This window comes from Cynocephalus volans, chromosome 13 (genome assembly GCF_027409185.1).
Source record: "Cynocephalus volans isolate mCynVol1 chromosome 13, mCynVol1.pri, whole genome shotgun sequence".
In the NCBI taxonomy this organism is placed as follows: domain Eukaryota; kingdom Metazoa; phylum Chordata; class Mammalia; order Dermoptera; family Cynocephalidae; genus Cynocephalus; species Cynocephalus volans.
The window spans coordinates 804252-926001 of NC_084472.1; the positions used below are offsets into that span (position 1 = coordinate 804252).

The 121750-nt window shown below is 41.8% G+C and overlaps 3 protein-coding genes across 10 annotated transcripts in view; 1 reads left to right on the top strand and 2 right to left on the bottom strand.

Moving 5' to 3' along the window:
- Positions 1-41914: 41914 nt before the first annotated feature.
- Positions 41915-63992, bottom strand: RNMT (RNA guanine-7 methyltransferase). Its single transcript, XM_063076587.1, has 11 exons — positions 63919-63992; positions 61107-61533; positions 59521-59656; positions 56927-57052; positions 54558-54670; positions 53410-53591; positions 52720-52884; positions 49372-49489; positions 45421-45522; positions 44258-44291; positions 41915-43370 (listed from the first exon to the last, which is right to left on the bottom strand). The coding sequence occupies exons 2-11, from the start codon at positions 61521-61523 to the stop codon at positions 43333-43335; spliced, it is 1431 nt and encodes a 476-aa protein (XP_062932657.1). The 5' UTR covers positions 61524-61533; positions 63919-63992; the 3' UTR covers positions 41915-43332.
- FAM210A (family with sequence similarity 210 member A) lies at positions 63219-101628 on the top strand. Of its 4 annotated transcripts, XM_063076591.1 has the most exons (5): positions 64128-64295; positions 66955-67025; positions 92628-93140; positions 95880-95991; positions 99485-101628. In XM_063076591.1, the coding sequence occupies exons 3-5, from the start codon at positions 92665-92667 to the stop codon at positions 99716-99718; spliced, it is 822 nt and encodes a 273-aa protein (XP_062932661.1). In that variant the 5' UTR covers positions 64128-64295; positions 66955-67025; positions 92628-92664; the 3' UTR covers positions 99719-101628. The 4 variants fall into 4 exon arrangements, with proteins under 4 accessions (XP_062932660.1, XP_062932661.1, XP_062932659.1 ...); XM_063076590.1 differs by lacking the exons at positions 64128-64295; positions 66955-67025 and adding an exon at positions 63219-63886; XM_063076589.1 differs by lacking the exon at positions 66955-67025.
- A 12755-nt stretch (positions 101629-114383) lies between these two features.
- LDLRAD4 (low density lipoprotein receptor class A domain containing 4) overlaps positions 114384-121750 on the bottom strand; it is a 421760-nt gene continuing 414393 nt past the window's right edge. For 4 of the 5 annotated variants that reach the window (XM_063076831.1, XM_063076835.1, XM_063076830.1 and 1 more), the window contains 2 exons: positions 117498-117551; positions 114384-115999 (listed from right to left, as the gene is read on the bottom strand). In XM_063076831.1, the coding sequence (XP_062932901.1) occupies positions 115469-115999; positions 117498-117551 (585 nt within the window). In that variant the 3' untranslated portion in view covers positions 114384-115468. The remainder of the gene's footprint in view (positions 116000-117497; positions 117552-121750) is intronic. The other variant, XM_063076832.1, reaches the window with a different exon arrangement.

Sequence of the window (121750 nt, forward strand, 5' to 3'; positions counted from 1 at the left end):
GGGTTAGAACAAAGACTAAATCTGCCAAAGGTTAGATAGGACAGAGGGACCCCTGCTGGTCCCCCAACATTGCAGGCCCCCACGCCAGTCTGCTCTATTTACCCCAGTTTGGAGAAATTTAAAAAGTCAGAAGGCAAAAATTATAATGAGGAAACTAGTGAACAATCACTTAGGGTGAAATTAGACAAGGTCAATCAATAGAGAGGGTCCCTTGACTTAACACCTTGTTATGGGATAAAAGTTTATAGATGAACTTGTCACAGTTTCAAAATTCTTTTTCAGTAACTTTAAAACTTGAAGTTGTGCTAAATTAAGTAATAGACACTCGTTAAATGTCTGAGTCATTTCTAAGTAAGTTAAAAGACTGAAATATTAACTGCTAAACATAGGATTAGTGTATATATTTCAACATCTTGTTTTTACATGGTATAGCAAACCTGAATATATTTAAATCTATTAATAAACATGGAAAAATTCTGTTATGATTAAACATGTTTCTAAAAATTATGAAATGGTTCTCATCTACAAAATGCTGATATAAAATAGCTCAAGTGAGTTCCGGTCAAGATGGTGGAACAGACAGTCCCCAGAGTCACTCTCTCCCACAAATCAACCAATTTACAACTATAAAAATGTAACATCAGCCAAGCTGGGACTGTTAGAGCTCAGGGGAAGAGGAGGAGGACCTACGGGGTTCACGAAGGGGGAGAAACCACAATGAGAGAATGAAAAAGCTGCTCGGAGCATTTTGGGCTGTGGCTGCTTTAAGGATGGAACTGCTGAGCACATGAAGCAGGAGCCAGCAGGAGCCAGCAGAAGCTGCAGCTGTGCCCTTCGGATGGAGTTGCTTGGAGGTGGCAGGGGAGAAGAGGGCCTTGGTGGTCCCCAGGATAGCAAGACCACTAATAGGGTTCCTGTGGACCCAGGCAGGAGCAAGGACCCAGAACAGTTGAAAAAGGGGAGCCATTCAGAGGCCGGTGAGTCATTGCAAGGGACCAGAGCAGGGCCCATCCCATGGGAAGTGTTTCAAGTATGGGCGGTGGGGGAGACAGGCCCACTGGGAGAACACTGGAACACAGCAAGGACAGCCAATCCTTGCCCCCATCAGCACAGGAGCACTCAGAGGGGACTGGTCAGGAATGCAGAATTACATGGGGTGTAGTTTGATGAAAAAACTCAGGCCCAGATCAGAGTTTCTACACAACTCAGGTGCACTGGGTCTCTGGAGAGCCAGAAGTACCTATAAGGTCAACCATTAAACACTGAGCTGCACAAAAAGCCTTCCCTAGGGAAACAGCAGCAAAGCAGGAATTTAGCTCACCCACACAGTTCAAGTACTGGTTCCCACAGGAAGTTCCCCCTTTTTAGAAGCAAGCAAAGGACAAAAAACTAGTTCCATCACCGGCACACCACCAGTGCCTCCAGACCCTCCAGGGAACCTGAGGCTTGGAGCCAGGGACTGGAACCCACTCCCATATCCAGGCACACAGCCAGCATCTTGGACAGCCCTGCCCAGGGGCCCGGGGCATGAAGCCAGGGACCAGAACCCTGCCCACAACCAGGCACACCGCCAGCACCTAGGAGCATGCCAAAAACATCACCTCCATGTGGATGGCCCATCACAGCCACCACAGTAACCACAGATGCCACAAAAGTGGCTGGATGTCACAACCACCACGCAGATGGTCTGCCAGTCACTGGAGTGCAGTGACACAAGGAGAGTCACCAGCAGAGACCAAAGAAAAGAAGATGACGTCTCTCTCACAAAGCCCATTCCAGAGTGACAGAAGAAGCATCTGTTCTATGATAATATTGGGGGACCTGATCACACCTCTCCGCATTGGACAGATCATCTAGGCAACAAATGAAGAGTAACCATTACTCTTTCAGAAGGAGAGAAGAAATCTAGGGTAATTAGAGGGGGTAGGGGGGAGGGAGAGAGGGACAGGGAGAGAATGGACAAGGGGCACAAAGAATAAGTACAATTTGTAACAATATACATATTAGTAATATTGATTTGATCAACATATGTCAACATTGAATCCCAAAAATATGTATAATCAATTATGATTCAATAATAAAAAAAGAAATTACAAAAAGAGAAACAAATATTTTCTTTTCTCTTTCTTGTCTTTCCTTTTTTCTTTTTGGCAGCTGAGCAGTACAGGCACTACAGTGACCCGAACCCACGGCCTTTGTGTTATAAGGCTGTGCTCTAACCAACTGAGCTAATGGGCCAGCCCCCAAGAGAACCAAATATAAATTCTGTATTTAAAAGTACAATAACTGAAATTAAAAATTCACTAAAGGAGTTCAACAGTCGATTTAAGCTGATGTAAAGAGAATCAGAAAACTTGAAAACAGGCTAGTTGAGATTATCCGGTCTGGTAAAATAACATATAAATAAAGAAGAAAATAAAAAGATAAACAGAAATTAACAAAAGATGGAGAATAAAGAGAGCTTCAAAGATCTGTGGGACACCATCAAATATACCAATATAGGCACAATGGGAAAGAAGAAAAGAGGAGAAAGAAAGAGCAGAAAGAATATTTGAAAAAATAGTGGCTGAACAAATTCACAAATCTGATGACCTAATATTAATCTAGATATTGAAAAAGCTCAACAAACTCCAAATAGGATAAACTCAGTAAGATTTACACCTATGGGCCGGCCAGTCAGCTCACTTGTTTAGAGCATGGTGCTGATAACACCAAGGTCAAGGGTTCAGAGCCCTATACTAGCCAGCTGCCAAAACAACAACAACAAAAAAAAACATTCGAACTTAGAAACATTAAAGTCAAAGTGTTGAAAGACAAAAGAAAAGGAGACTCTTGAAAGCGGTAAGGGAAAAGTGATTCATCATTTGCAATGGATCTTCCCAAGATTAACAATGGATTGCTCATCAGAAGCCATGGAGTCCAGAAGGCAGTGGAATGACATATTCAAAACGCTGAGTGTAAAAGACTGTCAACAAATACTTCTCTACCCAGCAGAACTATTCTTCAAAAACAAAGGAGAAATTAAGACATTCCTAGGAAAACAAAAAATAAGTGAATTCATTACTAGCAGACCTACTCTATAAAAAACACCAAAGGGATTCCTACAGGCTGAAATGAAAGGGCACGAGTAATTCAAATTCAAAGGAAGGAAGGTAGGGAGGTAGGAGGGAGGGAAGGGTGGAGAAAGGAAGGAAGGAAGGATGGATTACTAAAAGTAAATACAAAAGGCAGCACAAATGCATTTTTCTTGTAAATATTTCCCCCTTCTATATGTTTTAAAAGACAACCTGCACAGTTGGAAAAAGTATTTGCAATTCATTTATCTGATAAGTATCTACTATCTAAAACACATAAAGACTCTTGCAATGCTACAAGAAGACAAATAATCCAACTGAAAAATGGGCCAAGGATTTGAATAGAAATATCTCTAAAAAAGATATACGAGTGGACAATAGGCACCTGAAAAAATGCTCAATATCATCAGTCATCAAGGAATTGCAAGCCAGAACCACAACTTCACACCCACTAGGATGACTACAAACAAGCAAACAAAAAAAGTGAAATAAGAGTTGGTGAGGATGTGGATAAACTAAAACTTTCACACATTGCTCGTGGGAATGTAAAATGGTGCAGCCACTTGAAAAGCAGTTTTACAGTCACTCAAAAGTTAAACATGGGGCTGGTGGCCAGATAGCTCACTTGGGAGAGCATGGTGCTTGCTGATAACACCAAGGTCAAGGGTTCAGATACCCTTACAGGCCAGCTCACCCCCCCCAAAAAAAAGTTAAACATAGAGTTACCATATGACCCAGCAATTCAACTCCTAGTACAGAATCAAAAGAAATGAAAACATATGTCCACACTTGCATACAAATATTCATAGAAGCATAATTCATAATAGCTAAAATGTGGAAATAACCCAACTGTTCTTCAACTGATGAATGGGTAAATAAAATGTGACATATCCATACAAGGAAATATTATTTGACAATAAAAAGAAATGAAGTACAAATCTCTTCAACAAATGATGTTGGAAAAACTGAATATTCACATGCAAAAAATAAAGTTGGACCCTTACCTTACCTCTTATACAAAGATTAATTAAAAATGGATTAAAGGCCTAAACACAAGACCTGAAACTACAGAACTCCTTGAAGAAAACAGGGGAAAAGCTTTAAGACATTGACTTGGGCAATGGATTTTTTTGGATACAACACCAAAAGCACAGGCAACAAAAGTAAAAATAGACAAATGGGACTACATCGAACTTTAAAAAATTCTGAACAGCAAAGGAAACAATCAACAGAATGAAAAGGCAACTTACAGACTGGGAGAAAATATTTGCAAACTTATATCTGATATATTGTTAATATCCAAAATGTATAAAGAACTACAATAGTAACAACAACAACAATAAAACAAACAAGCTGATTAAAAAATGGGCAAAAGACTTCAGCACACGTTTCTCCAAAGAAGACACACAAATGGCCAATGAGCACAAGAAAAAAAGCTCAACATCCCTGATCATCAGGGAAATGCAAATCAAAACTATAATGAGATATCATCTCACAACTGTTAGGATGGCTAATACCAAAATGTTGAAAGACAACAAGTGTTGGTGAGGATGTGGAGAAAATGGAACCCTTGGGCATTGCTGGTAGGAATGTACAATAGTGTAGCCAGTATAGAAAGCAGTATGGAGATTCTTCAGAAAATTAAAAATACAACTACCATATGATTCAGAAACCCCACTACTGGGTATATATTTAAAAGAATTGAAAAATAGAATCTTAAAGAAATATTAGCACACCCATGTTCATTGCAGCATATTCATAATACCCAAGATGTAGAAACAACGTGTATCTATTAATGGGTGAATGGATAGAAAAAAATGTGGTATATACATGCAATGGAATATTATTCAGCCTTAAAAAAGAAGGAAATCCTTTCATGTGTCCCTGAGGACATTGTGCTAAGTGAAATAAGCCAGTCACAAAAAGATTAATACTGCATGATTCCACTTATGTGAGGTATCAAAAGTAGTCACATACTTAGAAACAAAGTGAAAGGACCAGCCCGCGGCTCACTCGGGAGAGCGTGGTGCTGACAACACCAAGTCAAGGGATAAGATCCCCTTACCGGTCATCTTTTAAAAAAAAAGAAAAGAAAGAAACAAAGTGGACTGGTGGTTGCCAGGGCCTGGGAGAATGATAAGGGGGTGTTGTTCAATGAGCGTAGAGTTTTTTTCTTTGTTTTGCAGGATGAAAAAGGATCTGTTGTGCAATCATCTAAATATAGATAACACTTAAAAACAATTAAGAAGGTAAATTTGATGCTATATATTTTTTACCACAATTGAAAATAATAATAAAAGGAATGAAGTATTGATACTACAACATGAACAAAACTTGAAAACATTAGGCTAAGTGAAAAAAGCCAGACTCCTCCCCCCCCAAAAGACAACATATTATATGATTTTGTTTAAGTAAATGTCCAGAATAAAAAAATCTACACAGACAGAAAGTACATGAGTGTTCGCACAGGGCTGGGGCACTGAACGGAAGTGGGAAGGGATTGCTAACGAGGGTGGGTTTTCTCTCTGGAGTTATGCAAGTGCCCTGAAATGTACTGTGGTAAAGACTGCTCAAGTCTGTATGCACACACTCAACCAAAAACCATTGAATTTTATACTTTAAATGGGTGAATTGTATGATATGTGAATTACATCTCAATAAAGCTGTTATAAAAAAGAGAGAATTTGAGTGGCTATACTAGTATCAGTCAAAACAATATTTAAGAAAAAAATTGTTACTGGAGACAAAGGACATTTTACAATGATAAAGGTTTTAGTGTTAATCTAACAGAATGGCATAATAATTATAACACATGCACACTAACAACAGAGCCCCCAAATACACATAGCTACACTGACAGAAATGAAGAGATAAATAAGCTGCTCAACAATAACAGTCTGAGACTCCCATACTTTGATTTCAATAATGAATAGGACAATTATAGTCTTCCAGGTGCACATGAAACATTTTCCAGGACAGACCATATGTCATGACATAAAACAAGCCTCAGTAAAATTGAAAAGGATTTCAATTATACAAAGTATATGGCCCAACTACAATTGAATGAAATAAGAAATTGGTAACAGAAGAATATTTGGAAAATTCGCAAACATGTGGAAATTAAATGACATACTCTTAAATAGGCAATAAGTACAAGAACAAATCAAAAGGGATACCAGAAAATACTTTGAAATGAATGAAAACAAAAACACCACATACCAAAGTTTATGGGATGCAGCAAAAGCAGTGCTCAGAATAAGAAAAGTTATAACTATAAATGCCTACATTAAAAAAGAAAGATCTCTAACATCAACGTCATGGGTTCAAATCCCCGTACCAGTGACCAAAAACCTAAATAAAATAAAATAAAAAAGAAAGATCTCAAATCAATAATCTAACTTTACACCTTAAAGAGCTAGAAAAAAAGAAGAGCAAACAAAACCCAAAGCAAGGGAAAAAAAGGAAATAATAAAGTAATAAAAAAGGCTAGAATGAAAATAAATGAACTAGAGAATAGAAAAACTTGTAACAAAAAAAGTCAACAAAATAATAGCAAACAAAATTCGGCAGTTTTTTTTTTTAACAGAATTATACACTATTACCAAGGGGTGTTTATTCCAAAATGCAAGGGTTCAAAATATGAAAATCAATGTAATGCACCATATTAATACGTCAAGGGAAAAAATTCAAATGACCATCTCAACAGATGCAGAAAAACCATTTGACAAAATTTAACATCCTTTCATGATTAAAAAAAAATACACTTAACAAATAGAAATAAGAAGGAATGTCCTCAAACTCATTAAGGACACATGTATTAGTCCGTTTTGTGTTGCTATAACAGAAATACCTGAGACTGGGTAATTTATAAAGAACAGAGTTTTATTTGGCTTCCGATTCTGGGACAGCTGCATCTGGCGTGGTCCTCAGGCTGCTTCTAATCATGGTGGAAAGTGGCAGCAGCCGGTGGGTACAAGCAGATCACATGGAGAGGAAGCAAGAGAGAGAGAGAAGGTGCCAGGGTCCTTGTAAGCAACGAGCTCTCATGGGAACTAACAGAGCGAGAACTCACTCACTTCCCCTCCTCCCCCAGGGAGAGCACTAATCCATTCATGAGGGATCCGCCCCATGACTCAGTTTCCAACACTGCCACACTGGAGACCAAATTTCCACCTGAGTTTTGGCGGGTACAACACGTCCAAACTCTATCAACACCTATGAAGTACACATAGCTAACATCATATTTGATGAAAGACTGAGTGCTTTCCCCCAAAGATCAGAAACAAGACAAGAATGTCCACTCTTCCCATGTCTATTCAAAACTGTGCTGGAGGTTCTAGCCAAGACAACTAGGCAAGTGAAAGAAATAAAAGGCATCTACATTGGAAAGGAAGAAGCAACTCTATCTCTGTCTACAGATAACACGATCTTGTGTATGGAAAATCCTAAAGAATTCACTAAAAAGCTATTAGAGTCAAAATATAAGTTCAGCAAAATTGCAGGATGTAAGATAATATACAAAAATCAATTGAATTTCTATACACTAGAATTGAGTAATTGAAAATTGAATTAAGAAAACAATTCCATTCACAATAAAATAAAAAAGAATAAAATACTTAGGAACAAATTTAATAAAAAATGCAAAACTCATACACTGATTACTACAAAATATTGCTGAAAGCCATCCATGTGCAAGTCGTAGAACATGGAATATTAAGACAGCAATCCTCTTCAAATTGACCTGCAGACTCAGCACAAGTCCTCTTAAAATCCCAGTCAGTCACAAAAGGCCACACATTGTATAACTCCAATTACATGAAATGTCCAGCATAGGCAAATCCATAGAGAAAAAAGGTAGATTAGTGGTTGCCAGGTGCTGGGGGGAGGGGGTCAGGGGGAGTTGCTGGTGGGAATAGAGTTCCCTCCTGGGGTGATGAAAATGTTCTAAAATTGGTGTTCATGGTTGCACATCTCTGTGAACACACTGAAAAACACTGCACTGTAAACTTTAAAGGGGTGAATTCATAGTATGTAAATTATACTTCAAAAAAATCTGTTGTACAAAAGAATGACATGTGAAAACTTTTCAATTTAATATTAGCTGCCAACTACCAAAGAGAGAATGGAATAAACATTATTGAATATCCACTGTATGTTGTTAACTTGGTCTATGCAGAGAGAGATAATAATAGATGATGGATGGAAAGACAGATGGATGGATGGATAGAAGGTAGGTAGGTAGGCAGGTAGGTAGATTCTCATTTACTGCTTACATCAGTTCTATTCTGTATGCATTATTAGCTCTATTCTATAGGGAGAAGTTAAATCTCAAAGAAATAAGGAAGTTGACCAAGGTAACAGCTAGTAAGAGGTGAGGCAGCATTCTTAACCAGTCTTCTTGATTCTGATACACATGCTTCCCCTACCACGTATTTTTATATCTAACATGTTAATAAATTTCTTCTCTGATCCAGTATGTCTTAAGGCTCATATTGCCCTCTCCACCACATACCATCGGCTCAAAAAATTTTTTCTAACCCCAGTTTATTAACAAAATATGAAAGAAGCACAGGAAAGTATCGACTTCATGCAGATCACACAAGGATAATCAGTTCCCAGTATTTGTCACACCCCATAATGTTTGAAATCTTGGCATATAGATTTATGACAGTGGAGATAGTTTTATTTTGCAAAAGAACAAAAACAAAGTATTTAAATGGTTATATTCTTCCTAGATTTCAAAGCACTCTTTCATTTATCTTTTTCTTTATTATTATACAATCTCATGAGATTGTTAAAATATTGTTATGATTTGATAGTTAAAAAAATATAGTTAAGGAATTGGCATGCTTTAGTTACTTTAATTACCAAAGGGCACACAGGTTGTAAGTGAAAGAATCAGAACTCATGTCCGCGTTGGGCAAATTTTTATTTTCTCCAATAAACAGACATAAATATGCCTTGAGGGAAGCAGGAATCTGAAGCTACAAGTTGAGAGTCAGGCCCAGAGACGTGGTTACCAGCGAGACATGCACTCAGTGGGTGCTGTTTCTCTGAGGGATGTACTTTACAAGTGCATAACAAGGTATATTGCATTTAGGTGCAATGCACAGAGTACACAAACTCTCCCAGTCCCTCCCACTTCATGATGATAATGAATGGGAATGACGTTGCTCTAGTCTATGGGTAACCTTGAAGCCTGTCTAATTCTTTTTTTTTTTTTTGTAGCTGGCCAGTATGGGGATCCCAACCCGTGACCTTGGGGTTATAAGGCTGAGCTCTAATCAATTGCGCTAACCAGCCGGCCCAAAGCCTGCCTAATTTTTTAACAGATTAATCACTTGCAGGCTTCTGTGCTTCAGCCATTGTTAGTTACTAAGCACTTTCAAGTACCACCCAGGCATGGCTTTTCCTTCCAGCCAAAACAGGGACCAGATTTGCTCTTCTTCCTGAAATAGCTAAAATAAGGTAAATCATAATAAACAATGATTTTCAAGACTTTGAACATCTGGCAATGAAGAACAAAGAATCTTGAGAATTGGGAAAAAATAAGGTGAGTCCTATGATTGCCCCAGGTCACTGCCAAAAGAGAGTTCCCAAGCTGTTTCTCAGAGTCAGGGGACACAGACAGCCTCCCTGAGCTGAGGACCAGAGGAAGGAGTGTGGAGTCAGGCAGCTAATCAAGCTAGTCAGCCAGCCAGAAGTCAGGCAGAGCTAGCAGTCAGCGCAGCTAGGGTTTTCCAGGCAGAGTACCAGAGAGCAGACTGCTGCACAGACAGAGAACTCTGGTATCTGCAGAGGAATCCCCTTGATCTGCAGCTGAGATATGTTCATGTGACAGGAAATGACTCGATGCCAGGTAAAGAACCTTAAAAGCAAGACATGAAAGATCAAACTTTTCCTAAGCAACTTAACCAAGTCCAAGCACACAGCTCAAAATATTTCAGATATAAATAGGAATACAAAAATATCTAGCACCCAACAAGGTAAAATTCACAATGTCTGGCATTAAAGAATTATGAGGCATGCAATGAAGTAGGAAAAAAATCAATAGAAACTGATCCAGAAATGACACAGTTGATAGAATTAGTAGCCAAAGATATTAAAACAGTTATTATAACCATAATCCTTATATTCAGAAGCTAGAGGTCAAAGCAAACACATTTAGTGGAGACTTGGAAGGGGTGTGTGTGTGTGTGTTTGTGTGTGACACAGAGAGAGAGAGAGAGAGAGAAGAAAACTGAACTTCTGGAGATGAGAACTAAAATGACTAAAAATGAGAAATATACTGGATGAAATTAATGGCAGATTAGACATCATGGAAGAAAAGATTAGTGAACTTGAAGACATGGCTATAGAAACTATCCAAAATGGAACACAGGGAAAAGACTGAAAACAAACAAACAACATCATTGAGATGTAGGACAATGCCAAGCCATCTAATATATGTATACCTGGAGTCCCCAAAAGAGAAGAGAAAGTGGGGAGACTGAAAAACTAATTGAAGAAATAATGGACAAAAATTTTCTAAATTTGAGAAGATAATAAACTCACACATCCAAATGGACAATGAACTTAAAGCACAAGGAACATGAAGAAAAACTATAATCAAATCACTTAGAACTAGTGACAAAGAACACACACAAACATACATGTACCTGAAAAACACCCACATAATGAAAGGCCTTCAACAACTGCCAGGGATTGTTCACGATAATCTAATTAATTGTGTTGAAACATCAGAGAATTTAATAACTGAAAAAACTTTAGTAGCCTGAAAACTGCTGATTTAGTGGATCTGTATTTTTAACAGATTAGATAATCCCTGTCTAAAATAAATCCTGTAAAGGAAAACCTTCTCCTTTATTTTCCAGGGCATGAAAAATTAGAGCAGTGTTTTTCAAATTTTAGTTTATATGGAGACCTACTATAATACATTTTGACTCAATGTTGTCAAGAATGAGGCCTAGGAAGTATTTCAGTATTTTTTTTTTTTTTTTTTGTCTTTTTTGTGACCAGCACTCAGCCAGTGAGTGCACCAGCCATTCCTATATAGGATCAGAACCCACGGTGGGAGCATTGCCACGTTCCCAGCGCCGCACTCTCCCGAGTGCGCCACGGGCTCGGCCCTTCAGTATTTTTTTTTTTGAGAGAGAGCATTTATTGATCAAAATTAGAGAACCTCTACATTGAGGAGTATTTACAAGCAGAGGTTGTAAGGTGCCCACATGTATAGCTATGCAGTACATCAACTATTCTAATTGACACAGTAGCCAGAATGGAAGACCCTTAAACATTGCAGCCAGGCTTATAATATTGTATTTGCAGCCTTAGCTGGTGAATGAATGAACAAACAAATGAATGAATGAATAAAAAGTTGAACTGTGTGTATACATCCTGAGATACATGCCCAGTTTCCAGTACATGGGACCTTGGAGTAAATTCACCCGGCTAGGGGCAGGGTTGAGCAGGAAGGGACAAACTGCAGTCTGGAAGATACAGAGATTCTCTTCCCATCTCCCAGACTCTTGGGATCCTTCAAAAGCTCAGGTCTGGGGAGTTGACTCTTCTCCCCTCTTTCCAAGGCTGAGGTAAAGCTGAGGGTAGGGTAAAACGGATCGACAAGCTTCTGAGGAATCTGGCTCCAGGCCAAAAACCTCTGTGTGATTTTTGAGGCCCAGCCTCAGGCATTTACAGAGGCCTTTTACCTGCAAGCCTCTCAGGGGCGCTGCCCTCCCAAGCCAGCCTGGGGCGCTACTGGGCATGGTAGCCTCTGAAGGAAGCCGAGTGAGACAGCAGGTCCCTCAGGGCCGTGCCATCTGCACCTTTGCATTCCTAGCCCTGGTGGCTTCGTCCCTAGGTCTCTGTTTGAGGCCTTGGACAGAGGCCTTCTTCAGGTGCCTCAGGACAGGAAGCCTTGAAAACACCTTTCCCCACTTCACCTCAGTACCCAGGACTTTTCCACTCCCCAAGGAATGACATGAAAGCGCCTGTCTCCTCACCCCCACCGCTACCCCAAGGTCCCTAATTCTTTGGGATTCTTTTGTTTGAGGTGCCCCCTACACCTGTGCTGATCCACCTGACATTCTTCCTGCGTGCCGTGCCATGGGATAAATGGAACGGGGCAGCCACACTTTCTCCAGTTTTAGGCTCTTGCTTATGTTATTGCAGCGAGTGATTAAAGGCTTAACTCTTTCATCTTTGGCTTGTTGCTTTAACTGGCTACTCCAACACCTGGCAGCCTAGCTCTCTATTCCAGCTCATCTGAGCTCCTGATAGTTCCCAAGAGCTAAATAATAATGCAGTTAACCCTTCAATAGCATGAGTTTGAACTCCACAGGTCCACTTACATGCAGACTTTTTCCAATAAACATACGTACAGTTCTGTAAATGTATTTTCTCTTCCTTATGATTTTCTTAATAACATTTTCTTTTCTGTAGCTTACTTTATTGTAACAATGCAGTTTATAATATATATAACACAGAAAATATTTGTTAATTGACAATTTATTTTATTGGTAAGGCTTCCAGTCAACAGTACAGAATCAGTAGTTAAGTTTTAGGGGAGTCAAAAGTCATACACAAATTTTCGACTGTGCAGGGGGTTGGCACCCCTAACCCCATGTTGTTCAGGAGTAAACTGTACTGACATTGCAGGAAAATTGAAAAGTGTAAGCCCCATATTCTTTAATTCAGCCTTGGCTAATATCTGTAGCAGAAGCCTGAGGAAATAGGCTTCATTAGTAATTTCACACTGTGAAGTTTGGGGCTAATAAGACTCTCAGGCCCAAAGGTTTCCTACTTGTACACCAGAAGGTAACATGTGTTTTAATAAAGCTCTCTTGTATTTGTGAATTTGCTTATTTAAAAAGTCTTTTAAGTGTCTAAAATTAAATCAAGTTTACATATGTATTTATTGTTTTTTCCTTTAATACACTGCTGAATTTGGTTTGCTGATATTCTGTTCATAACGTTCACCTCTCTATTAACAGACTATTGGACTGTAGTTTCCTTTTTCTTTGTTTTAGGATAATTTAAACAGTATGGGAATTGGCTGGTGCCCTACCGTCCCCACCCTTCTTGACGGCCTGCCTGCCTGCCAGATTTGGGGTATGACTACCCAGCCCCACATGGGCATAAACCAATTTCTTGCAATGAATCCGTTAATGTAGATCTCCCACCGGTCCTGTCTGTCTGGCAGACCCCGATCAACATACTTGTTCTCTTTTAACATTTGTTCCTCGCCCTGCATTTCTCAAGGCTGCTTTGTTTTCCTAGCCTGTCGAGATGAATGCTGAATTCAGATATTCCAAAATGGGCCGGGGAATGAGAACGTTCTGCAGCTACAGAAGAAGACAGACAGACAGACAGACAGACAGACAGACCAAGGCATGCTGCGCTTGGGCTCGAGGGCAGGCGGGGTGCACTCGCTTGCTGCGCTGGGCCCTGAGGGGAGTCGCTTGGCCGGCGGCGGAGGCCGTGCTCCTGTACTCCGTGCTCCGTGTTCCGTGCTCCACGCTCCGGGCTCTGGGCTCCGTGCTTCATGCTTCTTTGTGCTCCGTGCTCCGTGCTTCTTCGTGCTCCGCACTCCAGGCTCCGTGCTCCCGGCTCTGGGCTCTGGTCTCTAGGCTCCGTGCTCCGTGCTCCTGGCTCCGGGCTCTGGCCTCTGTGCTCTGGGTTCAGTACTCCGTGTTCCGGGCTCCATGCTCCATGCTCCCAGCTCTGTGCTCTGGTCTCCAGGCTCCGTGCTCCGTGCTCCTGGCTCCGGGCTCCGGCCTCTGTGCTCTGGGTTCAGTGCTCCGTGCTCCGAGCTCTGGGCTCCGGGCTCCGTGTTCCTGTCTCCGGACTCTGCGCTTCATGCTCTGCACTCTGTGCTCCATGCTCCTGGCTCTGTGCTCCAGGCTCCGGGCTCTGGGCTCCAGGCTCCGGGCTCTGGGCTCCAGGCTCTGTGTTTCTGGCTCCGGACACTGGGCTCCGTTCTCCGTGCTTCCTGCTCTGGGCTCCGTGTTCCTGGCTCTGGACTCCGGGCTCTGGGCTCTGGACTCCACGCTCTGCGCTCCGTGCTCCGGGCTCCCGGCTCCGTGCTTTGGGCTCCAGGCTCTGTGCTCTGTGCTCCAGGCTCTGGGCTCCGGGCTCTGGGTTCCAGGCTCCATGTTCTGGGCTCCAGGCTCCGTGTTCCTGGCTCCAGACTCTGCGCTCTGCGCTCCGTGCTCCAGGCTCCAGGCTCCAGGCTCTGGGCTCTGGGCTCAGGGCTCCGTTTTCCTGGCTCCGGACCCTGGGCTCTGGACTCCAGACTCTGCGCTCTGCACTCCAGGCTCTGTGCTTTGGGCTCCGGGCTCTGTGCTCCATGCTCCATGCTCTGTGCTACGGGTTCAGTGCTCCCAGCTCTGGGCTCTGGGCTCCGGGCTCCTTGCTCCTGGCTCCGGACTCTGCACTCTGCGCTCAGTGTTCCAGGCTCTGTGTTCCTGGCTCCAGACACCGGGCTCTGGGCTCCATGCTCCGTGCTTCATGCTCCGTGCTCCGTGCTCCGTGTTCCTGGCTCCGGACTCTGGGCTCCAGGCTCCAGACTCTGCGCTCAGGGCTCCATGCTCAGGGCTCCAGGCTCCGTGCTTTGGGCTCCGGGCTCTGTGCTCTGTGCCCTGGACTCCGTGCTCCAGGCTCTGTGCTCCGCACTCAGTGCTCTGTGCTCGGGGCTCCAGGCTCGTGTTCCTGGCTCCGGACTCTGCGCTCTGCGCTCTGCTCTCCGTGCTCCATGCTCCAGGCTTCGGGCTCCGTGGTCCTGGCTCTGGACACCAGGCTCCGGGCTCTGGGCTCTGTGCTCCATGCTTCATGCTCCGGGCTCCGTGTTCCTGGCTCCAGACACCGGGCTGCGGGCTCCATGCTCCGTGCTCCAGGCTCCGTGTTCCTGGCTCCAGACACCGGTATCCGGGCTCCGCGCTCTGGGCTCTGGGCTCCATGCTTTGGGCTCCAGGCTCTGTGCTCCAGGTTCAGTGCTCTGGGCTCCGGGCTCCAGGCTCCGTGTTCCTGGCTCTGTGTTCCTGGCTCCAGACTCTGCGCTCCGGCCTCCGAGCTCCGGGCTCCATGCTCCAGGCTCTGGGATCTGGGCTCAGGGCTCCTTGTTCCTGGCTCTGGACTCTGGGCTCCAGGCTCCGGACTCCGCACTCCATGCTCCATGCCCCAGGCTCCGGGCTCTGGGCTCAGGGCTCCGTGTTCCTGGCTCCATACACCAGGCTCCATGCTCTGGGCTCCGTGCTCCATGCTCCGGGCTCTGGGCTCAGGGCTCCGTGTTCCTGGCTCCAGACTCCAGGCTCCACGCTCCAGACTCCGCGCTCCATGCTCTGCGCTCCAGGCTCCGGGCTCTGGGCTCCAGGCTCTGTGTTCCTGGCTCCAGACACCGGGCTCCAGGCTCTGGGCTCTGGACTCCATGCTCCATGCTCCAGGCTCCATGCTTTGGGCTCCGGGCTCCATGCTCCTTGCTCCGGGTTCAGTGCTCTGTTCTCCGGGCTCCAGGCTCTGGGATCCAGGATCCGTGTTCCTGGCTCCAGACTCTGTGCTCCATGCTCTGTGCTTTGGGCTCCTGGCTCTGGGCTCTGTGCTCCCAGCTCCATGCTCTGTACTCCCGGCTCCAAGCTCCATGCTTTGTGCTCTGGGCACCTGGCTCCAGGCTCTGTGCTCCTGGCTCCAGATTCCAGGCTCTGGGCTCCGGGATCTGGGCTCTGGGCTCTGTGTTACTGGTTCTGGACTCTGGGCTCCGTGCTCCTGACTCCAGACTCCAGGCTCTGGGCTCTGTGCTCCAGGTTCAGTGCTCAATGCTCCGTGCTCCATGCTCCGGGCTCCGGACTCCATGCTCCCAGCTCCGGGCTTTGGACTCCACACTCCACGCTCTGGGCTCCATGCTCCATGCTCCCAGCTCTGCACTTCATGCTCCGGTCTCGGTGCTCCATGCTCTGTGCTCCATGCTCCCGGCTCTGGGCTCCGGGCTCTGTGCTCTGGGTTCAGTGCTCCGGGCTCTGGGCTCCATGTTCCTGGCTCCGTACTCTGGGCTCTGGGCTCTAGAGTCCATGCTCTGTGCTCCGTGCTCTGGGCTCCAGGCTCTTTGCTTTGGGCTCCATGCTCCAGGCTCCAGGCTCCAGGCTCCATTTTCTAGGCTCCGTGCTCCAGGCTCTGGGCTCCAGCTCCGGGCTCCGGGCTCCATGTTCCTGGCTCCAGAAACCGGGCTCCGGGATCTGGACTCTGTACTAGGCACTCCATGCTCTGGGCTCCATGCTCTGGGCTCTGTGTTCCTGGCTCCAGACTCCAGGCTCCAGACTCCGGACTTCATGCTCCACACTCTGTGCTTTGTGCTCCGTGCTCTGGGCTCCATGCTTTGGGCTCCGTGCTCCATACTTCGTGCTCCATGCTTCGTGCTCCAGGATCCAGGCTCTGTGTTCCAGGTTCAGTGCTCCGTGCTTCGGGCTCTGGGCTCTGCGCTCCATGCTCCGGGCTCCGTGCTCCATGCTGCATGCTCTGTGCTCCGGACTCCGTGCTCCATGCTCCCAGCTCCGTGCTCCATGCTCCAGTCTCAGGGCTCTGGGCTCCTTGTTCCTGACTCCAGGCTCTGGGCTCCAGACTCCGGGCTCCATGCTCTGTGTTCCTGGCTCCGGGCTCTGTGCTCCAGGCTCCATGCTTCATGCTTCTTCGTGCTCTGTGCTCCGAGCTCCAAGCTCCGTGCTCCATGCTCCAGGCACCATGCTCCGTGTTCCGCACTCTGGGCTCCGGGCTCGGGCTCCATGTTCCTGGCTCTGGACTCCAGGCTCTGGACTCTGCTCCGGGTTCAGTGCTCCATGCTCTGGGCTCTGTGCTCTGGGGTCTGGGCTATGGGCTTTGTGCTCCATGCTCCATGCTCCAGGCATCTTTGCTCCATGCTCTGGGCTCCAGACTCTGTGCTCCTGGCTCAGGCCTCCGGACTCTGTGCTCCGCACTCCAGGCTCCATGTTCCATGCTCCCAGCTCAGGGCTCATGCTCCGGTCTCCGGGCTCTGTGCTCCAGGCTCTGGGCTCGGTGCTCCGGGTTCAGTGCTCCAGGCTCCATGCTCCCAGCTCCATGCTCTGTACTCTGCACTCCAGGCTACATGCTTCCAGCTCCGGTCTCCTGTCTCTGTGCTCCATTCTCCTGGCTCCTTGCACTGTGCTCCGGGCTCCAGGCTCCAGGCTCCAGGCTTTGTGCTCCATGCTCTGTGCTCCAGGCTCTGTGCTCCGGGCTCCAGGCTCTGTTCTCCAGGCTCCAGGCTCTGTGCTCCAAGCTCCATGCTCTGTGCTCCGGGCTCCAGACTCTGTGCTCCTGGCTCCAGACTCCGTACTCTATGCTTTCTGCTCTGGGCTCCGTGCCGCATGCTCTGTGCCCCAGGCTCCGTGCTCCCAGCTCCATACTCTGTGCTCCGGGCTCCGGGCTCTGTGATCCGTGCTCCATGCTCCGTGCTGTGTGCTGCGTGCTCCGTGATCCAGACTCCGGGCTCCAGGCTCCAGGCTCTGTGCTCCAGGCTCCACACTTGTGCTCTGGGCTCCATTCTCTGTGCTCCAGGCTCCGGGCTCTGTGCTCCTGGCTCCAGGCTCCATGCTCCGTGCTCCGTGCTCCGTGCTCTGTGCTGCATGCTCCGTGCTCCAGAATCCATACTCCCAGCTCCGTGCTCTGTGCTCCGGGCTCCGTGCTGCATGCTACATGCTCCAGGCTCCATGCTGCATGCTCCGTGCTCTGGGATCCATGCTCCCGGCTCCGTGCTCTGTGCTGGGTGCTCTCGGCTCCTTGCACCCTACTCCAGGCTCCGGGCTCCATGTTCGTGGCTCTGGACTCCATGCTCCGTGCTCCAGTCCCCGGGCTCCATGCTTCTGGCTCCGGTCTCCTGTCTCTGTGCTCCATTCTCCTGGCTCCTTGCACCATGCTCCCAGCTCTGGGCTCCGGGCTCTGGTCTCTGGGCTCTGGGCTCCATTCTTGGGGCCTCGGGCTCAGTGCTCCATGCTCAGGACTCCATGCTCCATTCTCCGGGCTCTGGGCTCCATGCTCTGTGCTCTGGGCTCCGTGCTCCATGCTGTGTCCTCCGTGCTCCATGCTTTGGGCTCCATGCTCCAGGCTCTGGGCTCCTGGCTCCATGCTCTGTGCTCTGGGCTCCAGGCTCCAGGCTCCGTGCTCTCTGCTCTGGGCTCCATGCTGCATGCTCCATGCTCCTGGCTCCATTCTCTGTGCTCTGGGCTCCAGGCTCCAGGCACTGTGATCTGTGATCCGTGCTCCATGCTCTGTGCTCCGTGCTCCGGGCTCCATGCTCCAGGCTCTGTGATCCCAGCTCCATGCTCTGGGCTGTGTGCTCTCAGCTCCTTGCTCCCTACTCCAGGCTCCGGGCTCCATGTTCATGGCTCCGGACTCCAGGCTCCATGCTCCATGCTCTGTGCTCCGGTCTCCGGGCTCTGTGCTTCTGGCTCTGGGCTCCCCACTCTTTGCTTCATTCTCCTGGCTCCGTGTACCATGCTCCCCACTCCAGGCTCCGTGCTCCCACCTCCGTGCTCAGTGCTCCGGGCTCCAGGCTACATGATTCCGGCTCCAGTCTCCTGTCTCTGTGCTCCATTCTCCTGGCTCCTAGCATCGTGCTCCCAACTCTGGGCTCTGTGCTCCAGTCTCTGGGCTCTGTGCTCCTTACTCGGGACTTCGCGCTCAGTGCTCCATGCTCCATGCTCCGGACTCCATGCTCCATTCTCTGGGCTCCGTTCTCCAGGCTCCGGGCCCCATGCTCCATGCTCCGTGCTCTGGACTCTGTGCTGCGTGCTTCTTCATGCTCCGTGCTCCATGCTCCATGCTCCGGGCTCTGAGCTTTGTGCTCCATGTGCCGGGCTCCAGGCTCCGTGCTTCAAGCTTCTTCATGCTTCATGCTCTGGGCTCCATGTTTTCTGCTTCTTCGTGCTCCAGGCTCCATGTTCCTGCCTCCAGACTCCAGGCTCCAGGCTCTGCCGGATTCAGTGCTCCATGCTCTGTGCTCCATGCTCCGAGGTCTGGGCTATGGGCTTTGTGCTCCGTGCTCTGTGCTCCAGGCATCTTTGCTCCATGCTCTGGGCTCCAGACTCTGTGCTCCCGGCTCAGGGCTCCAGACTCTGTGCTCTGCACTCCGGGCTCCATGCTCCATGCTCCCAGCTCGGGGCTCCATGCTCCGATCTCCAGGCTCTGTGCTCCAGGCTCTGGGCTCAGTGCTCCAGGTTCAGTGCTCCATGCTCCCGGCTCTGGGCTCCATGCTCCCAGCTCCATGCTCTGTGCTCCATGATCCAGGCTACGTGCTTCCAGCTCCAGTCTCCTGTCTCTGTGCTCCATTCTCCTGGCTCCTTGCTCTGTGCTCCGGGCTCTGGGCTCCAGGCTCCAGGCTTTGTGCTCCGTGCTCTGTGCTCCAGGCTCCGTGCTCCATGCTCCATGCTCTCTGCTCTGGGCTCCATGCTGCATGCTCCGTGCTCCCATCTCCATGCTCTGTGCTCTGGGCTCCAGGCCCCGGGCTCTGTGATCCAGGCTCCATGCTCCATGCTGCATGCTCCGTGCTCCAGAACCCATACTCTGGGCTCTGGGCTCTGTGCTCCATGCTGCATGCTCCGTGCTCTGGGCTCCGGGCTCTGTGCTCTGTGCTCCGTGCTCCAGGCTCCATGCTGCTTGCTCCATGCTCCAGGCTCCATGCTCCGGGCTCTGTTATCCCGGCTCCATGCTCTGGGCTGGGTGCTCTCGGCTCCTTGCTCCCTACTCCTGGCTCCGGGCTCCATGTTCGTGGCTCTGGACTCCAGGCTCCATGCTCCCCACTCTGTGCTCCATTCTCCTGGCTCCATGCACCATGCTCCTGGCTCCGGGCCCCGTGCTCCCACCTCCGTGCTCTGTGCCCCGGGCTCCAGGCTACGTGCTTCCGGCTCCAGTCTCCTGTCTCTGTGCTCCATTCTCCTGGCTCCTTGCACTGTGCTCCCAGCTCCGGGCTCCGTGCTCCGGTCTCTGGACTCTGTGCTCCACACTCGGAACTTCGGGCTCAGTGCTCCATGCTCCATGCTCCGGACTCCATACCCCATTCTCTGGGCTCCGTCCTCCAGGCTCCAGGCTCCGTGCTCTGTGCTCTGGGCTCTGTGCTCCATGCTGCATGCTCCAAGCTCCATGCTTTGGGCTCCGTGCTCCATGCTCTGTGCTCCATGCTCCAGGCTCTGAGTTTTGTGCTCCGTGCACTGGGCTCCAGGCTCCGTGTTTTGAGCTTCTTCATGCTTCATGCTCTGGGCTACATGTTTTCTGCTTCTTTGTGCTCCGGGCTCCGTGTTCCTGGCTCCAGACTCCGCGTTCCGGGCTCCGGACTCCGCACTCCACGTTCCGTGATTTGGGCTCCATGCTCCAGGCTCTGGGCTTTGTGCTTCTTTGTGCTCCATGCTCCGGGTCCAGGCTCCGTGCTTCGTGCTCCAGGCTCTGGGCTCCGGGCTCCGTGTTCCTGGCTCCAGACACTGGACTCCAGGCTTCGGACTCTGTGCTAGGTGCTCTGCCCTCCGGACTCCATGCTCCGTGCTCTGTGCTCCGTGTTCCTTGCTCCAGGTTCCAGCCTCCATACTCCGGGCTCAGTGCTCCATTCTGCATGCTCCGTGCTCCGGGATCCATGTTCCCAGCTCTGTGCTTCGTGCTCTGTGCTCTGGGCTCCATGCTCCGTGCTCCATGCTCCGAGCTTCGTGCTCCGTGCTCCAGGCTCCAGGCTCTGTGCTTCGTGCTTCTTTGTGCTCCGTGCTCCGTGCTCCCAGCTCCATGCTCTGTGCTCCAGGATCCAGGCTATGTGCTTCTGGCTCCAGTCTCCTGTCTCTGTGCTCCATTCTCCTGGCTCCTTGCATTGTGCTCCTAGCTCTGGGCTCTGGGCTCTGGGCTCTGTTCTCTGGGCTCTGTGCTCCGTATTCGGGGCTTCAGGCTCAGTGCTCCTTGCTCCAGGCTCCTGGATTCATGCTCCATGCTCTGGGCTCTGTGCTCTGAGCTCTGGGCTTCAGGCTCTGGGCTCCCGGCTCTGGACTCTGTGCTAGGCATTCCACGCTCTGGGCTCTGGGCTCTGTGCTTTGGGCTCCATGCTCCGGGCTCCAGGCTCTGGGATCCATGCTCCCAGCTCCGTGCTTCATGCTCTGTGCTCCGGCCTCCATGCTCTGGGCTCCGGGCTCCATGCCTCGTGCTTCCTCATGCTCCATCCTCCATGCTCCGGGCTCTGGGCCCCGGGCTCCATGCTTCGTGCTTCTTTGTGTTCCATGCTCCGTGCTCTGTCTTTTGGGCTCCAGGCTCCAAGCCCCGGGCTCCAAGCTCCGTGCTGCGTGCTCCATGCTCCTGGCTCCATGCTCTGTGCTCCAGGCTCCAGGTTCCGTGTTCTTTGCTCCGGGCTCCAGGCTCTGTGATCCATGCTCTGTGCTCCAGGCTCCAGGCTCCATGCTCCATACTCTGGGCTCCGGGCTCCGGGCTTCATGCTTCTTTGTCTCCATGCTCTGGGCTCCAGGCTGCTCCCCATCAGCCCGGCCCTGGTCCCACATCATCTGTGTCCCCCACCCCCACCGTGCTCCTCTGCCAGGAGCCTCCCACTCCTGTCCTCACCTTTGTGGACCGGGAGCACGTTTCTTTGGCCCACTTTTTCTCTTCATCCTCATCAGCACGAAAGCTGTAGGGCAAAATTTAAAAGTAACGGGATTACAGCTGTGTCCTTCAGTGGGCCAACCTGCCCCACCCTGCCAAGGCTTTCTCTCACCTTCCCTTGTCCCCTCCTGCCTCTGCTGGACCTGGCACTTAGCTCCTGTCACAGGAACCTGAAAGCTGAAATTCTTCCCCTTTAACATGCATTTCTGCTCTGAGATTTCATTTGTCCTTCCACCCCTCACCCTCTGAGGCCACCACACATGGCCTCACCTAAAGAAAGATCCGACAGCCCAGTAAGAAATAGCTAGCTCCCCGACAGACTCAGGCTCTTGTTTCAACAGTGAACCTCTTTTCTTCTCACCATATTTGCCTTTTTTTTTTCCCGCCTAATTGAGCTATCCTCTCTAATATATGTTGCAGAAAAATATCCCTACCCCCTGGCATTGACCAAGTTTCTTTCTCCTGTCTTTCTTTGGAAAAATACTTCAGTGGAAATTCAGAAACCAGGCTGAGGGGTAGCCACCTGTGCACAGTTGCCAATGTGAGACACAAGCCACACTGGGCTGGAATACAGTTAAGGGATAACTTTGTTCGGGTTATTGCAATAGGGAAGAGGTTCAAGAGTGTTAAGAGAAAAACTTTTGACAAATTAAATTTAGCAGTTTATTCGAGCAAAGGTCAGTTCATGCCCTTTTCAACTCAATCAAGCTGGAATACTCTGATTTATGTTCCAGCCATTTCTGCAAAGAACAAAACCTTAAAGCCAACTTCTATACTGTCAGAGCAATACACAACTCTAAAAACATATGCCCCCCTGATCTACTCAAATTGTTATGTAGTAACAAATGTATATTTCCAGGTTTCTGCACATTATGCCTTCATAATTTCATGTCCTCTTCCTTGAGCAAATTATAATCTATTAACAGAAACTGGGTCTTTTACTTCCAGAACAATCTTCATGGAATTGCTCCACATTATCTAGGCCACAGTAAATACTTTTGGCTTTATGGGCCACAAATGGTCTTTGTTGCATTTATTTCCAAATTATTTCTCATCAGGATAAAATACACATAACATAAAATTTACTGTCTTAACCATTTTTTTAAAAAACTTTTTTTCTTTTTATTGTGGTAAAATACACTGTGATGTTTAAATTTAGACGTCAGCCTGATTGGGTTAAGCAGCACCCAGCTAGCTTGGAAAGTGTGATGTCTGGGTGTGCCATGAGGGTGTTTCTGGAGGAGACTGTCGTGTGAGTCAGTGACTGACTAGAAAAGACACGCCCTCACCCACTGTGGGTGGCACCATCAACTGGGTGAAGGCCTGGAGAGGAAAAAAAAAGCAGAGGTAAAGAGAATTTGCTCTCTCTCCTAGAGCTGGGACACCCATCGTCTCCTGCTCTTGAATATCAGAACTGGAGGTTCTCTAGCCTTTAGACTCCAGGACTTACACCAGTGGCCCCCCAGACTCTTTATAAGGCTGAATAATATTCCATTTTATGCATATACCACATTTTGCACATCCATTCATCCATGGGTAGACATGTGGGTTGCTTCCACATTTTAGCTATTGTGAGTAATGCTGCTATAACATGAGAATACAAATATCTCTCTGAGACCCTACTTTCAATTCTTTTGGGCATGTACACAGAAATAGAATAGCTGGATCATATGGTCATTCCACTTAATTTTTTGAGGAGATGCTATTCTGTTTTCCATAGTGGCTGTTACCATTTTGCACTCCTGCCAACAGTGCACAAGGGTTTCAATTTCTGAATACCCTCTCCAACACTCTTATTTCCTGTTTTTCGTTGTTGTTACTGTTGTTGTTTTTAATAGTAATCATCTTACTGGTTGTGAGGTGGTATCTCATTGTAGTTTTGATTTGCATTTCCCTAGTAATTAGTGATGCTGAGCATTTTTCCATGTGCTTATTGTCCATTTGTGTATCTTCTTTACAGAAATGTCCTTTGCCTATTTTGGAAATGAGTTTTTTGGTTTTTGCTGTTTTTGAGTTTTAGGAGTTCTCTATGTAGTCTGGATATTAATACCCTGTCATTTGATTTGCAAGTATTTTCTCCCATTCTGTAGATTGCTGTTCTACTCTGTTGATAGTGTCTTTTGATGCACAAAATTTTAAAATTTTAATGAAGTCCAATTTGCCTATTGTTTATTTTGTTGCCTATGACTTTGGTGTCATATCAAAAAAATCATTGTCAAATCTAATGTCCTGAAGCTTTTGCCTGTATGTTCTTCTAAGACCTTTAAAGCTGTGGGTCCTACATTTATGTCTTGCATCCACTTTGAGTTAACTTTTGTAAATGGCAATAGGTAAAGGTCCAACTTTATTCTTTTACATGTGTATATCCAGTTTTCCTTGAACCATTTGTTGAAAAGACTATTCTTTCCTCATTATATTGTCTTGGCTCCTGTCATCTACCAAGTGATCCAAAGGGTTGCTAGTTTTGAGTGGGGCTCAGAACAGAAGAAGGCTCTGCAACAGGTCCAGGCTGCTGTGCAAGCTGCTCTGCCCCTTGGGCCATATGATCCAGCAGACCCAAAGGTCCTTGAGGTGTCAGTGGCAGATAAGGAGGCCTTTGACAGACCCCTGTAGGTGCATCACAGCAGATACTCTTAGAATTTTGGAGCAAGGCCCTACCATCTTCCACAGAAAATTAATCTCTTTTTGAGAAACTGCTCTTGGCCTGCTACTGGGCCTTAGTAGAAACTGAATGCTTGGCTATGGGCCACCAAGTTACCATGTGACCTGAGCTGCCCATCATGAATTGCAAGAAATCTGACCCAGCAAACCATGAGGTTAGGTGTGCACAGGAGCACTCGATCATCAAATGGAAGTGGTGTATATGTGATCAAGCCCGAGCAGGTCCTGAAGGCACAAGTAAGTTACACGAAGAAGTGGCCCAAATGCCCATGGTTCCTACTTCTGCTACACCACCTTCTCTCCAGAGTAGAACATCAGCCCTGGAAAGCTGAAATGGGGCCTGAGACCAGGAAAGCCATAGGAGCAGAGCTGCCCAAGGACTTGAGAACCCAACCCCAACACCAGCATGCAGAGGATGTTGAACATGCAGTCAAGATATGTGATTCATCACCTGTAAGATCTAATGCTGCTCTGCAGGGCTTGGACTTGTTTGAGACCTGTTATCCCTTTCTTTTGGCCTGTTTCTCCCTTTATGAATGGAAATATGAACCCTATCCTTGTCCCACCATTGTATCTTGGAAGTAGATAACTTGTTTTGATTTTTCAGATGGGACTTTGAACTTTGGACTTTTTGAGTTAAACAAGTTAAGACTTTGGTGATGAAATGAATGTATTTGTATTTGAAAAGGACATGAGTTTGGGGGAATCGAGGTGGAATGCTGTAGACTGGATGCCCCCCCAAACTCACTGAAGCTAAAATCCCCACTGTTTAACTATTGAGAGTGGGAAATCCTATTCTGGTAATTGTGGTAATTGAAAGGTGGGGACTTGAAGAGATGATTACATTTTAAGACCATGCCGTATTGAATGGATTAATAATGGTGGTCAGGGGCATGGTTCTTTTTAAATTTTTAACTAATTTTTTTTAACATTCTAAGATGTTGTGGAGAAGTTGGGGAGAAGAGGAGAGGAAAAGGGGGGAGAAAGGGTGGGAGAAGGAGGAAGGAGAGGGGCGTTGTCAAGGCCCATGCCACCCCACTCATTCCAGCACAGAAGCCCTGGGTGCTTGGTAGTTGTCACTGGGCTGAATGAAGACATTGGGAGGGTTTGGCTGAGGCCCTTGGCCCCACATAGCCATGGCTTGGGAGCCTGGGGTGCTTCTGGTGGTGGCCTGATGTTCATAACTGGGCTGGATGCACATGTTGGAGGTGTGGCTGAGGCCCTTGGCCCTCTCCCAGTCCTGACTTGGGATCCTGGGGGGCTTCCAGTCCTTCTAGGTTTTATACGTGTTCTTTGCTTGTATTAAACCTTTACTTGTTGGGCCAGCCTGTGGCTCACTCGGGAGAGTGTGGTGCTGATAACACCGAGGCCACAGGTTCGGATCCCATATAGGGATGGCCGGTTAGCTCACTTGGGAGAGTGTGGTGCTGACAACACCAAGTCAAGGGTTAAGATCCCCTTACTGGTCATCTTTAAAAACAAAAACAAAAAAAACAAACCTTTACTTGTTAATATCAGAACTTTGATCTGTGGGTGCTTTGTGTTTTCTTTCAGTTCTATGTTGGACTATTAGCTGCCCCTGCCACTTAAACTCTGCACTGGAACTAATTTGTTGTCCTTTGCTTACTTCTAAAATGGGGGAACCTCCTGGAGGAACCAGCACTTGAGCTCTGTGGTTGAACTAAATTGCTGCTTTGCTGCTGATTCTCCGGGAAAGGCTTTTTGTGCAGCTTAGGTTTTAATTGTTGTCTTTTTAAGCACTTTTGGGTCTCCTGAGGTCTGATACATCTGGGTTGTGTGGAAATTCAGGTCTAGGCCTGAGTATTTTCAGCAAACTGCCTCCCCTGCAGTTCTATATTCCTGATCAGTCCACACTGAGTGGGCCTGTGTTGATTGGATGGCAGATCAGCTGTCCAATGTTCCCCTGGTGGGCCAGTTTCCCACACTCCCTGCACTCCAAACACTTCCTGTTGGGTGAGTGTAGAGCTAGGGCTGGGTCTGGAGCTCACAGACCCCTGGAGCCCATTCACAAACCCTTCACACGCAGGTCTATGAGCTAGGTAACCAGCAGAAACGTCCTTGGAGCCTTGGTTGAAGAAAGAATAGTCTTTATTCAGCACACACAACACTATGAGCAAAGCAATACAAGAAGAAACTCAGAGACTCAACTGCTACTTGCAAAGTCCAAAGAAAAACTGAGCAGCTGCCAGCAGAGTAAACATACTCCATTTTTAGACACAAGTTTCACGGCCCGCTTCTGCTTCACAAACTTCAGAACACACAATAGCAATTAACTAAAAGATGCATGGGTGCACATGCACACTAATTCCACCCACACACAACTTGTTTACAAAGAAATGTGCTGCACGACCCCCAACCAGACCTAAGCTGAGGAAGCCTGACTAAATTATCTTATTTTCCCCACAGTGGACCATGGGCCGATCTCTTGCAATGACTCACCAGTCTCTGGGTGGCTCCTTTTTTCAGTTGTCTGTTGTTCCTCACTCCTAAATGGGTCCATGGGAAGCTTGTCAGTGATCTTGCTTGCCGGAGGGCCACCAAGGCCCTCTTCTGCCCTGTAGCCTCCAAGCAACTTCATATAAAGAGCACAGCAGTGCAGCAGCTTTTATCAGCTCTTGCTCCATGTGCTCACCAGGGCCAGCCTTGAAGTGGTTGAGGCTGGAAATGGTCGGATGGTCCTTTCTTTCCCTCATCCTGGCTTCTGCTGCCTTCATGAACTCTGTAGGTCTCTCCTTTTCCCCTAAGCTCTAGTGGCCCCAGCTTGGCAGTCATTGCTTTTCAATAGTGTAAATTGATTGATTGTGGGAGAGAGTGATGCTGGTGACTGTCTATTCCACCATCTTGATTCTAAATGCCAGGGGCGTAGTTCTGAGGGCTTGAAAAGGAGACCATGTGAGAGTCTCTCTGCTCTGCCATTTTCTGCCATGTGGGACCCCTGCCTTCCTGTCAAGCCACCACCAAGGCCTTCACCAAATGTGTTCCCTGGACTTTGAACTTCCCAGCCTCTGAAACTGTAGGCAGTAAATTTTGTTTTCTTTACAAAGTATCCAGTTCCAGGTACTTTGTTATAAGCAACAGAAATGGACTAATACAGCACCCTTGTCAAAAATCATTTAATCAAAGGGAAAAAAAATCATTTGACTATATATGCAATGTTTTGTTTCTGGGCTCTGTATTCTATTCCATTGGTCTATGTGCCTGTCTTTATGCCAATACCACACTATTTTGATTAGTGTAGCTTTATAGTAGGTTTTGAAATGAACAAGTGTGAATTTTCCAGCTTTCTCTTTTCCTTCAAGATTGCTTTGGCTATTCATGGTCCCTTGAGATACCACATACATTTTAGAACGGGTTTTTCTATTTCTGCAAAAAGCATCATTGGGTTTTGATAAAGATTGCGTTGAATCTGTAGATCACTTTGGGTAATACTGACATCTTAACAAGATCAAGTCTTCCAATCCATGAATATGGGATGTGTTTCCATTTATTTCTGTGTTCTTCAATTTCATTTAGTCATGGTTTGTAGTTTTCATTGTACAAGTTTTTTTATCTTCTTGGTTAATTCCTAAGTATTTTTTTGATATGATTGTACATGAAATTGTTTTCTTAATTTCCTTTTCAGATTGATAATTGTTAGTATATAGAAATGCAACTGATTTTTATGTAAGTTTGCTGAATTAATTTATTAGCTCTAACTTTTTTGGTGGAACCTTTAGGGTTTTCTATATATCTGAACATATCTGAACAGAGATATTACTTCTTCCTTTCTAGTTTGAATGCCATTTATTTCTTTTTCTTACATAATAGCTCTGAGTATAACTTCTAGTACTATTTTAAGTACAAGTGGTGAAAGTGGACATTCCTTATCTTAAAGAAAAAGCTTTCAGTCTTTCACCATTGAGTATGTTGTTCATTGAGGGTTTTTCATATATGGCTTTTATTATGTTGAAGTACTTTCCTTGTATTCTTATTTTGTTGAGTGTTTTTATCATTACAGCACGTTGAATCAAAATTCAACATGAATTTTCAAATAACTTCTGTGTCAATTGAAATCATGTGTTTTCTTTTCCCCCTTCATTCTGTTAATGTGGTGTATCGCATGGATCAATTTTTGTATGTAGTACCATTCTTGCATTCCAGGAATAAATCTCACTTGACCATGGTGTGTAATCATTTTAATATCATTTTAATATTTGGTATAAATACTGAATTATAATATTTTGTTGAAGATTTTTGCATCAATATTCATAAGGGATATTGGTCTTCAGTTTTCTTTTCTTATAGTGTCTTTGGCTTTGGCATCAAAGTAATGCTGAATAAGTTAGGAAGTATTTGCTCACCTTCATTTTTTATTTTTGTTTTTTGGAAAAGTTTGAGAAAAATTGGTATTGGCTCTTCTTTAAATGTTTGGTAGAATTCATCCATGAAGCCATCAGGTCCCATGGCTTTTCTTTGTCAGAAGATTTTTGATACTAATTCAGACTCCTTACTAGTTATAGGTCTTTTCATATTTTCTATTTCATTGTGATTTAGCCTAGATAGATCAAGTATTTCTAAGAATTTCCCCATTTCATCTAGGTTATCCAATTTATTGGCATACAATTGTGCATAAGACTCTCTTATAATCCTTTTTATTTCTGTAGAATCTATAGTAGTGTCTCCACTTTTGTTTCTGATTTTTTAGAGGCTGGCTGGCCAGTAAGATGATCTGAACCCTAAACCATGGTGTTACAACATTGTGCTCTAACCCTCTGAGCTAACTGGCCAGGCTTAAATGTAAGCATTTATAGCTATAAAATTTCCCCCTTAGCATGGCTTTTGCTGCATCAAATAAATTTTGGTATGTTGTGTTTTTGTTTTTGTTAGTCTTTAAATGCCTTCTCATATCCCTATGATTTTGTCTTTGATGCACTGGTTGTTTTAGAGTGTGTTGTTTAATTTCCACAAATTTGAAATTTTTTCAATTTCTCTTGTTATTGATTTCTTACTTGTGGTTGGAGAAGATGCTTTCTATGTAATTTATCTTTTAAAAATCTATTGAGAGTTAATTTTTAGCCTTAACAGTCTATCCTGGAAAATGTCTCACACGCACTTGAGAAGATTGTGTATCCCGTTGTTGCTGGGTGAAGTGTTCTGGATATGTCTGACTCTTAGATCTACAATCATGTGCCACAAAATGATGTCTCCATCAATGATGGACTGCTATATAATAGTGAATGTACCATATAGCCTAGGGTGCATAGTAGGCTTGATCACTCTACAATGTTCACACAATGACAGAATCCCCTAATGATGCATTTCTCAGAATGTATCCTCATTGTTAAACAACACATGATTATAGTTTTTTTGTGTGTGCTAAGTACTCCATTTTCTTACTTATCTTCTGTATGGTTGTTCTATTTATTATTGAGTGGACTATTGAAATCTTTAACTATTATTGTAGAATTATCCATTTCACCCTTCAAATCTGTCAGCTCTTGCTTCATTTTTTTTGTTTGTTTGTTACTAGGCATATAAATGTTTATAATTGTTACATCTTCTTCCTGTATTGAATGTACTTCCTTGTCTCTTCTTCCTTTTTTAAAAATTTAACCTTTTTAATTTAAAATCTATTTTGCCTAATATTAGTATGGCTACCCCTGCTCTCTTCTGGTTGTTATTTGCATGAAATGTCTTTATCCATCCTTTCATTTTCAATTTATTTGTGTCTTTGGATCTAAAGTGAATCTCTTGTAGACAGCATATAGTTAGTTGAACTATGTTTTTTTCTTTTAAATCCATTCTGCCAATCTCTGTCTTTTGACTGGAGAATTTAGCCCACTTACATTTAAAGTAATTACTGTTAAGGAGGGATTTACTTGTCTTTTTGCTATTTGTTTTTTGTATGCCTTATAACTTTTTGTTCATTTTCTGCATTCCTCTTTTGTGTTAATTTTTTGTAATGAAATGTTTAAATTCCTTTCTCATTTTCTTTTATGTATATACTATAGATATCTTCTTTGGGGTTAGCATATGGATTACACTTAATATCCTAAAGTTATAACTCTCTAATTTGAATTTATACCAGTTTAACTTGAAAAACATACAAAAATTCTGTTCCTTTACAGCTGTCCCTACCCCTTTCAGTTGTTGATGTTACAAAATTACATCTTTATACATTGTGTAACCCAAAACATAAATAATTCTTTTAAATCTCTTTAGTATCTTAAATTATGTAGAAATGAAACATGGACTTACAAGCAATCATTACAATAATACTAGCTTTAATAATTGCTCGTGTATTTATTATTGTTGAGATCTTTCTTTCTTTATATGCCTTCATGTTATTGTCTAGTGTACATTCATTTCAACCTGCAGGACTTCCTTGAGCATTTCTTGCTAGAAAGGTCTAGCAGCAACAGCTCCCTCAGCTTTTGTTTATCTAGGAATGTCTTAATTTCTTCCTCCCTTTTGAAGAACAGTTTTGCCAGATATGTGATTCTTGCTTGACAGCTTTTTTCTTTTAGTACTTTAGCATTTTCTTTTAGCACTTTAAATATATGGCCCACTGCCTTTTAGTCTCCAAAGTTTCTGAGAAATCTGATGATTATCTTAATGAAGATCAATTTCATATGATAAGTAGCTGTTCTCACTGCCTCATTCTCTCTGTCTTTACAAAGTAAGATTATAATGTAACTTGGTGTGGGTCTCTTTGTATGCTTTGTGATTTTTGTTGTTGCTAAAAACTGGACATTTAAATCTAATAATGTGGTAATTTTGGAAATCAGATTCTCCCCCTTCCCCAGGGTTTGCTGCTTTTTTTGTCCTTTTTGCTTATTGCTTTTGCCCTTCTGATTGTTGTAGTCTGTCTCTGTGCCAAAGATCAGCCTGAGGTGTAAATTTAAGGTCTTCTCGGGTCTTTTCTGAGCCTGTGTCTCTGCATGGGCATGTGGGATCACTTTCTAATTTTCCCCATACATGCAGTTGCTTTTGAATGTCCTAGTCATTAATATCTGGATCTCCTGGATCAGCAATATTTTGTAGTTTTCAGTAGTACAAGCCTTACACATTTTTTGTTATATTCCTAAGTGTTTTATTATTGTTATTGTCAATTGAACTTTCTTAATTTCATTTTAATTTATTCATTGCTGGTACATATAAATACAACTACTTTCTGCATATTGATCTTGTATTATGTAACGATGCTGAACTTGTTTTTTGTGGATTTTTAAGGATTTTCTACATGTGGTTGTCTGTAAATAAAAGATAGTTTCACTTCTTTCCAATTTGGATTCTTTTTGTTTCTCTTTCTTACCTGATTACACTGGCTAGAACCTCTAGTACAATGTTAAATAGAAGTGGTGAGTAGATATCCTTGCCTTATTCCTATTTTATCTTTCATCTTTAAATATAATGTTACCTGTAAATGCTTTTTTTTATCAGATTGGAGAGGTTCCCTTCTATCCCAGGTTTGTTGTGAGTTTTACTGTGAAGGGATGTTGAATTTGGTAAAATACTTCATCTGTTGAGATGATCGTGTATGTGGTTTTGTCCTTTAGCATATCAATATGGTGCATTATATTAATTTTCAGATGTGAACTCATCTGTGCATTACTGGAATTAATCCCACTTGATCATAGTGTGTAATTCTTTTTCATATGCTGCTACATTGTTTGCTAGTATTTTGCTGAGGATTGTTGCATCTATATTCATAGAGATGTTAATCTGTAGTTTTCTTGTGATGCCTTTTCCTGGCTTTGATATCAGGCAAATATTGGCCTCATGGAATGAGTTGGAAACGGTTCCCTTCACCTCTGTTTTCTGGAAGAATTTGTGAATGATTGGTGTTATTTCTTTAAATGTTTGACAGAAATCATCAGTGAAGCCATCAGGGCATGGTTTTCTTTTTTTAATTTTTCTTTGGCGAGATTTTTAAGTACTAATTTCTTTACTATTCAGATTTTCTGTTTCTTCTTGAGTCAGTTTCAGTATTTTGTGTCCTTTTGTTTTTGCAGGAATCGGTCCATTCCAAGTTGTCTAATTTATTTGACATAAACATGTTCGAGTGCAAGATCAGGAGGCAGGAGGGGGGAGTGGGCATTCTGTTTCTGCTGTGGCAGCAGCTGCAGCACCAATCTTGATGATGGCAACGGTGACTGGTGGCTGCAGGAGCCAGCCAGTGCTTGTAACCACTCCTGGCCACCTGGGGGCAATGGGATACAGTCTGACAGGTGCTGGCTTTGTAATGGCCATCCAGCAGGGCCGAGGCTGACCACCAAGACATTCTGCAAGAGCTTTTCCTCTGGCTTCTGGTCAAGATGGTGGAATAGATGGTTTCCAGCATCAGTCTCTCCCACAAATCAACCAATATACAGCTATTAAAAAGCAAGGATAGCCAAGCTGGGGCTGCTAGAGCTCAGGGGAAGAGGAGGAGAGACCTATGGAGTTCATGAAGGCAGGAGAAGCTGCAATAAGAGAAAGAAAGGATTGCTCCCTCCGTTTTGAGCCCTGGCCACTTCAAGTCTAGAGCTGGTGAGCACATGGAGCATGAGCTGGCAAAAGCCACAGCTGAGCCTTTCATATGACCTTCTGGGAGGTGGCAGGGGAGAAGAGGGTCTTGGTGGCCCCCAGGCCAGCAAGACCACTAAGAGGGTTCCCATGGACCCACACAGGAGCAAGGAGCCAGAACAACTGAAAAAAGGAGCCACTCAGAGGCCAGTGAGTCATTGCAAGGGACCAGCACATGGCCCACCCCATGGGCAATGTTTGGAGCACCAGCAGCGAGGGAGACAGGCCCACTGGGGGAACATTGGGCACAGCATGGACGTCTCATCTGCCCACCAATCAGCACAGTCCCACCCAGTGGAGACTGGTCAGGAGTACAGATCTGCAGGGGGTGCAGTTTGCTGAAAAGTCTCAGGCCTGGACTAGAGTTTACACACAACCCAGGTGCACCAGACCTCACAAGACCTGGAAGTACCTACAAGGTCAACAATTAAAACCTGAGCTGCACAAAAGCCTTCCCCAGGGAATCAGCAGCAAAGCAGCAACTTAGCTCAACCCCAAGGCTCAAGTGCTGGTCCCCACAGGAAGTCCCCCCATTTAGAAGTAAGCAAAGGACAACAGATTAGTTCCGGTGTAGAGTTTAAGTGGTGGGAACAGCAAATAATCTAAAATGGAAGTCACAGAAAAAAAAAATTTTAAAATTAGCTAGAATAATACTAATAATACTAATTTTTTATTCTTGCTTTTTGTTTGTTTTCTTTGTCCACAGACCAGAGACAAAGCTTGATATTCACTAGTAAAGGTCTCACATCACCAAAGACCACCTAAAACCTAGAATGACCGGAAGCCCCCTGGGCTCCCAAGCCAGGGATGGGTGAGAGCCAGGGGCCTGAGTCATGCCCTCTGACATCCCCAACCAGCCCAGTGATGACCACTGAGCTGCTGCAGGAAGCGCCCTGGGCTAATGTCCTGGGGTGTTGTGGGGCCTTAGGCCTCAGCCACGCCCCCACAACACCCACAACCAGCCCAGCAACAACCACTGAGCCACCATAAGAAGCATCCTATGCTCCTGAGCTGGGGCAGTCAGGAGGTGAGGGCTTCAGCCACACCCCTGTGACATCTGTATGCAGCCCAGCAGGGACCAAGCCACAACTGGAAGCCCCCTGGTCTCCCCTGCAGGAATGATGGGGGTGCCACAGGCCTCAACTACACACCCCTCCTTTCTCCATCTCCCACCTTATTCCCTTTCCTCTCCCCCATTTCCCCTCTCCCAACTACTCCACAACATCTTAGAATGTAAAAAAATAATAATACTAATAAATAAACTTAAAAAAACATATTCATGTTATTCTCTTATCATTTCTTCAATTTTTGTAAATTTGATAATGAATTCTTTTTCATTTCTCAGTTGGTAATTTGAGTCCTTTCACTTACTGAATCTAGGTTTATCAGTTTTGCTGATCTTTTTAAAGAACTAATATTTAATTTCACTGTTTTTCTCTATTGTTTCTTTCTTATTTCATTGATTTACACTCTAATCTTTATTGTCCTTTCTTCTTCTTGCTTTGGGTTTACTTATTTATTTATTTATTTTATATTCTTGCTTTTTGTTTGTTTACCCAGTTACTTAAGTGGAAGCTTAGGTTATTAATCTGACATCTTTTTTTTCTTTTCTAATATGGGTTTACAGCTATAGATTTCCCTCTAAGTACTGCTTTACCTTCATCCCATACACCTTGATGTGTTTTTATTTTCTGAATTTGTGGGGTTTTTTTCTTATTCAAAAGTGTATTGTTTAGTTTCAAATATTTGTGAATTTCCCACATTTCCTTCTGTTAAGTTCTAATTTAATTCTGTTGTGGTAAGAAAAATACTGTGCATGGTTTTAATCCTTTTAAGTTTATTGATGTGTCCTGTGACCTATCACATGGTGTGTCCTGAAGAATCTTTCATACACACCTAAAAAGAATGTATATTTTGCTGTTTTGGGGTGTTCTACAGATGTCATGTAGAGTTATTTGATTGATAGGGTTGTTCAAATCTTTTATATCCTTACTGATCAGGTCATCTTTAAAAACATAGAATAGATGACCTCATTCATATACCCATGATCCTCCTTGGGCTCTCCACTAACTTTAGAATAACATCCAGATTTCTTCCATCACCTACAGGGCCTTACATAACCTGGTCCCTGTCTATATGCATTCATTATGTAATATTTGTTACCTTGCTCAATTAACTCAATTAGCAAACTACTCTTGATTATTCTGTTATTGAAGTCCTATTCTTCTTTGCTTTTTTTTTTGTTTTTGGTGGTTGACTGGTACAGGAATCTGAACCTGTGACCTTGGTGTTACCAGCACCATGCTCTTCCAAGTGAGCTAACTGGCCAGCCCCAGTCTTGTTCTTTACTTAAGCTTTTGCATTTGCTGTTCTCTTAGATTGGGACATAATATTATCATTCTGATCTGAGCTCCAATGCCACCTCTTGAGATCTTCTTTGACAATCTAACATATTTTATACTCCGCTTTTAATAAGTTCTCTTATCACATCATTTTGATTGTTTTCTTCTCAGCATTGGTCAGTATCTAAAATTACCAGTGGCCATTCTGTACTCTGGATCACTTGCTAGGCTTGCTAGGTAATTGCTGTTTCTATGAATCCACAAGTAGAATTCATTGTTTCCAATATCCCTCTACTCAGGGTGGCACTCTCAATTTCTGATGGTATTTTACTATTGTATTCTCTCTTCTCTGTGTTGTCTCCTTCTGATACTCTGCCCTGGTGTGAGCTCTGGAGCTGTTTCTATTTACACCACCACCCCAACAAACCCCCCCAAGTACTTCATTGAGATTATAGAAGTATAATTAGTATATAGAAGTATAATTAGAAATGAATTAGAAGTATAATTAGAAATGAATAATTATGAAATTAGAGTATTCTCTGTTTTACAGATAAGCTGTACCTGTGTGCTATGGGTAGTTTCTATTTACTTTTCTTGTTAGCCTGTGTGTTTTTGGAATATGTGTGGACAGATTTGGAGATGCCATTCATTCTACACGTTATATCTTTTTTTTTTTTTTTTTTTTTTTTTTGATGGCTGGCTGGTACAGAGATCAAACCCTGGACCTTGGTTGTTATCAGCATCACACTCTAACCAACTAATCTAATCAACCAGCCATATATCATTAAATTTTATAGTATATTTTAATATATATTTGGTACCCAAACCAAACAACATATCATTTCAAAGTACATGTAACAAATTATGTTACTTTCATAATTCAAAATAAAGTTGTTTCACTTAGTAAATCAGAAAAAAACTAGAAAAATTACCCATCTCTATATTAAAAATATTATAAATGGCCTTTATAATAAAATTTACTATGTTGATCTGAAATAAACACATATGAGTGTACTTCAAAAAGTTCATGGAAAGCTTAGTATCTTTCAACTGTACTTTTCCACGAATTTTTAAAAGTACCCTGATAAAATTATATTCGATCATATCATATAAAATGATAAATATTTTTTAAAAATCATGAGGAATTTGAAAGACTATGTATTTCTCTTTTTAAAAGTTAAGAAATTGGAAAGATTCTTTATAGCATTCTGCCTATATAATGTATAATGAACTATCTACTATGCACTTTGATATCCCAGGATAAAGTGCCAATGTAAATGCAAATAATTCTTCCTGGCCATGCATCTCTGACAAACTGTGAGTAGCTCACTAAGAGATCTCAATGCCCAACGTATTTTGACTTAATTTTCATTCTGTTAATGGTTTAAGTGTTTCACTCTCAAATGCTCCCTAGTAAAGGTGCAAGGTTACGATTTCTAAAGGTTTCTTAGAATTCAGATGACACTAGATACACAGTCAATACAAGCAATTTACTGAGGTCAGGAATTTGGGGTTTGGAGTCTGACAGATCAGGATGGAAACTCAGTATCAACACTTAGTCTTTGAGCTTGGGCAATTTAACTTCTCTATTTTTTCATCTGGACCATGAAGAAGATAATATCTACTTTGTATGACTGTTGAAAATACTAAAGAGATAATAATATAAGGAATACTAACTGCTTAAAAATATGAGCTATCACTATTATCATCACATTTACTGCTGAGGAAACAGTGGAAAGATTTACCATGTGGACAAAAGCAAAAGGTAAGGAGAGCAATGTATTTGGATACAGAGTGACTTATTTTATCACCAGTTTAGGAGTGATACATGCAGGAAAAAAAAAAAAAAAAAAACTTAGAAAGGCCCTCTTAATTCTTATTTATTTGCATGACAATTTATTAGATTGCCATTGTAGGGAAAAAAAATTAACTAAGCTATAAATAAGATAAAAAGCTTTCTAGAGGGAAAAAATGAATTACAAATCACATTGTGCCATTTCCACCTTACAGTTCTTTCTGCAGGCTTATTAACTGTTGACATACAACCTTTATGCTAAGTGGCTCATTGTTCTTTACTAATCACTCACCAAGTGGTCGCTTTTATAAAACTAAGTAGATTGTATCTTTAAAGGACAACAAAGGGCACATACTGCATGCTGATAAGTGCAGTGGGAAATCTACCTCTAAATTTGAGAAGCCATGGTTAGTGAAGAAGTATGGCTAAATTTCCTAAGTAATTACAGATCTTTGTCTCAAAGGGTCCTGCTCATTAATGTGTTGTTTGGAGGCTCCTTGGGAATGTCTCGATTAAGTGGTCATATTTAGGGGGAGAAAAAGAATAAATTATTCTTAATTGTTTGGCAAAAACTGTAGAGGCAGTTTCCTGAAGGTTGGGGATGGGAGCAGAGATGGCATATCAAGACTGCCCTGTCTATAGGATGATTCTAAAATTCATATGGAAATGCAAAAGGCCAAGAATAGCCAAGAAAAATAACAAATACAGAGGCCTTACGCTACCTGATATCAACATCCATGATAAAGACATAGTAATTAAAATAGTGTGCTACTGATGCAAGGATAAACATGCTGACCAGTGGAACGGAATAGAGAACCCAGAAAGATCCATATATATATGATCACCTTGTACATGACAAAGGTGAAACCGTTATACGGTGAAGAAGGGATAGTTTTTCTCAATAAATTATTCTGGAACAGCTGGAAATCCATAAGAAAAAACTTCTACCTTAAACCTAACTTACAATATTAACAAAAATGAACTCAGTACGATTTTATACTTAAATGTGATAGAATAAAAAAAATTTTAATCGAAAACAAAACATCTTCATGACCTTGGAGAAGACAAACATTTCTTAAGCAAAATATGCTCATAATAAAGACGTATGTGGCAAGTTGTACCACATTAAGAGCTTCTTTTGGTGAAATATATTCTCACAATACAATACATTCAACAAAGGACTTATATCCAGAAAAAAGATGTATCTTTAAAAACTAATATGTCAACATAAAAGACAATCAACCCAATAGAAAAATGGGCAAAAAGTTGAACAGCTATTTCAACAAGGACATCAAAGGTCAATTAGCATATGGAAAGTGCTCAAATTCGTTAATAATCAGTGTAATGAAAACTAAAGCCACAAGATACCACTACATGCCCACCAGAATAAAATGAAAAGGACAGACACCAACAAGTATGGTGAGGATGTGGACAGGGGGAACTTGGGAAGTCTGTTTGGCATCTTCAATAAAGCTGAGCCTGACATAAATGCAATGACCCTGCAATCCCACTCTGAGGCAGAAATGTGTAGCTGTGTGCACCAAAATCCATGTACTGGAATATCTGGAGCAGTGCTAACAGTTCCGAAACTGGAGATGAACCAACCAACCACTGGATAAATAGTATGTGGTTTATTCACACAACAGAACCATAAGCATGAATCATGTACAAATACATGCAACAAAAATCTCACAAACATAATGTTGAACAAAAGAAGCCAGAGACAAAGAATGCATAGGTTTAATTCCACTCATATAATGTCCAAAACCAGACAAAACTAATCTATGCTACTAGAACTCAGGGTAGCAGTTACCCTTTAGCGTGGTAGTAACTGCAAGTATGCCTGATGGGGGTTCTGGTGTGCTGACCGTATGCATGTGGTCCATTTGTGGGAAATCACTAACACATCTGTATAGATGTTACACTTCAATAAAAAGTAAAACATAATTTACCTCTGCCTGGATACTCAGCTCAGACTGAAAAAACATCTTCTCTTGTGCTCTCTTCCTAGGACTCACTTTCTCACACTTTGCTCTCAACTCCTGCAACTTCCTTTTTTTCTTTTTCTTTTTTTTTTTTTTTTGGTTGCTGGCTGGTGCAGAGATCCAAACCCATGACCTTGGTGTTATAAGGCTGCACTCTAACCAACTAAGCTAACCAACCAGCCCCAGTGAGGGTGGGAAGAGAACCACTGTCCCTAACATACAGACTAAACCAGACTTGCTACAGGTCGGGCTACTTGAGGGGCAGGTCTACCAAACTGTGAAATCCAAGTCCATTTTTACCTTGCTGCCAGTGCACTCTAGTGCTCTCCTGCTCTGTCCTCTCAACAAAGCCTCTTTCTCATGGGTGGGAGATTCGTCTGGGCCTGACACCCGCGGAGGTATGTAACATGCAACTAGAGTGCAGGCTGACTTGGGGTGGGGTGTTAAAATCCTGGCTGTCTCGGGCAAGTTTATATCCTCTCCATGCCTCAGTTTCCTCATCATTAAAATGGGGCTAATGATACCTGAGTTGTTACAAGGATCAAAATGACTTACCACAAGTAAAACAGAAAAGTGATTGATACAGGTAGCTTAATAAATGTTACCTGTCAATTCATCTTTTTCCAAGGTATGCTGTCCCCAAGGGAGCATGGCCCAGGGTAAACCTAGGGAGCTGAGGGCTTTGGGGCTTTACCCAAAAGCCTCCACAGGCAGAGGGAAGGGCACTCCTGGGTGTGCTGCACTTCATCAGCACTGCAGTGAGGAGCAGGCACATGTGTTTCAAGCCTGCACAGGAGCAGAGGAGAAATCGGAAGCACATAATTGAGAGGAGCCTGCTCCAGTCAAATGTGTATCCGCTACATAAGTACAGTCGTCCCTCTGTATCCGTGGGAACTGGTTCCAGGACTCCTCATGGATACAAAGATCTGGGGATGCTCCAGTCTCCCAGTCGGTCTTCTGTATTTGTGGGCTCCACATTGCAGATTTAGCCAACCACGGATGAAGAACACATGGGTACAGAGAGTTGGCTGTGTCTCGCTAAAGTCGTATAGCAGCCACGGCTTCAGTTGCCTTCAAAGAATCAGGAGTGTTGCCTGTCAGAGGGCAGGAAATGGAAAAACTCGCGAGGTGTGTAGTAGTGGATATGACAGCAACCAGGGAGGTTGTGACATCATACACCCATGCTTTCTGGTCCCTGGATCTAGCCTCTGCAGCACTAGAGACCTTTGCAGTGACTGGCTAAAGACAGCCCAAACATAAAAAGCCTCAGGTAGACAGCAGAAAGTCAGCTTATCATCAACAAAATTACAGTGTTTAGTACCTAGAATAACGGACTTTGTATCAGTAGAATACATATGTATAGCAGTATACATACTGGCTTTGTACCCTGTAGAATGTACCTACACAAGAAGCCAAATCTTCATCAGGATACTTGAAGGTATTTGAATACATATCAAAATAACATAATGGCAATAAGCTGAGATGGGCTAAAGACTAAATTCCCAGAAGAGCTAATGGGGCTGGAAATCTGGACATTTCACGGCCGACAATGCTCTTTCTGCTTTTCTACTGCTGAACAGTATTGCACCCTGCCTCAGAGGCCATCTCACTCTGTACATCCCTGCTCTGGCTCTCTGTGAACATGTTAAGTTAGACAGCAATCTGCGGGCTGAGGGAGTAAGCTAGGAAAAACACTGTGCTAATAGTCTAACTTTCAGTCATTACACAGATTTACTAATGTCAGAGTCTCTACCAAGCCTTCTCTCGCTGAAGTCAAACTTCTTCGGGGAGTCACACTAGACCCAGAGTGGCTGGTGAGTGCTGCAGGCACAGAAGGGCCCAGCTCGATGGTGCCAGAGTCATCTTCCAGCAGGCTTGGTGCACTCTCTGCAGGTTCAGACACCGCTCCCTTCAGTGTAGCTGGACACTGCCAGCTTCTCTCCCTGAACAGTGTGGCCACTAATGCCTTTCCTTGAATATGTTCTAGGCCCCAGGAATTCAATGCCAGCATTCCTGGTCACACCAGAATCCAGCCATGTTCCCAGACCAATCATCCCAATCTCAGATTATGTCATTCCCACAAATGACTGACTTGACCTTCATTTCTAATTTTGGATAAACAGTATGGCAGGTCTGGGAGCACCGTGCAATCACTACCACAAACCACCCATTTCACTGAGCTTGGTAAAACAGGTGCTCTCCCCCTCCTAACACTGAAAAGCCATGACCCCCTTATTAACAGTTACCAGTCTTGAATGGAAAACCGAACATTCACTCTGTGGGGTATACAGGGGGAAGGGCCTTACCAGCTTTCACCTCGGTGATGGAAAATGGTGGGCAGGGGCTGCCTTTTCCAAACAGTTCTTCTTGAGTGAGTGCACAGACACTTATTTGCAGTGAGCAGACATGGGGAGGGGAAGAAGAACTCTCAAGGCAACGAGGCTCAGGCTCCCGGGCCCTTCTCAGATCCAGTCTAGGTTCCTCTGCTCCCTTCTACTCTCTGAAGGCCCTAAGAACCTCTACCTTTTCTTCTCTCTGCTTTGTATTAGCACCAATTACTCCATTCTCTGGGGGATTCTTCTCTTCCCCAAGCTACCCATGGAGTGAAAAGGGCTGAGAGAGGCTACAAACACATGTATTATTATCTGTAACTAAGACCATTAAATGAGAACAGCTTTCAATACCTACCAAACTATCAAAATACTCCCTGGCACTTCTCCAGAACTAAAATGAGCCTGAACACATGAGAGTAAGAGCTCCCTTTCCCATCTCCTCAGCACCATTACCCAACTTTCCTAGCTAATGACAGCTATGAGTCAGATGTACCATTATTTATTTCCCAAATGACTTAAAGCAAACCATTACTAAGGCAAAAAGACTTCATTTTTATAGACTGGCAACAGTTGGGAGATTGACAAATTGCTGAAGGAACAGAAATGAGGAAACTCATGTTCTCTTGCAGAAAAGTTTGTTACTCTAACATGAACAGTCAACAGAATATAAACTAATTAAGAGACTATGTTTTTAAAACAAGTACTCTGGACAATTACAGAAAGTAATGTTTTTGTAAACCATGCTTTAAATAAACAATTTTAAAAAGAATACACAGTTGCTCAGCTTTGCTCTTCAAGTTTTTCACTACATCTAAAAACTGGCAAGTTTTCTACACAGTGATGTAAAGTAAGCACAACAGTTCAAACAGGCATCCATTTCGGAAGAGAAGTCAATTACACAATTGACAATTTTAACAATTATAATAGTTCTGAAATGGCAAATAAAAATTTTGAATGGTGATTAGACACTGGATCCTACTGTGCAAAGTACTAATGTTGTAACAGAGGAACAGGTATTGCTTATTTCTGGGCTGACGTGGAAACTGAGTATCAGTAATCTAGGCCTAACATCAATGAGCATTAATTGGAAATTTACAGTCCTATACTCTCCTATTGCAGTTCTATGTACAAATTTGAAAAAAAAAATGTGCAACAAGTTTATACAGGAGGGATTTTCACTAAATCTTGAGAAAAATAACTATGGCATCATTGTTCAATAAAGAAAGGTAAATGTATCTAATTACACTCTTGATAACTGGAAACATGAATTGCTATGGTAGGAAATTCTTAAGAAAAACTCCCCAAATTCTAAAATAATCCTATGCCACCATCTTAAATGTTCTAATCAGTTCCAAAATTGCAGCATACTAGCAAATAAGGTACTTATATCAAAATAAAATAAATTGCTAAGATTCTAGCTAAGTAACTTTTATGACCATCTAAAATTAAGTTTTAACCTTATAACTTTAGCAATACATATGGAACACTTACATTCAATCATACAGATTGTAATCCACTTAATCTTGTAGAACACTATGTAACAAAAGCATGGGAATGAGCACACTGGCAAATCAGTATGCTCTCTCACCAACTCTACAACTGTAATAAATTTAATACTGTAAACACACACTGAACACATTAGAGCACGGTGGAAAGAGTTCAGCTGCTTTAACAAGTCATATTATAATTTTTATGAGCTAAGAGAGTAGAGGCAAATGGAATTCTTAGAACATCAATTAAAAATAGATTTTTAAAGAAAAAGGTCCCAATTCTTTCTTATATACACACAAAAGTTCATCATACAGCAAATGCTGAATTTATACACTGGAGTTTCTGGTAGCAACTACACATTTAGAATTAAAATAAACAGAGCTGTCGCACTGATCCGAGACAGACTGCTCAAGTCTGTGCAGGATGAACACAGCCGCGCAGGAGCTGCTGCCTGCACTCTCATTGCTGCTTCTCAAAGGCAAAAACCAAGTAAAGACCTAAAGAGTTTGAAAAACACAAAAGTTTAGTTTCTCATATCCTCAGGGTAAACAAAACAATATTCTCAATCCTCTTCATAATTTGGTGAAAATTCTTAAGCTCTTAAGCAGTATTTTTTTTCTTTTTTGGGCAGCTGGTCAGGATCTGAATTAACCAGCTTTTAAAGAGGAAAAAAATCCTATTAATTCTAAGAGTTTCTCTCTTATTTGTGTCATACCAAGGCAGATATGGGGTCATACTCATATATGTTTACTAAAAAACAAATACCCACCTACATCAATAGTTCTAAAAACAGTTTGAGGTTTAAAAAAACAAAAAAACTGAAAGTATAAAAAAGCAAAGAGAACTAAAACTAAAAACATCTTACAGCTCAAATCTTTTTTACCTGGAGTGAGGTTAAGTAGATAGAATAACTGCACTACAACGGAAGTGATACTCTAAGTTTTCAATTCAGAAAAACTTTTTTAAAAAAACTAATAAATATAAGGAACATATATAACATGACACATTAAAATTCATCCAATTATCCAATCATTGTGTAGTAGGGCCTGGTAAGGAAATTGAGCCAAAAGCCACATGACAATCGATACTTAAAATACCTGAAAAAGTGACGAATCCCGAGAATATTACAAGGATACTCAGGGCATGCTCTAGGATACTCAACAGTGACTCAAGATACAGGCATGTAAGTTGGAGGCCCTGCTCCTTAAGCCGACTTCGGAGGATAGACAAAAGGCTGACTGCACAACAGGAATGCCACACTGTTCCTCACAAAACACTACTGTGGTCATGCCACTCTCCTGCTCTAAAGTTTTCAAGTTTTAATGATCACTTTGAAAGAGAATCTTTGAAATTGTCAGTTAACCTACACTGATGATATACTCACTTGTAGCTTCCCATTCTGATTTACTTAAAGTTCCCTAAAATAAAAAATTAAAAAAAGAAAGAGAAAAAAAGATTGATTTAGATTCAAGAAGTAAACATATGCTTATTTTTCAATAAGGGACAGAGGTGGCCAAAAAACTTCACTGTAACCATACATACAACTTACTGTTAATAGTACCGTGATCTGAACACATAAAAGAAGTCAATGAGATTAACTTTTAATGACGTCTTCTCATTATTTTTGCCCTCCTGTCATATTCTCTAATCTACTGATTCTCAATCAAAGGGTGAATGTGTGTAAAAATGGTATTAGTGTGTATGTATGTACCTAACTAGAACAAGCATCTGTATTTTTAACTTGAAAAATGAAAAACAGAAGCCTATCTTGAAACATCAAATAGCACTGGAGGAGAAAATAAAACTTTTGTGTTTTTCCAAAGGAATCACAAAATAAAGTACATATAATACAAAGAAAATAAATTATATTTAAATAGTTATCAAAGTATTGAAAAGCATCTCAATACAGTAATATATGTGCTCACTTTGCACATGCCACTGACTAACAAGACGTAGTGGCAGTTCTAGTAATAAATGTAATTTTTAAAAAGTGATGAATGTAAACAATATTCTATGATTAGCAGAAATGTGTTATGAAATATCTGTAAGTGCTACGTATAATAAAGTCACAGCTACAGCTAATATCACTGTGGTATTGTTGCATTGTTAATCAAAAACAACAACAACAACAAAAAAAAAAAACAAAGCCACTGCATTAAAAAAAAAAAAAAGTAAACTTTCTCACAGAAGTTAGTGAAAATGAAGATGTAATTTTCTCCTGTTTAAATCCATGAAACCCTGAATTCTACCTGTGCAATGCTGTGAGTCAGCAGTGCCTAGGTTAGCGGGGAAACTTGCAGACCAAGCCCTATCCTTACTACCTCAAATATAGCACTCTATTCTCAGTTCACTAAAATAAATTTTATTGCATATTCTTTGGTTATAAAAAGTCATCATAACTTAGGGGAACTAGCTATCATACATCTGACTATAATTCAGTGGGCCCAAGTACTGTAAACAACTGAAATGAACACCTAAGTCCCCATATAATGCATGTTTTTTTCCTTTCCCATTTGCTATAAAATACTTTAAAAAAGGAAATCTTACCAAAGGTAACCTTACTTGACTGTTCTTCATGTACTTTGCCGCATGTTCATAGTCATCCACCTTCTCAGAGGCAAGTTTAGAATTCTCGTTTGCAGGATACGGCTGGGGAAGCAAATGAAATGTCTAGTTCAGACATTACACTGAAATTTACAATTCAGAAGTAAACACAATAAATTACTGAGATAAAATAATTAGGGGAATAATTCCTAAGTATTACTTCAAGACTGTAAACTACACATACTTTTGAAATATAAAAAAAAGGGGAGAGGGAATCCTCTCTTAAAGCAGCAATAGCTGCTTTAATGGTCAACTTTTATCACAATTTTAGAATATTTACAGCTGGACTAAAAGTAGTAATAACATAATTTAATCACCACTGGGATATGGTGCAACAAACACCTGCATCTTCTTGACTGCTAATCAAGGGCTTTTTCTATTACAATACCAAGCTTAAAGAAGGTGTTATCCAGACAACTAATGAATACTAATATCACGGCAATTTAATAGCCATGGAAAGCATAAACAGCAACTAGAAATAATACAAATGAAAAGGTTAAGTCCACAGAGAACCTTGTTTAAGATAACAAAGATGAAAGTTCAAGAAGATAAGGAAAATAATCCACTCTCCAAAATATAGGCAGTTCCCATATTTACGTAAGAATCTGAGAAGGGTCAGAAATAAATGCTGTTTTTTTAAGGATACACTGGTCAAATGATTATTCAAATTGCCTCAAGCACTATTTTTAATCCAGTTAAAGTAATATCTCTTCATACTATTAAGTATTTTGCCTTTTAGTACATGTAAATCAAAACATAAATTACATAAAACTCACACACTGACAGCCAACTGATTTTTGCCAAGGGTGCCAAAAATACACACTGGGGAAAGGACAGCCTCTTCAATAAATGGTGCTGGGCTCACTTGGAAGAGCACGGTGCTGATAACACCAAGGTCAAGGGTTCAGATCCCCTTACCAGCCAGCACCAAAATACATACAGAAGATTAAACTTATACACACGCACACAAAGATTAAAATTAGATCCCTATCTCTCACCATAAACAAAAATCAACTCAAAATGGATCAAAGACCTAAATTTAAGACCCGAAACTATGAACCTACTAGAGAAAATATAGGGGAAATGCTATACACAATGGGAGTGGTCAGCACTTTTTTTGAGAGAAACTGCAAAGGCACAAGCAAGTGAAACAAAATTACATAAATGGGACTACACTGAACTGAAAAGCTTCTGCACAGCAAGGGACACTATCAACAAAGTGAAGAGACAACCTGCAGAATGGAAGAAAGTGTTTGCCAACTACACATCAGAAAAGGAGCTAATTTCCAGAATATATATCTGGAACTCACCCAAACTCAACAGCAAAAAACAAATAACAATTAAAAAATGAGCAAAGGACCTGAACGTTTTTCAAAGGAAGACATATAAATGGCCAACAAGCACATGAAAAAGTTCTCAAAATCACTACTCATCAGGGAAATGCAAATTAAAATCACAATGAGATATCATCTCACTCCAGTTAGGATGGCTATGAAGAACAAGACAGAAAATAACAAATGCTGGTAAGGATGCAAAGAAAAACCCTCCTGCATTGTTAGTGAGAATGTAAATTGGTACAGCTACTGTGGAAAACAGAGAACTAAAAATAGATCTACTGTATAATCCAGTTATCCTATTACTGGGTATATACCCCAAAGAAAGACATCAAAAAGACACCTGCACTCCCATGATCATTGCAACACTATTCACAATAGCCAAGAGATAGAATCAACCTAAATGCCCATCAACAGGTGAATGAATAAAAAACCGGTATATATACACAATGGAATACTATCATTTGCAGCGACATGGATGGAACTAGAAACCATCATGTTAAGTGAAGCAAGTCAGGCACAGAAAGACAAATATCACATGATCTCACTCCTATGTGTAATCTTAAAAAAAAATGGTTCTCATAGAAGTAGAGAGAAGAATAATGGTTATCAGAGGTTGGGACGGGAGGTGGCCTGAGGAAGGAGAAGTGGTGGACTAATGGGTACAAAACTATACTATCTACCCTAAGTGAATCATTGTGCAGTATATGCACGTGTGGAAACACGCTGTACTCCACAAATATGTACAAGTAAATGTTAAAAAAAAAAAAAAACCAGCCAAACACACCCAACCATAAATTACATAAAATATTTAATAGAATAACCATCTATTCTACAAAGGTTATATATTCTTTTAATATATTCCTTTGTCTTATTGTAATAAACCAACTAGCAAGGAACCACTTTAAACCTAGATCTCTCTAATAAACTTTGAAGAAAACGATCCACGAATGTCTACCTGCTATTTTCTGTTCCCCTTATCTTTATAAATATCCTACTGCAAGCTCAGGCATTGGAAATCAAGCTATTTACTTGCCGTTTAGAAAGTCTTCAGGAATTTGAGACTTCCATATTGTCAGCATTAGCAACTTTACTTTTTATACTATTCTAACACAAGGGATATAAGAGATAATACCAAGTACGTTTTTTTTAACTTTCCCACATGTTGTAGTTTCACCATATCACACAGCTTCAGAACTTTATTTTGAATGATTGCCAAATTACTGTTTTAAATTTGTTCTTCACTTTATCAGTGTACAGTTCCTCTGTGTGATTATCTGCCTATCACTGGACAACTATTTTCTTCCCTCTATTAATCATGTTAAAAGACTAATCAATACATGATCATAAAACTGCAAAACCATTTGTTTTTTCATAACTTTCCAAAACATCCTAGTGTCTCCTCTTAAAGGAGTTACTTTTGCAGAAGTTTTGCCAGAATAAGTTCATTGGTTTGGGGGAAAAAAAAAAAGGGTGTCAGCACGATGGAACTACTGTTCCTTGGCCTACATCTCCTCCTTCTTCCTTCCCTCTGCTACAATGCTCCAGGAAAGCAGAGAAAAGTTTTACTAGTCCTATTGATGAAACCCTGGGCCAGTTGAAGGCTGAATGCTTCAGGAATAAGACTTTTTATGGCAAATGTCAAGAAACAGATCCATTTAAACCTCTGACCTGGACTACAGTAGCAGCATCCTGACTGATCTCCCCACCTCTCTAGTCTCAATATCCCTCCAGACCATCCTCCATAATGTCCCCAAAGTAACATCCTAACTCTCATTGGGTCATGTCCTCTCCTGTTCCAAGTCCTTTATAGGCCCACAGAAGTGACTTGGCCAAGAAGTAGAAAAAAACCAAAGGACTTTTTAAAACTCCATGCTACTACTGCTCATGTCCCCAGACACCCATGGTGATAGGTCATATCCTCAAGGGCAGTACTGGGAGAGAAGATGAGACAATGAGTGTGCTGATGAGATATGGAAGTTATCAGTACTTCCTCAGACTTCGCTGCTCCCTCATGCTTCTCTGCCTTTTCCCTACAGTTCCAAATTACTAATGTAACCAAAGGGCATTGTTGTAAGGAAGTGGTTCTCAACTGGGGGAGATTTTGCCTACCAGGGGACATTTGGCAATGTCTAGAGACTCTTTTTTGGCTGTCACAACTGGGGTACAGGGGTGCTACTGGCAGGCACCAAGTGGGTAGAGGCCAGGGATGTTACTGAATACCCTACAATGCACAGAACAGCATCACGCAACGGAGAATTATCCAGTCCAGACTGTTAATAGTCCCAAGGTTGAGAATCCTATTTTTAAGCAGTACTGTCTAAAAGCAGAATTTGGTAACGACATTATTCATTCAGTCATCAAATATTTATCAAACACTCCCCACAAAAAGTTTCTGTATCAAGCTCTGTCCTAGGTGCTGAAGAATCTAGAGCAATTATAAATAATCTGTGCAACATACATAACTATTTAGCGTCCAAATTGGCATGGAAAGGATCTCAAAAACAGCCAAACATGTTCACCATGACCTGGAATTTTTACACCTTCTCTAAATACTTACCTCCAGGGCCTGCATTCGTTTTAACAGCATTTTATTTTCACTGTTCTTAATCTTTTCTTCGTAGAATTCCAGAAATGATTTTTTGTAGACTAGTTTCATATTGTACTTCTTGGCCATTCTGTCCAAAAAAGATTACTTAATGTAAAGGCTTCCAAAATGTTCATAATTCCCCAATAGCTTACTTTTGCACAACAGTGACATCTTCTGGGCTTAACTAAAAAACCTACCATTTCCTTCATAAACTCACAATAGAGTACGGCAAAATAAATGAACAGTAACATAGTAATAAGCATGCCTATAAAGAAACACGCATTCTAAACTTCAGTGGGTGGCAGGTAGCTCTCTACTAGAGTAACAAATAAGCCAAGAAATAAAATGAAAGACAGTCGCACAGGCTGTGAGATGGGGAAGATGAGCTATGAGGAACATTTTCCTATCAAGTCCATTTTACTTGATCCCTCAATGCAGCACTAAACAGCTACCAACTTCCTTCTTAAAAGATTCATCTGCATCTCATGGATTCTCTGGCAAGATGCACTATTAATTTTTACCTTGTATCTTGTGCTGCTTCTTCACAGTTTATTTTACAGGTTTTTTTTTCCTCCTGACTTCTAAATGTTAAGGTTCTAAACAGTTTGGCCAGAGCCCTGCTCCCTGTCCCTCCTAGCTACCTGACATGCTGACAGACACCTGTGGTGGCTCAGCTCTCCCTTCTGTCAAGCTCGCTGATTCCACTGCTTATTAGAAATCTCGACCTGGATGTGCCATCACCATTCTCTAACTTTCCAAACCTAAACCTCACTAGGTTGTTTTTCTGACAATCTTTGCTATATCAATAAATCTATCTAATGACCTGTGCCACCTCCCTCTCTCCTATACCCACACTATTCCATTCATCACTAAGTCCTCCTTATTTTACCTACAAAATGTCCACTTTTTACCTCTGTCATTTGCCAGCACCTTGCTTCAGTCACCATCACCACTTAGCGGCACCAGTCCGGGGACACTTTGCTTGTTCCCTGCTTCCATTCTTACTCTCCCCTCAATGAACTTTCCAACTGCAGCCAGATTAAGCTTTCACAAATACATACCTGGTCATGTCACCACCCTGCTCAACGTGCTTCACTGGGCTCCAGTGCACTGAGGACACGACTTAAAAGCCTTGCACATGGCCTCTAAGGCACTCGTTTATAAAGGAATGCTGCCTCATCTTAAGCCACTGGGTCCCAGTTCCCTAAAACCCAGTCATGGTGGCTCTCCTTCAGCTCCATAAACTAGTTGAGCTTTCCCACTTCAGGACCTTCACACTTGCTGTCCCTATGTCAGGAGCACTCTTCCAGTCTTCAACTGGCCACTCCTATTAGATCCTGGTTTAAAAATCCTTCTTTACGGGTGTCTTCTTCAAATCCTCAATTTCATTAGGTGTCCCTGTTATACTCTCAGGTTTTGTTTTTCTCTACTACATTTGCCAAGTTTATAATGATATATCTATAGACAACACGAGGAAGCCTGGAGATGATTTCAGGCAGCAGATAAAGGAAGAGAAGGAAGGAAGGAAAAAACCCTGAAGAGGAAGGTGGGAGAGCTTGTGTGTGAGATGACAGTTGAGAGAAAAGGGTCACAGGAAATACTGAAGGGCCACTGGGATTTGCATTTATGAACCATAGGTAAGGTAGGATTTTGTTATTTGAATCAGCCCTCCTTGAAAAGATAACGAAAGCAAAGTCCCAGTTAATTTTCTATCATGAACCTCCAAAATAAGCCTTTAGAAATGAAACCAAGTCTTACACCTAAAAAATATCACAACTTATCACAACTACAAGGAGTTGAGACCCAATTTGACCAATTTAAATAAGTTTTGCCATTAAAAAGCTAATTATATTTTTGTTTAGTTTCTTAATTTAATGGCAAAAGGGCACCTCAAAATCCCTATACATTTTGAGATTCTGTCTCACCACATACCTGTTTCAATGACTAATTTTTTTAAAAGTTAGGGGCAGGCTGCTTAGCTCACTTGGTAGAGCGTGGTGCTGATAACAGTGATAACATTGAGGTCAAGGGTTCAGATCCCCTTACCAGCCAGCCACCAAAACAAATAAAGGGTAAGATAATAGTGATGATTTGTGACTTTATAGGTTTATCATCATTAGGCAATTTAAGTAGAAAAGATTGCTAGTGACTGTTTATCATTAAAAAAAAATCTTTTATTTTATTCTTTATCATTTGGGGTATACTAAAATCACTTTGTTAACCAAACACAACAAGTTAACACACTAAACATTGGATACAACATACCAAAAACAATTGTTTAACTGCTTTTATAAAACTGAAGAGCAATAACATTTCCCCCAAATTTACTAATTTTAGGAATCAAAAAACAAAATGATTCAAATTTTTAAATTTTATAAATAGATTATATTTATAAAATTGTGCGAAGTATTTTCCTCATGTTCAGTCACAATGCTACTTGACTTTCTTATATTATTGTATTAAATTTTTATATATTACATAACTCCTGAAGATCCTATACCCGTAATTTTACAAGCTAAGTCACAATTCAACTAATCACCAACCAAAAATAAGCAGACAATAAAGCTCTTCTCCTTCTCAGTTAATATTCAAAATAAAAGATTTTTGTTTTTAAAAAGTAGAAAATCAAGTTCCATCACCTGTGACATGGCCTGCATTTTAGTTGACTTGCATACACATCACCATCCACCCTCATCATCAGGGAAGCCCCAAGACCGAGGTGCACCACAAGGCCTTGGAGCCTTACCTGACAAAGCCCAGTACTCCTAACTTTTCCTGTGTCTACAGTTGGTCAGAACCCCTAAGAATGTAGGCGCATGGGAGAATACGTTCCTAAATCAGGATTTTATTATCAACATTGCCTATGAGACAAAGGCAATTTCAGAGCTACAGTGAAATGCAAACAACTTTTAATATCTATTTCTGTCAAAAGGAGGATCCTTGATTTATGAAGATTCACGTTATATTACTAAAGTTACTAGCAGTCACTTAAAAAAAAACTTTTGCTATTTGTAATGTCAATATATTTTCTGTCACAAGTTGAAGGCAACTGGCTCCCTTTCTTACCCATAGGATTAAAAAAAAAAAAAAACAGGAATGAAAGAAAAGTAAATAAATTAGGCTGTAAGAGACCTATAGCATCTGTATCAGACCTATGTATCTGAGGCTAGTTTTTTTTTTTTTTTTTTTTTACAAGGTTCTACTTGCTCTTTGGCCCCATTTAAAATAAGGAATAAATAGAAATATTGATTTTTTTCCCCTCTTTTCTTTCTCTCTTAAGACAAAAAGAGAATAGTAACAGATTAATGACATTCTTACTCATTTAGCAACGGAAAATAGACCAAGAATTCAGGGACATCCACAACACCTTCCAAGCTGAAGTCATATTTGCAGCCAAATAAAGGATAATCTCCTTTCTTCTGGAATTTCACAGAATATATTTCATTTCCAAATGATTCTGTTTCTGAAGCTTCGAGGCGTCTTCTAGCAGGGTAATCCCCCAACCAAAATAAAAAGATAAAAATTGTGATTAGGGTAGATTTATTTTGATCAGATTATGCATGTAAAAAACTACATGATGCAATTAAAAAGACACTTGATTAGCTTTTTAATTGCATTTGAACTACTTTTAAGAAACAATACACTAAAAGATCATTAACAGTCTCACCAATAAAACTAGGCTGGAAGGAAAGGTGTCACTCTCATGACAGCTGGTTAAGTCTCTGTGCCTTGGTATCTGACCTGAACTTTGCCTACCACTACAACTTCTGGCTCAATGCAACCTTGGTCTCCAATGTCCACACAAGGAGGTTTTAAAAGTTCAAGTATAAATTCATCTTTTGAACTTTAAATACCTACTAAAATACATTATCAAAGTGCTTAGCACTTGTAGGATTTACATAGCATGTTTTATAAATTCTATTTCTGATATACATTTGCTACTTAATATAATACTGTAAGCTTAATAGCGAATTTTTGGTAAACCATAAGATATTTAAAAGTACTTACATCAGTTCAAAGCTATTAGGAGTGGTACCAATAAAATAGCCTCCAGGGCTCAGTCTCTCACAAGCATTTCTGAGCATCATGTCAGCCTGCTCATAGGACTCAAATGAGTAATGATAGACAAACTGACAGCTGCAAATGTCAAAGCATATTTCTGGGTCATGAAATTTGTCAATCAAAAGTTCCTGAAAAAAATTTAAATAGATTAAGATTTTGGAGTAACTGCAATGTAGATTAAAAACTTTTTAATAAATTAATTTCTAGAATTTAATGTTCTTAAAATAAAAGTAGACATGCCCTACTACCAACCTATCCTTCCCCTTGTTATGTATAAGGGTCATAAAAAATCATTCTTTTATTCTGGTTTACCAAAATAATTTGATTCCTATTTTCACAGTAGTTAAAAAACCTAGGGATTCTGAAATAATGGTAAAAAATGTATCAATCAAATATGATATTTAAAGTTGATCCTTTCATTTGGCTTTACAAAAGTACAATAACATTCAACAATAAATTGGGTTTAAAAAATACTTGGCCTTTGGCATTAAAAAAATGCAAACATGTTTTAAAGGTTTCCAACTTTTTGGCAGTATACTACCACTTTTCTGTCTCACGTTCAAAACTGCAAACAAAATGTGTAGAATTAAAGGTATCTACAATAATTTAATGAGCTAACAAGTCAGCAAAGAACATAAAGTTCATGGTGAGACTTTCACTACTCAAGTGCCTCTGTAGTTCCTTTTAACTTCATAGTTGTTAAGAAATTCAAAAACAGATGGAAGGTGGAAAAAAAACAGACAGACTCTGTTATGTTGGGAAACTACCCTAATAAATTACAAGATGAACAAAACGTGCTATAAGTTCAGTTCTATTTCAAAACATTGAAAAGTAAATCTTGTCCAAACAGAAAAAAAACAAATGATTTCAAAAACTCAAATTACTAAAAGCAAAAACTTCCCAGAAGTACCCAGTAGGTTGTTTAAAGAAATTTATCATAACAAAATTTCTAGTTAAAACTGAAAATGCATGTCGTAAGATTTTTAATGTTTCAAAGCACATTTAAAAAAATAAATTAATTTTTAAAACAAATCATTTACCCAAACTAAAAATGTAAAAAAATAAATTGACCAAAAATGAAAACAAAACTGTACCTTTGAACAGTCAGCAGTTATAAATTCTGCATTGAAAATATATTCATTATCACGACGATTTTTCATGTCCTCATACCGCTGCTGACACTGTTTGACAGAAACATCCGCGATATCTGAAAGGGTGAAAGGAAGGGTGTTAGTAACTACCAACACAATGGCACAAATGTAGACATTGATCTCAACTGATAAACTTTGGCAGGAAAGCCAGCCTTAGTACCAGTGAAAAACTCTATTTCCTTTAAAACAAAAGAAAAAGTCTTTCAGTACAAATGCCCTATTATTTTTCAAAAGGAATTTAAAGCTTTCTCAACAGGTACTAGTATCAGAAAAGTTCTATCATGACTTTTATATGCTTATTCAAAGTTAAAAGCAAGAAGTTTAGATTCCAAATTGAATTATAACATATAATACAATATATAAGCCCATTTCTGGAAATAGCAAGTTTCTATTTTCATAATAAGATGTTACTTGCCCTCTTCCCTACTTTGAGATTTGCACTAAGGGTGCAAAACCAATGGTGGGTAAAATACCAGCCCCTTTTCATGAGTACAAAGTACCAGCACCGTCTGGGACTGGTACCTCATACATTCTTCACCACTAACAGGGGGAAAAAGCCAGTTTCATTTAAGAATGTCTTTGATAAAGTTGTAAAAGTTAATTTTGTTAAAACTTGGCTCTTCAATACACATCGTTTTAGTATTCTGTGTGATGAAATGGGAAGTAACAAAATATTTCTGCTATGTAAGTTTGGTGGTCATCTTAAAGAACAGTATTGGTGTGACTGTTCTGAGTTGTGAGCAGTACTTGCCACTTTTTTCATAGAAAACCATTTTGACTTGAAAGAATGAATGACAAACCACAGTTATGCAGACCCTAGTATCTGGCACATATTTTCTTGAAAATGAACAAAGTGAACCTGTCATTTCAAAGAAAAAAAATGAACAGTATTTGTTGCTGAAAAGAAAATTTGACTTTCAAGCAAAAATTATAATTCTGAAAAACCTGTATGTACCACCATGGGCTGGACATCTTCCCAATACTTAGACTTTTCTGATCAGGGGTGATATTAAACAAATGTGATTTCTTAATGTCAACATTTTGAAGATCCGCATAACCTTAGCGGATAATATTTTCCAAATATTACAAAATCATGCAAGTGCAAGATGGATCAATGAATTTTAATGTAATACAGTATGAAAAGTTCATCAACAAAATTTCAGGTTCCACATGGTAACTAACAATTAAGTCACCAGTTGTGAAGTTCTGACATAGTATCAAAGACGAACACCCACAATTATCTGAAAAGGCTATTAAAATACTCCATTGTGTAACTACTTATAAAGCAAAATAACATCACAACATATTCAGTGCAGAAACTGGTGTGCGAATCTAGTTGTCGCCTATTATTCTAGACTCAAAAGGGATTTCCAAAAATGTAAAAAAACAAAAACCAAAAAACAAAAGCCAGTCTTCTCAGTCAATTTTATTTTAATGAATAAGAAGTATTTTTAAAATTCTCAGGTTTAATTTCTAATATGATAAATATCTATAGATATAAACACATACACAAAAGCTTTCTGGAGTCCTCAGTAATTTTTGAAAAAATCTGAGAAAATGCTGATATAGACAATACTTTGGAGGTGGTGCTGTGTACTCCCTACACACTCACGACATTGGAAAGAACATAACATCTATCAGTTCCATTTCAGTGTTAACACTGGCCATTGGATGCTTGACTCATCCATTAAGTCCTTATCAGCCTTTCCCTTAATGGTGTCAGCATCTTCTTGAGATTGTTGCCTAGATCTATTATTTCATCAAGAGTGAAAAAAACAGTGATTTTCTCATTCTGTCATTCCTCCTCCATTTATCTGTTATAATTTCTCAATGAAGAGGAATTTCCTTTCAACCATTTAGTCACCCTGAAATATGGTTCATATTGGAGAGTTAAGAAAAATGTATAATTCCCTACCTTTAATTTATGAATGGTAAGTTTCCTAGCAACCTCTAAGGGTGAACAATGAGGCTTTTCCATTTATTTGAAGTGTTCCATCGCTATTCTTTTTATTGTTCAAATTGTCCTATCTTTCCCAGTGAAAAAACTTTCGAGTTTGTCCTTTAGAGGTAACTCCAACTATCTTTGACAGCTTCTTTCCTTTCAGGAAGAATAAGTTATCCCACTGACTGGTAATTAACTGTATTACAAAACCATCAGGAAAGTCCTATAACTAATTTTAAAAAACACCCATCTCATACATAGTCCCCAGATATCTTGCCATATTTTAGCATCATGCTGATAAGGAGATCCTTATTTTCCATTCACCTGATTGTCCAAAAATTATCCTTTCCCATACCATTATTTATCTTACCAGTACAAACTAGCTTGTTAATTCTTCCCTTTTTCCACTTGAGCAAATCTCCACCTTTGCCACATCCCAAATCCAAAACAGTGATACCACGTTTTTTTTTCTGTCGTACCTTGTCTAAAAATTCCCCTAAAAGAGAGAAACCAGTCATAATAAATCATCTATTCTTCATTTTTACTGAAGCATAAACTGTTACCTCTAATACCTACTAATCTACTTCTGACACATAATATAAACTATTACACATTCATTCATGTAGTTAATTCCTAACTTTTGATAAGTATTTAAAAATATAACTAAGAGTCCATTCACTCGATCTTCTATCATTAAAGATTAAAGAGTATGTGTCTGGCATTTTAGAAAGTTAAGAAAGCTTTTGAAGGTTACTTTCAGAACTTGATTCAACATTAAATAGCAGACATTAAAAATTCTAAATAATACAAAAAGACCAGTCACTTGTTTGTAATAAAAGAAAAACTAATTATCCTTAACTTTTTTGTAGTTTTTCCTTTCCATTGCTAGGTATGTAACTTATTATACACCTAAGTAAATCAAATTATGAAATGATAATTGTCATTAATTTTCATAAAAGATGTCAGGCTTACCACCAAAAGAAATACAAAATCTAGTCAAAAAACTACAAATACCTTTTAGTTTTACTATCAAGATCCTTAAACAGCCCAATCTACCCAATCACATTAATAGCCAGCAAATAAAATCAGTAGGTCACCATATATCAATAGCCAAGTGGTTCAAATATCAGTTAAAAGCACGTTAATAATTTCACACAACTGAAGTATTCAGGAATTCTAATTGACACAATACTGAATCCTATATCTACTTTCCCTCTCTTTATCATTCTGAATTTAACATTTCTAGTTCATGCATGTAATACTTTGATGGCTAAAATATTCTGTACAAATACTTCTGCCTTTCACTCTCTGTAAGTTTAATAGAAGCGTAAGTGTTCCATATTTAACTTTCTGCCATAAATCCTAAGAAAATAGCATAAAATACTGAAAGAGTGGAAAAAAAAAACCAATTATAAAATCTATTTCTATACAGTAAGACAATGAGAGGGAAAATCATTATGAAATATTATTTTCAAAGATATCTTTACCACATCCAATAACTGCACTCAACTATTTACTAAACTATAAGCACCAAGAAGAGAAAACAAATAACAAAGAATGAGTGTTGAGAAGAGAAAGGAAAAAGCTAGAGAGGGAACTTGGCACAGATCACAGATTGCACTAGGACCAGAAAGACAGGTGCAGATAGCAAAGTACTCATTGAAAGAGTTGCTGGAACAGCTGAAGAAGGAAAGAATACCATGAATATGCTGAGAGATAAAATTTTGCTTAGTCTCACTGAAAGCTTTTTAAAACCCCCCTGCTTTTCTGATGACAAAACTAATACATGTAACAACATGGAAAGTATGGACTCAAAAATATTTATTCAATTAAAAAAATACATAAATAAATATCATAAAAAACACCCAATGATAAGTTATCTGCATCACTGAAAATAATGAGGAAGGAAAAGCTAAAAAAAAAAGTTAGGACTAGGGTCTAGAGAGAACATTAAGTGTAGAGAATAAAAATGCCATAATATTAACCTTAAAAAAAAAAAAGGGAAGTAGACACTAATTTGCTCTAGTTGACTGACAACTGGCAGAGTCAAATAAGTCATATTTTTGTAATAAAACACGAATGTTAAAAAGTGAGATAGAAAATATTAAAATGTATTCAAAATGGGCCTAGTTAATCTTACAAAACTTGTAAAACTATCAAAATTAGTAGAAAGTACTCATAATTAGCACTTTATTCTTTCTGGTATAATTACAAAAGCATTCTTACTTTTCCTGAGACTGGCTTAAAAAAACAAAACTTTTTATTATGAAAAACTTCAAAATGCACCAGGCTTTTAAGTATTCTCTAAACTCATGTAAGAGTCTGACTACTTAATGCACTAGATATACAAAGCAATAATTATATTCTGAATTATAATTTCTCTGCTCACTTCCATTTTAATTTCAAAGGTGTTTCCATCGATAAAATGTTGGTTCCAAAAAGTCAAATGTTTTCAATCCTCAAACTTTATTTCTTCCAAGAGACCGTACAAGAAAAACTAGTTCAATGGACAATCGGCACACATGACCATTATCAACTCATTAAAGGCACAGAAATAGAAAATAGTGACACTGCCCATTTTCTTGACTTAATGGAATTAGAATGTCTAATCCAACAATGTCATTGTTCCAAAACTATTAGAGTGAAACAAAATAATTAGTTAATAGCAGTAGGTAACCTTAATTCTAAGTATAAAAGAAGCACACTGCCTTTTGAAAGCCTGAATAACTTAATATCAATTAAACACTCATTAATATTTTATGTAGCCAACCCCAAGTATATAGTAAAAGAATTTTCTTGAAGGCTTAGTTTTGGCCCTACCTTTATAAAGTCAAGGTTTGATAATTAAATGAATAGCAATTAAAGACCCCCTAGTTTGGTGTATAGTTGATCATCAGGGAGAAAAAAAACAAAACATAAGCTAAAATTAAAAATTCCAAGGTAAAAGGCAAAAAAAAATCTTACCAATGAGAACACTTTTCATCCAATTATTAAAGTTTCTTAGGTAGAAAATACGACTTTGACTACGTTTCTCCAAACCAACTTCCTGAAGTTCATTGTAGTGGGCAGCTACTGTTGAGCCATGTCCTTCTTGAAGATTCTGAAAATAAAAGAGAATGGAGCAAAATTATGGATCAGAACTTGGTAAAACTCAGCCTCGGAGCATCTGAGCTATAAAAGGATAAAACAATACTGAAATTGGTGAACTTCACTAAGCAATGGCATTAATCAGAGAAATCCCATTAATTATCATTAGACCTAAGAACAGTCTTCCCCTATTCCCTATTTTGAAAAAACATCTCTAAGTTTTAAAATTTTCATCCAGATCTTTTATCATCTGTACCATTTTAGCATCAATGTCTTAATAAAAACAGTACTCTTCCAGAGTTCTGATTTCTTCAAATAAATGAGTCAGTGGATGGTGTTCCTACAAGGGAATAAAATAGGATTAAGCTATAATTATATTATAAAATTGTTGTGAGGATTAAGTAAGATAATATATATGAAGAGATTAGAACTCAGGAGGCTATGTTCAGTGTCAGCAATTTCTAATATCATATGCTATTAATTCAATTCAACAATTTTCAGCCAGCACACCCTGAGGCCCTAGGCATTCTATAAAAATGCCATGGTAGGTAAAGTGCTTCAGACCCCCCCCCCCCACCTTTTTCAGCCAAAATGCCTCATTTTTTTTTTTACATATTTTACATATTAGGTTCAAGTGTAACATTTTCTCTTGAAAAAAGTTCTCCTGCTAGTATATTTTGAAAACTATGTTTAAAATACACAAGCTCCCTTCTGTTACAGCGATTCAAAATTCACCAGTGACAAAAGCCTGGCCTATCTGCCACTTCCTTGTCAGAGCTGACGGCAGAATTTTAATCATTCACTGAAGTACTCTCTAACTCCAGATTCTGCCTCAGATTCCTTTCCAATATGGTATTCTCAGATGAAAATGACTTGCTATCCCTTGCTCTATAATATCTCTGCTAAATATCGGGCTTTTACATCCACTTAATTAAAAGAGAATGTAAACTAATAAGAAGTTGGAAACAAATATAAAGAAGTTACATTAATAAAGAAATGTAAAGCTGAGTATGACTTTGAAATTTATCACTCTAAGGTGATGATTTTAACTACTCAAGACCAAAAAAAGAGAATACCAAATTTAGAAAGGAAAAAGGATAAATCATTTGGACTTCATACTCTTGTGTTTTTTAAAACACTAAGAAGGGGCTAGCCGGTTAGCTCAGTTTGTTAGAGCATAGTGCTGATAAAACACTAAGAAGCAGCAAACTATAAAAACTGGCTTTCAAGTTTCTAGTCAAATAAAGAGTTCTGAAGTAACATAAAAATTATCTCATTAGCAGAAGTTTCAACTTCATAAAAAATGAATTGTAAAAGTTGCAAGCCTACTCTAAGACCCTCTATTAAAGACAGAACATTCTTAAGCTATTAAGATTATGTAAAAACCAGCATTATTCCACAGCTGCTTCACATTTCAATTTGACATATTCCATTACGAATAAAAGAAAATACTTTCAACATACTTTCTGCTCTTCAGGAACATCTTCAAGTTCTATTTTTCTCTTTTTCTGAGTGCCATCTCCAGGAGAAGATTCATATTTTGGAACATCATCAGTTTCCATTTTTCTTTTCTTTGAAATGGCTTCATCATCACTAGAATCTTCTTCCTCTGGGATAACTTCAGCATCAAGTTTTCTTTTCTTGGCTGGAGTGTCTTCTCCACAACTGGAACTTTGCTTTACATGAACATCTTCAAACACTCTTCTCTTTTTTGGTGTGTCTACTTGCCCACAAATAGGAGTCTTTTCAGAAAGCCCAGTCCCAGGAGCTGCTGTACTTTCATTAATACTGAATGAAGACTCTGTTTCAGAATTTACTGATGCTTTTGCCTGTTCAAGAGACATCTTTTCATCTTCCTCCGCTTTTGCAGGATTTTCCATTTTTGATTACCTGAATTGACAGCAAAACTTCATAAACCAACACTGGGATGGCAAAAATTTGATATTACTTGTAAACATTAATGCTAAGACTTTAAAACAATTTTAACTAGAAGCTAGCCATTTAATTTCAGTGATCAACTAGGAGTTTTAAAAAATCTCATTGTAGAGAGAACACTGAAAAATGTTCATTGATATATATTATGTATGCATTTCCTAATATGCAGTAGTACCCATTTTAATCACTCCAAACTTCACAGAAACTACTAGTTTCAAGTACAGTACAGTTTCAACAGACTACACTGCAATACACTCCTTTCAATATCTTAACTTAGTGAAAGTGAGATTTTGCTGGTACCACAGAAAATCAGGGTGAAACAGAAAATGTCAGCAGTATCAAATTTGATTTCAAGGCTTAAGAAGTGTATGGTACTCAATGGGTGAACACATCTCATTAGTAAGCAAGTGTGTTTAATCAATAATTAAACACAAATATTTCTCCTCAACTTAGGTGTATTAATTTTTAAACAGACCCAAAGTTGTCAGGACATAAATACTTACTAAATTCTTTGAATAAAACTACTTAATAAATGTAACTGTTAGGTATTTCTTTTGGCTCATGGACACTAAGGGAATCAACAGAAAGAGTTCAGAAATCTACAGCAAGGACTTCTGAAATCCTTTAATTCATAATGGGTGTCCCGATTAGATAGATATTGAAGAGAGTAGAAATGGCTTTGACAAGTTTCAAGACTCAGCCTACAGTTTAATGACCATTCAGTCTCTTTCAAACATGTTCTTGGACCTACGTGTAAAATGGGAGAGAGGAAAATAATTGAACTACCTACTGGACAGGAATTGTTATGGTGGTCTATTTATTAAGCCATTCAACAAATTTACTGACCTACTAAAGAGGAACTCAATGTGAATTAGGTTTTAACATTTCACTCTTAAAATGTTAGGCTCCAGGATCGCTGGTTAGCTCAGTTGGTTAGAGCTCAGTGTTGATAACACCGAGGTCAAGAGTTCGGATCCCCACACTGGCCAGTCAACCCCCCCATCCCCACCCCCCAAAAAGGTTAGTCTCTATTATTCAAATCAACTGGAGAAGGGAAAGCCAAAGATTAAAAAAAAAAAAAAAAGTATCAGCAATTTCAGATTAAATTCAGAACCTGAAAGTTATCAAGAGGAAATTTTTTTACAAAAGCCTTTTGAGTAAAGAAAAAGAATAACACCAAGGTCAAGGGTTCGGATCCCCTTACCAGCCAGCTGCCAAAAAAAAAAAAAGAAAAGAAAAGAAAATCAAGTGATTTAAAGGGATGAGTGAAAACAAGTCAAATGAATAAGGAAGGGTTTCAAGGGCCTTCACTACCCACCGTTTGAGGTGATAAAATACACAAGACATGCCAATTGGGAAGAAATGAATCAGAACAAAAAAAAATCACTTAGAAAAGTAATTTTCAGAATAACTACTTAAGTTGACTACCTAAAATGATTAGGAAAACTGGCCACTGAATTATCAAATCCGTTTCTCCTCCTCTGTCATTATTTCCTAATGAAGAAATAGAAACTGGTTTTAAATTCAAAACAGCAATGTGACGTAGCACCTTTAGCTGTAGTCATAGCCTAAAATTAGTATTGGGATTTAAGTATGAATTTTATTTGTGTAGGCCACTATTTCCACAGATGTGATATAAAACCATAATGGATTCGGTCAGAATAAATGACACAGCATTCCAGACGACCGCAGAAACGGATAAGAATGCTTAAATCGAGCGTCAAAGTGGAATAATGAATACACTCTGCCACTTAGAATCCTCGAGGAGGAAGCTCAGGTTAGAGAGAGGGTCGAGTGACAGCGAGGTGGACAGGCGACAGGCGACAGGGACATTTCGATCTGACTTCCCAGCCGCACTCCGAAGCCATGTCTCTCCGTCACTTCAGTCTCAGGCCGCCGGGCTAAGGCTCAAGCAGGATAAGCCCCGCACCCCTACCCGCGAGCCTGACCGTCAACTCGGGAGCCCAAGAGGCCGCAACAGAGACAAGAGGGGACTTCTCCAGCCAAGTCCACCCCCTTCCGTCACTGGCGCGACCTAACTACTCCACCCCGCGGCTCAGGATCCGAGGCGCCCCTCCAGACAAACAGACGCTTCCCGGGGCCCCACGCCCCTCCCGCCAGCGGGCTCGCTGGGTTTGGGGGAGCACCAGCCCACCACAGCAGTGCCCGTTCTGCTTGGGGCTGGGGGAACAGAGAGCCCCGCGCGACAGGAGCCGCGGCACAGGTCTAACGGGAAGCGAGCCCGCGTCAGAGGTCGGGGCGCCCCTTCCCTCTCCCCAACGGCGGCGCAGGAGCTAAAGACAAGGAGGTAGGCAGGGCCGCAGCTGACGGCTCACTCACCAGCAGGCCCAGCCACCCTTCTGTTTGCGGAAACGCCGGCCCGCGCCACGCGCGTCTTCGCGCGTCACTTCCGGGGAGCGCGCGGTCACGTGCCCTCCCCCCGCGGGCGGAGACCCGGCGCCGTGCGAGCTCCGCCCCGGAACTGCGAGTCCAGTGGGGCCGCGGCGGCGTGCGGGGGCCACGCGGAGCGGGGCGGGGGCGAGCACGCTGCGGGCAGCGCGGCTGGCGGGTCCGGTGCGGCATGCGGCCGGCGTCCGCCTGAGCCCCGCGGGTGGCGGCGCTTGACCCGCGCTCGGCCGGTGGCCTGCTCGGTGACCCCGCCGCGGCACCGGAGGAGTTGTTGCGCGGCGGAGCGGCGGCGGCCAAGCGTGTGAAAGGTAGCGCGGGCGGCGGCGGGGCGCGAGGGCACCTTCAGCCCGGCGCGCGGCGGGCAGAGGGAGGCCGCCCCGCCCTGCTCGGTCGGGCCGTGTTCCGGCCGGTCCCGCCCTGGGGACTTCCCCTCTGCTCGCCCTTTCCTCGGACGCCGGGTGAGGGGAGCGTGGAGGTGCCCGCTGTCAGTTTTCGGGACCGGCCGGCCCTCCCCTGCCGCAGTTTCTGGGAAAGCGTGCCTACCACCTTCCGGGGCTGTCGCTGTCATCTGTCGGGTGCTAGGGAGAGGGCAGCCCGCCCTTACTCTTGAGAAGGGCCTCGGTGCGCATTGCTCTGTGTTGGCTGGACTTCGGTGTAGGATGTTGTCCATCACCCCTCATTTCCACTGGGGAGTCGAAGGCGCCTCCTGTGCTGAAACTCGAAAGCTCCATGGCGCGGGACTTTGAACCCGTGATTAGGATCAGAACTGTACCTGTGGGTTATGTGGATTACTGATGCGTGTATTGCCTCAATACCAACCCCACTTTAAGGGTCGTGTACAACCGTGATCAGATTTACAATCCATTTTGAAATATTCTTTACCAAAATTGATCTCTTTAAAAGCAGCTTTGAAAATGTGGTCTGTGCTTGTAGGCACAGTTATATTAATGAATAGACGTAGTTCTGGGGAAGGCAACATTTGCAGCATGTATGTACCAATTTATAAACACTTCTAAATAGTGGACACTGGCCCTTCTGAGGTTTTGACCCCTTATAAACATTGCACAGGTGAGTCCTGTTTTTCACAAGTAAGGATGAGCCATCAATTTCACATGCATGTGGGCTTTTTTAATCATACGAGGTGAGCTATGTTGAAAATTAACTTCAGTTAGTGAATATAGATAACTGCGAAGGTATGGGTCCTAGGGATTGATTGTATTATTTATTTATCCAGGCATTAGAACCAGGCAATTACATAGCCCGTACTTGCTGGTTCTGATGCTTAAATTTCTTGAGGTAATTTTAGAGAAAATTAAATTCTGACTTTTGAAAATGTTTTCTCATTACATTAAAAATTTCTTAACTATGTGTATACAAACTCCACAGCAAATTGGTGTTATGTATACGGCAAATTGATGTGTGTGGGATATACAGAGATCACATTTTATAGCTTCTATAGAACTTAACTAGAGTCATGTACATTCGGTTAAGAAAAGTGGAAGGACTCTTGAAAGTAGTAATGTAGGGAGTATAAATAGGCTGGATAGGAGGGTTTTGAAAGTTACTGTTGGTGTTATTTTCCACCATCATTGCCAAAGTAATCTGGTTTTCTGGAATCTGAATTAAAATAATAAAAAAATATATATAAATAGCTAATACTTTGGTACCTTCTGTGTGCCAAGCTAAGTGCTTTACACGTTTGCACTCATTTAGTTCTTGCATAATCCAGTAGGATAGTTATGGTTATTTTTATTATTTTGTTACAGATAAGGGTTAAATTAAGTAACTTGGCCAACGTCATGCAGCTGGTAAATAGTGGAACCAGGATTTGGACCCAGTCAGTCTGACTGCAGAGACCAGACTGTATACTAATAATGAAACAGTGCCTGCTAAAAGGTCATACTCAGAGCTAGCGATTGCCTTGCACATAGTAGATTTTCAGAAAATGTTTTTGGAACTTCTTAATGCTTGTGTTATTATGTTCAGAGAGAAAATAGCTGGATAAGAGTATTATCTTGCTAGAATGTGAACTTCATCAAGACAGTGATCATCATTTCGTTTAGTGACTTAACCCATCTGTCTTGAACAGTGACTGGCATATAGTATGTGCTTATTGAATGAATGAATTTCCAAGAAAGGCTTTTAAAGTATGATTTCTATTGTAGCATTGAAGATCACATTTTTGAAACATAAAAATTGTTTTTAAAATGTAGATACAATGTTATAGTTTCCTAAGATTGATGGTATTCTGTGGTAGCAGGAAAGAGTTTATGGAAGGTTTGTTCCTCCAAATATAGTCTTGGAGGAAGGACGATTCCTTTGGTCCACTCTCCAAAGTGTCTTGACTAAAATTCTATTGTCTTTTTGAAGTAAGTGAAATATTTTTCTTTTTTAGGGGGGAGGGGAGATGCGGCTGGCCAGTATGGGGATCCGAACCTGTGACCTTGCTATTACCAGAGCCACATTCTCCCAAATGAGCTAGTTGGCCTGCCCAAAATATTTTGCTTTAAAGGGTTTTTCCTACAGTTGAAAGTAAGATTTGGTTGAGAAATCTGTAAGTTTATTGTGTTTGATGATTGGTTTTATATGTCAGCTTGGCTAGGCTATAGTACCTAGTTATTTAGTCAAATATTGTTTTGTAGTATCCTCTTAAAATTTTTTTTTAAAAAAAGAATGTAAACACTAATCTAGGTGTTGCTGTGATGCTGTATGGAAGACGTGGTTAACATCTACAGTCAGTTGACTTTAGAGATTACCCTCAATAATGTGGGTGTGCTTCATCCAATCAGTTGAAAGGTATAAGGGCCAAAACTGAGGTGTCCTCTAGAAAAAATTTTTCTCAAGACCGCAGCATTAATTTCTACCTGAGTTCCAGCCTGTACATCTGCCCTACACATTTCAGAGTCGCTAACCCCACAATTATGTGAGCCAGTTTCTCAAAATAACAATCTCTCTGTATCTATCTAGATGTAGATATAGATGTAGACTCAAGTCCAGAAGTCCTGAAAGATGAGCTACAAAGTGTTACCCATGAGGAGGTATGCTACACTCCTAAAAAAACTTAATGATGTTTTTCAGTTTGTACAGAAATCTGGGGAATATGTGTGCAAATAGATAGGATATAGTACGGGTGTGGGATAATGATGGAAGAAACCTGAAGTTGAGTTAAGCAGAATTCATTCATATGGGCCTGCTAAGCAGAGCTTCTGGATTTAATGTTGTAACTGGGGGTTAGAACAATTTGGTTGAAAAATGGACCAAAAGGTGGCCTACACTAAATGAAGTTAAAATGCTGGAACTGCCTTTGTACATTGTAGAGGAAGGGATCCAGATGCTGGGGAGATTGGAATGTGAGAGTGGATTTATTATGGAAGACTTGTCCACCCACTCTGAGAGGTTCCAGAGGACACACCTTTCACCATGACTGTGAGAAACTCATTTTTGAGGTAACCCCAGCCTCCATGAAGAGCTCTGTGTTTGCTGTCCTCTGTAGGTCAGAAATTACAGTAGGATCAGCTACCTCTGAACTGGGGATCCTTAAATGCAGTGGGGGATAGTAGGATCCTGGGTGGCAGGAGCCAAGTAGCAGCACTTGATCACCAAAGTCTAAGTGGGTGTGGTTACCATAACAGACAGTAGAGTCAAAGCAGTAATCAAATGGTCTGACTCGCAGAGACCTGTGATGTTGGCTAGTTGACCATGGTTTCCCTAGAAGAGAAATACATGGGCAGTCTACTGAATTCTGACTTATCTGTGTAAGCAGAAGAGTTCTAGGTCAAGTGAATAGAAGTCTAACTTGAATTACAAAAGTGTCATGGTCCCTCAATTCCCAGATTTGAGTCATTTTACAGACCCAGAGCCACTTGAATAAGGGGACGCTTGGTCCCTTTGAGGAAGGACCCCATTGCACTGCCATAAATTTATACTGTTAATTTTTCTCCCAGCCTTCCCCAAAGGGACCTATGGCTTTTTACCATGGTGCCTGCATTGGGAAAAAGGAAATAATTAGACTTTCAAGGGATTATTGAACACCGGCTCTGAACTGACACTCCAGGGCACTCAAATTGTCACTGTGGCCAACCATTCAGAGTAGGAGCTTGTTGAGGTCAGGTGGTCAAAGGAGTTTTAGCTCAGGTCTTCCTCACAGTGGGTTCCTGTACTTGTCCTGTGGGGTTTTCCCCCCCAGTTCCAGAATGCACAATTGTAAAGACCAGAATTCCCAAGGTGATTCCCTGACCTGTGGAGTGAGGGCTGTTGTGCTAGGAAAGGCCAAGTAGAAGCAACTAGAACTGCCTCTTCCTGGGAAAACTGAACCCAAAGCAATACCACATTCCTGGAGGGATCGCAGAGATTAGTACGCTTCAAGGATGCAGGGATGGTGATTCCTATTCAACTCACCTATTTGGCCTGTGTAGAAAAGAGCCTTATCTTAGAAAATGACAATGGATTATTGTAAATGTAACTGGGTGGTGACTCATTGCAGCTGCTGTTCCAGGTGTTATTTCATTGCTTGAGCAAATTAACATATTCCCAAGTAGCTGGCATGCAGCTGTTGATCTGCCAAATGTTGTTTTTTACTATCTGTAAGTAAAGACTGCCCAAAGCAGTTTGCTTTCAGCTGGCAAGTCCAGAAACACACCTTCACTGTCCTACCTCAGGGGTGTATCAACTCTCCAGCCCTGTGTCATAATTTAGACTTCAGAGACTTTGTTATGGGTTGAATTGTGTTCCCTAAAAATTCATATGTTGAAGTCCTAGCCCTTAGTACCTCAGAATGTGACCTTGTTTAGGTTGTTGCAAATGTCATTAATTAAGATGAGGTGGTACTGAGGTAGAATGGGCCCCTAATCCAATATGACTGGTGTCCGTATAAAAAGGAGACATGTGGACACAGAAATACACACAGGGAAAATGCCACATGCAAATGAAGGCAGAAATTGGGATGATATTTTCGTAAGCCAAGGAATGCCACAGATTCCCAGCAAACCATGAGAAGCAGGGGGAAAGACATATAACAGATTCTTACTCAGCCCTGAGAAGGAACCAGCCCTGCTGACACCTTGGTCTTTGACTTCCAGCTGCAGAACTGGAGACAATAAATTTCTGTTGTTTAAGCCACTCTGATTGCAGTACTCTGTTACAGCAGCCCTAGCAACTAATACAGCCCTTGATCGCCCTTCCCTTCCACAGGATTCCACACTGATCCATTACATTAATGGCATTATGCTGATTGAACCTAGTGAGCAAGAAGTAGCAACTATTCTAAATCTTTGGGTGAGATATTGGCATGCCAGAATATGGGAAATAAATCCAACGAGGATTCAGAGCCTTCCACCTCAGTGACATTTCTAGGGGTCCAGTGGTGTGGGGCATGTCAAGATATCCCTTTTACAGTGAAAGAGAAATCGTTGCACGTGGCCCAACCTGTGGTGAAAAAAAAGTCTAGTGGGCCTCTTTGGATTTTGGAGGTGACAAATTCCTCATTTGGGTGTGCTATTCCAGCCCATTTACCAAGTGACCCAAAAAGTTGATAGTTTTGAGTGGGGCCCAGAACAGAAGAAGGCTCTGCAACAGGTCCAGGCTGCTGCGCAAGCTCTTCTGCCCCTTGGTCCATGCGAGCCAGTGGACCCAGTGGTGTTGAGGTATCACTGGCAGATAGGCATGCTGTTTGGAGCCTTTGGCAGGCCCTTGTAGGTGAATCACAGCACAGATCCTTGGGGTTTTGGAACATAACTTTGTGTTTTAATTTCCTCACAAAGTCATATGGGATAAATGAAATAATACACATATTGTACTTAGCACAGAGTCTGTTAATTCTTGGCTTCTCTTATTAAAACTAAAACTACTGCAGTGTCATGTGATGTCATTAGTCCATATCTTTGAACTTGACTGTAGAATTTTCAGTTTTGATACAGCTGGAGAAATAGAGTGAATGAATTCATGTAAACCAGAGCAGCAGTTAGAAATAGTGAGCAATTTCAGAGGCACTTTACATGCTTTTAGGTCCTGAGTTTATTTCGTCTTAGAATTAGCAGTGGAAGCAGTGGTCTGCAGCTTCTGTGGGTGAAAGGGTAGCCGGGCTATAAGCATGAGCAGCAAGCAGTAGTAGATGAATGGAGGTGAGAGAAGAGGCATCAGAAATTAAGAAGGGATCCTCCTGGAGAAGTGGGAGGTGGGTAGCTCAGATTGTGCAGATACATGCCATGGCAAGGTGAATCCTATTAGAAAGTTTCATCTGTAAATGAAGGTTGTTTTGAAGGCAGCCATATAAATTAGGGATTCCCTATTTTTAATTCCTTCTAAATTGCCTTTGTAACTTCTTGGACTGGATAAATTGGATTAAATATGGTATTTTATTTGGAGTCCTTTATTTTTAACATAGTGTTGGTTATAGTGGCTCTTCCTTGCCATTTGAAATACTGAGGATTCCTGTTACAGTTTGAGCTCCTTGTAAGCTGCATGTTAATTGGGATCATTTGTTAAAATTAGTGGAATTAGATAAACAGTAATGGGCTTGTGATGTTTTGTTTGCCAAATGGTTGTCAGACAGAATGCTAGGAAAAAAATATTTCTGTGGCACTCCTTATAAAATAAAGCATACCTATGTCAAATTCTAAATGCAGGTTTTTTTACGCGTTTTAAAATTGGACACCAGAATTACAACGTGGCACAAATCACATTTTCTGAAATATACTTTATACAGGAAACATTGACAAAACTAGTTAACCCACAGAGGAGGTTACCAGTATTTTTCTCCAAAGCCAAACCATGAAATGGATCCTATTGTAATTCACTTGATGTAAAATAAATGTATAGTTTCTCCTATGTATTTTTTTGGTTTAATATGCATAGGCTTTACTTTATCAAGTAACTCCTGTATTGTCAGGCATGTTTTTAGTGAATTAGTAACAATGAATTTATATTAAAATTGCTTTTCATAGTAGGAGATAGAAATGAAATTTATTTATTTTTATTTTTTTATTTAAACATTCCTTTATTAGAGAGAGCCTGGCAATCCAGTCTCAGCTCTCTGCCATTTTGCTAACTCACACCCCTGCAAAATCTTTGTAACTACCTAATGATGTATTATGGAGCAAATGTATTCTTTGAGTATCAAGTACATCTTTACATTTTTCTGATTGACTGGAAACAGAATTTCATTGATCTACAATGCCTTTGATTATTAAATACATTATACCACTAAGAAAGTGCCTTCCTTCCTGTGGCTTTTTATGACTCAAGTTAACGTCATTTCTACCTCAGTTACAAAAGTTACTCAGCACCTGAAGTTCAATATATTGATACAGAAGTTATTATTTGCTCCATACAACTAAGAAAGTGGTATAATGTATTTAATATACATTAAATTATATACCACTAAGAAAGAAAAATTACTTCTAATTATACTATGACACATTGCTAAGGTGCCGTCAACTATAAAATGCATTATGACTTTAGAAAAAATTGTGAAAAAAAATGCCTATCATGATCAATGAATATAATAGTTCTGCTTAATACGTGACAATATTTAACATAAACCCAAAATTTGGCTCCTAAGTCACCAGGTAGCAATTGAAAATACAGAATAGGCTTGTGATGAATTCTTTTAAATTATTGGTGAAATGAAGATAGAACATTTAAAAGATACTTAAAGGAAATTCATGAAACCCCAAAACATGTACAGGTATTTCCAGATTCCACCAGCCCTATTTTGAGAAACATTGACTTAGGCTTCATGTCTAAAGCACAGTAGCATCACCTAGACACCAGGAATGTTGTAGAAAATGATGAGATTGCATCAAAGAAGCAATTCCTGTTCTTAGAAGGGAACAAAGACCCTGTTCCTCAGAGAAGTTATTTTCACAGCTTATTTATTAAATGCCATTAGTGTATGGCATAATGTCACCAGAAATTATCAGTGCTGTCTTTTAGGGACCTAAGTGTGTTCACTTTTAGTAATCAACTATGTTCCAACACCATTTTAGCATTTTACGTGCATTACCTCATTTAATAGTATGATATATTTAATGTAGCATTAGCCACATCTTCACAGTGCATCTTTTTTTTGTATTGTTTTAATTTATTTTTATTTAACTTTATCAATATACAATGTAGTTGATTTCGTGTCCCTTTCCCAATTCCTCCTTTCCCTTTCCCTCTCCCCCCTTCCCCATCAACATCATATCTGTTCACTTGTCTTAACAAGTTCAAGCATTTGTGATTGCTCTGTCTTCTCCCCCCTGCCATTTGTTTGTTTGTGTGTTTGTTTATTTATTTATTTTTAGCTCCCACAAATAAGTGAGAACATGCAGTATTTCTCTTTCTGTGCCTGGCTTATTTCACTTAATATAATTTTCTCAAGTCCATCCATGTTGCTGCGAATGGTAGTATTTCCTTTTTTATATATATCAGAGTAGTATTCCATTGTAAACCACATGTTCCTTATCCACGTATCTGATGATGGACATTTGGGGTGGTACCAATTCTTGGCTATTGTAAATAGTGCTGCAGTAAATATGGGAGTACAGGTATTCCTATGACATAACGATTTCTATTCCTCTGGGTATATACCCAGTAGTGGAATAGCTGGGTCATATGGTAGATCTATTTGTAATTGTTTAAGGAACCTTCATACCATTTTCCATAGAGGCTGCACCATCTTGCAGTCCCACCAACGGTGAAGTAGGGTTCCTTTTTCTCTGCAACCTCGCCAGCATTTATCATCCTCAGTCTTTTGGATATTAGTCATCCTAACTGGAGTGAGATGGTATCTCTAAGTGGTTTTGATTTGTATTTCCCTAATGCTGAGTGATGTTGAGCATTTTTTCATGTGTCTGTTGGCCATTCGTATACCTTCTTTTGAGAAATGCCTATTCAGTTCCTTTGCCCATTTCTTAATTGGGTTATTTGGTTTTTTTACTGTTAAGTTGTTTGAGTTCCTTGTATATTCTGGATATTAATCCTTTGTCAGATGTATGTTTTGCAGATATTTTCTCCCACTCTGTTGGTTGTCTTTTCACTCTGTTAATTGGTTTTTTTGCTGTGCAGAAGCTTTTTAGTTTGATATAATCCCATCTGTTGATTTTTTTCTTTGGTTGCCTGAGCTTTGGGGGTCATATTCATGAAGTCTGTACCCATTTCTACTTCCTGGAGTGTTTCCCTATGTTTTCTTTAAGGAGTTTTATTGTTTCAGGATATATATTTAATTCTTTAATACATTTTGGGTTGATTTTGGTATATGGTGAGAGGTAGGGGTCTGGTTTCATTCTCCTACATATGAATATCTGGTTTTCCCAGCACCATTTGCTGAAGAGGCAGTCTCTTCCCCAGTGTGTAGACTTGGTGCCTTTGTCAAAGATCAGATGGCTGTAGGTGTATGGGCTGATTTCTGGATTCTCTGTTTTGTTCCATTGGTCTATGTGTCTATTTTTATGGCAGTACCATGCTGTTTTGGTTACTATAGCTTTGTAGTATAGTTTAAAGTCAGGTAGTGTTATGCCTCCAGCTTTATTTTTTTGCTCAGGATTGCTTTGGCTTTTGGTGGTCTTTTGTTATTCCATATGAATGTTAGGACTGGTTTTTTTCCATTTTTGAGAAAAATGTCATTGGAATTTTGATGGGTATTGCATTGAATCTGTAGAGCACTTTGGGCAGTATGAACATTTTCACAATGTTAATTCTTCCAATCCAAGACCATGGGATATCTTTCCATCTTCTTGTGTCCTCTTTAATTTCTCTCAACAGTGGTTTGTAGTTCTTGTCGTAGAGATTTTTCACATCCTTGGTTAACTTTATTCCTGGGTATTTTGTTTTTTTGGTGACTATTTTAAATGGGCTAGCTTTCTTGATTTCTTCTTCTGCTAGTTCATTGTTGGAGTATAGAAATACTACTTATTTTTGTGTGTTGATTTTTTATCCCACAACTTTGCTGAAATCATTTATCAACTCTAAGAGTTTTTTTGTAGAATCTTTAGTCTGTTCTGTATATAGGGTCATATCATCTGCAAACGGGGACAGTTCAACTTCATCTCTTCCAGTCTGGATGCCCTTTATTTTCTTCTCTTCCCTGATTGCTCTGGCTAATACTTCCAACACTATGATGAATAGGAGTGGTGAGAGAGGGCATCCTTATCTTGTTCTTCTTAAGAGAAAAGCTTTCAACTTTTCCCCATTCAGGATAATATTGGCAGTGGGTTTGTCAAATATGGCTTTAATTGTGTTGAGATACTTTTCTTCTATACCCAATTTATAGAGAATCTTTATCATGGACGAATGTCGAATTTTGCCACATGCTTTTTAGCATCTATAGAGGTGATCATATGGTTTTTGTCTTTGATTTTATTGATGTGGTGAATCACATTTATTGATTTATGTATGTTGAACCAACCTTGCATCCCTGGGATGAATCCCACTTGATCATGGTTTATAATTTTATGTATGTGTTACTGTATTCTATTAGCTAGTATTTTATTGAGGATTTTTGCATCTATATTCATCAAGGATTTTGGCCTGTAGTTTTCTTTTTTTTTTTTTCTTTTCTTTGTCTGGTTTGGGTGTTAGGGTGATGTTTGCCTCATAGAATGAGTTTGGGAGAATGACCTCTGTTTCCGTTTTTTGGAATGGTTTATAGAGAATTGGTATTAATTCTTCTTTGATAGTTTGGTAGAATTCTGCAGTGAAGCCATCCAGTCCAGGGCTTTTCTTTATTGGGAGACTGCTGATAACAGCTTCAATCTCTTTGATTGTTATTGGTCTGTTTGGGTTTTCTACGTCTCTAAGCTTAGTCTTGGTAGTTTGTGTGTGTCCAGAAATTTATCTATTCCCTCCAGATTTTCAAATTTGTTGGCATATAGTTGTTTATAGTAGTCTCTAATGATTCCTTGTATTTCTGAGGTATCAGTTATAATATCACCTTTTCATTTCTAATTTTTGTTATTTGTGTCTTCACTCTTCTTTTTTTAGGTAGCCTTGCTAATGATTTGTCAATTTTATTTATCTTTTCAAAAAACCAACTTTTTGTTTCATTGATCTTTTGTATCACTTTTTGGGTTTGTATTTCACTTACTTCTGATCTGATCTTAATTATTTCTTTCCACTTACTACCTTTGGGTTTGGATTGTTCTTGTTTTCCTAATTCTTTAAGGGGAAGTGTCAGGTTGTTTACTTGCCATCTTTCCATCTTCCGAAGTAAGCATATAATGCGATAAATTTCCCCCTTGGTACTGCTTTTGCAGTATCCCACAGATTTTGGTATGATGTGTCATTATTTTCAATAATTTCAATAAATTTTTCGATATCCTGTTTAATTTCTTCTTGGACCTATATGTCATTCAGTAGAGTGTTGTTTAATTTCAATTTGTTTGTATAGTTTCCAGGGTTTCATTTGTTATTGATGTCTGATTTTAATCCATTGTGTTCTGAAAAATTACATGGAGTAATTCCAGTTTTTTTGAATTTTTTGAGACTTGGTTTGTGGCCTAACATGTGGTCTATCCTGGAAAATGTTTCATGGGCTGATGAGAAAAATGAATATTCTGAGGTTGTTGGATGAAATGTTCTGTAGATATCTACCAAGTTCAATTGGTCTAAAGTGTTGTTTAGATTGTGTTTCTCTGTTGATTCTTTGCTTAGATGATTTGTCCAATTTTGAGAGTGGGGTATTCAGGTCCCCCGCTATTATGGTATTAATGTCTATCTCTTTCTTTAGGTCTAATAGTGTTTGTTTTATAAATCTGGCTGCTCTGATGTTGGTGCATATATATTTATGATTGTTATGTCTTCTTGTTGGATGGATTCTTTTATCGTTATATAGTGCCCTTCTTTATGTCTTTTATGGTTTTTGACTTAAAGTCTATCTTATCTGATGTAAGAATAGCTACTCCAGCTCGTTTTTCATTTGTTTGCATGGTATATCTTTTTCCATCTTTTTACTCTTAGTCTATGTGTGTCTTTACATGTGAGGTGAGTCTTTTGAAGGCAGCATATTGTTGGATCCATCTTTTTAATCCCATCAGTCAGTCTGTGTCTTTTGAGTGTGGAATTTACTCCTTTTACATTAAGAATTATTATTGAGAGGTGTTGATTTACTCCTAGCATTTTACTGATTTTTGTTTGAATGTTTTAAATATCATTTGTTCCTTTCTTTCCGATTTACTGTTTATCTTCTGTGTTTGTTGGTTTCTTGGTATGGTAGATATACTTTTTTTCTCTTTATTATTAAAATTTTTATTTTACTGGTGGGATTTGTTCTTTCTTGAGTATTCATAGTAGTGATGGTTGTTTTTCAGGTACCAGACCCAGTACTCCCTTGAGAATTTCTTGTAAGGCTGGTCAGTGAACTCCTGCAGTTTTTGTTTGTCTGAGAAATGTACTATTTGTCCTTCATTTTGGAAGGATAACCTTGCTGAGTAGAGTATTCTTGGCTGGCAATTTTTGTCTTTTAACATTTTGACTATATCATCCCATTCTCTTCTGGCTTTTAGGGTTTCCAATGAACAGTCTGATTTTAGTCTGATAGGGGTTCCCTTATAGGTGACTTGACGCTTCTCTCTTGAATCTTTTAAGATTCTCTCTTTGTCTTTGAGTTTTGTCAGTTTGACTATAACATGTCTTGGAGAGGACTTTTTTGGGTTGGGTATATTTGGGGATCTTTGAGCCTCCTGAACATGAAGATCTGTGTCTTTCCCTATACCTGGGAAGTTTTCTGCTATTATTTTGTTGAATATGTTTTCAGTGCTGTTTCCCTTTTCCTCCGCTCTGGAATACCCATAATTCAGATATTTGAGCAGAACAGGCTGTCTTCAAGGTCAGAAATTCTCTCTTCTGCTTGTTCTAGTCTGCTGGTTAAACTCTGTTGTGTTTTTTATTTCATTGAATGAATCCTTCAGCTCCACAAGTTCTGCTACATTCTTTTTCAGGGCATTGCTTTCTTTGTACATTTCTTCTTTTAGGTCCTGTATACTCTTTCTCATTTCGTTGTATTGTCTGAGTCTTCTTGTATCTCATTTAGTTACCTTAGAATTGTTGCTCAAAATTCCTTTCAGTCATTTCAAGGACTTCCTGTTCAATAGGATCTAGAACTTGAGAGTTTTTATTTTCCTTTGGTGATGTTGTACTGTCTTCGTTTTTCATATTTCTGGTATCTCTCCATTAGTGTTTAGTCATTGTGGCAGAGGGTTTCATGGTCGACTCCTTCCACCCTGGTGTCTGGCCTGGATCCCTCAGGGGCTGCCAATTTCACGCTGCTGCCTTGAGTCCTGGGGGTCAGTGGGTCGGCCTCTCAGGGGTGGGGACTCACCTGGGCTGGGTCCTGAGGTGCCTCGGGGCCTGGGTCCTGGGGGTTGGGGGAGGAGTGTTGGTGGGGTCAGGCCTTTTGTGGGGCAGAGGCAGGGACTTGCCTGGGCTGGGTCCCACGATGTGGTGGCAACTGCCCTGCTGGTTTGGTGCTGCTGCCTCAGAAGTGAAATTTATAGTTTGGCCTTTGATGCTATATTTTTAGGGACAATACACAACTTACATATATGTAGCAATCTGTTATGGTATGGGAAGTGTACTGAATTAGCAGTTCCTTTCCCTTTTTCCTTTTTCTTTATTTTCTTTTTTTTTTTTGCCAGTGATTAACTATGTGTCCAGGAACAAGTTAAGAAATATCACTTATCCTTGCCCTCCTCATCTATCAACACAGAAGACAGTACTAAGGGACCTCTATATTTCCTTCCAAGTCTTAACATTCTGTAGTTCTAATATGAATAACTGTGATTAAACTTACATTGCTCCTTTTATGGTTCTACTCAGGGTCTGTATATCCTGACATTTTTGCAATCCTCATCACAAAGGCTTTGAAAAGATGAAAATAATCCTTACTCATGAAAAGGTTGGGTTTCCTATAGGAGAATAGGCTTGTCTTTTCTATCGTTGTATAACAAATTACCCCAAACTTAGCAGCTTAAAACAGTACACATTTATCATCTCACATTTCCCTGGTACAGGCATATCTTAGCTGGTTCTCTGCTCAGTGTCTCAAGGTGTCAGGTAGGCTGCATTCTCATTTGGAGACCCAACAAGGGAAGAATCTGTTTTCAAACTCATTCAGGTTGTTGGCAGAATTCATCTTTTGTGCCTGTATGAATGAAGGCCCTGGCTTCTTCCTGGCTTTTGGCTGGAGGCTGCCCTCAGGTCCTAGAAGTTGATCCCTGCTCTGTGGTACTGTCCATTGGCAGTTCATGATATGGCCGTTTGTTTCTTCAAGGCCATCAGGAGGATCTCTGTTCTAATAGATCTATCCTGTCTTTTCTACTGTTTAGAGATTAGAAGTAAGTGACAGGTTGAGGCAAGTAACAAGTAAGGGAAGGTGATTCAACAAGGATGCAACTCATTGAGATTCATCTTGGGATGTGCCTGCCAAAAGGCTATATCTGTATTGACCTTGTGCCATACCTGGATATTGTTGTGCTTATTTTTTAAAAATTGGTGATACCTTACTAGCTTTTTTCTCTTTCTTTCATCAAAATAAATGTGTTTTCTTATTGTTTAGATTTCAACCAAGTACAAGTTTAATTTTTATTTGCTCTAGAACTTCTGGTTTTAAGCTTTAGCAGAAGAAAATCTCCACTGAGGCCTCCTGCTTGTTTAAAGTACCCACAATGGAAGCAGAGTGCTGATCCTGTTAGGCTGCAGGAGAATTGTTTGGTTTGTTTTCTAGTGAATGGAGTCTTGTAGATATACATAAGCCGTTCATGAGAATAAACCTTCCTTTAGTTTCTTTTCTTTGGGCTCTAAGAGGAGTGGCTTTCCTTCCCAATGGAGTAGTACAGTAAGTTTCTAATTAGGTGTTGAGCTGGGAATGAGGGAGTGCAGTAGGGGCTAAAAAGATCTTGTTGTCTGGCTTGGTTTATGACCCAGACACATTGTATGCAATTTGGAAATATTAGCTCTGATAAACTATTGTCGTGTGTGTTGCCAATATTTCCTTTATAAAACTCCCTGAACTAAAGCAGTATTCAGGTATTCCTAAGTCACATGACACAAGCCACAACACCATCATAATAGCATCTCAGTGTAACCAAACTTATTCCATGAATGTTTACCCATCGTTTATCATGCTTATATGTGTTTGAGTCATATTCTGTCTGCATTTGTCTTTCCTGAAGAAGAGTCCTAAACTTTTAAAATCTAACTCCATAAAGAAGGACCTTCATAAAGATTTATGAGCCCCATTTTACATACCCAGGGATATCTATTTTTAAAAAGCCCCCCAAATAGCCAAAAAATAAAAAAAGAATAGAAGAAAAAAATCATGGTAACTTGAACAAAAAGATCATAAAGAGTGATAGTGGCATACTATCATATCTTATCTCAGGTATGGAAATTATAATTTGTGTTATTGTTTTCTATCAACAGCCATTCTAAACTTAACATAAGGCAAGAACAGCAAAACTTACAGGTCTGCTTTAAGGAAAGGTTAATGGTTTTAATATGAAAAAGTTAACTTTTAATGGTAAAAGTTAAAGTTGTGCTGTAAGGAAAGAGGTTTTACTATAACTGTATAGTTTAATTTAGAGATAAGAATATCACCAAGTCATCCCTTCAAGATCTGAACATCTTAGCTGTTAGCATCTCTTGGATTTGTAGCAACGTAAGATACACCTAGGCTGGAGGAAAGCCAGAGGCACCAAGTGAGCTACCCCAGAAGTTGACCTGCATGGGCCAAGTTCACAAGCGCTGTCTTTTCTTTCTCAGGGTAGCACACTGCTGTCTGCTTTTAATACAGTCAGGAAATAATTTTCCAGGAAGGGTATTCATTGTCTTAGTCCTTTGGGCAGCTGTAATAAAATACCTTAGATTGGGTAGCTTATAAACAATGGAAATTTATTTCTTACAGTTCTGGAGGCTGGGAAGTCCACGATCAAGGTGCCAGCAGATTAGGTGTCTGATAAGGGCCTGCTTCCTGGTTTGTAGACAGCCATCTTTTCACTGTAACCTCCGATGGTAAAGGGCCAGTGAGCCCTTTGTATAGTCTCTTTCATAAGGACACTAATTCCATTCACGAGGGCTCTGCCCTCATGATCTAAACCCCATCCAAAGCCCCACCTCTTAATACAATCACCATGTGGGTTAGGATTTCCTATGAAGGGGATACACAAGACCATTGTATGTGTACAGTATTTGGGGAGCTTTTGCATATTTGAGAATCTGTTTCTCTTTGACATGAATACATGAATGTCAAATTGAATTTTCTTATAATTCTTAGGTCCCACACTTTTCAAATTCTTCAGTTATTGCTCTATTGTTTTCTGGTTCTTAACAAAACAGAAGACTATAAGGTCGGCATGATTGTTAGGTCTATGAAGTCAGTCTATTTTTTCCTGACTATTCTATTAAGATTTTTTTCTTATAACTTAAATAAGTTCATATAAGCAATTTTGTTTCCCTAGAACATATTGAACCTGTTGGTTTTGCAGTCTTGGGTCTTTTTTCCATCGGTGTTATTGTTTTTGTTTATGCCACATCTCCCATGTTTTGAAGTTCTTAGTTTTGATTCCTTTCTCTAATTTCTAATTTTTCTAATTTCATTTTTGGGAACTTAAGATCTCTTTCATATTTCTGTATCTGTCATCTTTGTCATTCTCCTCTGTTCGACCATTTCTCTTTAGTTTTACACAGCTCCTCTAGTTTGTACCACAGTACAGATTTGATAAGACTGAATAAATCACTGGATGCAGGAACTGAGGAGATAGTAAGATTCTGGGCTGGCTTTTATGAAACTTTTTGTTTTGAGCACCTTAGGCTCCAAAGGAAGCACGTATTTGGGGAGTATGAGGAAGAGGTGTTCATGAGTACCATATGGGATCTTTTGTGTCCAAGTCATATGTTGAGCAATCCAGGTGGCAGAGTTGTAAGGGGCTAGTGTAGCTGGAACAGAGCAAACAAGGAGCAGGCTGAGCGCAGGAGATACCATCACGGGTTGGGAGCAAATTAGGTGGGGCCCTTGTCGGCAAGAGAAATTGGGGAGTTTTAAACAGAGGAGACTTATGATCTGACTTATATATTTATCAGCAAATGAAAGTAGAGTATAATAGGCTTGTAGAGACTGCGTAAGGTATGGAATAGTCCTTGAGTGGAATGGCAGAGGAAGCTGATGAGAAGCCATCGTGAGCTGCCACATGGCATTCTGAGATGTACAGTGTCCCTCTGCATTTCTTGGAGACTGGTTCCAGGACCCCCTGCAGATACCAGATCCATGGATGCTCCAGCCCCTTATTAGTATATGCATATAACCTACGCACATCTTCTTGTATACTTTAAATTATCTCTAAATTATAATACCTTATACAATGTAAATGCTATGTAAATAGTTGTACTGTCCTGTAACAGTTAGGGAATAATGACAAGGAAAGAAATTATACATGTTTGGTACAGATGCAGCCATTCCTTTTTTTCCCAAATATTTTCAGTGCACAGTTGGTTGAATCCACAGATGCAGAACCCACAGATACCAAGTGACAACTGTACTATCAATGTGTGCTCTACTCAGTTGTGTGGTTTCTGTTAGCAGTGTTCAGCTATCAGAGATGTAGTTGTGGAAAAAACGGGTAGTTGGACTGGCTCAAGGTTGGATTTTGTGAGCTGGTATTACAGAAGGACAAGGTAGTAATTCAAGTATGCACTGTGTAATCTAGGCTGTATAAAGATTCCAGACTGAGACCAGGAGAAACTGTTCCATTTGAAGAGAAAAAGGGCCAGGGAGGGGCAAGGCACTAGAATGAGGCTGTACAGAGTAAGGGAGTGCAGGCTGGATATAGAAGTGGCTGCAGAGAGTTTTCAAGGTTTCACTTGCGGAGCAGTATCCAATGATTTCATGGTCAAGGACATGACCAGTGGAGTGAATTGCTGAAGGAGGTAGGTATAGTATAATATGAAATATATTTGGTCTTTGTCCCAGGTTCCTGTCCCAGAGCTCCTAAACCCTTGGAATCTCCTGAGTGATTGGAGTATCTTTGTTATTCTTAAGGAGTCCCTGAATACTTGAGGTCATGCTAATGAGTTGATTTAGGATGGGGCCCCTAGATAAACTCCGGACAGGGCTGCTTATTAGAAAGACAAAGTGATTAGAGGGTTAAAACTTCCAGCACTACCCACCAACCTCCAGAAAAGGCAGGGGCTGGAGATTAAGCTATATACAAACTGTTGAACAGAGACTTGATGAGCTTCTTCTGGGCTGCTGCACACTTGGAGGTGCTGAGAGAGTGCTGAGCTCCCAGAGAGGGTTGGAAGCCCCACTCCATGCCTTATGCTTTGCATGGCTTCCCTCTGGCTGTTCAGCTCTATCCTTTGTAATATCCTTTATAATAAACCAGTGAATGTAAGTGTTTCTCTCTTTTCTGTGAGCTGTCCTAGCCAATTAATCAGACCCAAGGAAGGATTCATCAAATTAATTGAAGCCTGGGGAGTGCTTTTTCTAATCAGTCAGGGTAGCTTCCTCTTGGCTAATTGTCAGGCGTAGTCCAACCAAGTCATGGGGGAGTTCCCCTGGGTGATTTCCCCAAAGGGAGAGGAGCCTTCCCCACCTTGTGGCACCCAAGTGGCATGCACCTCCTGCTGTGTGCTGGTTGAATTGGAAAGCGTGCAGGATGGAGACCCATTCCTCCATGGCAGATACAGTGCCATCATGACTAGCAGGAGAGAACTCAGGGCCTGCTGCCCACAAACAAGTTGGGCAGCTGCCAGGAAGGCTCTGGGGGCCCTCCACAGCTCGGGACCCCATTTCCTGGGCAACTAAGGACCCCATGTTGGGCACCAACATTTTGTGATGGAGCAGTAAAGATCTTATTGAATTCAGTTGCCCCTCCCCTCAAGAGTCAATCAGTGAGACAAAAGTAGTACCAGGTAGAAGGAGTCTTCATCAAGACAAGAGTGGTATCAGCCTGCCTCCCTGACTGACTAAAATTAGGATTTTTAAAAGGAGGGAAGGAATACAGGAGCATGCAAGAAGGGGAGGTATGGGGAATGTCATGGGATTGGCAGGTGGACTGAGTCAGATGTCAGGGTTCCATGGTGGAGAGGGTGTCTGGTGTGGTGGACTCTGGTGAGTGGTCTGGTCAAGCCCTTGTTATTATCTTGAGGCCAGGGTTGTCATTTCCTGGGGAGAAACTCAAAGACAGGAATCTAAGCCAAGCATCATCAGAACGTTAAAATGCTTGACTATACCCTTGACAGATGCTGATGTCTGACACAGTCTTAAGAGCATAGGTTTCTAATCAGCTTGACCTCTGTCGGGAATGCCTTTATTCACAAAGATTGATCAGGAAGCAGGAGAAAGAGAAGAGAGACTCAGCTCTGATTCTGAACCTGTAAGCATGCAGAGGCTACGAAACAGCACAGGAGGGAAAAGAAAGGTTTTAAGAGAAATCCTTAAGAGGTCCCAGTTTCAGGATCTGACTCTTAATTTGAATTGAATCATAAAACACTATATTTATTGGTGTTCTCTGGAGAACTGCTTGGTGTGTGGGGAAAAAACCTTACACGTTTGGTCACAGTTTTCTGTGTTGAGTGTGAGAGTACAGAGGGAAAAAGGTTTTTTCCTTACACTAGAATTTTGCATGGGTCATCCAAATGGAACAGCAGCAAAAGTTTAGATGAAGGAAGTGTCAACCAAAATTAAGGCTGTTGAGGCAGAAATAATTTTATAATTTATTGGGAGCCAAATGTGTGGATCAACCTCTGAAACACCATTCCACACAGAGAGAAGTGCTCCGAAGTTTATTACAAATAAAGACTTTATAGACAAAAAAAGGCCGAAGAAAACAGAAACAAAGAACAGAAAACAAAGTGATCATTTCAAAGTTACTTGCCTTGTAAGGTGGGGACAGGGAGACAGAACAGTAGGAAAATAACTGATTAGTTAACATCAAGTTACTTTGGGTTATTGAAAGAAAGTGAGCCAAGATGCCAGGTACCATTCAAACTTTATTAAAGAAAGAAATCTGCTGGGCTGTGCTCAGAGTGGCAGGCAGCCCAGGGCTGTCCTGAAAAAGGGACAGCAGCAGGCGTGGGGCTGGTAGAGCTTATACAGTGCGCCAAGGGCTGGCTGATACCGTCAAGGAGGGTCATTATGCTAATGTGGATCTCGGTGGAGAACTGCTGTCCTTGCGGTAGCAAAAGGGGTTTCTGTTTAAGTCAGGAGGCTTCTCGTAAAGGGGAGGGGAGGAGGTGGGCGGTGCCATTTTGTACTTGTGTCTAAAGTGGCGCTGGTTATGTGCAAATCTATTAGCTATCTCTTTTGTGTAAGAATTGAAGAAGAGGGAATTTCATTGAAGATTTAAACTGGCCTGTTCTGGAAAATTGGCTGTTAAGGTCAGACCACAACCTCAGTGACACAGAACTTAGCAGGGGTGACTCCATTTTGATTTTTTGTCTGGTCTTTTGGAGACTAGTGCAGGAACTTAGTCCGAAATAATGGCCTTCAGTAATTTTTATTTAACAGAAGAATATAAGCTTGGTTTGACCAGGTCAGTAGATGAGCAGATGAAGAAGGGAAGCTAGAGCTAATAATTATTGGTATAGCTAGTAAATTCTAGACACTTAACATACTTTGTCTCATTTAATCATCATAAATACGACATGATAAATGTGTAATTAACCCCCTTTTAGGGATGAGGAAAAGGCTAAGAAAGGGTTTGAGCTAAGGTCTTCTGATGGCATAGCCTGAGCCTGCATTCTTTTCATTGCAATTGTTACCGAAACCCCAAAGGTCCATTTGCTTGCCGCTCAGTAGCCAGTAATTGAGAGACAAGTGTTGGTGTAGGGAAAGGTAGCCTTTAATCAGGAAGCCAGCAGCCTGGGGAAAGGGTGGACTTATGTCTTAAAGACCATCTCTACTTTTCCCAGACTTGCCAAAGGGTTTTATAGGGACAGATGGTAGGGGGCTGATTCATGGTTATCTAAGCAGGGACGTGCAGGCATAATCATAAAATTGCACATAAACATCAAAGGACTTCCAGGGTGGTAGCTGATTCATGGTGACTATCCTCCATGAAGCCACGTCACGGATTCAGTTCCTCTTAACCTCAAAAAGATCTAGTTAATAAGGTAGTAAAGAATGGCCATCTGGGTTAATAATTTCTTCTGTAATTATTCTGTGTACAGTGTGAGTAAAAGTCATTATGTTCTAGCATCATGTGAGCAAGAATCATTGTATTCTAATGTCCAGCTGCAAGCTATGTGGTTCCGGTTACAAGAGTAAGGAGAAAAAAAAAAAACCTCTTAAAAAAAACCTCTTAAACTTAGAAGTTTAACAAAATTGAGTCACGTTGTTCAGGCTGTTACACAGTGAAATAACACCTGCCACAGGTGAAAAGACGGGGGCAGAAGTGGAACCCTGATGGTTCTGGACCCATGTTACCATTACAGACCTCCACAGCTTGCCTTGTGTAACTTAGATCCTCTGAAACGAGGTAAGAGATAAACATCTTATGTACATAAATATATTTATCTAGTAGTTCTGGAAAATTTGGTTTTGTTAAAAAAAAAAATTGGTACATGACATTTAAAACTACTTTGGAAGTTGGTGAATTGTTAATGAAATACCATAGGAATACACCAGGGGGCATAATTTAATCCTTTTTGAAGATTAAGCACTGAAGAATGGCTTCATACTTAACACAAATTGTTTGTATGGTTCGCTTCTGGTATCAGAAAGCCCCAAAAGCAGATTAGGTTGAAGGAGATGGATTATATAATAGGAATTAAACTGAAGCTATCACGTACATTAGGGAGCAGGAAACTAAATACTCAGAAAGTACTATAAACAAATTTGCATATTATTTACTTTTTCTAAGCAGCAAACTGAATTTGATTTAAAATGGCAAAGTGTGATTAAGAAGGAGATTGAAATTAATACATTTTAGGGTATTCATAATCAGTTCAAAGAAGAAAAATTTGAATGGCCTCCTATTTTGACATTGAGAGAGCTTATGTAACACGGGGAGGGGGGGATTCTTTTCTTCTGTTTCAGCCTGATGAGTTGACATTTATTCATCTTCATACCTGTTCTTCAGGGTAAGGCTACAATAATATCAGTTGTATTTGGCAAGGCCACAGTGCACTTTTTTTAAAAAATTAATCAATAGACTTAATTTTTGGAGAAGTTTTAGGTTTACAGAAAAGCTGAGATAGTACAGAGATTTCATATATACCTGTTCCCCACCCCCCACAGTTTCCCCTGTTAACATCTTGGAATAGTGTAATACATTTGTTACAATCAATCAATATTGATACATTAGGGCTCACATTGTTTCATACAATTTTGTGGGTTTTGACAAATGTATGAGGACACGTGTCCACCATTCTGGTATCCTACAGAATAGTTTTACTGCCCTAAAAATGTCCTGTGCTCCACCTATTCAACCCTCCTTTCCACCCTTCAACTCCTGGCAACCATCTTTTTATATCACCTTTTTACTATCTCTATAGTTCTGTCTTTTCCAGAATGTCATATGGTTGGAATCATACAGTATACAACTGTGTAGTAAGAAATATATGTATTTTGGGGCCAGCCCCGTGGTTCACTTGGGGGAGTGCGGCGCTGGTAACGCCGAGGCCGCGGGTTCGGATCCTATATATGGATGGTCGCTGCGCTTACTGGCTGAGTGTGGTGTGGACTACACCGTGCCGAGGGTTGCAATCCCCTTACCGGTCAGGAAAAAAAAAAAAAAGAAATATATATATTTTTGGTCTTCCCAGGTTCCTGGTACAGAGCTCCTAAATTTCTTGTGATTTCCTGAGTGGGGCATCTTTAGTTATACTACAGTATTTGTTTTTTGTACAGGATTCTTAAGACCCTTGGTATTTGCTAAGTGATCAAAGTGTGTTTATATTATTGGTAACAAGCCCTCTGGATCACACGTGAGTTTATGCTAGTGAGGTGACTTAGGGTGGGGCCTCAGGATAGAGCTACTCACCAGAAAGATGAACTGATAAGAGGATTAGAGGGTTAGAACTTTCAGCCCCACCCACCAGCCTCTGGAAGGCGTGAGGGGTGGTGAGACTGGAGATAAAGCTCTGTAAAAGCTCCTGAATTAGAGACCTGATGAGCTTCTGGGTTGGTGAAAGCATGATGCAGTGCACCCACCTCCAAGGGGACAGAGTGTTCTGTACTACTCATGACCTCACCCTAGAAACCTCTTCATCTGATCGTCTGTTCATTCTTTATAATAAATCGGTAAACATAAGAAAGGTGTTACCCTGAGTTCTGTGAGCCATCCTAGCAAGTTATCAAACACCAGGAGGAAGGTCATGAGAACCCAGATTGATAGCTGTTTGATCAGAATCACAGGTCACAACCTGGGACTTGGATTGGCAGCTGAAGTGGGGACAGTCTTGTGAGCCCTTAACCTGTGTGATCTGACACTGTTTCCAGGTAGATAGTGTCAGAATTGAATTAAATTATAGGGTACCCAATTGTCTGTAGAGTTGGAGAATTGCTTGGTGTGTGGGGGTAGAAGTGTGCTGTGTCATAAGAGTATGCTAGGAGGAAACTGTTTTTAACAGAATTGGTGTCAAAAGTGTTATGTGAGTGTAGAAAGGCAGAGTGTGTTTTCCCAGAATAACCTTTTCAGACTGGCTTTGATTTAGCAATATGCATTTAAGCTTCCTACACATCTTTGCATGGCTTGATAGCTAATTTCTTTTTATCATTTGATAAAAAAGAAATAATGTTCTATTGTGTGGATGTACCACAGTTTATCCATTCACCTGTTGAAGGACATCTGGGTTGCTTCTAAGACTTGGCAATTATGAGTAAAGCTGCTATAAACACATGCGTGCAGGTTTTTGTGTGGATATTAGTTTTCATTTCATTTGGATAAATACTTAGGGACACAATTGCTAGATCATATGGTAAGAGTATGTTTATCTCTGTAAGAAACTGCCAAGCTGTCTTCCAAAGTGGCTGTACCATTTTGCGTTCCTGACAGCAGTGAATGAGAGAGTTCCTGTTGCTCCACATCTGCACCAGCATTTGGAGTGGCTGAGGCTTCCAGTTTGAGCCATTCTAGTAGGTGTGTAGTGGAGTCTCATTGTTTTTATTTGCATATTCTAGTGATGTGGTGTTGAGCATCTTTCCGTATGTTTATTTGCTATCTGTTTATCTCATTTAACGAGATATCTGTTAAGATCTTTATTCCACTTTGTATTTGTGCTGTTTTCTTATTGTTGACTTTTAAGAGTTCTTTGTGTATTTTGGATAAAGGTCCTTTATCAAATACAGGTTTTGCGAATGTTTTCTCCCAGTTTGTAGCTTGTCTTTCTTTCTCTTAGAAGTGTCTTTCACAGAGTAGATGTTTTTAATTTTAATGAAGTTCAGCTTATCAACTTTTTCTTCTGCGGATCATGCTTTTGGTAGTGTATCAAGTCATTGCCAAACCCAAGGTCATTTAGATTTTCTTTTGTTTTCTTCTAGACATTTTATAGTTTTGCATTTTACATTAGGCCTAAAATCCATTTTGAGTTAAATTTTGTGAAAGTATAAGGTCTGTATCTAGATTCATTTTTGCATGTGGATGTCTAGTTGTTCTAGCACCATTTGTTGAAAAGACTATCATTTCTCCATCAAATAGCCTTGTTCCTTTGTCGAAGATCTTTTCTCAGCCCTACGCTGTATTGATTGTGCATTAATCAGTGTCATCAGTCTGGAAGTCTGGTAGTGTCTGTCGGTCCTTGTTCTTCAGAGTTGCATTGGCTATTATGTGTTGTTATTTTGATTTTTCTCATGTAAACTTTAGAATCAGGTGGTTGATACATAAGAATTAGTTTGCTAGAATTTTGATTGGAATTATAATATTGAATCAATAGATTATATTGACAGAAACTGATATCTTAACAATAGTGAGCCAATACATAAACACAGAGTCTCTCTCCATTTATCATCCTTTTTTGGTGATGAAAATGTCCCAAACTTAGATTGTGGTGATGGTTGCACAGCAATGAATGTACTAAAAGTCATTGATTTCTACACCTTAAATGCGTGAGTTGTATAGAATGTGAATTATATCTGAGTAAAGATGTTTTTAAAAATAGGCAGGAAGTGAAGAGGATAAAAATATTTTTTAATTATTGGGAGTGATAGTTGGGAAAACCAGAGGAAATGGTATAAACTAGAAGCTCAGAAAGTAGCTTTTTTTAAAAACCCTTTTTTTTCTTTTCTTTTATTGACACACACAAACTCATAATTTAGTTATCTGAAAGTTAGGCTTCCGGGAACTTTGACTCCTGGAATACTACTCTGTTAAGGAAATACGCTTAAAGGAAAAAACACCTTTTGGGTTCAGAAAATGTGTGTGCTAAAGCCATGGCCAGGACTTATTGAAAAATAATCGTGCTGGAGAAACACCTCTTAGAACAAACCCAAATAAAAGACCAAAAACTCATGGCAAAATGTTTGAAAGACAGTATATTGTGAAAAATGAAACTAAACTTTATATTTGACATTTTAGATTATGATTCCAACTGAGCTCGTTTTTATTTTTTAAAATTTTTAAAAATTTTTATTGAATCAAAATTGATTATACATATTTTGGGGGTTGAACATTGAGATATGTTGATCAAATCAATATTACTAGCATATATATTGTTACAAACCGTAGTTATTCTTTACGCCCCTTGTCTAACCTCTCCCCATTCCCCCCTCTCCCACTCCCCTTCTAATTACCCTAGATTTCTTCTCTCCTTCTGAAAGAATAATGGTTACTCTGTTGATTTGTTGCCTAGATGATCTGTCCAATGCTGAGAGGTAATGTTCAGGTCCCCCAATATTATCATAGAGCAGATGCTTCTTCTGTCACTCTGGAATGGGTTTTGTAGAGAGAGACGTCCTCTTCTTTTCTTTATCTCTGCTGGTGACTCTCCTTGTGTCAGTGCACTCCAGTGGCTGGCGGACCATCTGTGTGGTGGTTGTGACATCTAGTGCTTTTGTGGCAGCCATGGTTATGGTGGTGGCTGTGGTGGACCTCCCACACAGAGGTGATGTTTTTGGCCTGCTCCTTGGTGCTGGTGGTGTGCCTGGTTGTGGGGAGTGTCTGGTCCCCAGTTCCATGCCTTGGGTCCCTGGGTGGGCCCTGAGGTGCAGGTGTGCTGTGCCAGGTTGTGGGAGGGGGATCCAGTCCCCGACTCCATGCCTCAGGTCCCCAGGCAGGCCCCGAAGTGCTAGCACGGTGTGACTGGTTGTGGGAGGGGTGTCTGTGGGCCCCAAGGCACTTGTGCTGTGTGCCTGGTTGGGGGTGGCGGTCGACTTCTTCATGCCTTGGGTCCCCAGGCAGGCCCCGAGGCACTCGTGGTATGCCTGGAAGTGAGAGTGGGATCCGGTCCCGGCTGCTAGCCCTGGGCCGACCCCCCTGTGGGCCCTGATGCACTGGCAATGTGAGTGGTAGTGGGCAGGGGTCCTGCCCCTGGCTCCATGCCTCATGTCCCCTGGTGGGCACCAAGGCATTGGTGGTGCGCCTGTGCCAGAACTAATTTTTTGTCCTTTACTTACTTCTAAAATGGGGGAACTTCCTTTGGGAACCAGTACTTGAGCTGTGGTTGAGCTAAATTGGCTGCTTTGCTGCTGTTTCCCTAGGGAAGGCTTTTCGTGCAGCTCAGCATTTAATGGTTGACCTTATAGGTACTTCTGGCTCTCCAGAGGCCCAGTGCACCTGGGTTGTGTAGAAACTCGGATCTGGGCCTGAGTCTTTTCATCAAACTGCACCCCATGCAATTCTGCATTCCTGACCAGTCTCCTTTGAGTGGTCCTGTGCTGACAGGGGCGCAGACTGGCTGTCCCAGTGTTCTTCTGGTGGGCCCGTCTCCCCCACCGCCTGTGCTCCAGACACTTGCCATGGGACGGGCCCTGCGCTGGTCTCTTGCGATGACTCACTGGCCTCTGAGTGTCTCCCCTTTTTCAGCTGTTCTGGCTCCTCACTCCTGCGTGGGTTCACAGGAACCCTATTAGTGGTCTTTCTGTCCTGGGGGCCACCAAAGTCCTCTTCTCCCCTGCCACCTCCAAGTAACTCCGTCTAAAGGGCACAGCTGTGGCTTCTGCTGGCTCCTGCTCCATGTGCTCCAGCATTAAAATGGCCACGGCCCGAAACGCTCAGCAGTTTTTTCTTACTCTCATCATGGTTTCTCCTGCCTTCATGAAACTGAACTCATTTTTAGACTAAACTAGCTAGTGTTCTTCCCCGTTGGCATAGGCATATCATAGAGACACAGACATAGACATACACATAGATTGGAGGAGAGCACAATAAGATATCCTGTAACTCACGTTGGACTTCTCCAGCAAATAACGAGTCAGTTTTGTAAAAAGTAATTAAGGGCTTAATCTTTTTCTCTGTGGCTTTATCAGTCCTTTTATATTTAAATCATTCTTTATTTGAAATACCTGTTATTATCCCTATAGCTTTTCTATTTGGTTGTTAACTGGTCTGATTTTTCAGATTGTTATTTGTCATTGTATTAGTGTATTTCTGTTGCTTATAATAGAATACCTGAAACGGCATAGTTTATAATAGGATTTATTTATTACAGTTTTAGAGCCAGAGAATTCCAAAGTCCAGGGAATACATCTGGTGAAGGTCTTGGTGGTGGTGACTTTCTACAGTGATGCAGGGTGTCACATGGCAAATGGCTTGAGCAAGAGAGAGCTAACCTACTCACCTGCTTTCCTTATAAAAGCCATCAGAACCATACCCGTGACCAACCTTAAACCACCAAATTATTACTGCGTGAATGGATCAGTCCATAGGGCATGGTCCTCACAATCCCACCCTCAAAACTGTTACAGTGGGAATTAATACATGAACCTTTGGGGGACACATTTTAACCCATAGCAGCCACTGACTTTGCTTTTGATTGTAGCAGTCTCCAGTATCACTTTTAAAGGCTTCCTGGGAGCCTATTTATTTTACAAGATTTGCTTAGCAATTCATTTGCATTGTGTTGTTGGATTATCTGTGAGAGTCTGATAGCTGATGTTAATTATTAATTAAGGAGGGGTGAGTCGGGGGATTAATTTTACAGATGGATGATTCATTAATGGATATTTTTATATGATGACAGTTTTTGTTTCTCTAGTCAACTTCGTACCCCAGTAATGAATATTCATGTAAAATATAGTATCTATTTATTGCATTGCTAATTTGTTGGGGTGCTAATTCAAATCTTATTCCTGTTTAGTACGCTATTAAAAAAATAACCTATTCTCAACATGTTAGAAGTTGTAAGGTAGCTGGTGTGGGTTGGGGCTGGAGCTTGTGGGGCAGGTGGTGCTGCCAGCTGTTGAGGAAAGAGGACGGATTTACTGTAAAGTAGTGGCTACTGCAATTCCATCTGCCATGGGGAAAAACCTATGTCTAGAGAGGCTAAAATAATACTTTTAACTCTGTTGGGTCTACTTATTTCAAAGTCAACATTCTTTTAAAATTATGTTATACTGCCTTTTTAAAACAATGTTTTAGATATCTAGATAAAACTGTATAGCTTAACGTTAATTTCTGTGGATTGGGTAGCAATGACTGTCCTTTTACTTTCTAGTAGTTAATGATTGATTTTTAAGTGTATTGGTTTAAAACAGAAACCTGTGTATAACCTAATTTTTTAAAATCTAGTTTCTGTAGAAGCTGAAACCTGTCACCATCCTTCAAAATGCAATGGAATGTACCACGGACTGTATCTCGACTGGCACACAAGATGTGCTTGGAACCACATAAAGCTGGTCTTTTTGGACACTGTCAGAACATAAAGGGGCCGTTACTTTTGTGTCATGCTGAATCCATAGTGGTTTGGGGACATGGTCCTCAAAAGCAGTGGTTGCACTTCCCTGCTACCCACTGTGCTGCAAGGGAAAAGAAGTCACTGGATGCTCATCCACCCCAGCCAGGGGTCCTTCGCCACAGACGGTGGGAGCAAGACTCTTCACCCAAGAAGGCTTCGTCCTCCAGTGCCACAGCCCAAGGACCTCCTTCAGAAAAAAAGGAAGAGCCTGATCCTTTACAGGACAAATCTATTAGTCTGTATCAACGATTTAAGAAAACATTTAGACAATATGGAAAAGTTTTGATTCCAGTGCACCTCATAACTTCTGGTGTTTGGTTTGGAACATTTTATTATGCAGCCATAAAGTAAGTTTTTTCTTGGTCGAACACCTTCTCCTGTTTTATCAGAATGTTAATCTTAATCGTACCTATGATAGTCTTAAATAGTTTTTATATGCTTTAATGTCTTTCATCGATAGAGGATAACTACTTTTCATAGCTGTGTGTCACATTTTAATAACAATAGCTAACGTGCTTACTGTGTACAGCAGGCATTTTGCTAAATTTAACTGTTATCATCACAGTGACCCTATGAAGCAGGTAGTGCAGTTGTTCCTGTTTTATGAATGGGAAACATATTCGGCAAGGAGAAGTAAAAATAACTCAGCTTTTCCCAGAATAACTCAGCTGGTAAGAGGTGGAGCCGGGACTAGAAACCCAGTTAGGTGTGTCTGATCTCAAAGCCGCACTTCTCATCACTACACTGATCTCATCTCAACATTCAGGAAAGCATTGAAATAAAACATCGGATTTCAGAAATTTGGCAGCACCATGAGTTCTGTACTTACGTATTTCTTAGAATGTTTGTAAATGTAAAAAGCTATCTATTTTGCCTGTGGTTTTGGTGAGAAGTTTGTAAGATATTTTTGCCAGAGCCTGGCTACTATCTGTTGTAGACACAAAAATGCAATCATTGCAGACTTATGCTTTGGTGTTATTTCCAGTAACTATCACACTAAGATCTTTTGGTCAGAAGTCAGTCTAGTGGGGCTAGCCTCCTGGTGTTGTGAAAAATTTCTGAATGGATCTTTCTTGTTCTATACTGTTCCTTTCTTTTAAGGTAAGTTATATTCTTCACACTTCTATGATTGATGCTGTTCTGTTTCTCTTCATATCTTTCCATTATGTTCCCATTATTCAGTTATATACCTAATTTTATATTATTTTTTTCTTTAAGAATTGTATCTTCCCTTCCAGAAGACCTTTGTGTGTACACTTTATGGATTTATTTCTTTGTTTACTAATGACATTTTCTGGACATGTTTAATATTTAGAGAAGTCTTCGAAATGGCCCTTAGTTTTTTGACAGAACATAATATTGTGTACCATTTTGAATAAAAGTTATTATAGACATTCAGTGCTGCTATTTAAAGAATGGCTTTCTACATATTAAGTTTTCTTTTTCAAGCCATCGAGTATTCTAGTGTTTGAGACTTGTGACAGATGACACGAGTAGCACTTGTTTCTTCTGACCTCCTTAAGTTGCCCTTACACATTCAGCCTTCCTGGGCTTAGAGGAAAAAATCAGAGTTTTTAATTAATTGCAGATAAGATTCTTAGTTTTATCCTTCCCCAACTTTTCTGCGGAATCCCTTACCATCACGACTTGCTTTGGGGCTGTTTGTCCGCATGGGAATCTGGTTGCCAGACCACACCACTACTGCTCAGCTGCGGCTGCCCGGCCAGTTCTGTTGTAGCGTCACATTGCTCATTTATATTACGCAGGATGTTTTCAGAACAGTCCTCCTTAATGTTTTTATGAAATCCTTAATACTTCAAAAATTGGAAATTGATTTGTTCTAAGTGAAGATCTTAATCATAAGCAGTATTTAGAAAATAAAATTCATGGATGAAAGAAAAAGGAATTAAGATATGTTCAAATGGCAGAACATCTTTCACTATGACATGATTTTACTGTAAAATTGAAATTGATTGTATTAAATACAGGTTTTCAATTCAACTGACGAGGCTAGCTATATTTGTTTTTTTTTTTTTTTTTGGTTTTGTCTTATCTGGGAAAAGCTCTCTGTTATTTGCTTGTTGCCTACCTACTATTAAAAGAAAGCGAAAAAAAATAGTTTGGAGCTGGCAGGACAGGCATTTGACGTCACGCAGCCTCACTGGCCAGTTGTCTATCCGGTTATGACCACAGCTAGCAGTACTGCCTTTCGAGGCCCCATGGAGCAAAATGTCACTCTGTATTTAGCTAGCTCAGTGATGAAGTTCTCGGGCTTTTTAAATATTTTATTTCAGAGGAATCTAAATTGTGCATACCTACTAGATTTTATTTTAAACTGAGCTTTGTTGCTGCTTCCATCTGGCAAAAATGTGCAGAGATCTTATACCTTCTGACCGGAAGTGCTCTGTTTGCTCAAATGTGGCTCCGTAATGATGTGTTGTTCCTTGCATTTAGATGCCTTGTGTTTTGGGCCTCAAGTTCCTAAACTTACAGATTCACTCTGAGGCAAAATCCTGACAGATTTTTACTGCACTTTGTGTAGATGGCAAATGTGCTTGTCCTTGTGTCCTTCTGCATCTGTTGAAACATCAGTAAAGCTGGTAGTTTGTGAAGCACAGTCCTGTCAGATCGTGGGAACTTCATAATAGAAAGTGGCAAACAGTGGATGTTCTGATGAAATCGAAGTTTCATCAAGCCCATAGAATCAATCATTTATTCTTTGAATAATAATACAATAAGTGATGTTAAAATAACCCTTGCTTTTACAATAATAGTATAGTTTGACATGTAATTTTAAAGGTAAAAATCTTACGTTTTGAAATTTGAGTTAGAGTATTCTAAGGGGAAGTGGGGTTTGGTTGAGGAAACTAAGATCAGGTCAGTGATTTTAATCCTTTTCCCATAGTTTACTTAAAGCTGTTAATTTTACTCTGTGATAGATGCTTCTGTTTTCAAAATATACTAATTAGGATGCCCACATGCAGAAGCAAACTATAGTACATTGTGGTTTTGGTGTTTTCAGATAATCTTTTGAAAATATCCTTAAAAGTTTGTGTATATGTAAATTACTTTTGTTTTTTTCATAGAGGAGTGAATGTCGTTCCTTTTCTAGAACTCATTGGGTTGCCTGACAGCATAGTAAGCATCCTGAAAAACTCTCAGAGTGGAAATGCACTAACAGCATATGCCATATTTAAGGTGGGTACTGTTGCAAACATTGCTCCTCAGATCTGACCTGCACACTGCCCAAAAAGTGCCATGCTAGCTCTCATTAGTTTCTTGTAACTTAAAACATCTATTATATTTTAATAAATAAAGTAAGGTTATGAAGTTTTAAAGTGTAAGTAAAATGTTGGTTTTAGAAAGAACTGTCTTAAAAAATAGGTAAATCATTCATAACCTGCTGTGATGAGACAAATGTTTGACTTGTGAATTTCCAGGGTAGTTGTCATGTTTTTGACATTTCTCGTTGATATGAGATTTATTTTTCCTATTTTGGAGAGCTGCACACCACCTGACTTGTTAGCAAAATCTAGCATTTATTTTACTACTCATCCTTTCTTAGCAAGTAAGATAGGAAGGTTTAATTCTAATTGTTTTATGTGATAAACCTTAGACTTATTTGTTACATGTGACATATGTTTCATTTTAGAAGTCCAAAGTCTTTATAATTGCTCTCTGGGTTCAGACAACATTGTCTTTATAAATGGTTTCTATGCCTATGGGTCTTTATTTTGGAAGAGAAGACTCATTGTAAATTGTGGAGTTTAGCTGTGCTAATCTCATTTTCTTGATTGATAAATTCTCATGAGGCTCTATGAAGCGTCTACCTAAGAAAGAAGAAAACAGGTAGAAAACATTTAGAAACTAGGTGTTATTTTATTCCTGTTGTATAAAAATACTTGAGTTACGGTTTTATAGTATTACTAAAAGTAACATTGTTTTATTCTGTCTTCCTTATTACTGTCCTCTGAAATCTTGGGAGATTTCCTCTTCTATTGTAATTTTGACTAGAAGGCTAATGCTTAATTCCTGAGTTTTTCTACATTAAAACCTATTAAATTATTAAACTATCAAGTTTCTAGTTATAACGGGTATAATTTAACCTTAATCAAACTATTATCATGATGATTTAAACCGTTTCCCTAATTTTAACTGCTCCCATAAGATGCTGTGGTTTTTGTACAGTTTATATTAGAGTCTCTTTTATTTATTTATTTTTTTAGCGTTTCTTTTCTTTATTTGATCATGAGTTCCTAGGAATTGAGTCTTGTCTTTCTCTTGTGTCTCACTGTGCCTGGTATTGTGCTTTGTAGGTGAGTCATTGCTCAGCATGTGTTTGTGGAGTTGGAATTGAAACATGAAGCGCTATACACGTAGGTAGATTAGTGCCAGTGGTGTTTCTTCTCCTACTGTTCACCTGCAAGGTGGGAAATGTGGAGGGGATTCTCCTATGTATTTTCTGGACCTCTCATTTTCTCAAGTAGAACAACAAACAGAGATGTATTGCTTCATCAAGGTAAAGCCCCAAAATGAGGTGTGACAGAGATGAGAAGAGAATATTTTGTGAGTGTGGCCCTGTGGCATTTACTCATTAACTCCTTTGTACCTCTTTGAAATGCACCCATAGTTTTAGTCAACTAAATTCTTCTAGCCCCTGATATGTCCAGGTGCCATTATAGATACTGGAAATACACTAGATAGAACAGCACAAAATACCTGCCCTCGTGGGGCTTGTATTCTAGTGAATGGGGTGGTGTGGGAGGCATTTGGAGAGAAGAAGGAGGTAAAGTTCAGAATAACTGCACACACACTGGTGTATTTAGATGGTGATAAGTGCTAAGAAGAAAGAATGAACCGGGTGTTTGTAGTATTTGTTTTTCTGGGGGAGGTTTGCAGTTTTAGAGGGAAGGCCTCCTGGAGAAGGTGAGAGAGTTGGTTAGGCAGCGAGAAGTTTCAAGCACAGGAAACCCCAAGGCAAGCTCCTGAGGCTGCAGGATACAGGGAGTCTCTGAGGGATAGCAGGGAGGCTGGACAGCCAGACAGATAAACAAGCAGGGCAGAGGGTGGAGCCAGATCAGGGTGGCCCTGGAGGCCTTGGTGAGGACTTCGGCTTTACCCTGGGGGCATGGAGAGCCACCAGGTCATTTTAAGCATCTGGTATCTGTCAAAAAAATCACTTTTGGCTGCCTTATTGAGAACAGACCATAGAAGGGCCATGGTAAAAGCTGAGGGACCTGGTATGAGGTTATTGCAGTAGCCTCAGTGGGAGGTGATAGTGGACAGGACCCAGGTGGTAGCCAGAAAGGTGATATGAAGTAGTTGGATTCTGGATATATCTTGAAGCAGGAGCTGATGGCGTTTTCTAATGGTTTGGATGTAAGAGAGAGGCATTGAAGCCGTCTTGTAGGTGTTTGGTCTCAGCAAGTGGAAGAATAGAGTTTCCATTTCCGGAGATTGGGAAGACTTTTGAGAGGAACAAGTCTGGAATGGGATAGTAGAAGATCAGGAGACAAGTACTGAACATATTAAGTTTTGATATCCTGTTAGACAAGCAAGTGGAAATGAGTAGTTGGCTGGATACACTGGAATTCAGGGAAAAATTAAAGAATCATCCATGAATAGATGGCATTAAAGACACGAAACTGGACAAACTCCCAGGGGAATGAGGTAGGTGGAGAAAAGAAGAGGTCCAGGGACTGAGTGTTGTCACATTGTGTCCAGGGGTGGGTGAGGAGCGAGGCGTGTGCACAGGTGAAGAGGGGAGCTGTGAGCTGGAAGAAAGCCACGCAAGTGGGGTCCCGGCAGCCACGTGAATGAAGCTCTGAGCACAGAGAGTGCAAAGCTGTCTCAGGTGGTCCTTGTGGTTCTGGGGCTGGTTACAACTGGACAACTCTGAGAAGAGCAGTTTTGGTGGAGAGGCAGTGCTGGAAGCTTGGTTAGAGGAAGCTGGAGAAGAATGGGAGCTAGAGCACAGACAGGCTTTCAGAGAGTTTGGGTAGGAGCACACTTACGATTCTGCCTCAGAATGTGTTGCAGCCTCTTGCTTTTATGCTTCTCTTCGACCAGTTCCTCTAGTATTTCATTTTGGTCCTTAGGTCTCTGCTCAGCATTACACATGTGCATGTCTGCAGCATGTCTACATTTTACCATTTTGGGCCACACGAATGTTCCTGGCTGGGATTCCAGGCTCGGAGTGGATTGTAGTGAGAAGGTAGCATAAGGCCTGGAAAAGTCAAAGGAAAGGGATTTGTAGGTGAAGCTAACCTAAATTCAGCAAAGAATGAACATTTGACTCATTCTTTGCTTCTCACCATTTGAAGAAGTTTCATTCTAGTTTAGCCACAGATATAAAGTGTTTGGCAAATTGGTAGAGTTCCAAGCCCTCTTTCTGATTTCTGGATGAACCTGCCCCTCGGGTTCACTATCATGTGGTTTGGAACATGGGTACTGCTGACTGTGATAATTCTGTAACCCTGGGTTGGGTTGTGTAGGGAAAAACATTTGTAAGGTGAGTTTACAGAAGAAGCATCTCTTGTTAGGAGGGGAAACCATATAGGATGTTGTTACATTAGCCTTGTGAAACAATAAAGTAATTTATACTGGTTGGTTATTACCAAGAATTGTAATTTCATCTGTTTTTGCATAAGGCAGTAGCCATAGTTGATCTGTCTCTGTTTGCTTTCTCAAGATTGCAACACCTGCCCGCTACATGGTGACCCTGGGAGGAACATCCTTTACTGTGAAGTACTTGCGCAGTCGCGGCTACATGTCGACACCACCGCCTGTTAAGGAGTATCTACAGGACAGGGTGGAAGAAACAAAGGAGCTTATCACGGAGAAAATGGAGGAAACAAAGGATAGACTCACTGAAAAACTGCAAGAAACCAAAGAAAAAGTTTCTTTTAAGAAAAAAGTGGAATAGGGTGCCTTACCTAACAGTTTATACAAAATTCTTACGCTTCAGCCCTTTGGAGACTATGGGCAAAAATACATGCTTCTGATTATTTTTTTTTGGTTGATTGCCTAAATATATCAATTTGCAAAGAGTTAAAGAACTAGGAGATACCTTTTTAAAGTTAAATATCACTGGAAAAACAGTTTTTTGAAAGGAAGAAATGAACCCAGTGTCAGAATTTCACATCAACAGCAGCGTTAAGCAGTGGTCTTAGAAGTCAAAGTTCTTTTTAAAGGTCTTTGGAATCATTTTTGCTTTATGTTTTGTTGCCCTCTGTTATTGATGCAGATTAGGCAGTTGGCTCCTGAAAGAAGTGATGTGGCTGTAGACAAGATGTTGATACTAGATCTTAGTCTTTGTTATTCATTAAGGTTTTAACTGTATCCAGTTCTCAGTGTGGAAACACACTAGCATCATCCAAACTGTCTGTGAATAAGAGCGTATTTTGTCTTTCTATAAAAACAGTATACATATTAATTGTTATCCACCAGTTAAAATATAGAGCTTATATGAAGAAAGTTGAATAAAAATTCAGTCCTATATATGTAAATAAGATGTATTGGTTATATATAAATGAAAAATGGACACTTTACAAATGATTTTTACTTGAAGCTTGTCGTAATCAAATTCTTTAGAGCAAGTATATATGTGTGGCCGCAGTGCTTTTTCAAACTTGTGTATTGGTGATCATCACCTGGGACGTAAAAGTTTATTGTGAATCGTGTGTGTCCTCTTCAACTAATCTTTCAGGGGAAAATGAAGGATTATACCTGACGTTTATTATTGAAATCAAATATGCTTCTGCAGCCACTCAAGCTCCAGGTTCTCAAGGAGATAAAGGTTTGGGAGACTAAAAATGGCATCAGGCTGCCATGGAAAAAGCTCACTCTCCCTGGGGCGGGGACGAGCCTTGTCTCAGCAGAGCAGTGCAAATTTTCAGTGTCTTAGTTTCAGAGTTAATATTGATTTCATTATAGAGTACATTTTAAAATTTTAGCTGCTGTTTTTTCTGCTATATTGAAGGGAAATATCCTTGCTTGAGCACTCCACTTGGTACTTTTTATAGCAGAGCTATCATTAATTTATCTGCTTGGAATGTAGTTCAGCGGCCTCAGATATGAAAGTTGCTGTGATTATGGAGTGCGTTTGTGTGTAGTGTGTTTCCTTTTGCTACAACTGCTTTTACTAAAGTCCTAACTTTTGAATTGCTAATTGGAGGAGGGAAAGGCCTCTTTTTAGATTGTCATTATTTTGACCTGATTGCTAAGGCAAGAGAATGCCAGAGGGTCTGCCACACAGACGTCCTGCGGGGATCTTTCTATTTGGCAGGATTTTTATATCAAATACTTAATTTGGCCAAATTTAGGGAATAGTGTAAAGGGGAGAGCAATGTTTACATTTGATACATCTGATCACTATAGTAGAACACATTTTAAATGAATATGCTGTGATTGGAATCTTTCTTTTCTGGGGATTAGGGGAGTCGTGAGAGGTACAGCTGTGTCACTGCAGTCTTGGGTAGGAAGCACAGTCTGTCTCCTGCTGCGGAGGGCTGAACACACTGTTTCACATTGACAGCACATTTTTTTTCTTTAATATTTTTTACAGCATATTTTAGAATCTAAACATGATTAAACATGTTTTACATGTTTAAATAATGAACATTTTGCAGATATTAAATGCTGAGGTATTAATAAATTTTTTTTAACCACTTGAGTCTGCTTGTGTTAAAATGTTGTGTTATACGGAATTCTCTTTCTTCTAAAATTCCTTTTACTTTTCATGTTGCACAGGGCATATTTTCCAAGGGGGATAAATTAGGGGTTCTTAGAAGTTTCTGATAATCCCAAGAATAAAATTTGCTTTTCGTGAGTAGACATCTTTTGTTCTGTGCATTTGAGTTTTGTTGCCATCCTTTTTCGTAACTGTGTGTGTGTTTATCCCATTATGGAAAAGGAGATACTGCTTATGAATGCTTTGAAATTCCCCAGTTAAAAATTCACTGAATACATGGGAAGTTCTGTTGTCATTATTTGGCATCAGGAATGATACAGAAATGCTCTTGCTAGTATATTGCTAACCTGGGTCCTTAGACAGGCTACAAATGGCTTAAAAAGGGATCACGGTGCTGTGTTGAGTTTGGAATACTCATAGCAGGCTAGCAGAGTATAGTAAGATGTCTGTCAGGTTAAATAAATTATCAGGAATACATATAATAAACGTATAGTTTGCTATGTATAATAAACTTCATCTCTTTTACAGTAATTCACCTATAACTTCTGTGAGCTGTGAGGGAGATGGCGGCTTCCATGGCTGCTGGGCACGTCTGCATTTACAGAGCATGTGTTGACGGGCTGGAGAGGGAGCTGCGGCTGAGATCTAGCCCATATAAAATGGACAGAAAGGTTTGCGCAGCAAATTGATAACTGAAATTAAAAATGGGTTAAGTAAGAGACTTAGTTCATTCAAGAATATAGCATAAACCAACCTTTTAAAGAACCACACCAAAAAGTCTTCTACTATTACAGCCTTTGACATACAACAGGGTGCTGTTGACAGATTTCAGCAAAGGAGAAAAAGAAGGCTTATATTGAGATTACCTTCCCCTCCAGTAGTGAAAATAACAAAGTTATGCCTTCAAATATAATCTTGCATTTACTTGTCACAGAATCTATTTCTGCTTATTTACAAATGGAAGTATTACTATAGGCCTCTCTGCTCAGGATGAAATGGAGCTATTGACTCTCGTTTCAGTGATCTTAGAAGGTCATTCCAGAAATTTTAAATATCGTAATAATGTGGGCAGGAAAGCTGTCCAAAGAAAAGAAGAACGTTGTATATGAGCTTCTTTCTGTGTTCTTTGCGCGGGGTTCGGATCATCAGGATTTCTTAACTAATTCACATATAAACCAACTACTGTAGAAGACAGTAACGGTAACGAAATGGACAGAAGATGAGTTTAGCAAATGAGGGAGAGAAAATGAGGGCACCTTTCCTGATTTTTCTGAAATGATTTTTAGAAAATGTTTTTGTGAAATAATACATGTCTGAATTATTAAAGGATTCCTTCTGAAAAATAACGTTATGGTAATGTAGGCATATTTTTCTGTTCATTTTTTTGAAATGGGGACTTTCATTTACTGCAAATTTTCAAAATCGAGTCTCCATGAGACCTAACATAAAACAGGTTAAATGTTACCAAAGTTGTTTTGACCTGTTTAAACACATTTTTTGCAAGCCTTTATATTTTTTGGCATTAAAAGCTCACTCACTACTTAATTTACCTTAGCAGTTCCATGGTCTTCAGGTGCACCAAATCACATCAGCCCAGATGCCTGAGTGGCACATTAGCGCTCAGATAGGGAAGTGTGGGCTCCGGGACTGCCTTGGAATTTATCCACCTGAACCAGAGATCTACAGAACCAAAGGTGAAGAATTCTTCCCTTCTGGACTTGTGTGGTCTGGGGGACCACTCCTTCCCAGAATTCACATTTAGCCATTTTCAGAATTTTGGCCATGCCTTCTGATTCTGAAAGATCTTTTGCTTATACTTTGAGCCTCTAACTTATATTTGAGAAATGCTGAATCAAGCCAATTGAATATATTTTCTGTCTGAGATTTTTCCTTTGTGACTTCTGTGTCAAGTTTGTTCATTTTAACTAGTCAAAACAAGTTTTTGATCGTCTGGCTTCTTCAGGGTTAGGCTTTGAAAATCAAGCTGTATTCTTCTCTATGCACCATTGTCACCAGTAATTACAGATCACAATTATACTGTGGCAGTTTTCTGGCTATTTTGATAAGGATGATGTTAGAACGAATGCTGTCTCGTTTCATAAACCTTGAGAGCAGTGTGTAACATCCACCTGTTCGTTACTCTGATGACGTGCTTGGACAGTCACAGTGGGGAAATGCAGGGGCAGCCCAAGAGTCACTCTCAGAACCTGGCTTCTTACAGATGGTGAGTGTCTGTGGAGGTGCTGTCCACATGATGTTTTTTACTGAGGCAACATGGTGCGGGAGAGCAGAAGTTGTAGGACAGACAGACGGACATACCCCACCTGCTGCTCTTCCCGAGCGTGAGGATCGGATAGAACCTCTTTTGCTTCTTTCCTTCCTTTCCCTCCCTCTGTTCAGCTTTTTTTGTTCTGAATTTTGACCAGTTGAAGTGGCAGAGAAGGAGGTGAGCATGCGTGGTGTGCAAAATGCAGGTGCCACTTAGCATTTCACAACTTCTAATTCTCTTAGATTCCACTCTTCTCATCTTTTTGTCTTTAGACTGACAGTGATGGAAGACAGCCTCTATCCTGTGACCTCAGTTTCTGACTCCAGAAAAAGATGTTAATTTCTCCCGCTCCAGCTTCATTTTCCTTTAAGCCTGGGATGGACTGTGAGATGGGGAATTTGGGTGGGCGAGTTGAGTGCTGTTGTCTGTCACCATCTCCGTGAGCTTGGCCTTGGCAAAGCAATTAGGTAGCTATTTTTAAGCACCAAAATCACACTTAAGAGCAGGTAATGAGAACCTAAGTAAGTAAATCTAGGTTTGTACCTCGATGTAAGTTTAGGTATTTCACACATCCAAGGAAGATTTGACCTCAGGAAATTCACTATTGCCCTCTCGGAGCAAAATGAGTTTGCTGTTTCCTGCTTACCCCTGTGTGCAGGGTCAGATGGTGGTCATGGTGTCTGGGCCTGGACTTGTGGCATGCTTGGAGCCAGCACAGTTTGGAATTTTCCGTTTAATTGCTGCCAATCACGGGAACATCTGAAGCAGGTCAGAAGGTGGTCTTTGTGGAAAATTTTAGTGCTGAGAAGTTCAGAATATCCCTCGTTAAGAACTGTTTTAGGTTTCATCAAAATACGGATGTTGGCCTCTGAATCTCATGAAATTTACAACCGTAAATAAAACAAAACCTTTAGAGTATTGTATACTTAAAAATTTGTCAAGGCTGGCAGGTTAGCTCGGAGCACAGCCTTGTAACACCAGGGTCAAGGGTTCGGTTCCTCATACTGGCCAGCCACCACAAAAATAAAAATAAAGAGGAGCTACCCAAACTTTATAAAAAGAAAGAAAAAAATGGTCAAGAGTGTGGCTCATGTTGTGTTCTTCCCACAGTAAAATAGAAACAAGACCGCAGCGCTTCAAGGCCACGGGGCAGCTCTGCATCACAGGGCCATGCTGCACAGGCAGCTGCTCCCGCAGCGGGCGCACCTCACCTACCTGACGAGCCGAAAGTCACCACGTTCTATGTGCTTTGTCACCCGTGTACAGTGATGTGCACGCATACTTAGGGGTTGCACAGCGAGAGTGATGAGCACTGCGGCGGGCCGCCGTCGGTACTGAGGCCCGTGGGTGGGGGCGTCTCGCTCCCATCCCCGTCCCCTCCCTGTCGCCAGCGCGCTTGGCTGCAGCCTTACACAGCAGCAGAAGCAGAGGTGGAACGAGATGGAGTGAGGGACGGAGGACACGCACGCTCATCTGAGGTTTAGAGTGGGACTGTCAGCAAGACAGAAGACTGCTTGCAGATGTCACTGCACATGTTAGCAGGGAATGCAGGTCAGGCAGCCACGGGCCAGCGGGAGGCACTGTCCCGGGGCCTCGGCCCAAGCCAGCGTCCAGGGGCTGCTTCCGGCCTAACCTGGGCAGGTATGGAGAACTGTGTGGGCACCGATGCCCACGGGCTGTTCCCACCCTTTCTTCAAAAGAAGGCCGGAAGTAAAAGGAAAAAGGGGCAGGAGAGGGTGGGCGAGCAAGGCAAGGAAGGAAGTTATTTTGAACCATTTGTTCTCCCTAAATAAACCCTTTTGAGTTTCATTACTAAGGCTGTGGGAAACCACCCCACACCCCGATGTGCTTCATTTTAAAACAACCCCCCCCCCAAACTATTCATATATATAAAAAACTGTGTGTGTATATATATACATAAAATAACGGAATAGGAGAAACTAGTGTATTTTATTTAAAACCTTTGGGAAGGGCGTTTGGGGCCTGGTGGCTTAGTCTTCACCTTGACATTGGATACACTAAGCTTCCATATACTCATTGCTAGAACGTAAAATCAGCGCCACTTACTTCACTGGCATGTTAACCTGCCGTAGTCGGTGTAGAGGCGTCCTAAAGGCAAAAATGCTGTTTAGAAGCCTGTTGTTAAAAAAATAAAAAAGTCTGTTGTATTTGGGCAAAATGATTCTTTTTTAAGTTCAATCTAGAACAGGAAGTGCTGGCAGTGCCAGCTGCTACTGGTGAGGAGCCCGCACGTCCAGCCGTGGCGAGCATCTTACTCTCCTGATAATATTTGAACCACCCAGGTCTGCTAGCCCCAAAGCCTGTGCTGCCCTTTAACTATAAGAAATATCCAAGAAGCCACACCACCTCAGACAGAACCCCACACCAGACACACAGGGCTCTCCAAATGCAGCCGTCACCTCACCTGCAGGAGGCCGCGGGCTGTGCAGCGTGTGCCCTCTGCCAGGGAGGCGGCGTTTGTACTTGGGCTTGGGAGCATGCTTGTTCCACCTGCAGGTGTAGACTGTTAGGAAATTCTGTGCTTACAGATGACTGGCAACAGAAGAGACCCATACAGCTCTTTAAATGAAAATGGCTTTTGTAAACAGGTTCAGTTATGTAAGAACTGCTATATACAACTGCAGTGTTTTTAGGTTAAAAAAAAGTATGTACTTACTAGTAAGGCCTTTTGAAAGTCTGTATTTTTAGTCACCATTATGCTATGTTCAAGTGATTAAAACTAGCTTTTGCACTTCTGATTTTTTTTCAAAAGTGAGTGTAAAGTAGGGCAAAAGCTAAATAAGTCTTGACAGAAACATGGCATTAAGAGGGAACTTTACAAATGCAAAGGTTTTACATTTTGGCTGCTGTTTTTAAATGTGCATTTTAATTAGAATCTATTCAAACAAAATGGATCAAAACTGTGATGAGATAGTCTAATTATGGTGTTCTAAGTAACAGACTCATTATACACTATGTATATCACAGAGTTAGAAATATGGTGTCTTATTCCAAGGCTTATCCGAGTGGATCTCTGAAAGATTCTGGAGGATTCTTTCAAGCATGTGATTCTAACTGCTCCCCGGGGATAGAGAGGGGGGCAGCCTGGTGAGCAGTTGCAGTTCTGTTGTTTTAAAAACTAATGAATAAATAAAGTTGGTCAGAGAAAGACAGGAATTGCTTAGCTTCAGAAATTGGAGGAGTTTGGGGACAGACAGCACTGAAGTACCAGGGAGGACTCCCCAGATTGGCCAGGTTTGGTGCAGTAAGGAAGCCCAAGGCTGCTGAGGGGGTGTTTGGCATCGGGCACTAAGCATCAGTATATCTGGAAGGCGGTGGACCCAGAAGTCGGCCTTCCTCCCTACTCCCTCCCCTCGGCAGTGCCTGGTGTTTTAAGGACCCACGTCAGTGTGTTTAACTGTCCTAGAGGTGGCGGCAGAACCCCGCTCTGGTGCATCTGGGCTCTCCTCATGCAGCTCCAGCTGACACGGACAGTGGCTGTGTACACCAGCAGCTTTTAAGCATGCATTATCTTTGGTTTTGTACCTTGGGGCTTTTTCTGAAGTCTTCAGAGCTTGTTCAGTCCACAGCCAGGGCAGGTGAAGAAAATCCCATAAGGGCAACGCTTAACAGTGGGGACTGGTATCCGTGGATGTGTCCCAGCCTCCCATACTTAAAAGGCACAGCCTACGTGGTTTCTCAGAGGTGCTGGAGCCCCGGTGCCTGCAGCGGAAGCCAGCTCAGTGTGCACCTCTCCCTGTCCTTTCCCTCTTCTCTCTCATTCACCTGCTTCCCCGATCCTTGACTTGACTCGGCCTTTGCTTTCAGGGGACTCCAAACCGAGACAACTACCAAAGTGGCACTTGCTATAGCGTCCCAACGCGAGAGCGAGAGGACGGACCCGGTTTCTGTGTTGTACCAAGCCAGACCTAGGGTTTACTGAATCAGGCCACCATGTAGGGTCCCAAGTCCTGACCCCTCCTTCCTTCTGTACAGAACTTTCTCCAGGGGAAAAGTTTACACTAGTGTTAGTGTTGGCAAGTTTGGGAATACTATTTAATATTTTTCTAATGATCTCTGAATTAAGAGATTACAGAATTTATTCTAGCTCATAGTGTTTTATTAGTGCCTATTTAAGGGAAAGAAATCCTTTTATTATTGCTCTTTTCTAATCGCCCTTTCAAAATAATCTTTAAGAAATTAACTCAGAATCTAAAATGGGTGTTATGATTAGAACTTTGGGCCCACATAATTACTTAAATGGTATCTAAAAAATTTGTTTCCATCTGTTCATTACAAGTATATAGAAATACAAAAATAAGTTGAATATCCCCGCAACCATGCTAAATTCACTGCTTCTAGCAGTTTAGTGAGTTGCTGGGGTTTTGTGCACACACAGTCATGTCATCTGTGGGTCCATGTACTTATTTAGAGCATAGAGATGATATTAGTCTCATCTCTCAATGTAGGAAGTTTACATTATCACTGACTGAAGAGCTCCAATGCCAAGGAAACTGAGAGAGCCTGTTCCACTGTTGAGCAGTTGTCATTGTTAGAAACCTCGTTCAGATCTTGGGCTGAGTCTACTTCAGTTTCTGTGTGACCTCCGTCCACAGACTTGGAGACAAGTAGAATGTCCTCCTCTGGCACCTGCTCTGTGCATCTCTCCGTGGCACCTCACACAAGGAGACCTGAGGCCCATCCCCGAATGTTCTGTGTGGAACTCAGAACCAGAGTTGTTTATAGGAGAACATGAAGTAATCACTTTTGAAAAGTCAGAGTGACTAGAAGCTGATGGAACGTTTAGGTAAGGGGTCATGAGAAGTGTTGCTTTGAGACAGGTCTTGAGACACCTAATTTTCTCCATATAGGCACTCTGTGGCTGGAAGATAAAAAAACAAAAAACCCAGGAACAAATGTGTCACTGATTATTTTTAATGATTTTGTGCTATGATTTGACCACAACACTAAGAACAAGCAGAAAAATCTCATTTCATATCTAACAGCACTGGAGCGACATCTTCCTTTGAAAGTGCAAGGGCAGACCTCGGGTCTGAAAACCGCACTGCCACCGCTCAGTTGGAAGAGGCAGACGTGTGACAGCTGCTGGAAGTCGTTCTGCATATTACTGGGAATTATGTTGAAAAGTAAGCACAAATGGTTGTTAAAAAAAAGACTTTAATGATTTCTGATTATCATAGGCACAAACAACTATCGAAAAGTTCAAATACAGTTGTACTTTTTTAGCAGATTGCTTTATAATAAAAATTAAATGAGCTAAATCTTGTGAATGTATTGTACATATTTTAAAACAGCTTTAATCTAGACAAGGATACAATTAGAAAATGTCACTTTTGAAAGAACTGAAAAATAGCGATATACCAACAAGCACGTGAATATGAACCAGTATCATTAACAGTAGACCCATTTGTGGGAAGGAAGCAATGGTGTGGTCACAAATTCTAGTCCCTCTGAGTCCAGAACATTCTCAGCATCACCAGCTCTCCCAGGAGGTTGAACCTGGGCTGAGAGCTTTGAGCTGACAGTAACGAGTCTCAACTTTCAATGCTGAATGTCGAGGGTGTGCCTGTCGTGGAGCTGAGGGGGAGCAGCCCACGAGGTCGTCTTTCACAGCCCTTTCAAACAGCTACTGAGAGAAGGGTGACTTAATCCATTCAGCATTGAGTTGCATTGTAGAGGCGTTTTTAGGTTAAGGATAATCAGTAGGCTAGGGGTATGTTTCTAATGTGGTGTTCAAAATCGGAATATACACCACAGAGCAAATAAAAAACATGGCATTTATTAGAATATCCTCTGGTGGCAGAACAAACTGGAAACATGATCAGAGGGGCAAATTTCCATGGGTTGCGTTCAAGGACAACACTCCAAAGAATACCCACACCCAAGATTCAACAGTAGTTTTAATGAACAGGGTGGTGTTCTAGGCCTTTTTTTTTTTTTTTTTTTAACTACTAGAAATTTGAAGAAAAATGCAGAAGTCACAATCGGACACTAAAAGCCTAGCTGTAAGAGAGGTGTGACTTAACCTGCAACTGAAAACGTGATCTCTAACCAATGGCAAAACCTAGTTTGTTTTTCGGGGTCAGGACCCATAGGACGCCAATAGGAATTAATATAAGGTTCTGCACTTGGCTGGCTGACAGCCAGTTCTCTCCTGATGATAATCCATAACAAAGCATTTTTTTCTAAGAACAGGCTCTGCTCGGAAGTGGATCTGTTTTTCCTGAGGTATTCTTTCCCTACGGACTCTACCGTTAGTTCATCAGCTCCACAGCTTCAATCTGTAAAAGAAAAAGGTGCTGAGACTCGGGACAGCGCCGGCAGTGAGGGCCTCCGGCTGAACAAGGTCCCCTGCTGCAGGCCGACTTGCGTCACACCATTTTTGCAGTGTAAACAAAAATGTGCACGTTTCACTGAGGCCTGACACTTGCATTATACTACAGCATGAGATAATGTCTGTTCATAAAGGAAGCTGAAAAATCAACATTGTTTTCTGACTAAAATATAACACTGGCCCAACAGCATTACTGTTGTAATTGTGATTACTGTTGTAAAAAGTGATTAAAATAAAAAGTGTCTAGTGGCAACCAAAAAGCTGTGGGGTTTAAAAAGAATTTTTTTTTAAAGTGTTTTCACAGCAAATGTGCAACTCTCAATTGCTATATATACGCTGGTCAGACACTGTTGCTTGTTTGTTCAGATTTCTTTCCCTTGTGTTATAATATTGATATTTATTAGGAAAATAAACTACATAGACTTTTATCTTTATGCATCCATTTGCAAATCTCCTTACAAAAGAGGTCAAAGCACACAGGCACACGCTCCACGCCATTTCTGTTAAAATTGGAATCACCTATACATTATATTACAGTATTAATAATTTTTTGTTCTACCCATTGGGTAGGATATGTGCATAACATCTTCAACTTATATACAGCACCTTACAAATAAAAACATAAGAAAGGACAGACAGCTGAAAAAGCACCATGTTCAGTGAGGCACAGCAGACGGGGGGAGCATGGGGCGCAGGAGGGACCACTCGTGCCTGCCCCAGCCGAGCTCAGAACGGGAGGCTCGTCAGTTGCTTAGAACGGACACGCAGGTCTTTGCAATGACAGGGATCTATACGATATGAGCGGACAGCGGATATACAATGTCTAGCTCTAACCCTGCCACACTTCTCACAAACGAGCACACACTGAGGGAGGAAAGAAAGGGGCAGGAAGACGCTGCTTTCTTAGCAAGATACTCCTCCACTCGCAGACGATAGCTTCCTGTCACACCCAGCCACCCGGCAGCAGCAGGCCAGGGACTGGCCAACCCTGGCACTGACGTAAACTTGAACTACACCAAAGATGCAGCATTCGGGGTATTAAAATAAAGTCTGCTGGAAACTCGAATCCTAGAAAATGCGAGCATGCTCTGCTTGTCCCCACCCCTGGATCTCTGGACAGGTCTGGTGGCTGGCAGCAGGGCCCTGCTGGAATCAGGTGAGCCAGGAAGCTGCTGAGAAGCGTCATTTATCTGGGGTGACAGCAAAGTTTGTCGATTTGTGACTCTGGTGTTAGTGTTCCTGTCACTGAGAAGGGGAGGCTTCTCCCCTTGCCAGCTTGTCATCCAATAGTGTTATTTTCCCTAAGTATTTACGCACCAAGAATCGCCATTCTCGGTCAGTCGGGTGCTCTTAAGCAAAGCTGGGAGGTGGCCGAGCCGGGGGCGGGCTGCGGGCCCTGGCGTTAGTCACTTGGACAAGAAAAGCAGAGAGTTACCAGAAACCGAGATTCCTTCCCAGTTTTTATTTCCCTTGTACAGTGCTGAGCTTTGGAAATTTTAAGAAAATTGAATAGTATACAGATGATAGAGTTAACGTTCTCATTCTAAGTAGCAAAATTCAGCAAGAACCAGCGCAGCAGGCACAGTGAGCTGCGGTGACGCGTGGGCCACGGCGAGTGACACGCCATGTGGCCTGTCTCCTGAGGGGAGTGGCCGGCGTGCTGCACGTGCCTCTGTGCCGTCCACCAATCTCTGGCCTAAGGACACAGGGGACAGGCTCTATGCCTGGAGTCTTCCTAAGAAGGAGAGCAGCGGATGGAAGGTGGGGACCACCCGTCAGAGATGGAGCTACGGGTCCTCAGAGGAAGGCAGGTCACAGCAGCTTTCTAAACGTCTCCCTTCTGAGCCCTTCTCATTCTTGTAAATGGAGACATTTACAAGCTCAAGACGGACTCCTCTGTGTACCCAATTCCTGTGCTGGTGTCGGGAGCCCCCAGTTTACCGTTGACCCCGTTCCTCTCATACGCTTGAGCAAAAATCGGCGCACAGAAGAGCAGGCCTCACAGCGGACCTTTGTAAGTTTTGCACGTTCTGCCCCCACCTCGGCATGGCAGAGGGCACACCTGTCAAGCTTGCCAGCAAATTTTGGACATGGAAAATAGATCAACCTTTTCAATGCATAATTTGTTTCACAAAATCTCTTTTGCATTCAGGATTGCTTCAGTGCTTGAAGAATGCTAGAGTTTCTGAAAAAGCAAATACGTGCCAGAAGACTGTGTTCCTATAGGTGGGATTCAGCAAGCCTTGGGTTTCATACTCGTGGAAGTCCCTGGGACAAGAGGCAAAAGTCACAGTGCCAGGCCCAGGAGCGTTCATTCCCACCAACTGTTCTTTCCAACAACGCAATCCTTTGTTGCGATGCTCTGCTGGTATAATCTAAGATTATTAAACTTCTTGTTGGTTGCCTAGATCACTGGTTTCTAAACTGTACTCGTGGGTTCCAAAGGCATGCAGGCTTCCTAAAAGAACAGGCCCCACTGAGCAAGCTGCGTATTCCAATTGCAGCTCTGTCAACACCACGCTAGCTGGGAGGTGACACTGTAGGAAGAGGTCAGCCACAACCTTCAGAAGAGCTATGCATCTAAGTCACCTTCCCTGTGTTGAAGGGAAATTAACTATTAATTCAGTGTATGACCTTGGCCTTTAAACTAATTCCTTACAGCAGCCCAGCCTCAAAGACCCTTCAAAGTCATGGTTTGGTATGTATGTGTCTTAATAACTAACTGAAAAGGCAATTCTCTAGGGTGGTTGAATGGAAGGAACCTCTCTTTTGAAGGACAATTAAAGTTATTTGAATTAAGTTGTTTTGCCAATACTGTGGGTATCTGCAAAACATTCATATATTTGCGAAGTTATAAGGAATTTACCAGTTTCTGATCTTAGCTCATTCCTGTAGCAGATGGAAAAGTAAGGATTGTGAAACCATGTGAGCTAGAGATCTAGGGTGGGTTCTCCTGCTTTACCACAAATGCGGGCAAGATTTTGAATGAAATCATTAGCTGATCCTCTTACCTTTGCATCTGAGGGGACACCTGACCCGTAATTGACCCACCGTTCGGGTCCCGGCTGGGACAAGTATCTCTTCCTCTTCACCTGACAGACGCGGAGAGGCTCTCTGTCATGGGACCCCCAGCTTCTTTCAAGCACAGGCTTGAAATCCAGAAGACAGTGGCCTTTAGGAGGCCTCCAGGTGGTGGGAAGGGTCATCTCTGCACTAAGAGCTGGTTTCCCCCGACAGACCAGCCTCAGAGCTCCCACTGTGGCCCTCAGGTGTATGTTCTTCCAAACAGGGCCTTAAGCCAGAGCTGCCGGCCGCTGCCCATCTTTTTCCTCTCTCCTTTTAAGAGTTTGACTAGTTCTGCGGATGCTACTGTGTGAAATGGATGAATCTAATGGAGATTCCAATCCTCAAAACAAACAAAAACACCACGACCTGCCCACCGAGATAAGAAGCAGGAACAAGCAGAGTGGGGCCCGACAGGAACAACGTCTCCAGCTCTCAGGCAACGGCATGAAGCCACCTCGCCAGGAATCACCTCTGAGACCTACAGACAGACACGAACACACATATGCTGCTTTGGTTTTAAGCTACATAGATCAGAGTCCTGGAACCGTCCGTTCCAGCTCATTTGGTTATGTGCAGAGGCCAAAGAGGCCCAACCTCCAAAAAGCAGACTGGCCGCTACAGACAACCTTTCTCCACGGTGCAGTGTTTGCTAAACTCATTGGCTGCTACTGTTGCAAAAGCCAGTGCTCGCATCTGCAGAAGAAAGTTATTTTTTATTGTAAAGTAAGAATGAATGTTTGTAAATATCAGGAATATTAAACTAAGAATAACAATATTTAAAATTAGTTTTCTAGTTGCATTACAACTGCATCTTGTGCTTTTTATCGTGTGCTCTTACAGCTGCTCTCCACCCTGCACTGTTCTCTGATGCCCGTCCGGTTCTTGCCATCAGCACAAAGACTACGGGCCAGGGCTGGGGGTCTGGGCAGGTTTGCATTCCTCAAGGAGGCTGTGCAGCACTAGGGAATGTGATGGCCGAGTGATGTGATCCGCAAGGCGCTGTTCCTCCGTCAGTTCCCGGGGCTTCTAAGCATGGGAAACCAGCACCCACACACGAAATCCTGGATGGGCTGCGTGGGCGGACTGACTGCCGAGAGCCTCCTGCTGAACTGACCAGCCTTGCAGAACTGAACTGAGCTCCCAGGAAAGGGGAGAGGCAACGGGATACACTGAGAAGTCATGTTTCAACATAACTCAAAATAACCATCTTGCATTTTAAACAATTTATTGCATAAAATAAGGTGTGTATCTGAATATATTCCATGCTATGGTGAAGAAAAAAAAATCTAAATTACTGAAGAAACTGTACTGCTGGCGGCTGAGGGCAGCACTGCATGGTACTGGACACATGACTGCTGTGTCGAGGTCATTTCTAATGGAAGGTGCAGCCTCACGCTAGCAGAGTAACTCAAAGAGCAAGTCAGAAATGCTGGGACGTGGCATTTCCTGTCTTCCATCCAAACGTCTCCACGTGCTTCAGCGATACGCTGCTATTCGCTGCAAACTCTTGCAACAATAATGACTTCTGAATTCTGTAAACTGGTAAATATTAGGCTGTATCCCCATATATCTTTTCTTGTATGATTCTGAGGAACACTGTTATTAGGCCCTCTTTGGGCCTAATAACCATCCACAGGTGAAGAGACAACATACAGAGCTTCACATAAAACAGCTTCCTCATATATATTTTTAAACATTAAGATAGTGCACGTCATCACAATACAAATTAGCTCCTTGCATTCATCAAACTTCTCCACTTTATACCTTGGCACACAAAACAGGAATTTCGATGCGTATTTCTAAAACAAAATAAAAGTTCCACACCTTGGGAGAAAAAGCAAACTGGCTGATTCTTCCTCGTGATAATATATAATAATGTTTCCTTTATTCAGTTAGTAATTATAAAACAGGCCATTCTGGCCTAATTTATCAGCAAAGTCTCCTTTTAGAGTTAAATAAATTAAATACCCCTACGGGTTTTATTTCATGATACCTTCAAAGAATCCCTTTCTCTGTTTTTCCCTGCCTGCCTTTTGTCAAAACCATCCCCCATCTCAACCCCTGCCCCCAAATAAGCACTGTTGGCATCAGACCGGATGGAAGCTTGCACTATTTCAGTCTAGTTTGCATGCAGTTCCTTCTAAAGGAATCAGAAACAAGACCGCGCTTGCACATTTGGTTTTACTTAAGTTGTACCATGTAAATCTGGACGACCCCGTGCACAGGAGGGCCCAGCGCGGCCTCTGGCCACTGTGATTCATCTCTCTGCCATTCGAGTGCACAGTGGAGGGCGTCAGACCGGGTTCCCGGGCTTCCTGTCTTTGCCTTTGAGGGGTGCTAGCGTGCTCTCAGAACTGCTCTGCTGCAGCTGCAGCCTGCTGGCCCTGTGCACGCTGCTGTGCTGGTGGTGGAGAAGCGAGGCGCCGGGCTGCTGGCCCATCACCTCACTGTACGTCGGGGGCGGCCCTTCCATCCTCCCGTGGCTGCTGCAGGTGGTTGCACTGATGCCCGAGTTGCTGCTGGGTGGGCACGGGCCCCCGTTGTACATAGAAACGTCTATCAAATCACTGTCAAATATGGTTCGGTTGGGCGGGGCCCTCACAGACTCCCGGTTGAGTTCCATCTGCTGCTCAGCGTCCCGGAGCTGCAGGGTGCAGGGCCCCTGGTAAGGAGGTGGCTCTTCGCCATCAGACAGGGAGATGGTGGGAGGGAGGTCAATCTCGTGCTGCACGTAGGGGTAGGTGGGCTGGAAGCGGCCGAACCGGTCCCTCTGAATAAAGGGTGGGGCAGTAAACCTGTCCCTGGACCGCGGGGTGTGCATGATCTGAAAGGAGAAGAGGACAGGCCTGAAGACGCTCCCAGCACAGTGATGACCATGAACGTGATGGGATCGAGGGAATCTCACGCCTGGTCTGTGTTCTTCCCGGTCTGAACACCGTTTCCCAGACAAAATCGGAAAAGACTTTCAGAAAAAAAAATTAAATTTTCTTACTTCTCATGACTTAGACCACTCACTTTGCCAAGCTACAGTATATCCAGGATGGCTGAACGATGGCGAACTGTGGTTAACTGAAAATCTGGCTTAATGGGAATTACTGTGTGTGCTCTGTACACATTTCCAAGGGGGCAAATAGAATGCAAGGGCAATTCCACGCGTGCATTAACAGAGGAGCAGAGTGGCCTTGGTGCCATCCATACTTATCTATAAAGTACCTGCTTTCTCAGGCCCCTGCCAGCTCTGGAACCTCCGATTCAGAAAAGTGGGGATGGGCTCTGAGTTTTCACGGTGTATTTAAGTCATAGCGTCACACAATGCTACTTGCAGCAGGCACAGGGCATTGGGGCAGTTGATAAATTACTTATGGAAGCTTGTTGTCCTATCGATTACTTTTTGTAAAAATCCAGAAAATGTGACCTTTTTTTTTTCTTTCTGGTTTCTAGACTTTTCCAGTTATTTAGATTCTTATAAGAGTTTCCTATAGTTTTTTATATGAAAGATGTTTTTGTGTTCTAAAGCAAATAGGATCATAGATTTTTTTTCCCAAAATGAACCCAGGTAGTCTATTTCTTACAAAATCTTCTCATTTATTCCACCATCCAAGTTTCGTCTAGGAGGCCGATCTTATTTATATGCGTGTGTATACATAGGCATGTGTTTATACGTGTATATTAATTTATATGCATGTATACACACATGTAGCCATTGCCTTCTCTCACATCATATTTTTAACTTAAAGGCAAAAATCTATTTTAAAAGTCATATTGTTAAACTTGGAGGCGGGGGAATAAATAATGCTGTGGTATTTACAAACGGTGCCTGCCTGCCCTTGCCATGCCACATTATTTGTAGTTTACGGGATCATGTAGATCAGTAATTCTCAACCGGTTTTCTGTAGAGCTTTAATACCTAGAAGATTCTAGGGGAAATCCCCCTATCCCTTTTAACTGAAGTTGTAGGCAATGCTTCATCCAAAAGCGTTGTTCCCGACCTGTGCTATCAGCATGCCCGTCCGCGGCGCGCTGCATGGGCCTTCTCTGTCCTCCCCTCCTGTGCCCACACCACGCCAGCCTGCAGCCCTTACCTCTGAGGCCCGCGGCTGCTGCATGGGCCTTCTCTGTCCTCCCCTCCTGTGCCCACACCACGCCAGCCTGCAGCCCTTACCTCTGAGGCCCGCGGCTGCTGCATGGGCCTTCTCTGTCCTCCCCTCCTGTGCCCACACCACGCCAGCCTGCAGCCCTTACCTCTGAGGCCCGCGGCTGCTGCATGGGCCTTCTCTGTCCTCCCCTCCTGTGCCCACACCAGGCCACCCTGCAGCCCTTACCTCCGAGGCCCGCGGCTGCTGCATGGAGCTGTCTGGAGGCCACAGGCACCCTTCCTGGAGGTGGGAAGGGGCGGGAAGTGAGGGACAAGAAACATCACAAGGAGATTGTTAGTTTCATGTAGCAGCAGCGGCACCCGAAACCATTAGCCACGACTTTTTGAAACAGGGACCGCATTGCTACTCTGACCGCAGCACACCTACTAAAAATTACATGCAGGGAGAAGAACTGGTCTTGTTTGAATACCTCAATCTAAATGGAGAGTTGTGACCGAAAGCGAAAATTAGAAACTTTAGGTCTTGGCCGTAGTAGATTTGAAGTAGATGTGAGTCAAACATCACTCCGTATATACACCTGCATTCTTGAAATACATTCAAAATGATCCTCGAACCGTGTTCAGTCACTTCCTCACGTGGGTAGTTTCTGGGTTACCTCAGCCCCCGGGGAGGCCCCCCAGCGGGTGGGATCAGCGCGGCCTGCCAAGAGCCAGCCGGGCCTGCACGAGCCGCCAGCTCTGAGTGGCAGTGGCAGACAGCTCTGCTGACTAGTCGCTGGGGCTCAAACTGAAAACCACGTTTCCAGAGCCTCAACGCCCTTGCAGCATCTACCAGTGAATTGATTCTTCAGCCTGTGTATTCAGAAGGCAGATGTAACTTGACATTTAGTCACTTAGTATCTTTTTTCCAGAAATGTTTGGCCAGACTGAGAAGGCAGCAAGCAAAAAACAAGCATTATTAAGGGTCATTTCTAACACTATAAACTTCTTTACAGAGCATCTCAATGTGTTATGCCTTTTGAACCCAAATTGTTGGCTATTGGCAAGGGTCTGTTGGGCTATTAGCTAAAGGTGTTCCTCTAATACAAAGAATGAAAACCATAGGGTAAGAGGCAGCTTGTATTTTTGCACTCCCGGGAGCTCGTGTGTTTGACCTGGGACCACCACGGAACCGCCTGCAAGCCGAAAGTGCCCGTACGTAAAGAGCTCTGTGGTAAAACACCCCAGCTGTCGGGAGCTGAGGCGACCGTGCTCTGGTCGGTGGCCAGCGTTGTAACAGGAACACCGCTCCACTGCTCAACAGGGTGCCGTGCAGTCGTACGGTGCATTCCTAAGACACTCGCAGAACGCCAGGGAACCAGGAGCACAACTATAAGCCGCACTCTGCACTTATGTGACGGCCCACTGCTGTCCCGGCACGGTGACAGGTGAGCCACCAGAGCTGAATGGCATGAGGCGGGGTGGAAACAGTCACTAGCCTGTGGGTCCTCCCCGCGACTCTCACAGCACGGCGCACTCGTCCCTGGGGGCTCCTGAGCTTCCTCGTCCTGCCCTCGCCCCTCCCGTGACATCTGTCGGCTGCGTCACGGCCCCCGCGGGTGCTCTTCTCTTTGGGGGCCTCAGCGTCCAGCGCTAACCTGTTCCTGGGAAGCAGCGCCAGGCCACAGCGACGGTGCGGGTTCCAGCACCTGGCTCTGCGACGGCCGGAGACACCGGGGACACACCGGGGACACACCGGGGACCGGGAGGGAGGGGCGGAGGGAGGGGCTGCGCGTGGCCGAAAGGGGCACAGCCGCTCCCCGGTGGCTCTGCTTCCAGCGAAACCGGCGAAGTGTCCTCGAGAGCCCCGGGGCTCGCCTCGTCGCGCTGCCCCTTCCGCTACCCGGGGCCACCACTCGGTGCCCTGCGCTCTGGTGCCCGGTGGCGTCCTCGGGGCCCTGCCGCGGCCTCTCCCGCGCTCCGCGCCATCCCAGCCCCGCCGGCCACACGACCACGGTGGCCTCCTCCGGCTCCCGACGCTGGCTCTGCGGCCACTCCCCGTGCAGGCCGCAGCACGGAGGGTCGGGTCGGGGGTCAGCAGGACTCCCCAGCCCGGCGACAATCGCCCCTGGAGCGTGTGCGCGTCTGACACGCGCCCAGCGGCCGCCATCTGGAGGCCAGGAGGCTGCCGGCGCGCTGTCCTGCCTCTGCTCCCGCGGGCACCGCCGTCAGGGGCCACCGGCAGCTTGCTCTGGGACGGGTCTTCGTCACGACGTGGAGCACACCGGTGAAAGAGGCGCCGAGGCCCTCCCGGCCTGGTTTTGTTTCCTACAGGAATAATGCAGCAGCGAAACAGAAAATCCCAAGTGACAGGGAATGGTGTCGACTCCCGTCTCCCTAACACCTGCACCGGCTTCGCTGTCCACGTGCCTTCCCGGCGCTGTTCCTCGCACGTGCCATTCACACAGCGCCGCCCCAGCTTTGTCGTCTCCTCTTCATGGAGTACACACCTAAGGGCCTCCCTCACTGCACCACTTTTTCCAGCTTTACTGAGGTGCAGCTCACAAATAAAAACTAATGGCACCATTACTATTTTGATAACTGCATACTAATTAATGTAACTATTCACTAACAATTGCTCCCTGCCCAACTTATTCACTTTTATAGGAAACTCAGTTTTCAGGCCTTTCTCCCACACGGCACATAGGAGACTTTATAACGAGATGCTACGGTGGGACAGGTCAAGGACAACGGTCCAGAAAGCCGTGATTCCAGTCCTGTGCCCAGTGCCGCTAGCAGAAAACCCAGACCTGGAAGACTGACCAGAGCTCTAGAAAGGCTGGATGGCGCCCATCCCAGACCAACAGCTGGCACTCACTCCACAGCTTCCCCTGGTGGCTCCCTCAAGGCTGTCACACTGCTCTGCACTTCAACCGTTCCCATGGCCCATGCAGCATGCTGACGCTTGCTTGCCGTGGTGTGGTGGCAAGTCCTGAGCACGTCAGCAGTGGCGAGAGTCAGTGTCCAGACACTTCAGTTTCTTTGTCTCCAAACACAAGGGAGGTTTCCAGGAGAAAAGGACGCATATGTGGCTGGCATTTACTCACATGGCACCATCTCAGGATCCTTGTGATGGAACCCCTTTTAATTTCAACAGTAAAGGCACTAATGTTCTTAGTTAATGCTCCTATTGTTATATTGTGTTCGACTAAGCTGTGAAATGAGGTAATACTTAAAATAGTTCACAAAATTTTGAGCAACAGGAACATTTTGTTGATAATTTCACACAGGCTCAAACACATTCCTTTTCGTTCAGGCTGTTTCCTTGTAAGATCACCAACCCAGAGGAACACAAAATTTGCCCACTGTTCATTAATTACTTCGTTACACATTGACTGGATACTCCCTCGCACGGCTCTCAAGCCTCTCCCACTGCTCCAGGTGAGATGACATGGTCATGTCCAACAGGTACTCATGGGGGTGGGGACAGGGCAGGGGCTCTGTACAGATCTCAGGGCTCAAGTTGTCACTCCAGCCCCTTTGTTCCACTCCAGAAAGCATATGATGCAAATAGGTTAGAGGGACATTACTCTAGGGATCACTTTGTGTGTGTGTGTGTGTGTGTGTGTGTGTGTGTGTGTGTGTGTGTGTGTGTGTGTGTGTGTGTGTGTGTGTGTGTTAGTCCATTTTGTGTGGCTATAACAGAAAACACCTGAGACTGGTTAATTTATAAAGAAGAGAGGTTTATTTGGCTTACGATTCTGGGACAGCTGCATCTGGCACGGGCCTCAGGCTGCCTCTACTCATGGTGGAAAGTGGCAGGCAGCCGGCAGGTACAAGCAGATCACATGGCAAGAGGAAGCAAGAGAGAGAGAGAAGGTGCCAGGGTCTTTTAAACAACCAGCTCTTGTGGGAACTAATAGAGCAAGAACTCACTCATTAATCCCCCCACCCCCAGGGAGACCATTATCCATTCATGAGGGATCCACCCCCGTGACTCAAAAAGCTCCCAACACTGCCACATCGGGGATCAGATTTTCGCATGAGTTTTGGCGGAGACAACTCATCCAAACTTTATCAGTGTGGTTTGTTTGTTTTTTGCAGCTGGCCAGTTCAGCAATTGAACTCTGGACCATGCTCTGACCAACTCAGCTAACAGGCCAGCTCTAGGGATCCCTTTAAATCAACTCTAGTTTATTTTTTTAGGTACATTATTCTCAAATCAACCATGTTTTATCTATTGTTGGTACTAGTTCCTTGAGACCCACATTACACCTGAGCAGGACACCCCTGGGGTTGTTACACCTGCTCCAGGAAGCTTACAACAGGGTACCCAATTTTCAGGTACCCAGTTTTCAGGGAGTACAGGGAAATGGGTCCTTTCTGCATGTGCAATGCCTGCACACATGTTGTTTGTTCTCTAGTGTTCTCATTGGAACAAAGGCACTAACAAGAAAGGTAATGACCGATTATCTGGTGGTAATTTATGACACAGACATG

Bases quoted from the DNA above. Each gene is read 5' to 3' on its own strand.
- RNMT (XM_063076587.1), bottom strand. From the start codon at position 61,523: ATGGAAAATCCTGCAAAAGCGGAGGAAGATGAAAAGATGTCTCTTGAA. The intron at 49,490-52,719 runs GTAAGAATGTCA...TTTTTTGGACAG, and splicing joins TATTTTCCGTTGCTAAATGA to AATGGCCAAGAAGTACAATA. The intron at 45,523-49,371 runs GTAAGTATTTAG...TTGCTTCCCCAG, and splicing joins AACGAATGCAGGCCCTGGAG to CCGTATCCTGCAAACGAGAA.
- FAM210A (XM_063076590.1), top strand. From the start codon at position 92,665: ATGCAATGGAATGTACCACGGACTGTATCTCGACTGGCACACAAGATG. The intron at 93,141-95,879 runs GTAAGTTTTTTC...TTTTTTTCATAG, and splicing joins TTTTATTATGCAGCCATAAA to AGGAGTGAATGTCGTTCCTT. The intron at 95,992-99,484 runs GTGGGTACTGTT...TGCTTTCTCAAG, and splicing joins CAGCATATGCCATATTTAAG to ATTGCAACACCTGCCCGCTA.